Here is a 144179-nt window from a genome sequence, read left to right on the forward strand (position 1 = left end):
GTATGTGACCCTGGATCACAAAACCAGTCACAAGTCGCACGGGTATTTTTGTGGCAATAGCCAACAATACATTGTATGGGTCAAAAGATTAGATTTTTCTTTTATGCCAAAAATCATTAGGATATTAAGTGAAGATCATGTTCCATGAAGATATTTAGTAAATTTCCTACTGTAAATATATAAAACATTTTATTTTGTGAGTGAATGCAGCACAATCGCGGACATAAATGAATCATCATACCAAATGAATAACTTTAAAGAAGAGTTTCTCAAAGTTTTTTTTGCACCCTCAGATTCCAGATTTTCAAATAGTTTTATCTCGGCCAAATATTGTCATATAACAAACCATACATCAATGGAAAGCTTATTTATTCAACTTTTAGATTATATATAAATCTCAATTTCAAAAAATTTACCCATGTGATAGTTTTGTGGTCCAGGGTCACAAATGTTAAAATGTTCCTGTGATCAAAGCTGAATTTTCAGCATCATTACTCCAGACTTCAGAAATCATTCTAATATGATGATTTGATGCTCAAAAACATTTCTGATTATGATCAATGTTGAAAATGTCTTCATATTTTGTAGGAAACCCAAGCATTTATTTGAAATGGATACATTATAAATGTTTTTTTATTTTTACTTTTGATTAATTTAATGCATCCTTGCTGAACAAAAGTATTAATTTCTTTCGAAAAATACTAACTTTTGAATGGTATTGTAGACTTCATGTAAACTTTAATACAATTGCCTACATAAAACAGATTCAATATTACATTTTTGTCTGCAGTATGTGTTTATTTGATGAAAGATCCTGAAAGGCATAAAGGAAGATTTAAACTCATTTTCATGTATTGAAATATGACTGCATTATCAGAGTTATTATGGTATTGTATGGTAATACAATGGTACATTTTCATATAAAATTACAGTATTCATGTACCATTTTATTTCCATGGTCCCTTGAGAATACCATGGTAATACCATTCTACCATGGCCCAAAAATAAAACACGTTAATTATGTGGTACATTTGTTATTTTTTCTTAGTTCATTCCGCTTTTGTAAACATCAGTGAAAAAACTCTAACCATAGCGGTAACCCCTGGTTATTAATATGGAATTATGCGGTTATTAATATGGAATTATGCTTCTCGTTAAACATAATCCGCTACCATAGTACCGTGATGGTATTAGATGCTAATACAATGGAATATACATGCTTTAAACATGGAATGAAATTAAATGATCATGGTAAGGCTGGTAATGACTGTAAATAATTGTATGTCATCTTGAGGCCCCCAGGTTGAGAGCCACTGATTAATATAATATAATCTGATTAATATAATAAAATATAATATAATATAATGCCCTGTTTATAAGTATGCTTTGTTTTAGTATCATTAATGGGTGTATTATTATTGCAAATTACATTTTTCTGGGGTCCACTGTAAAACCTGAGACTTCTTAAGTATAATTTTGGCAAATATTTAGATTTAAAGAATAAACTCTCCATCTCAAACATCCCAGCTGTTCTTACTTAGAATAATACTGGGTCTTGCCATTTCATTTTTCAAAAAGACAACGGAGGAACCCCCATCACTCTCACTATCCAAGACCCTGAGCCATTTCAGGCTTGCACTTTCACACCCAGCTCACCCACCAACATCTTCTGTTTCTGGATCCAGGACACTCAACTCCCTCCATGTAAGGTCAGGGCGCTCTGTATTTAATAGCTTGAGTGGTCCGTGCATGCTCAGGGTCCTTCTTAAGTTTCTCCAAGGAGCTCAAGTGTTGAACTGCAAGGACTTGCTAAGAATATCTCCTGACCCTGCTGCACTAAATGCAAGAAGATGCCAAACTATGTCGAGGACACATCATTTCCAAGGGCACTTAGACAAGACACCCTGAAACCGAATACAAGGGTTATAACATTTGGAAAACTGCATGCCACCATGAGATCTGGTGTCCTTTGGGACCATTTAGGAGACTGAATATTAGTTTAAACAACCACTTATGTATATTATAAGTATTGTTGTTATTCATTTTATTTTACCCCTCTGAATACTGCATTAGAATCAAATGCAAATGGTACGAATGGAAAGAGTTTTTATTGGCTGATGAGGTCCTGCTTCCAGGCACTCTTGTGACGCATTATTATGTCAGTAATGTCACGACCCATCTGCGGTCTTTGGCCCTTCACAGTCACATGAACTTATGAGAAACAGCTGCCTTTAACTGGCACATATAGGCAACACGCAGAATCCAGGGTTACACAGGACTATCACAGCTACTGCACTGAAGTTTTGCAGCGCTGTAGAATCTTAAGACCAGTTCACGCCAGACAATAACTATAAGGGTAAAGTTTAATAAGACACAGAGGTATGGAAGCCTAATTCTGCCATCTAATGCTTTGGTAAATCTGAAATATGATATAAAAAGTCAAAATAATGACAAGTCTTACGATACAATTGTGACATACTAAGTCATAATTATGAACATTTTGACAATTTACAACTCTTTATTTCATAATTACTACTTAGTATGTCAGAATTTCAAAAACTTAAAATTAAGATGACATAATTATGACAAGGTCAAAATTATTATATAAAATATCCTAATTACAACACAATTGTCATTATGGCTTAGTATGTCGACTGGGAACACAACTGAGACTTATCTCATTTAGAAGTTTTGTTATAATTGTTACTTATCTCATAATTTCAACTTTTATCATTATTATGATTTTATCTCATAATTCTGACTTTGTAACTCATAATTTTGACTTCTTATTACAATTATGACTTTACAGATCAGAATTTTGACTTTATATCTGAATTATGAGTCAGTGTTTCATACATTTGACTTTTTATGTCATAATTCTGACTTTTTATATAATAATGTAGAACTTTTGTCATAATTCTGACATCTCATAATTCTGACTTTATTTCATAACTTAACTTAACTGACTTCATTTTATAATTATTACTTAGAATGTCAGAACTTCAACTTTTTAATCTATGATTCAGTGTCATAATTTTGATTAAGTCATAATTATGAAATAAAACGTCAATTATGAGATGTCATAATTATGACAAAAGGTCAAAATTATTATATAAAGTCATAATTAGGACAAAAATGTACATAATTATAGGTCACAATTGTGACTGTTATAATCATTAGTTCTCATAATTTCAAAGTTTTTCATTATTATGATTTTACCTCATAATTCAGACTTGATTAGAATTACGACTTCACAGCTCAGATTTGACTTATTTCTAACTTAAGAGTTATTAGTATGTCATAATTCTGACTTTTAATGTTCTAATGATGATTTCTCAAAGAATTATTATTTTCTTCTTATGTGGGCTTTCAAACAGGAATATATAGATAAATATAATACATATAGTAACTATATTGTTAGAATCACATTCAGAATTGTGTTTATTTGAAAGAATTAAAAGTGGAGTTTCATGTCAATCCTTACATTATTCAACTGGTTTAAGTTGATATGGGATTTAGAAAGTATTGAGAGAGTAATTAGTACAATCATTTAATTACACTGTTCACGATGTAATTAGTAGCTTGTAATTTATTACTTTTTTAGAGTAATAAAATATATTCAGTTTGATTCAGTCATCATATAGGCTTATGTTTTTTAATTTTTGACTATCACAACACATCTTGTTAGGTTACCTGGCAGCTTACAGCTTAGCAACCACATGTAATCAATGACTGACAGGAGTTGTCTCACATTTATAACAGAAAATATAAAATGTAACTGTTTAATTTTCATATTTACACTTTAAGCCTTTCTTATACTTTCATATCTATAAGTAAATTTCATTACATAAGTGATTTTTTTTTTCAGTTAGTGTATAAGTATATGTATATATAGAATTGTTTTGTTATTTACATTTTATTTGATTAATTTTTTTAAAGAGAGAACAGGAATTTTGGAATGCAGACAGAATTGCAAATGTACAGTAGTGTGGTTTCAGCGACAGCGACCACTGTCAGACTCACTCACGGTCAACTCTACCACCATCTGGTCATTCATAACACAGACATCAGATCAGGAAATTTTCGAGACAGGATGTCATAAGAGTGGCAGAACAGACAGTTTAGGTTCTGTAATGTCAACATTGGTTTGTATATAAAACCAGAAACTGGAATCCCATGTGTCAGTGGCAAATACATGTTAAGATACAACTTGATTATTACAGATGCAGTTTCTCAAATCAAAAAATATTATTTCTGCAGTCTTGAGTGTGCCATCATGCAGGCCATGAGAATGTCAACTTGTGTCTTTCTTGTGGATATTGCACTTGCTGGGAATCAAAAAATGGATCTTCTGTTCCCATGGAAAATGGGATTATTACATCAGCAAAACAGGAATGTGCCTGGGTCTCATCTGGTGTTTGTGTGTTTGGCCATTAGAGGGCAGATTAAGTCATGTCATATATTTGTGTGTTTTCGTTACCAAATATAGGAGTCAAAACAATATTACAAATGACATATTTTAGCAAAAATAAAACAGAACAGGCATTAGTAACAGAATTTTTCCATTACGGATGTATACATACTCGTGAAAAGGGAGTGTGATCACATTATTTTTTAAGATGTTTTTAACAAAACAAACAAAAAAAAATATATATATATAGATTTTTCTTCTCCTGTCTGAAGTTTTGATGCATTTTGAGAAAATATTTCTAGGTTGTTAACATGAATGAGATGCTCATATGTCTGGTAGCTAACAAGTAACAAATATTTTATCATGGCTAGTGAGGTAACACTATATTTATGAAATATCAATTCAATTCAAATGAATTCATTATTAAGAATTATAATTAATTATAAGCATCTATATATTTTTATCATTTTAAAATAAATTGTATTCCTGGATAAGAAAACAAACACGTTTGTTTCCTCAGACTGAGTCTCAGACTATAAATATATTTTACAGTTTAAACTGGGGCATAACACATGTTAAACATTTGAGGGCATTTAGAGAAGGTCTGAGAAAAGAATGATGGGATTTGGATTTAATGTTTTTTTTTTTTTTTAATCATTTAAATAATTGTATCTTAGTCCTATGGTGGGAATTCAAGTCCTTATTCAACAATTCCTTGCCTAAAGCATTTGGATTCAGTTAGCATATTTCCAACTAGACAAGCAAACAGGTGAAAAACAGATAACAAATTATTAGCAACTTACATATTTTACTAAATTGTTTCAAAATTCATGTTTGAGGTACAAATATGTGTAAATTATGTTTTAGAACAAAACATAATTAAGAGCACCTATGCTTGCCACCTTGCTGTAAAGAACTTAAACATGTATGTTTCTCGTCAAACCTCCCGAATCTGACAATGAAAATACCCAGCCTCCTGACCTTACATGCTCTCTTATTCTCTTAGAACTGACTCCATTTTTATTCTCACCAAAATTCTAGCTTTTTGAATTGCCAAGTTTCTTGCACAGGTTTGCCCTTGGCCTCGATCAGCAAGCAAATTGTTGTAAACATCCACTGACGTCAACACCTATTTGCACCTATTTGCCCACTTGTAAGAAGTGAACCACATGGCATGTGATTACCCTATTAGAAAAAAGTATCACCTCTGAGCTGTTATCTCAGTCTATTGGAATGCACTGCACGCTGTTCCTATTCCCAAAACACAGCAGGGTTAACAACCTCTGGAAACTAAATTCCTCATACTGGGGACAGATTATTGGGGCATTAGTCTGTCAGCACATGATGATTTGCCTTTGTGCTGTAGAAACAAGAAACTAATCAAAACAGGTAGAATCATGAATGATATTCTGAGTGATAACCTGATGTTAAGGTGAATAGGGCAAATTATTAATAACTGAATCATAAGAAAAAGAAAATACTTGACTCTGATTTTCATTATCGATTGGTTTGCTGTGCATGGAAAACTACAGCTGTAACAACGCTTTACTTTGGAAGAATTGTGAGACATAAACTCGAAATTTTGAGAGAAAAAAAATAATGAATTGTGTGATATAAACTTTATAAATTGTGTGGTAATTGTGACTTTTTGAAACAATTATACTTTGCAGAGCGGTGTGCAGGTGATGACTGGAATAGTTCTCACAGGAATGGAGACACACAGGAGAGACGAGACGATGGAGATTGAGACGCTGGAGACAATGGAGGTGGAGACGCTGGAGATAATGGAGATAATGAAGGTTTGTAATATCAAGGTAGTCCTCTACGCATAAACGAGACCGGACTGTGAACTGAGGAGAAGAGTGTGTCTTCATAGTGCTGGTGATGATTAGTGATGTCCGGTTCGTGAACGAATCATTCTTTTGAACCGGTTCTTTTTAGTGAACCGGTCGAACCAGTACACTAAATCGGAGTGAATAGTTCGAAACAGATCGCGTTTTGCGTCAGCACTGATCCACAACTACTCACTTTCGGACATGCCTGACAGTCCCTCTGACTCGAAATAAACCAATATCCCGGAGTATATTTTACTCCAGTAAATCCAAAAGTTCACTGAACTGAGACATGTTGTGCTGAGAGAAGTGATGAGCACGGGCAGCTGATACTGAGCATGAGCGTACTCCCGAACGTACAGGTACAGCGGTTCTTGCATCACCAGTACAGAACCGAGAACTGTTTCTTTCGGACACGTACTGAGAACCGATGCGCTGATGAGCTGACCATGCGTGCAATTTTTTCAGAGGGATGAAATTCATGTTTCTAAGTATTTTGTTGAACATCAATAAGTGTAACAAAATAAAATGTTGGAAACATGTTTATCACATAATTACTGTATTTTCACTGTATTATCTTAAACAATTATTATATTAAAACATTATTTTCAGGAACAGCTCATTTAATTTCTAAGTTGAATTGACGTAAACTCTTGCCAAGGTTTTAAGGGTGCAAAGTAAATGTTTATAATGTGTTAATCAAAATATTACATATTAAACATACTGGAGACATGCATCGACTTTTTAGTTTTGTCGACTATAGGCTATATTCAGGTTTCATCAGTTCTCAGCTCAGCGCACGTATACTGCTACAGCTGTTCTCTGATCACCAGTACAGAACCGAGAACTGTTTCTTTCGGACACCTTCGATACGGAGAACCGTTGAGCTGGAGATACTGAGCATGCGTGATAGCACCGTCTCTAAACCAAACTTTCTTTCAGCCAAGTGCATGCTGTGCTGATACATGAGCACAGGTGAACCGAGGACTTAAATGAGGGGCCGAATTCGGCGAAATGTAAGTTTATTTAATAACAAATAAAATAAAATTGATGAAGACCAGTTTATTCACTTTATAGGCTATCGTTTAGACATGTAAAACATCCACGTTTGCACATCGCCTGTACAGGGTTCATTTGCAAAGGGTTCTTGTTCCGCAAATTGTGGAACAAGAAGGGTGGGGATTAGACAATAGACAGTTGAGCACATGGAAACACAGCCAATGAGAGCTCTCACTGACTGAGTGTTCACACATCATGACATGAAAGCATGCCGTCGAAGATATACATGAGCCATGTGCTACACAGAATACAACATGAAAGCAAACGGCCATTGATGAACACGATCCGCATGAACAGAACACAACATAAAAGTTCACAGGTGATGATAAACAGGAGCTGCATGCTACACAAAATACAACAATACACAGACAAAAGAGCCTGCTGCCCAAGGGAAACTCAAAACTACATACTCACACAGAGACCAGACGATAGGAGTTTCAGAGTTCTTTCACCAAACCAAGAATAAAACCCGACCGAAGTGGCAGAACCCTGATAACTTCTGTTCATAATGTCTGTCTCGAAATCTTTTATATTATGAAACTGTATATGAATTGCAAAATTATACACATATATTAAACATGGTTCCATATATTTGTAACATATCTTTTAATACAAGTTATAGACATGTACCTACAGTGCAGTGTTGCAGTGCAGTGCACATCAGGGATGGACTGACTTCATAGTCAGAGTATTCCTTTAACACATAGTTGTGTTATTCTTGGAGACTCTAATGAGATTGTAGCTCAAGCTGATGGCACGGGCTCTGGTTTTCACTCCATTTTAAAAGGCTATAAATTTGTTCAGCAACTTTGTCCAAACAAGCTGGAATTTATGGAAAAATAGAGAGCAGTGAATGTGTCATGATATTGGCCCACAAAATCCGAACATAAGGGCCATGATGCATTTTAGGAAGGAGAGATGCTGAAGTGGTAGTGTGGAGTGCTGGTTCAATTCCTGCTTGATCTATATCACAGTGTGGCCTCAAGCAAGGAGTAACCCCAGTAATCCAGCTTAACCCCAGGTTGCTCCTGTTTGATTGCCCAATAATAAAAATATACAGAACTTAAGGGCCAATCTCATTTCTCTGTCTAACCCCTTCCCCTTCCCCTACCCCTTTGTCTGCGTCTTCCCCTTGCCCCTCGATACCGATTCTCTAAAAAATGAGACACCACTCGATTACCGTTTGCGTCATCTTCCCTTTCCGCTAGCTGTCTGCTGCTACGTCAACAGAGGCGATACGCGTTGACATAAACAAACGAAGATGCCGTCGTCTCGGGTTGTGATATCGATTGCCTGGTCTCTCTTTATCTTTGCACCCTTGTGTGCCATCAGTCAAAGACATTGTTTCATTGTATTCAACGGCGGCGCCAGCGACACCATAGCTAAGCAAAACATTAGCAAACGGCAAATAGCGCATAGCTGCTAGCTAGCGGTTAACTAGCGATTCAAAACAAAAACATTACAATTAAAACCGCTTGAACATTTTATTAAAAGTATCATAAAACACGAGTGTCATTAAACTGCTGAAAATTACATTTGTGCGACTCACTTCTGGGAAATTCCTACCCCTCTCTTTCAAGTGTGGTCCTCCGCAAACTTCGTTTCAAAGGGCTATGTAGCCCTACGCCTTGGCCCTAGCCCTTAATCAAAATGAGAATTGGGACACCACTTCCCCTCACATGAACGCGCAAAACCGAGGGGAAGGGGTAAGAGTAAGGGGTAAGACAGAGAAATGAGACGCAGCCTAAGTGCCAGGTCTTCAAGCATCAGAGAATCTTCATCTCCTGGGGTAAAAAACATGGCAGTAATGATAGGAAGTTTTTGCATGTCATTGATCCATAAATTGCTGCCATCAAAACTCACTGGTGTAATTGTATCAAACCCGTTTTACAATTGTAAATTTACAGCTGAAAAAAATTCTGAAGAATTCTGCCATAATTCTCTATGTTATATCAATGCAACTCTCAGCCCACTAATATATAATTTTAGTGAAAACAGAATCCCCAAATGTGTCCATTAAATAAGACAATATTTAAACCAATAAATAATAAATATAATTATCAAGAGTTTAGATACTTTTTCCAAATTATTGTTCATTTTTATTTCTGCTGAGAAACGTCTCGGTTACGTATGGTAAACCTCGTTCCCCAAGGAGGGAATGGAGGCGTTCGTCAGAGATGAACTGACGTATGGGGATCTCGCTGAGAGACCAATCCACTTAGAGTGTAAACTAAACGAGCCAATGCACATTGGCATGCGATAATTGCACCAGCTGCTGTGCATCGCGGCGCGAGCATAAAATGAATCGCATCTTTGTTTTTCCGCTGAGGAGCCGGACGTGCGACTCAGCCGTACAGCGGAAGCTCAGTGGCAACGGGACGTACGTCTCCGTTCCCTCCTTGGGGAACGAGGGTTACCAAACGCAACCGAGACATTCCCCTTCGTCAGTCACTCTCTACGTACGTCAGAGATGAACTGACGGATGGGGATATCCACCAACATGCCACTGCTGCTGGCCCTTCCAGTGCTCCGCTTGAGTTTCTTGGCCTAACCACAGTGTTGGGCAGAAAGTTGGAGCTCTAAGCAGAGAAGGTCTGTCCGCAAGATCCACTCAGTGTGACTTATTGGATAACACTGGGAAAGCGTGCCCTTGGAGAAGGGGACACTGCGGAAGCCACAGTTTCGTTGATCGAAAATGCTTGTAGGTCCCCTACCCTCTTGATGGAAGCCAGAGCAGTCAGGAGCAGTCTTCAGTGACAGGATCTTTAGCTCAGCTGACTGCAGTAGTTCAAAGGGAGGTCTCTGCAGTGTGCTGAGCACCAGAGACAGGTCCCAAGAGGGTATTCAGTCTCCTCGCTCCCCTCAGGAACCTGACGACCAGGTCATGCTTTCTAACGACTTACCTTCAACTGCATTGTGATGTGCGGCGATAGCGGCAACATACACTTTGAGGGTGGAGGGAGACAGCCTTCGCTCCAACCCATTTTGCAGGAAAGAAAGCACAACTCTGATTGAGGCAGCTTCTCCACAGGCTGAGTAAGCCTTGTCCGCGAGAGCAGACGAGAACTTACACGCCCGGGAGGGGAGAGGCGGATTACCCCGCCAGGAGGTAACACAGGGGACACAGCTGCATCGCCACAGACCGCCCCACTGGGGGGATCTCCACGTACCCCTTAGCTGCTCCGCCATCGAGGGTAGTGAAAAAGGTGCCGTCCATGCTCTGGTAACCTTATCATGCACTTCCGGAAAGAAAGGCACTGGGGCGGGGCGCTGAGAACCAACACGGGCTGCCCTAAGATACCCATCATCCAGCCGCGAAGGTTCGTGACACGGTGGAGTGCTCCACTCGAGCCCAAGACTTGCGGCGGCGTTGGAAAGCATTGCCGTGAGCTCTGGGTCTGGCTCGGGCAACGCAGCCGAATCTTCATACCCAGAGGACATTAGCTCACCCTCCGATGCAGCGACCGACATTTGATCAACCGGTGGAGCTCCAAAAGAAACGACTGGCAACGCCATGGACTGGCCAGCGCACTCTGTTAGAGGCTCCGCAGTTTGGGGCATTAGAGAGGAGTGAGGGGCCCAAGGAGGTTGACTCGGCGGGTTAACTCTCACTGTGATCCTCAGGTCACCAAGGTTATTAAACCAAGTAGGCTTTTTCTGATCAGAAGAAGCACTAGATCGGGGAATAAGCAAAGGGGCTCCAGCCCTTTCGAGGTATTGGAGTCTCGACCGTAACGCCCTGATGGTCATGTTCCCGCAATGGGAACATGACCATCGAGCTTCCGCTGTACAGCCGAGTCACACGTCCGGCTCCTCAGCAGAAAAACAAAGATGCGACTTATTTTATGCTTGCGCCGCAATGCACAGCAGCTGGTGCACTTATCGCATGCCATCGCATGGGGAACATGTCTCATGACAATTACATTTGTAGACACTATTGGTAACTTAATTTACATCTTGACAAATTTTTTTTTTTAATTAATTAATGTGTAAATTTAAAGTAGAACTTTTTTTGGTAACTTGGTCCTCCATTGTCCATTGTCCAAACTCATTAATATTGTATAGTTTATTTTTGATTAAAATATTTACAAATAAAATGATTAAGAATCATTGTATGTTGTTAAATAATTGCCACATTTTACAATTTCTTTCTTTATTCTCTTTTTCATCAACTATAAACTATAATCTTGATCAATGTCATGACTAGTTTATTTAACCAGCAGAATTGGTTATCTCAATCTATTACTGAAATTGAAAATAAAATAAAATTAAAAGGCAAAATAATTAAGGTATGAATTGTAAATGAATTTGTCACAACAAGTAGTTATTTCATGTATCACACATTACAATGACAAAATGTAGTTCTCAAACATAGACAAAACTCTGTTGGCAAAAATGAACAATTGTTGCTAGTCAAAGAACTTTTGGACAGGAATGAACACTTTACTGGGCAGTGCCACAAATCTGTCTGACCTTAGAATTTATGGCATGACCTGAGACCACTGGAAAAAGTTATATAGTCTTCTGAGTCATCTCTTACCCTGAAGACCTCAATTCTTGTCTCACCAGGGAAGAGAATGTTTTCTTCTTGCTCTAAGGATCCTATAAAGGCCATTTGTCAAACTCCAGGGGGCTTGTCATTAGCCTCTCTTAAAGTAACTTACATCCAGCCACTCTCCCGTAGAGCTGATTGATAGCATCCTATTGAGATGGTATATCTTTTTGCAGGACATCCTATCTCAGTACTCAACAACCTTTACCTGAATTTATCCATACTAAGTAAGTGGAGCATAAAATCTGGACAGTCACAACCAAGATGGCGTACATAACCAGCCAGTCCATATCTTCATGGGAGTCCCCCAGGGTTATGTTCTGGGCCCTATTCTATTCTCTGCACATCTAAAAATGGCTGGCTCCAAATCAAAATTGCATTTTGATTGCATTGTTTTTCACATGCCCATGTAAAACACGAGGTGGTTTCAAGGGTATTGCTAAGTGGTCACTAGGAGGATATGGGTGGTTGTTAGGTAGTTACTTATTTACCAAAACTGTATAAAAAACTGGCTTATGTGTGTTCATGTGTATTTGAGAAGACAGGACTGAGTAAGTGGGAGACAACAGGAATGTGGGTAATGGCTTGAAACTTTCTGTGTTTGTGTGTGTGAGGGAGTGCAGAACTCTGCATTCCCATGGTGAGTCATAGGTCAGCCCATAGTCCTGTAAGATGACAGAGCCAATTTCCTGTGATTATTAGCATTTTCTTTTTTATCTGCTAGTGGAGACAAGCAAAAAAGAGAAAGGTCGATTGAGAAATACATGGTCAGCTTCTACCCTAACACTTACTAAAACCCCAGCACCACTAGCTTAAAATACTCCATAACAATTCTTCAAATGTGCTATTAGCTAATATCACACATACAATGTTCCCACTAACCGACAGACATCACTGAAATAGGTGTCCAGGGAAATTTTAGTGGACTGCATGTTCTTCCAGGGATGGTTCGTTTTCTAGACTCTAGACTGAGTTCGCTGAATAGTCCTCTCTATGGAGTTCCATCCTGAATTGATTCAATGACTCACTCATATAGACAGTAACATTTTTTGAATTAATCATTGGGTTCTAATGTCTCACTCATAAGACAGTCACTTGTTGCCACCTTGCGTAACAAAGTAACCTGCAGAAAGTCCAGCAGAAAATCCCCACCACAAAAGACAATCCAATTTGAGAACTATTATATAATAGGCGATAAAACTGTGAGAAAAGTAGTATGTCCAAATTCATAGTATTCATAAAACACTAGGCGAAAAGTACCCGGGGTGACCTACTACTTCTGCAAGATTCTGAAGTGTGCATCCAGTGGATACTTTACTATCCCATGAGGCCACGAGAGTTGTGAATAGCAACTGATGCTGTACTGTAAGTCGCATGACGAATGTTGTACGTCCGGATTACTTTCATACTACACACATTCATAGTATGTAGAACACTTTTTTAATGGTTGAAAATGAAGTTCTTCATCAAATGTAGTACATACTCGGCTGAATGCAATTTCGGATGCAGTGTTCACTTGAGGTCTGCAAAAGATGTACCGCCTACTAATTGGCCTCTGAACTTCTTTCGTCAAAGAGTGATTTTCTGTTTCACATAACAGGACTCATATTTACAAGGTTACAAGTTAAACTGTAATACTATAAATAATATTAATATAAAGACAGCTGTGCTGGTGCGAGACAGTATTGACATGTTTGACAAGACCTGGGCTGTCATCCAGAACCTATCATAACTTTTGTGTCAGTCTGTCCACGGGTTTTTGGATGTCTACATACATGTGTAAATACAGTTTTTATACTGACATGAAAACCAACAATTACAGAAAAAAAATCAAGTGACCCTTACGAAAAAGAATTTCACTTTTTTTTTTTTACACTTTTTTTGCGTAATAAGGAGAGTGTACGAGAGTTGTGCAGTCAATGGTCAATGGTTTTGTTGCTCAATGGCGCAGTCTATTTCAGTTGCTTCAAAATAGCAACGCGCCAACAATGCGCCTGAAAACAACTCGTTTTCAGACCAGCATGCCCATGGGCGCACAAATGGGTGCAAATGCATTTGCTATTTAAACAACGTGGCGCAGGACATGAAAATGACAACTGCGTCGGGCTGAAACTAGCAATAAACGGATGTATAAACGGATGTCAGATGTATGATAGGGCCCCAAGTATATTTGGCCTATACCAAGCATATTTGGCCTATAATCAATCGAGATATACTTAAAAGTATGATTAAGTATTCTAAGTATACTAAGCTTGTTGTTGTGTACAGCCTATATACTTTTTCACATACAGTAGTTCTACTATCTTATAAACTTACATTGTTTGAAAATATTGATTTGTAAAGAAAACAATAAGTATGTTATGTATGGGTATGTGTATACTTCAAAGTGTACTTTCATAAACTAAAAAATGTGCTACAAGTATTTGATTAGTAAACTATCACCTATAAGTTCACAATATAGTTGCAGTGCAAACGAAAAACTTAGTTGTAAACTAGTTGTGTACTGAAAGTTTACTATTGTTACATTTAAAGTATATTTAAAAGTATAATTTTATACACTAAAAAGGGGGCCAATTTAGTCCCAAGTAGTATTGAAATAGTACACTTACAAGTATACTTCAGGCACATTGATATTTACTACATAAAGTATAATTAAAAATATACTAAATAAAATTAACGTGAAGTATACTTATTTTTGTAAGGGGTGTTTCTCAGGCTTAAGCAAATTAATTTTCCTTTTTGGGGTTTGTAAACTATTCAAAACATCATCACAATCCTATGGCAACTACATGTATAATAGAAACTCAAATAGAAACTTCAGATAACTTAACGGGAGGACTTTATTTCTTCCTGATATCCACAAATTCCCCTTTCTCTGTGTGGGCTTGTTGGGCAGTGTTTAAGTGAGGGCTGGACTTGTTAAACAAGGCTCAGTAAAGTGTTGAGGACTGCAAATGCTGAGTGCCGTTATTGTCTGGAGAGAGACCTAAACAGTCATACAGGCCTGAATGGTGCAGAGTTTACCATAGTTAACGGGTTAACAAGGCTGTTGCTTCAGTAGATGTGTTTATGTGTGTGAATGTCTGTGTGTGGTGAACCAGAGAGTAGATGAGACCAGAGAGGGTGTAAACATATTGATTTTGAAATCTGCTAGAAACACGCTAATTAGTTTGACAATTAAAATTGTGTAATTTTTTTTCTGCTTAAAATGTCAGTTTAATATGCAGAGAAAACTATAAATAAGTTGATTTTCTGAAAAGCGTAAACACTGTGTGACTGTGGTGGTTACAAAACATTGCTCTGTTTGTTTGAGCTGCCTAACATAACAATGGCTGAACCAATGGCATGAGTTTGGGGCAGGGAAACCGGCTTCTCCGACCAATGGGAAAATTGCACAATTCACCTTTAAAGAATGTATCAAGCAATATTCTAGAAGGTGATAATAGTACAATATAATAGTCTAAAAGATGAATGAATGTTTTAGGAAATGTTATATTTATGTGCTGTGACTGGTCACCATTTCTAGATCATTGTCAAATGACACAAAAATAATGTATAGTGTATTTTGAAACGTTTCGTCTGAAAACCCTGTATTTGTGTTTCTTAAAATGTGGGCTTTTTGGCACTTTTAGAAAATATTTTTTTTTTTCTTTTTCTTTTTAATAATGAATATTTCCACCACAATGTCACTTCTACCACATCTCAAATTCTTTATTTGTGTTTAATAGTATTCTGTAGTGGAAATGACAGTGATAGAAATAATTTTTTTAGGAATAAAATGGCTGACTCTTTGTCTTGCTGAAAGGTATTATCATATCTAGCATTTCATATCCTAAATAAGTATTTATCCTAACTAAATAACATTTTCACACATTTGTGCATAATTTTCAGCAGTTGCCCTCCTTTATATTCTTGAGGATTCATTTATTTTTCAGGATTCTTTGATGAACAGAAAGTTCAAAAGGACAGCATTTATTTGAAATAGAATCTTTTGTAACATTATAATCGCCTTTGCTGACACAATTGATCAATTTAATGTGTCCTTGCTGACTAAAAGTAATAATTTCTTTCAAAAAAATAAAATTAAATACTGACTCCAAACTTTTGAACGGTAGTGTAATTATGTCATCATCAAGAATGATTGATCCTGCAAGTATATGAGAAAAGCAATGGGGAGAATCAAAATTTCTGAAATTTCTTTCTGAAGTTTGTTTGTAAGCATGTCTGGGAGCTTTGCTACCAATGTAAACAGAGTAAAAGAAAGGCTGAATTCTGGGTTTGGGACGGGGGTCATGTGGGGGGGCTGGATTCATAGCATGGGGTGGGGGGTATCAACTTACATTTTCCCCTGGGACGGCCACATGACCCCGAAAAAGAGGGAAAAGGAGGGGGAAAAGATGTTAGGTTATGGTCTGAGCTCTCTCAATGAGAACCACATGCAGGAAAGAGAAAAAAAAGAGGAGGAGAGGAGGAGGAGGGGACAGTGTGTGACTAAAGCCAGTCTCTGAGACGAGACCGAGTGCCGCGTGGATCTCTCCTCAAAAGCCGAGCGTCCAAGGAAAGAGCGTGAGGGAGTCTTTGTGAATCAGATTCCACGGAATTCAAAACATCCCAGAAAAAAAAAGAAGCTCGGAGAAGAAAGAACAATGTCAAGTGCATTCATGAGACGAAACTCCAGCAAGCAAGGTTTGCAGAACCTCTTGAGGTGAGGAATTTGTATACCAGACTTTCGCATCAAATGTAAGGTTTACAGCTGGGATCTCAGGTGTGATGATGGACATATAGTTTGTGTTTTCATTGTTCTTTTGCAATTGCTAATGTCAGTTTTGTGGGTAATGATGTTTGAATTGAAGTTTTTTTTAATTCATGTAAATATTTAATGCACATATATTAAATGCCATGTTGTGTTGTTTAAGAACCTGTCATCCTTTGTTATGGGAAGATATTAACTTTTTACATTTGGGTAATGGAAATGTCTGTATTTGGTTAGTTGATATAACATTAAGATGTTAGGTTAAATTGTACATATAACAGAAGCTGTATTTCTTAGGTCCTTTAACTGGTCGTTATTTCTTAGTTTTTCATTTTTATTTTTATTAAAAAAAAAAATCAAAATAAGCATTAAATCATTTGTCTTTAATAGTTAAATATTAGTTTTGGTGCAACATAATTTTAAAATATGGATAATCCCTCAATTCACAAATGTCTTTCTATTAATATGAGCTGATAAAATTAGCTAAAACGACATGTATGTAAATGCCAACATTGTGATTATGATTGCTTAACAAACAGGCAAAAACAGATGTTTACACCTAAACAAGACCTGAACACGTACTAAGATTGATTTACATATAGTATATAAAATGCAATAATTAACTCTAAGCACATTTTACTAAATTCTAGCAATTTGTCACACCTTCATGCCTTGTTGTCTTTATAGAGAAATGCATGATGTGTCGTTTACTGTGGCTTTTATGAGCTGGAATTTTTTCAGGGTTCCAGATGAGAGTTTATTGTTTGTGCTGTGGGATTGTGGATAGATGACGAGACAGGAAAAGGGAGGAAGGAGAGGGTTGAGGGTTGCACCTAATTAAAGATGTGATCTGTTGACATTCATTGGCAATGACACACATCAATATGACCGGTTATCTCTAAAGGTGTTACAAGCCAACTATAATTTAGGTAGTAAACTGTAGGTTTATTTACTGTAAACAATGAAACTGGCATTTCACAATGTACTAATTTAAACACCAAAAAATTCAGTGGTGAACTACCCAGCTGTTTTGCGTGCACAGAAGGCGATCCTCTTTCCTTAATCTAATTAAACTGAGTTGATCAAACTTAAATAAATTGTATAAATGACACTATTTAAATATTTTATGTTACACTTATTAAATACGTATTACTCCTAGTTAGTTATGTTTAAGTAAAGTAACCAAAATTTAAATGTGTCATATAAGGGACTTTTTTTTTTGAGTGTACAAACATAAACCAGTCTTTTCAGAATTCCCCCAAAAATTTGTCACAAAAAGCTTAGTTCACCTAAACATGAGTCATTGTTTACCCCTCATGTCTTTCAAAACCTGCATGACTGTCTTTCTCCCATGGGACACAAAAGGAGTGGTTTAAAGATAAGACACACAATTTGTATAAGGACAAAAATAGCGTGACCTCTCAGGATGTGTACACTGTAAACAAATATTAGTAAGTAACCTGGTTGCCTTAAAAATTTAAGTTAATTGAGGTTAAAATAATTGAGTTAATGCAATGAAGGAGATTAGTTTAATCAACAGAAACTCAAAATATTATGTTATCTGATCCACATAAATTTTCTAAGTTGATTTGGCAAAAGAAAACATTTTGTGATAACAAATCAGGAAAACAAATTTTCACTTCTGTACAAAAAGGATTTGAGGTGGATCAGGTGTGCTTTGTCAAACACAAACAGGTTGCATTAATGGCAGACAGGATTTATTCCCCCAAGGCTTTTCAGAGCTGCCAAAAAAACAGCTTTTTCTCACACTCAACAAGCTGCTTTATCTATTAACGGCCTACATTCATCAGAACTGCTGCGACACGTTCCGGATATGTCAATTGCAACACTGTGCATGCAGTATTTTGTATACACTTGTCAAAGTGTTTTGAAAACCATTACAACCTCTACAGATTGTACAGTACGCACAGCACGTCACACTGAGTTTTACCGCAAAATCGTTTTAGATTTTTGGTTTTGTGGTGTTGATTCTGTAACAAATTTTACACTAATGTTTGTATCTTGCACGAAACATATTTCTCATTGTGGTCAAAGCCGTGACCCCCCGATCTGTGGACTTTATGTGAGCAGCTCTTCTATTTACGATTCTCTGATAAGAGCTGCTGGAATGCAGAAGGCTTAGCCGTTTGACTGAAAGGGGGAATAAACTTTACCATCCCTGTGGCAGTAAGCTTTTCCGAAGGTTTTAGGCAACAGAGTAGAATAAACACTGAGGGCACTGTGTTATGTTTAGTTAAGCATTAAAGACGTATATATAGGGGGAGTGGGGTAAGATGAGCCACTAAAGATAGGCTCTAGGCAGTGAGAAAAGAGATAAGAGGTAAAATTCAGGTTAGTACTGGATATTTTAAAATGTCAATCATTTGAAATTAGAAGAATGTGTCTACTCCTAAGCCACAGAAATACAGAGAAACATAAACTACATTATATACATATAAAAAAAGCTCACTTTAAAAGCAAACTATACATTTCAAATAAAAAATCTAAACATACATGAAAAAAAAACACACAAAAAAAAAAAATATTTGCAAATCAATCACAATCCCATTCCAGAGCCTTTTTGTTGCATGTTATGCACACTACACTCTTAAAACTAAAGGTTCTTTTTTGGCATCTATTGTTCCATAAAGAACCTTTAACATCCATTGAACATCACCATTAAAATAAAACATTTTTTTTTTAATACTTAAAGGGATGCTTCACCTCTGGGAAGATGAATGTGTATTTAAAATAGGTAATTTAAGTAGAAGAAATGTGAAGAAATTTTTGAATTTGGAGCTTTCTAGACTGAGAAAACCCAGAAAATGTATTTTTGGCTTATGTGGATGAAAGACAACAACTCCCAGAATGCACTTGCTTCGCTGCCTTAGGAGGCCACTCCTACCGGTAAGGGAGCGCAGTTGAAAACAAACAACAAGGCTTAGCCTACGTGATGAGTTTGCCAGGGATTTAGAGATCGCCCAAAATGTCCGGGATTCGGCTTTTGCGTTCTACAGTCGCCATTCATTCATTATGTTTACTGTGGCGAGCAGGACGAGGCTGACGGCCGCGGGAGAACGGCGCGAGGCCGGTGGCGTCATTACTGAGACGCGCCGGTCTCGTATCTCTCACGGAGGAGCGGGAATTTTCTTAGCAATGGTAAAACGCACATCAACCGATCACTTGTTTAGCGTTCATGTAAACACTACATTCAGATTCACCAATCGGAATGAATTCAGTTAGATTGAAACAAAAGGTGTGCATGTAAACAATGAATGGCGACTGCAGAACGCAAAAGCTGAATCCCGGACATTTTGAGCGATCTCGCCCGCCGAACAAGTCTGGGAAAAGGAGGATGGTAACCCCTACTTACTCAGCTTTCTCCTACTATTCAGCTTTCTCCACAGAACAAGAGCCTGCTAGCTTAGCTTCCAAAGAAAGACGGCTGACACTGTGTACATTCTGTGAGTGAGATCCCACCCTCTATGGGCGGGCTGAAAACATGCGGAACAACGCCATCTACTGGCTGTAGTCTTTAGCATCTGGCCAGAAAATCCTCCGATGACGCAAAATGACGATTTTTGCGTCATCGGAGGATTTTTTCCAGACAAAAAATACATAAATCTCTCGTCTCAGGGGGATATGAGGGTGGAAAGCAGGGTAATTCGAAAATACTACAGGTTTTCTACTAATACAAAGCTTAATGCTAAATCCTGAAGTATCCCTTTAAAAATGGTAAATGGTTCATTAGATTTTTTAAATGTCCTTCACACTAAGAAAAAATATATTTTTTAAAAAACTTTGGGGAAATAAAAAGTGTGTGAAACCCCTCTTTTGGAACCTTAATTTTTAAGTGTAAGTAATTTAGGAATCTATCCTCTCATTTTATAGTGTGCTAAAAAAATAAATCATTTTTAGTGCTCTCCGATAAAATGACATAATTACTGATGTTACAATCCTCATGATTCATAACGGCGCACTTTCCACAGCTTAGATCAGTGCTTTGAAATGTCTTCAGCCGTTTAGGGAACACTGGAAAACGTATGTGAGGTTTGCAGTGATGTGACCACACACTGACAGCAGGAAGATACTAACATGCCTGGGAAAATAACTCTCCTTTGCTCTTTAAATCTGTCCTTAGGATGACATCATCTGACTCACAGAGGCAATAAACCTCACAGCTGCCCTTCAATTCAGATATAAAATGAGAGAGGAAGAAAATAACAGCATGCATCATTCAAATCTCAAATAGAAGGATTTGCTACCCTGTAAACAAACACAAAACAAGGATATGCTTCTCTAACAGTTTTTTTTTTCATGCTAACAGGATTGAATGACTTTGCTGAGCTAAATGTAACATAACATGTGTTGTTCACACACTTTTGTAGGACCTTTTAGGTGAACCTGATTTCTCCGAGTACAACATGTTCCTGGATCACCAACTTTGTTGATCCTGGAACAACATTCCAATCAACCAATCAGATTTGAGGGACAAGTTTACAGTTTATGTCAGGTTTAGTCTTACAACCAGGGCTAGGTGTTTCTACATCAGTGTTCACGAAGCGATATCACTCCACATTGAACAGTCCCAAAACAACATTTATTGTTTGAATTTCACAATAATCTAATTCTATGCACAATTTTTTATGTGGACACTGGGTAGAGACACATAGAACAGTGAAATCCCTGTAAATCCCAGTAACATTAACCTGATCGCTATATTGTCTTGTCTTCTATTGAACAATGAACGACTTCCAGTTTCTGTCAGTGTTAACGGCTTATTTAACCCAAAAATTAAAGCTCTGGCTGCATTCAAATGTGCATACTTCTGGTGAAAACCAGTATATGAAAAAGTAGTATGTCTAAATAAATTTATAAAAGGCAAAAAGTACCCAGATTTCACTTCTGGCAAGATTCTGAAGTGCAAATCCAGTGCACACTATCCCATGAAGCCTCTGACGCTGCCAGAAATCGACTTCCAGTTGCTTAGTTGCTGGTGTAAACAGGGCTTAAAAAGGGGTAGTTTACCCAAAAAATATTTTGCTCACCCGTATGTTATTTCAAACCTTCACATTTTTCTTTCTTCTGTGGAACAGAGAAGGTATTTTGAAAAAAATGACTTAAAACATATGAAAAATAGGTTGTCTTGGACCCTTTTGACTTTCATTATATGGTCAAAAACAGTTTAAATATCTTCTTTTGTGTTCCACAGAACAATGGAAGTCATACATGCCTCCAATAATGATAATGACACCCTGTCTGGAAAGCTTGTGTCAGACAATTGGTATTTACTGATCACTGATTTCACATTAATAATTAAGGCTTACAGCTGAAAAGGGAAACTCAGGTCGGAGGTCAACTTCTATGTGACCCATTTGTGACTGACCCATGTAGCTCATCTTGTGTTCTGCAAGACCAGACTTGGCTGTGGTAAATTAGGGCAGGCAACAATGGTGAAAAACATTTCCCAATCCATCAAGCTTTCCAAATCCTTTCTGCCCCAGGGCACCAGGCTATGGAAGTTTAGTCAACACATAGTCAGGGGAGGTGATACACGCTGAATATAAGCCAGGCTCTTGTTTGCTTTTCCCTTTCTTTCTCCCACTTGATTGTTTCCATTTAATTCAGAAATGGGTCTGAGAAACATTTTGTCAGTACGCTCACCATGACTGAAAATCTGTTTTCACTTCCATAACTATTGAAAGATGGTATTTCCAGACATAAAGGGAAAAGGCTACATAATCAGACTGATAGTGGTAAATAAATCTGATGTTGAATGACATCATTGGCAGGATTTACATCATTCAAGTGGCTTCTGCCAAAAAATGAAGTTATCCCGTCTGAGTGATTAACAGCCTATAATCAGAGGCACGGGAACTGTGTGTGACAGATCAGATCCAGCCATAAGCCCTTTGTGAAACTGTATGGTTGGTTTCAAGATGTAGTTGGGTTATGACCAGTAACTGGTTTGTACCAGTATTGCTGAAGGCAGAGTGCCACAGGTAACTGCAGCCATGCTGATATATGTGGAACATCTCGATTGCAAGTATAATTGGGTGATTCCGTGTCAAATCAACCAAATTTCAGAAACTTCCCCAGCTCAATTTTTTGATTTTGTTAATATTTTTTTCTGAGGAAAGACAAACAAAATGACAATTTTCACCTGAGATTTGGAGCTAAATTACAAGGGGGTATAAATTACTTGAGAAAGATGGTAGCATCATTATTTTATTTGTACACAGAGATTCACAGGTCTATTAGTAAAATCTGTTGACTTTAGGGAAATGGTGTATGGGAAAAAGTAATTTGCATGCCTGTAACTCAAGATGTATTAAATATTTCTTAATATGCTTTTACATTTTGGGTTTTAACAAACTTTTCTTTTGGAATCCATATTTTTAAGACCCTAGATGGTTCAATTTCAGAGATATTGGGATCTCAATATATGGCACTTAGAGTAAATTGTTAAATTCCCAAAAGTCACTTTGCACACAGATGATACTTATTGTATTTAAAGGGGAATATCAGAATATGTAGAAATGTATTATTTTTCTCTCTATCAAAACAATTGCATAGAACATACATATCAGTGCCAAAGATACACTGAAATGGTCGAATTAAGGCACCATAACTTGCTCTCAAAAGTTTATTTATAATAATCTGTATTTGAATCAGTTTCAGAGATATTTGTCATTTTGACCACCCCCTCCCCCTACAAAAGAGTGGTAGATATACATCTATGACATTTAATATTTTGCCTTTCTTCTTCATTTATGTATTTCTTTCACCAGAAAAAATATCAAAAACACATTTTTAGCCGATCAAGGACCTCTTGTTGAGTTGACAGGGAATGACCCAGCTGCAAGTGCTTTTCTCTAACAGTTCAATAAATAAGAAACTATAATTCTGTAGTTTGTATTTAAAACTAAATTCAGCCAGTTAGATTGTATATTTTTCTTTTCTAGTGAAAACAGTTCCAAAAAGTAAAATTCCTACATTGAAAGTAAGATTTTTGCTGCAGCAAAGCGTATCTGCTAGTCAGCAGAACCTTCTGAGAACAATGAACTTCTTCAGTGACAACAATGACTCTTTAAATGGGGTCCTTTGATCAAGGAGTTCATTGAAGAACTTTTGTAGGATTTTTGTGTTGCTGTGTGGTTCTTTGGCAATTAAAAATATCACAGTGTTACATACAGTAAGTTCTTCATTTCAACATGTTGTTTTCTGGTTCTTTGAAGCACCACTATATACTGTAGATCATTCAATAAAAAACTCGAAATAAGAAGTTGTGGAACATAAAACCGTTCACAAATGGCATCAAGCTGAAACCTCTTTTGAATGTCGATGAGAAAATATTGATCAGTCGACATGCTTTTACGGCAATTTGTAAAGCCATTAGAGCAACCTGTGACCTCAGATGTAATCTGGCCTGAAATTCTTTTGAGGGTCATTGGTGACCTGTGTTCACCCTTCATTGATCCACAATCCATGTGGCCTAAAGGAATAGTTCACCCAAAAATCATTTACTAACTCTCGTGTCCTTCAAGACCTGTGTGATATTCTTGCTTCTACAGAACACACAAAAAACATATTTTGGCATCTACACAACATTGGAGCCCAATGACTTCCATTGTATGGATGACAAAAAACACACAAACTTCAAAATATCTCCTTTGTGTTCCACAGAAGAAAAAGTTATACAGGTTTGGAATGTGAGTAAAGGATTATAGAGTTTTATTTTTTGCAAAAACATCGACCCCCTTATGATCTAGAAAGAGCAAAGTTAATACATAAGTAAATAAAGCTTCAAGTGGCAAATTAAATTAGTTGTTTGGCCTACTTTTCAAAGTGTAGGAGACACGAAGAGCATGTTTGTGTATGTTTACAGGCTAGATAAACACAGAGATGCCTCAGTATCTTGAGTGTGAGTTTGCATAGGCATCCCATCTGTCACTCAAGCATTGGCGGTGTCGGATGCCAGAGCAGATGTTCCACCGGCTCTAAATCTCAAACAAGGGACTAAACAAACTATTGTTGGAGATTTCTTGAAGAGGTCCATGTATCATAGTCAACAGCACTCTAGGCTAGGGGGTCATTTATCATTCGACCACGATTCTCATCTGGGTCAAGAAAGAAAAATGTATCTCGTATAACATCATTCTCATTCTCACTTCTTTTCCTGCAGAGTGACGGCCCAGCGAAGTGTCGAAGATGCTGAGGAGATCGAGAGAGAAAGGCGACGTCGGGCCCGGGAGGCTTTCTGCAATCAACACAGCCTGTCTAGATCTGCCGGGTCCCCTCAGGACAGTGTGAACCCACCTGAGGCCAGCCTGTAAGTATCAACGTCATTCTATACTTCGCACTGCACCTGGTATTTGTTAAGCTTGTTTTGTTGCCTGGCAGATTTCCATATGTAATATGGAAACGTGGACTTGCAACATGTCTGGTTCTCATTGCAGCTTATTCTGGCCAAGAGCTTGTCCACATAGACAGAAGGAGACGTCTGACCGACATGTAAACAGCTGCAGTTTTTGTTTAGTTTTTGGGTCATAAAAGAATGTCCATAATAAATAAAAGGAAAAATTTAGTTTAAAACAGAAGTGCCATGTTCTTTGAAATGTAATCTTTGTATTCATGTTGTTTTCATATGGTTTTGAAAAACATGTGTAACCATCAAGTAAAAAGTAACAACGTATTTTCCTTACACATTGAAAACATGAACACATCTTAACCATTATATTGAAAAAACACTTTTTAAATATATTATTTATGTTAATAATTTTTTAAGACATTATATATAGAATTTCTTTTTATATAAAAATAAAATATTTTATATATATATATATATATATATATATATATATATATATATATATATATATACCAGTTACGGAAGTTTGTTGCACATGACCCGCATTCTTGAAAATAATCCTTATCATGGGATATATATATATATATATATATATATATATATATATATATATATATATATATATATATATATATATATATATATATATATATATATATAATTTCGTAATTAGTTACGAAACTTTTTGTGAACTTAAAAGTAATGCATTACTAGTTACGTGAAAAAAGTAATCTGATTACATAATGTTTTTTTGAATAGATTTACATATCTGAAAAAGGAGCGTCAAGTCATTGATAGTAAGGTTGGACTTAGCAAAATGTCAGTTTAGTTTTCTTTCTCTCTTCTTTTCTCTCAACCAAAGACACGTGCACATGTATAGTGGGCGGCACAGCTGGTCTCTCATCATTACCTAATCTCTGAAGAATTTTCAGCAGGGCATGCCTTTGGAACAGGGTTTATGTCATATCCCAACCCATAGTGCTTTGCTTTTAATCAAAGAAACATGATGGACCTCACACACATACCACATATTTTATATGTGTGAAGTTAAACACAGCTGTCTGAGTGAACCTGTTCAAAGCACAAATAGGTCGTCTATGGCCACTTTGTAATTATCCCTGATCAGAGATTAGAAGCTCACTCTTGGCTTAGATACACATGAATCATTTTTAAGACTTTTTAGATCGGTTCAACATGAAAAGTGTTTTTTAGTAATGCATGTACAAGAGTTTTTGAACTAGACTCATACAAACAGCTTTATTGTAAATAAGCATGGCTATTCTGCATTGAATTTTATTGACTGATTGTTGATGTTCAGTCGTTATGCTTTGCTGAAAATCTGCTTAATAATCTTGTGGAATGTGCTTGGCATTCCTTTCCGGCAGCTCCTGGGCAGATTACATAGATTTTAATTCAAGGTGTCGCAATGAACAGAAAATATTAAGAGGTGCAGATGGTGTCTGTGAAAACAGCTTTTTTTTATCTCTATTTCGAGTTTTTTAAGTGCAGGTGTGTGTGTTTTAACTTTTTGCGAACCCTTTGAACAGTCCCTTAGACAAATTTACCATGGTTAGTTCCCTTTTGAGGGAACTTGCGCTGCGTCGAGAATCGACACATTGGGGAAAGCCTTCAGCGTGATGCGTCTGAAGCCTGTAGGGAACTAGTCCAATCTCGATTGGTGTTGCGTCATTACGTCACTCATGACGTCGCATGCGACGGTGATGTGGAAGCTATAAAAGGACGCCGGATCACAACAGCGTCAGCTCCTGATTGGTCGAAGCAAGTCGTTCTCAGGAGCGCAGGAAGTGTGGCCGAAGTTCTCAGGGAACGCAGCTTGAAAAACATCATACAGAGTAGTATGACAATGATAATCTCAGGTACTGTTTATGTGCTTTATTGAATGTTAGAAGTTTCTAATGTGAGTCCTTAATTGCCATACTGAAAGTGGCAATGGATAATTCATCTCAGATCTTGAAAATAAATTAAAGGGAACAAGAATGTCCAAACTGTCAACTCAATGTGAACAAAGTGTATTCTATGACAAAGACTGCTTCAGCTACTCAGTATGTATTTTTAATGTTAAATGATGTTTTATTAACAAGGTTCGGGAGGAGCACGTTCAGATAATTAACACAAGTGGAAGCACTCAGCAATCAATGGTGAGAGGTATAAATACTCAGCAGTCTCACCTCATTCCATTGACAGTTTTTTGCAGCATCCCTCCACCACCCCTTCTCCACACTTCTAGTACTAAACACTTACATACGGGGGGAGTACTCTGGGTTCGGGCTGAACTCCGAGCTCGGAGCCCTCCCTCCGGACAGCACGCCATATACGCATTAAACTTACCCATTCAATTATATGTAAGTGTGAACTCGTGAAATTGGTGTTGTATTTATTAAATTATTTATGTGCTTATCCATTTTGTTGCAAGTGCAGTGCACTTGTAGATAGACTCCACCCAAATGCTCTTCTGATTGGCTGTGATTTTTGATTGATTTTGTTGCCCCTCAAAGTCACGTCACATCTGGTGTGGAAAAATCATTTGTCGCTGGAATCTTATCGCAATGCGTCTTATCGCAATGCGTCTGAATTGTACACGGTGTTAGAAGAAAGAGTTCTCTATAGGACCTTAAAGGGATTTGTCAAGCGCATGTAGAACCTTTTATGTTTCCCATCATGAGATAACTTCACGGATTTAGTTTTAATGAATTAATTATGTTTTAAAACTTTTTTTTATTTTTTCATTAAATGTTATGAAGTAAACAGATCGTAAACATGCTTTATCACTAAAAATACATAAACAAATAATCCCTTAAACAAGTATTATTCAATTATTTAAGACATTTCTCTTTATATCATTGGTCTCAAACTCAGCTCTTGAAGGGCCACTGTACACAGAGTTCAGCTCCAACCAGCTTTAACTCACCTGCCTGGAAGTGTATAGTAAGCCTGCAGACCTTGATTAGCTGAACCTTGACAGTGGCCCTCCAGGAACTGAGTTTGAGACCACTGCCTTACATAGAACCTTTTTGGCATAAAGCCTTCTTTAAGATTGAGTCAAGAACCCGAGGGTTCTATATAGAACCCCACTGAAGCTTGCCCCCACCTTTTCTAACAGTTTCTATGCAGTAAAGCGACAATCCACAATCCTGGGATGCATTTTTGCATTCAATCTACACTACTTTTTAAACTAGCATACTGCCTGTTTTTTGTTTCAAAGTTACATGAAACAGTTCACATTATAGAACATTATACATTTCATCAAAATCCTCTGGTTGCCCATGGAAAATGAAAGAAAACAACAACAAACAACCAACCACCTGTCAGATCCTCACACATACCTCAAACATCTGTTTTCTGAGGAGCGTGTTTGAAGTCGGCCTCTCGTGTTAATAGGCTGGCACAGTGACTTCAGCGCATATTTTCTTTCATCAAAGTAACATCATCACAGGTGTGTGGGTGCTTCAAGCGGTGCTTTCACTGACTGGAGCCGTTCATGCCTGACTGACTGTTAACTTGCCCAGATTCCCTATGAATGTGATTATATAGGTCTGCCTCTCGTTCTAGTAAAAAGTTCCAGTGTCTTACCCCAAAGTAATGGAGTCTATCATCTAAAAGAAAAGGCCAGGTTTTTGTTCGTTTTGTTCGTTCATCAGCATGATCGAGTATACTTATATTAAATACCTATTTAGTAAATTGAATTGAAACATATTAATTTAATGTAAAAACTGAACACAGGCAATAGAAGACAAAAGAATATTAAAATAAGAGTTCATGAACAAAATCTCAGGAATAGTGACAGCAACATGCTAAAATATGTTAGCATTGTGCTAAATCATTTTAGAAACATGTTAATGCGTTAAATTATGTTAGGAACATGTTAAATCATGCCTGCAATGTGCTAAAACATTTTAAAGAGTAAAATCTTCAAACTACAAGCGTTTCAAAGTTATTTCAAACTTTAAGATAAGGCTTTGTCAAGCCAACATCAAGGTTCGTCATCAAACTTTTTACAGTAAAATACTGTTACATGGTTTTTGGAAGTAAAAAATAATGTGAAAAAGTGTAAGTTGACATTCTCAGTTACCTTCTCTTTTCAGGCAAGTCATTTCACTCAGCGCCATCTTTGAAACGCCTCTCGGGCAGCTATTTCAGTCATGCAAGCACAGCTTCTATCTCTTTGAATGTGGAAACATCAAATTCTCCAAAGCTGTTCACCAAACTTAGGATTAAATTTTATGTTTGAAATCAACAATGAAATCTGACAAACAACTATTTCATAAATGTTGTTTCTTATGCTCAAAAAGCGTTAAGAAACGTATTTTTTTCAGGCTAGATCAGCTAATGTGCAGTAACATGAGTGCAGTCTTTGTATTTGGTGACACTTGGTCACTTGATGTTTTTTAACTATTTAAATAACTGTTCTTAGTTGTTGTTTTTATCAGTAATATACATTACAGTTTTATGTTACATCTTATGTTGTTTAATTGATGTTTATTGCAATATTTTAGTTTCATATTTGTTATCATGATGGTGTTTAGTATTTGTGTATGATAGTATTTCCCTCAGTTTGTGGAAAATCAACTTCTGATGAACTTTGATTTATCATGACTTTCTCTTTACCAACTGTTTTTAAAGTCGGCATGAAACGGAAGTTGCAATAATCCAATGTGACATATATCCAAGTTAAACAGCTTCTTGAATAAATAACTAAAAAATACAAATAATTTAACAGTAAATTTAACTTCAATATGTAAAACGTAAAATGTTGCTATCAGTTTGCTGTCCATTTTTTTTTCAACATAAATTTCACATTATTTTAAAGTGTAGAAAATAAATAGTGATTAAAAATGAGTTAACATTTTTTAGTTTAAGTTTAAAAGCAAGATTCAAATCTTCGTTTCCCACGTGAGCACCACAGCTAAATGCAAATGCTATATCTGCCAAGCAATGGCTCTTAGAAGATTTTATACTCAAAGGTGTGTTGTTGTTGTTTTTTTCAGCTACGAAAGTGAAATCAAACCCAGCAGTACTATTGCTGTGGATGAGGATGAAGGTTTCAGCGATTGGACCCAGAAGCTGGAACGGAGAATGCGGCCCAAAATGGAAGAGAATGGCAGTGGAGAAGAGTTGCAAGAGAAGGAGAAAAATGTGAATGCAAGATCTAGACAAAGAGAGAAAACCAGCTTCACCACCTCCAAACAGTATCAGCAAATTCAGGACAGGGAGGAAGAGGAGAAAAGACCAGAGACGAGGAGCGCTGAGAGACGAATGGAGATCAGTGAAAGGGTGAGCAGTCGAAGACCAGAGGAATGGCATGATGACACGACCGACAGCGAAAGACAACAGGAAATAAAATCACCAATGGAGAACAAGGTGCCAGGAGAATTGCTACAATATTAGAAGTACAGTACATCTTACCATGTATGTTACTATGTCTAAATCATAACCATCACTCACAGATAAAAGAGGAGAGGAAGGAGGTAAAAGTGTCATACACGTCTAAAGTCTTCCTACAGAAAGACAGAACGCCTAATGGCAATGGAGAGGCATCTGCAGAGGAAATTACATCACATCTTATCAAAACCAAAAGATCACCAAGGTAACTTGATTCTACACACTTTCTTACCCATAGGTTTTATGCTGCATTCACGGCATGTCGAAATTAATGTAATTACCAACCCATGACATTCTACTAAGAGCTGTTCACATCCTTTGACTCGGAAGTATGCGTTTCTATGGCAACACTATCAACAGCAAATCAGCAATATGAAACTGCACCAGTCAGGTGGCACAGCGGTCATGTGGTACAAGTCGGAGTGCTCACGAAATTCCCAGTTTACAAGTTCTAATTACGAGTTCTACAAAGATATAAACACCGTTTACATTTTTTAAGTTGTAATTTCATAATTACAATTGCCCCTATTATGTTTGTAAGTCTCCTTATTTTGTTTTGGAGGTCTTCTACAACAGATTTACATGCATCAAAGGTAAAAAAACACTTCCGTTTTCTCATAATATAAATTGCAAATCACCACATTTTTTATTGATTCTCAAACAACTCGTCCGATGATTCAATCTCTCTAAATCCCTCCTTTCCAAAAGCCTGCTCTGCTCTGATTGGTCAGATGGCCCAGTGAGTCAGTTGTGATTGGTCTAAAACTCAGTGATTGTACACAATGTAACGACAGTAACAATAGCGTTGATTTTACCATATCAATCCGAGCACGAGTTATGAAACATTGGAAGAACTAGTTATTCAACCCGAACCTCCATCGCAAGGACGACATGAGCAGGATGTTTCTCAGTGATACACTACTCAGTTTGAGGTACATTATGAGATGTAACAACAGTAATTCCTCACAGCATTCCATCAGCATTAACAAGTGTTTGTCCATCAACAAACAGATGTGTATATTTCAAATTTATTGCAGTGCACATGTGGGAACTGCATCATATCTGTATCAACAACGGTGCATACCTTAGTGAGCACTGACGTGAATGACTGATGTAACATTAAAGTTTGTCAAACAAATCTTACTCCATCCTTTATCTTTACTCAAAATAGTAAAAACAACAGACAATCTGCATTAATAGACACAGTTTTAGGTAACAGTGGCCCACAGCTGATTAGCCAAAGTATTTCAGCAAGACAGGAGACACGCAATATAAAACACAAAGCTACTGTATGTCCCCCACAGCATAGGAGCTCCATTCCCCACATAGGATTGCCCCCCAACTCGTGAGAGATGCAACCGTTGTTAGCGTGACGCGAGGAGCTCCCATCATGGGCCCTTGGGACAGGAACCAAGGTTCTTTCCACATGTTTCATGGCTGAGAAAATCGAAGCGATACGAGCAGGAGACCCCCATAATCCCATACCACACCCAGAAAAGTGGTCCTCTATAATGCAGACAGCACACTTTTCTTGGTATTCAACCTCAACCCCAACATTTTCATCTGAGCGAGAATGACATCTCGATGCCGAACCGCCTGATGGTTCGAATGAGATAGAATCAACCAACCTCAGGAACTTCCTGTGTTGTAGAAGGATGGATACATAGAAGTACAAGCGTCCTTTAGATCTATCGTGACAAACCAGTCCTCGGACCTGATCTGTGACACGATCTGATTGAGGGTGAGCATTTTGAATATGAGCTTCTCTACTGAGCAATTTAACAGGCACAGATCTAAAATTGGACACAACCCCCGATCCTTCTTTGGGACAATGAAGTACCGGCTGTAGTACCCGGACTCCCTGCTCTGAACCGTGGTGGGCGAGACCTGAGCTGGATAGTATAGCCTTTTTCGATCATTTGCAGGACCCAATGAGATATATTTGGAAGACATTTCTGCCAGAAAATCTACTAAGGGTACCAGTCTCTCGAGACTGGCCTCTGAATTACTTTGAACAGCAGACACAGTGCCCTGAAACGGTGCACCGGCAGGAAACAACTGGTCTGACTGCTCTAGGACCCTCCTCGGAGGGAGCGAGCGCCCCTCTGTAAAATGCTCGCTGGGACCCTCTGTGCCCCGGCATAAAGGCAAGGTTGGCAGAATGGCCCTGAGGGCACAGAGGGGAGATTATACTGGCACTGTATAATTAGGTGAACAGCGTTTTCCCTCGGCAGGGACTACCCTCAGAAGCCTGACACTGGTGGCGTCAGGACTTCTTTTTAGACAAAGCCCTCTTTGAAACAATAATGGTCCTCAGATCCGTTTTGCCCTTAGAGGACTTCGCCTGCGAGCGCCGCGCCACATCCCTGTCTTTTTGACGCTCTGCTTTTGTTGCGCCCGGTGTGAGGAGCAAGTCGACGGCCGGGGCTGCTCCCGCCGAGCAGCCCCTGAGACATGAGTGCAGAGTGGCAGGAATTTCTGGAATGCCACCGCCTGCTTTTTTCTTCCTGAAACCTTACGATGACCGTGTTTACTGAGTCACCGAACAGGCAAGCAGGGGAAAGCGGGGCATCCTGAAGGAAGGTCTTTTCTTTCTCCTTCATTCCTGAGTTTCAGCCATAAATGCCTCTCAGTGGCCACCAGGGCTGCCATGGAATGGCCCACTGACTTGGTCGTCTCCTTGGAGACACGGAGAGATAAATCTGCTGCCTGACGTAATTCTCGAATCTTGTCAGTGCTGACCTCCTCACTCTCACTCATGTTTTTTAATAGGTCGGCCTGGTTTGCCTGCAGGATTGACATAGTGTGCAGGCATGCCGCGACCTGACCTGCTGCCGAATAAGCTTTACCCACCAAAGCTGATGTGTTTCTGACTGGCTTGGTGGGTAATGCCGGTGCTTTAAAGGACAATGCAGACTCAGGGGAGAGATGGCTCGCAAGCGTCTCTTCGGCCCTTGGCATCACCCCATAACCGTGTTGTCTAGACCCATGTACATTTGAATATGTGGATGTTTGTGGACTAAACACACGGTATGAAACCGGTGTTTTCCATGACTTTGACACCTCAGTGTGGAGGTCGGGAAAAAACGGCAAGCACCTGTGGAGGCATCAAACTTGCTTTTTTGCCTGGTCTCCTGTTCATCTGCTGGCCACTCAAAGCTTAATTTAGCTACAGCACGAGTGAGGACCTCCACAAGCTCCTCACATGCAGGAGACTGAAGTGACGAGTCTTCAGTATCTCCTGTCCCGAAACTAACAACATCCAGCTCCTCAGAACTGGATAGTTGCAGTATCGGTGCCTCACTCTGGGCGGAAGTAACCGCAGTGCGTGCATCCAAACCCTGAACTGAGGCACTGGATCTGACAGGTGAAGGCAGAGAAAGGGCTGGGCCCGCGGCAAACTCCTGCCTAGCAACTTCTAAGGACAGACAACAACACCAGAGACAATGATTCACACAGAGCACTTGCTGAAGACACAAAAGCTGACGCTGTTTGATTCAGGTGTGCTTTATAGTTTCCTGGGTGATGACGTCACCCGCCTATTACGTTCCGTCATGCCATTTGACTGATTCCATACAGTACGTGCTTCATCACGCAGGGGCGTTCCCACAGCGTTTTGACGCAGCTCGAGTTCCCTTGTCTTTATTGTTACTTTTGATCAATGCCCTTGCTGAACTTCATAAAAACCCGTTTAAACGGCACTGTATATATTGCATTACACTAATGAGAAAGCTAAAAAAAAATCTTTATTTTAAAAATACAGTCTGTTTAACGGAAAAAGGAAAATTATGTATTTAATCATTATTTATGAGTCATTATTTATGTTTTTGATAAATAGTCACTGTATTTGATAAATTATAACTGTCTAAAAGAAAATTTTACTAACATTATAAGTTGACTTTAGGGGGAAAATTAATGTAGAATTTGGTCCTGTTAAATTTAGAGGCTTATGTCATATATGTTATAGACGTGACCTAATATTGTAGCTGCCAAAAAAGTCTTGCCAGGAAGCTTCTAAAAGGGCTGTTAAGGGAGCTGGTTAATATCTACTCTTGTATAGCCAGATCTTTAAGCGTAAGGTCTGGCCCATTCAACTGCTTATTCTGGCCAAAAACTATCCACTTTGACAGAAAGAGACAGCCTTGACTGACATGTAAAGCGACCAACCTGTTCAATATTTACGAGCTGTTTAAGGTTATCTGAGATATATTCATATTTGAATGTGTGGAAATATAATAATCTCTGTGAACAAGCACCAAAAATGTCGAAAATGTATGACTGGATGATCAGAATATCTAATCAAAATAACAAATATGCCATCTTGAGACTAACCCCATTTTCCTGTTCTCCACTCTTCTCCAGCAGGACTGTAGATGTAGATCAGGCCTTTGAAACTAAGAAAGATATGCATGCCGGTTTGGAGACAGAGCTAAAGCTCGAGAAGATTAGACGTAGCCACCAGGAAAAGGAGAGCCAGGAAATGGAGCAACTACGGCAGCGTCAGGCCGAGGCTGAGCTGGAGCTAGAGGAACTGAAAAAGAAGAGAGAGGAACGCCGCAAAGCTCGTGAAGAGGAGGAGCGGAAGAGAGATGAAGAGGAACAGCAGAAAATAGCCAAACAAGAGGTGGCTGAGCTGATTTAAAAACACAAATATTAGCCCAGCTAACGAATATATGTCTTTAAATGCTTTTCAAACACTCTGTTTTGGTTGTGGGAATGTTAAACTTTCCAGGTTTCTTCCAGAAGCAGAACATTATTTAAAGATTCTATTTCATTTTGTATTAATAACTACAGGAGGACAAGAGACAGATGAAGGAGGACATTGAGAGGAGGAGGATGGAAGCGGCAGAGAAGAGAATGAAGAATATAAACATCACTTCCACAGATGGTGATGACCCATTTAACCCTCTAAACCCCATCAGTCCAACTTTTAAGGTAAATATCTTCATAAACATTCGTAAAGGGATAGTTCACCCAAAAAGGTAAATTTGCTGTTACCTATTTACTCACTATTCAGTAGAACAGTAAAGAAGATTTTTAGATGAAACTGTGGTCCTTGGTGATTTGTATAATGCAAGCGTTGAGAATCTGTGACAAGCCAATCTTCCCGATCGAGGTTCCTGTTAGGTTGTTGTATCCAGGATAAGCACACAATATGAGTTTGATGAACAATACAACACACAGTCCCCCCACTCTGTTGTAAACAAACACAGTGTCAGCACATGTGTGAGTTTGCTCCCGCACATTCGTCATTATGCAACAGGAAGCTCGTGCTTCAGACTGTCGTGAATGCGCTCAGGACCGTTTGCCGAGGCTGTGGATTACAGGTAATAATAATGTTGTAAATAATGTTCAGTTTCTTGCACAGACCGATCATTTTGCTTCACAAGACCTCATCGTATCGTCAGGAGCCATGGGTATTCATTTTGTTTTGCCTGTATATGTTTATTTTTTACCCTCAAAGTGACAGGAGCCATTGACTTGCATTATACAAATAACCAAGGACCACAGTTTTCTTCTTTACTGTTCAATTGAAGAAAAAAAATGTCACCTACATTGTATTTTGGATGGCCTGAGGGTAGGTAAATTAACAGCAAATTTTCATTTTTGGGTAAATAATCTTTGAAAATATATCTTCAATTGCATCGCTACGAAAATCTAGAAATGATTTTACAACTACAACAAATAAGCAATTCTCAGACAGTGAACATTATGAACATTATGAAAAATAATCTTGTTCTTTTTTCAGAATACAAGCCCCATTTTATTTTGTAAGTTGCTTGTGCTTGTTGTGCTGTGATCATAACCACCTGTTTGCAGTGTACGTATATTATAAGTGGTTGAACACATATTTTGAGTCAAGTGACGTGCATGCATATTCTCCAGATAAGATTTACAGGAATATCCCAGGTTAAAAAAAAATTAACATGTTTTTAAGTATCACAGAAAATAATTATTACCTGTACTTTGTAAAATCAAACTAATAAAAATACATAATTTTATTTGGTAACTGTCAACATGTCATGAGTGACTCATTACTGAACTTGGGATATTCCTTTAAATTGGTTTAGTTCATTTTTAGGCCATTTTCTTTTTTAAAGTTTTTGTTTCTTTGCTTGAACTATCAAACTACCAAAACTGTTTGAAAAGTGTTATTTGTTTCTTTGCTGCACTTGCTTTACAGTGAATTATAAAACAGCTGTGTTTTTACACATGCACTTATGGGACTTTCATTGTTGTACATCTTGTCAAATTTATTCTGACACATTTGTCCATTTCTTGAAGACGTTTCATCAGTTCGGACACAACCGATGAGTTAAATTTCATCAATAAATGGAAAAACACATGTTTAGAGGCTCCAGAAAAAAATCAACATGACATTTTGTGATGATTAAGCATTTGCATAGACATATTCATTAATGAACTGTCCTAGATTTTCTAAAAACAGGATCATACATCCAGAAGTTGGAATAAAATGAAAACAGCATAATGGTAGATTTCATAACCAGTGGTGCTTGCACAACAAACAAAATCCTAACCCTAATTAGAGACCAGAGTATCATAGAGACTTGTGGCATGGATAACCACCAAGAAACCAACCAAACCATCTTAAAAACCACATAGCAACGCCCTGGCAACTACCCAGAATTATAGCGGTGAGGTTGCACAGGCAGTACAGTAGGTCTGCAGACTCTTTGATGCCTGGGGGATCGGTCTCTAGTCAAATCTTACCAATCTAAATAAAGTAAGATTACTCAGACACTTAGTGGTTCAGTCTAAACACAAACTGTAGGTCATGAGAATAGCAAAGCTGGAATTTATAGCTAGGCTGGCTTTTATCCACTGGTATCCAAGGTCAACCCACAAAGATGCAGAACATAGTGTGAGGGGCACAAAACCTGGACCCCTCAGCAATGGAAAGCAAGTAACCTTATGAGTCATTTTCCAACATTGCAAGATCTTAAGGTCTTAAGGCCAATTCACACTGCACCGACAGACGCAGACCAACGCTGTCAGTCACCAAGGAACAGCACGTCACTTCTCAGACATTCTAATTCCGATTTAGCATGTTCAGTTGGAGAAAACAAGCTTTGACAGACGCCAACAGACACACTGATCAAAGTTACTGTTGCCGTCTGTCGGTGCAGTGTGAATTGGCCTTTAATGCTACATCTACATTCTCCGGATACATTTTCAAACAGCGTTTTCATTTCATTTCAACAGTTCATCCACATTAAAACATCTGAAAATGCTTAAATCACCTTACTGCGCATGCATAAATACTAAATAGTTCACAAGATGACATAATAGACATAATACTGTAAAGTTCTCAAATTTATCCATCTGAGAGAGCACTTTCAAAAAGCGTTTCAAACGAAAATGTATAAGTGTGGACAAGTGAACATCTTGAACTTTTATGTGAAGTTCTTGAGAACAAAGCAGATTTACAGATCCTAATCTCACAAACAACGGAAGGAGTTTTTTGAATTGCGCAATATCTCTCAGGAATTCAAGAGTGCATTATGGCATTCTAAAGGCTGCAAAAAAGCCATAGTCCCTGCTGTTAGGTTTATTGTACTAGAATCAGGTTAGCTGCTTGTTATGTTGTCCATTCCTCATGCTGTGGTATAGTATTCTATCTACCCAAGATGTTAAATCAAATGTGATAAATATTAATGGCTTAATACCACAATATAGTAGGGAAACACTACACTATCGGTCAAAGTGTGCACCACATCAGCATAGAATGATTTCTGAAGGATTACTGTATGTGGCACTGAAGACTGGAGTTCTTCAGAAAATTCAGCTTTGCCATCACAGGAATAAATTACATTTTAAAGTATATTTAAATAGAAAACAGTTCTTTTAAATTGTAATAATATTACACAATATTACTGTTTTTACAGTATTTTTTTTAATCAAATAAATACAGCCTTTGAGAACATTAGAGACTTCTTTCGAAAGCATTAAAAATCTGAATTATTGTAAACTTTGTTTTGACCGGTCGTGTAAAGGCATCAGGCTTAATAATTTCTCATAAAATTTGTCATAAATTATGTTGTTGGGTATTCACTCACACTAAGTGAAATGCCACAATTATTCAGGAAGAGGCTATCTGTTTTGTATTATGTGCCATTTAGGCGAGAGGCTATCTGAAATAAATGATATAACAGTTTTGTACTCTGTGTTTTGGGGACCCTGAGATTCTTAAAAAGTAGTGATTGACAGTTGAAAGTACATTCTCAGTGAGCAGAGGTTAAAAAGCCAGCGGGCTCAACAGCAACACAAGGGACACTGTTATTCTGAGGAAATGAGAAATGACTGGGACAAAACTGGGCAAATTCATATTTACAGCTGCACCCATCTGTTTGGCCCCATTCTTCTTTCTACCACAGTCATTTTAATTGACATTAAAACGACATTTTGACCTCACAAGACTTTTTGTCTTCGTTTGTAAAACCCTCTAAATGATCTGGGCCCGTATTCATGAAAATTCCTAGTGCAAATAGTTTCTCCTAATGACAAAATTCTAAGAAAATCCTTAGAAATGTGGGTGTATCCCTTTAAAATTAACGAGAAGATCCTAGTAAAGATAAAAGTTATTCACAAAGCATCTTAACCCTAGCTCTTAAGGTCAAAAAGTGTTAGGAGAAGGGAGGAGGACTTTTAAGAGGATTAAGAGTTTCTTTAGCAGAGGAGAAAATGGCAGAAAGACTGAGAGGAAAAAGACAATGCTGCAGACAATGGATGACAGCATAGGCATTATGGATTAGATTGTGCAGGGATGATGTTTGTGACCGAGACACGCTAACATCTCCGACACAGCGCAGAAATGCCATAGCATCAGAAATTAAAGTAATCACTACATTAAGATATTTGGCAACTGGGAAAATATGCAGCAGTGATGATTTGGGACTGTCACAACCTTCTATAAGCAGAGTGATCACACAAACAATTACAATATTCAAACCACCACATAAATAGACACACCAGCAATCTTAAATGAATCATTAAACTTAAAGTCTATTCACTGATATTTTTCCCTCCAGTCACAGCAATTCTCGAGGTAACAGTTCACTGGAGGGGAAATGACTACCTTTTGTTGCTTAATCACTGCAGAACTGTTTTTCCAACTCTGCTTGCAACTTTTTTTAATATTAAACTTTTTTATTTGTTTTTATTCTAGATCACAGAGAGAACAGAATCACTGAATCGATCTTTAAAGAAAAGGTGAGTTCATTCAACAACATAACATTGTAAAAAGGCACAGCAAACAAGCATGCACTTGACCTTTTTTTGGCCTCAGTGACTGCTATAAATGGCAGATTCTTACAAGTATGTTGGCAAAATGGCTGTTGTCTAAATGTAAATATTGGCATGGGCGGCATAGGGTACTATTATACTTTGTTAGTCCATCGCCTTGTCAGCAATGATTTATGGGTCGGCTAACTTTAACCAGACTGTATGCTTTTCCTGATGTCTAGTAAGATATTGTGGTGGATTAAAACAAGACTTATCACCAATATACACAAAAAAGTTCAGGACACTATGTAAATATGTAACTTTTAAATGCAAATATTATATATGTACAATATATAGTAGCCTTTTAAACATTATATAAGACTGAATATGTTTTTATGTATTTTGCCTGCATTTCAGTGTTATTTTAGTATTACTTACATACTGTTATATTTTAAAAGTATTTTGAATTAGCTTTTATTTTTTCAGTTTTCATTTTAATTTTAGTTTAAGCTTGTATTGTATAAGATTTTTTTTTCAATTCAATGATTTAAAAAATATATATTTTAGTTAACAATAACAACACTGGTTCATATGTACCAATCAAGAATTTTTGTATTGAAAACAGTAACAGTTTCAAGAAGTCCCAGAGACCCGTACTCCTGCCCAAGATTGATGACAAACTGGAACAATACACAAATGCAATCGAGGTTCAATTTACAGTCTCATCCTACTATATGTTATGCTTTCATGTATTGGTATATATTAGTTTCTAGTCAAAGTGTGCACAGTAACTTTTTATTTTAATATCTAATGCCTGGTTTAAGAACAGTCTCTTAGTAAAAGCATTATTTAGGGCTACCAGTCCTGTCTCTGGCAGCATTTAAACTAATGGATTAGATGTTTACATTTAGAGTATCTCTAAGTAGACAGTCTATTGTTCAATTAGAATTTTCTTAGAAACAATATATCACTCTTGACTCACTGAGTCTGACTGCCCTAATGTGTTTCAGATCTCGTCTAAAGAAGCAAAGATGACTAAGCCAGTAGTAGTGGATATGCCATGTGTCTCTGCTCCGGTGGCCTCCAAAAAAAATCTGTTTGAAGCAGGAGAGGCCTGGAGTCAAACCAGCCTAAAAGGAATGCCCTCAAAGGTCAGAAATCAGACGGTCAATTATTTACTCCCACAAATAAAAAAATTAAAAAAGCATTTCCTACTAAACGTAGCAAACGTGTCGGTTACGTATGTAACCCTCGTTCCCTGATGGAGTCGGATGTAGCGTACTGATTGGGATAGCTTTGAGAGACCAATCTACTTCGAGTGAAATAAAACGAGCCAATGCACATTGGTATGTGATAATTGCATCAGCTGCTCTACCTCGCAGCGCAAGCATATAATGAGCAGAAGGTGCATCGCATCTTTGTTTTACCGCTGAGGAGCCGAGCGGAGCCCGGAGTCAGCGGTGGTCCAGCAATAGTGGCGACGGGACTACGCCTCCGTTCCCTCCTTCAGGGAACGAGGGTTACATACGTAACCCGAGACGTTCTCTTTCAGTTCAGTCACGTTCAACGTAGTCGGACGTACCGTACTGATTGGGATCCCAATTAACATGCCACCTAGTACTGCCACCTTCCAGTGCCTAGCGAAAGCCTCCTGATCCCCCTGCATTTATTGAGGCAGAGATGGGACAGGGCTTAGGCCAGGGAAGTCCACTGCTGTTCCGCATGTCCCACTCAGACAGACTTGGATAACACTGGCAAAGCGTGCCCTTTCAGTGGAAAGGGAGATACACATCCTGCCTGTAGGGAAGTATCATGTGGAGTTTACACATATGGACTGGGCATTTCCGGGCAGTACAACATATGTAATGTCACTGAGGCAGAGATGCTCACAAGTCTCTGAGCTAGAGTCCAAGTCAAGTCTCTGAGCTAGAGTCCAAGTCAACTCTCAAGTCTCTGAGCTAGAGTCCAAGTCAAGTCTCAAGTCTCTTGTCGTTATAATAAGTGTTGCGTACAGCGACCCATCCAGGCTGCTTAGAACACTGCATAGCTATATATAAGGAATTCAAAGCATGTAATATGTTATTATGACTCATTTATTTATTAGCATACAGTATCAGCTTTGATTTTGGTATATAATCAGTGTAAACAGGCTATTGCAACATGACAAAAACTGAATTTTATTAGGTTTAGTGGCAACATGTTACAATGTTAACATGGTACAATTTCTGGTAAGCTACATTTTGTTATTATTGCTTGACACAAATTTCACGATTTCAAATAAATTAAATTCTTGTGACTTGATTTAATATTTGGTTAAATATTAGGTACACAATATAGGTGTTAATTTTTCTCAAGAAAAAAAAAAATCTCACCTAATGATGTAAACATAGCTACAAAGAGCCCTATCAGCTGGTAGTATTACTTAAGGTTAAAAATAACTCAAATTAAATATAATGCGTTTTTTTTTATTATAATAACAACTTTAGTAAAAGTAAAATAAAATATGTCAAATAAAAATATAATAAATATGTAATATAGTACACATATTTAGCAAAATACTCTCTAAAGCTCTTTTTTTCTAGCCAACTAACGTGCTATAGCCCATATTATGGTCATTAAATGGATTTTCTGAGGTAAATGTTATGTGACATATTTGTTCTCCAGCTGTTTTATTGACCCCTTTCCGCGGATGAAAAACACTGATTGATCGATATCATGTATGAGGATGGAATATACATTTCGGTAAGTTGTACTGTATCGTTCAGTGTTCGTGTTTATTTACTATTAGCTAGTAGAAAGGGTCGGTTCATGTGCCGTTAGGGATCTGTCACGTCACATTTACAAGCGCCAAAACGGTATTTATTGTTTTTCAAAACGGTATTTACCTTTTTGTAGGCCATCATTTGGGCCTGAACCAGCTGTTATTAATTTCCACTGACAGGGGGCTGGATTGCTTTTTAATTACTGTAAGTTTTCAGCAGTTGTCTTGGCTTTCCATGCCTTTTTGCGCCTCCCTTTCTTCATGTGTTCAATACTTTTTCCCTGTGTCATTTCACATTATTACACATAACTTAATTTCTGAACTTATTTTTGTTTGTTTCTTTGTATGTATGGCTTACTTGGGTTGTTACCAACATCTGGTGAAAATTTCATGTCAATAGCACCTTTGGAAATATATTTACTGAGAAAAATTATGACGTGTTCAATACTTATTTCCCCCACTGTATCTGTGCGGCCCCGAAGTGGTCCCAAATTAGCTGGACCGCCTGGGGATGGAGTCTCCACTCTCCCTGGGCCACAGGCTATTGTGAGAGCTCGTCGGCGGCACGATTGAGCAAGCCGGGGATATAAGTGGCACGAAGGGACCTCAGATGCTCCATAGGAGGACATGGCGGTGTACTACACAAGGTGTACTACTAGAAACTCGAGGCAGTTGATGTGCCAATGCAGTTTGGGGTCCAGCACCAGCTTTGAAGAGACGTTCTCCCGAAGAAGCAGACTCGTTTTCTTCTTTGAAGTTAAAACACTCTCAGATAAGATTGCAGAGCAGGAACAGTAGCCTACAACCGCTCGGCTTTGAAGTGAAAAGCAAAGATGCGACGCAACTGCTGCTCATTATATACTCGCCGAGCAGCTGATGCAATTATCGCATGCCAATGTGCATTGGCTCGTTTTATTACACTCGAAGTAGATTGGTCTCTCAAAGCGATCCCAATCAGTAAGGTCGTCCAACTACGTTGAACACGATCGAACTGAAAGGGAACTCTTCACTTCATTTACCTTTATGTAGTTTGAAAAAAAAGCAGATATACTGGGTGTTCTTATAGTAAAATGAAAGGGAAGCTTTCAAGATGCAAGCGCAATAAAATCATAAAAATGTTTCACACAACTCTTATGATATATTTCAAATCTGTATGGGAGGTCTGTGTGAATGAAAAAATTAAAGAAAAAGTCAAATTAATATGAAATCAGCTATTTCATATCATACCTTTAAATATTATGAGGGAAAACAAAGATATCAGGGCACTTCTATAATTACTATCAGATTGTGCAAGTATGGAGGTCATGAGGCATGAGTGTAGCAGCGTGAGATAGGTCATGTAGTCATCTAGTGTGGAACAACATCTGTTCTTTACACTTTCACACTCAAACACACACTATCAGTTTGCCAGAGTCTGACACACATAAAGATCCATCAGTGGGAAGCTGTTGTGTAGGAAGTCTTGGGTAACATTAGCCAAAGCAATCATAACTTTATGAATTCATTTTTGTTATTTATACGTTTTTGCAAGTGTCCTAATTTATGTACGGTTTTATATTTTTAGGATACAGACATTGTGAAAGTCGGAGTAGCAAATCTGATCAACCATTGGGTGAAAGGAAGTCCAGAAGGCGGGAACAGACACTCCCCTTCCACACCATCTGTGAGTCTATTAATGAACCTGGGTAATGTTAACCACTGGGCTGGGGAGTTAAATGTATTATGGTGGAATACAAATTCTGATCGTAATAAAGTAAAAATACAAATTGTAATCAAGTAAAATCACAAAATAATGCATTTATAGTGCCCCCTTGTGACAAAATGATCTACTGCAACTTCACTTCTTTTCCCTTGTTTTCACAAAATCCAGTTCATCAATCATCAAGTCAAACAAACCACCATATTTTGATATGTGGTTTATAATGTTAGTGGTTAAGGTCTAAAGAAAAATCATTCAGATCATTACGTCCAGATGTAATGAACATTGTTTCTATCAAATGTAAGGACTTTTGAAGACAAAATGTTGCTTGCTTGTTACTTTCTTAAAAAAAAAAGAAAAAAAAGCATTAATCATTAATCAAGTGATGCTTAAATATATAAAGGTTATGTAATGTCTTTTTAAGTTTAAAATGACAGCCCCTGGTTTATATCAAACAAATAGTTCACCCAACAATCGTTTACTCACCAACGCGTTGTTCCAAACCCGTTTGATTTACTTTCTTCTGTGGAACACAAAATGAGCAATTCTGAAGCCTGTGCTGGTCTCTCTTCCATGCAATTATAATGAATGGGAATGGAGAGATTTCCATTTTCTGAAAGGACACAGAAGCACCATAAAAATATTATTAAAGTCCATACCAAGGTTATTATAGTTTTGCATTTTTAAATTAATTAAATTAGTTTTTATTTTAATATAATTTTCAAATTTGCAATACATTTCAGTTTAGTTTAGTTTCATTAATTGTTTTGTTAGGTTTATTTTGTTTTTATTTTGTTATATTTAGTCTTTATATTTAATTTCGGTTTTAGTAATTATAGTTTAGCAGAGCTAACGGAGCACTTCCAGAGTAGACCAAAGCAATTTCAGCAAGTTTAATGTTTGCATAGTTTACAGCTAACTCTTGTGCAAACCTCTCAATAATAAAAATAAAATAATTGTTTGAGATTGAAAAAACAAAACAATCAAATGCAACTTAAAAGTATAAAAGTAAAAAAATAAATAGCTGGCCTTAAGAAGCCTATAACGTTACAATATGTGGTCAACAGTAAACCTGTAACATGTCTGTAGCCAACATTAAGTATTAACAACCATCACAGTCATTGCAAATAGCAAGAGTCTATTGTCCCTCAGAAGCAACTAAACTCGTATTCTAGTAATTTATAAACACTTTACATAAGCATCTCTAGGCTGTACACATAGGGATATGCCGATGAGGAAATTTCCCTATTGATTAATAAACTTGTAACAACACTGGTGTTACCGATTACACTGCATATTATACAAGAAAATATTTGTTAACGACGTTCCGGATCTGTAGCGCTTATTTTAATCTTTAACGTTATCTTTCCTTTTCTTGGAACAAAACAAATGCTAAAGGTTGATTCAATGTTACTTTTAATGAAAAAACACAACAATAAAATAGTGCAATGACAAACTCGGTTATATAACAGAGAACAAAACAAAACAAATAAGACTAAAGACATGGTATACCCGCGTTGTAACACAAATAAATGAAAGGTCTTTGATTTTCTCCTTACTTTAAAACTAGTGCTTATTTTGCGGTTCATTATTATAATTAATTAAAAATTATAATATTATAATTTCACCAATTTTATTGGTGAAAACATCACCAATAAAATAATACAATGACAAATTTACTTATATTTAGAGATGCACCGATTACAAATTTCTGGGCCGATTCCGATTTCCGATTTTTCATTAAGTTTGACCTGCCGATACCGATTTTAGCCGATTCCGATTTAATTTTTTCTAACCACTTTACAGCACACACAAATATTTATTTTATATCTTTTCTGTAATAGAACATTTTACAATTTGCATAGTTCACACACATCTAAAGTGCAGTGTCATGGAAGAACCATTTCCTTTTCACATTCAATATCCAATAATTTTATAATATAATGTATTTAGCAAACTAAACGTCTGTATGAAAACAGGGAATGGCAATAAAATAATAAAGATATTTCTCAAAGCACACACACACACAGGCCTATTGCAATCACTTGTTCAAACTGAATAATAAAACAAGTTTAAATAGGTACATTTTCTATAAATATTATGGTGCATTCCAGGCAACCCTTGTTTTTCCAACCTTATGAAAAAAAATACGCGCTTACGGTCTGAACGGACGTAATTCACAAGGTTTTCTACATGTGTGTTCCATGTGCAGGTGTGATGCTGATGTTGCGCGATGTTAATCATGCGGCGCCCGAGCGCATCTGACCCGCATAAAATCGGCATTTGTCAGACTGACCGGCCGGTCGCCGGTCACAGCCGATCACTTGAAAATCGGCTAATTCCGGTCACCAGCCGATCAATCGGTGCATCTCTACTTATATTTAACATCAAACTTTTATTAACAAAATGAATAAGACAGCTGATATATACCCGCATAGTAACACACACAAATAAAAGATCTTCCCTTTACTTTCGTGGTTCACTAATATTTTTTTTTTATGAAAACAACAACAGAAAATCAGACAAACTCTCGTCACGTGACTGCGCTGCTTCTGTGTCCAACTGAACTATTTTGCAAAACAACGGTGGGGGAGGTGGGCAAGTTATTTGACCCCGTGCTCAAAAAATAATCCCACGGCTATGGACGTTGGAGTTGATTTGGAGGAAGTTAGGCCAGGCGGAAGTTGACTTATTCACATCCGAGGAGATGACGCACTGTCTGCTCTGATTTTCCCTCATGCATCCAGCTCCACTGGGGTTAGATGATATGGTGCAGACAGGGCAGAGGCTGTTCCTATATGTATCTCCACCAATCGCTCTGCTCCCGGGAGTTCTAGAGGGAGTTCGCCAGGACAGAGTTCGTCTACTGCTAGTAGCCCCGTTCTGGACGGCCCAAGCATGGTTCACAGACCTGTTGTCTCTCCTGTATGGTTCTCCTTGGGAGATTCCCCTTAGGAGTGACCTTTTGTCACAGGCTGGGGGCACAATCTATCATCCCCGGATGGATATGTGGAAGTTGTGGGTTTGACCTCTGAGAAGGTTCAACCCCTGAATGCTGGTTTCTCAGCTGAAGTTGTTGAGACCATCTTAATTCTAAAAGCTCCCTCCACGGCGAAACTATACGCTTTTAAAGTGGAAAGTCTTCACTATATTACACTATATATTTATGGTGCAGAGAACGTCAGTTGGACCCAGTTTACTGCCCAGTTGGTTCAGTGCTGGAGTACCTTCAAAATCGTTTTTCTGCTGGTCTATCCCCCTCCACGCTGAAGATTTACCTTTAGTTTACCCCTCCACCATAGCTGCTTACCACGCATCTTTGGGCGATGGATCTTTGGGGTGACACCATCTGGTATCTCGTTCCCTTCATGACACACTGAGGTTAAGGCCTGCTACATATGCAAGAGTCCTGGTCTGGGATTTGGTCGTGGTTCTAAAGGGGCTGTCCCAGGCACCCTTTAAATTGGAACTAATTCAGAGAAGTTTCTTACACTTAAAATGGCTTTCTTACATGCTTTTACATCTCTGTTGCCTCCTCCTTCCTAGAGTTTGCTCCTGGTAGGGTTAAAGCAATCCCTCACCCTAGACCAGGCTACGTCCCTAAAGTTCCAACTAACGTAGCACACTCAGTAGTCTTGCAGGCCTTTCAACATCCTCCATTTCAGACCAAGAGAAGCTTAATGTGCTTTCCCGTGTTAGGGCTCTTGAGTGTTACATCCACCAGTCTGCTCAGCGGCTTAAGACTGAAGAGCTGTTATCTGCCGTTTTACCCAGATGAGGTTCCTTGATGTCCAAGCGGAGAATAAGCAAATTGGCTGTTGAGGCTATCTCTATGGTTTATGAGGCCCATGATCTTCCGTTGCCTCTAGTTGTGAGTGCCTATTCTATTAGGAGTAAGGCAGCATCTTAGGCTTTACTGTCAGGAGTTTCTCTCCAAGTGTATGATGCAGCAGGCTGGGCCTCTCCACACACATTCATCAGATTTTACAGCCTGGATCAAGACTCTACACCAGGGTTTCAGGTGTTTATGTCCTAGGCTGTGGTCGTCATGATTCACACTATGACATGCATTTTGTCAGTATGGCACAGAGGGTATTATTGTTCTAAAAGCATCAACATTCTGTTGGGACAGGGCCAACATTCTGACGCATGCGTAGAGTTCCCTCGAAAGTAGACGTTACCCATACAGTATGTTATTCACAATAGAACATAGAAAACATAGCAAATGTTTAAACTGTAGATATGTACCATTTAAAGGAAAAAAATAAGGTCATTTTGAATTTGATGCCAGTAATATGTCTCAAAAAAGTTGGGACAGGGTCATATTTATCATTGTGTAGCATCCCCTCTTTTCCCCTCCTTCTCAGGGAGCTAGGGTTACAGAGACATTCTTGAGTTCAGCTCAATAAATGATCTAGTCATTCATTTAGTGAACAACGTCTTAAAATTTCAGGTGAACTATTCAATAAAAGGGTGCTATAGCGAGGAATAAAACAGCAGAATTAGGAGAATAAAGTCATTCTCAGCCATGTTTATTGTTCCTTCTAATGTTCATTCACAGGATCTTAGACCTGGAGATGTTCTGCAGAAAAAGAACATGTGGGAAATTATTGGAGAAGGTTCTGCGGCAGAGAAGCCAGGACTGGGAGGAAAGGTAAATATTCAAAGAATCTTTTACTGATAAACCTCAAAATCATAAAAATAGGTTGAGAATGAGCCACTTGCTTAATACCCTTCTCTAATATTTATTTTAATCACCTTTTATATTTTTAGGGCTCCTCCTCAGGTAAACGATACAAGTTTGTTGTGACAGGCCATGGCAAATACAACAAGATTCCCACTGAAGGTGATCATTACAGTGTCTACCCAAGTGGAAAACCAAGTGAGACACATTCTACTATTTTACATAATAAATCTCAAATTTGAAAGCTTTTTGAAATTAAAAGCACAACTTTGTTGAAAATTACTCCTTGTGAGAACGTTTAAATGGGTCATGAATTTTTTTATTATTTCATGTTTCCTGAGGTGCGCTTATAATGTTAGTATGATTTTTACAGCAAAATTGTCATAATTTAGAAATAAAAGGCAATTTTTCTACCCTGACTTTAGTCCTTTAATTTGAACGCTCTGTTGGAAGGAGCGTATCTGCTGTGAGACATCAATGTAAATGCCCACTGCTATGATTGGCAAGCATTTTGCATATTAAATAAGTACAATCCCAATTCCAAAAAAGTAAAATTTAAATAAAAACAACATGCAATTTGAAAATTGCATAAACCCATATTGTATTCACAATAGAACATAAACAAAATGTTTAAACTGAGGAAATGTCAAATTTTAAGGATAAAATAAGGTAATTTTGAATTTGTTGGCCATAAGTTGGGACAGGGCCATGTTTACCACTGTGTACCAACCACTCTTCTTTTTACAACAGTACGTCTGGGAACTGAGGAGACCAGTTGCATGGAGTTTTGGGAGATAAATGTTGTTTACTTCTGAGAAAAGTCTCTAGATACTCTTTTTATACCCAATCATGTTACTGACCTGTTGCAATTAACCTTATTAGTTGCTAAATGTTCCCCCCAGCTGTTTCTTTTTAGTAAAACTTACTTTTCCAGCCTTTTGTTGCCCCCGTCCCAACTTTTTTGAAACATGTTATGGCCATCAAATTCAAAATTACCTTTTTTTTTTTTTTTTTTTAAATGGTAAATTTCCTCAGTTTAAACACTTGATGTTTTCTATGTTCTATTGTGAATAACATATGGGTTTATGATATTTGCAAATCATTGCATTCTGTTTTTATCTACATTTTACACAACGTCCCAACTTTTTTAGAATTGGGGTTGTACATCTGGAACTCTCTCGAAAACATTTACGTTTTTACTGTTACAGATGTGGAGATGAATTAATCATGAAAAGTGTTAATTATAGTGTTATATATAGACGATCTACTGCCATCGCATGAAAGGTTGCAGCAATGAGCATTGTAGCCGATGGCAGACATGTCTGTTGAAAGCATGCATGCAGTGATCTTGTCATTACAACTCAATTTCTGCACTCGTAATGAATGCTTTCATCATAACCAACAGTGCAAACATGATGTAAATAAGAGATTCACAAATACTCAAATAATGTGAAGTTGACCATTTAGTCACTATTACTATGGAAGCTTGTTTCCACCACTGAATAATAAATAAATAATAATAATTGCGACTTTTTATCTCATAATTGTGACTTTTTTTCTCAGAATTGCGAGATATGAAGTCAGAATTGTGAGAAATAAAGTCGCAATTCTGAGAAATAAAGTCGTAATTGCGAGATATAAAGTCGCAATTCTGAGAAATAAAGTCAGATTTGCATGATATAAAGTAGCAATTGCGTGTTATAAAGTCAGATATAAACTATTCTGAGGTAAAAAAAAAAAAAAAAGTCCGTCTTTTTCCCCCTTAGAATTGGACTTTATATCTCACAATTGTGAGTTTATATCTCTGACAGAATTCTGACAGAATTAAGTCAGAATTGCGAGATATAAACTCGCAATTATGTGTTATAAAGTCAGAATTGCGTGATATAAAGTCGCAATTGCGAGAAAAAAAGTCAGAATTCTGACTTTATAACACGCAATTCTGACTTTATATCTTGCAATTCTGACTTTATAACACGCAATTGCGACTTTATTTCACGCAATTCTGTCTTTATATCTCGCAATTCTGAGAAATAAAGTCAGAATTGCGAGATGTAAACTCACAGTTGTGAGATAAAAAGTCACAATTATTATTATTTATTTATTATTCAGTGGCGGAAACAAGCTTCCATACTATTACAGATGCATAAACAGCAAAAAAAAAAATAATGATTATGAGACAAAGAATGTCTGCCTGTACATGAATCCTTACATATCAGAAATCACTGACCACAGATCAGGCATTAGAATTAATACGGTTACTTATGTTGTGGCATTACAGTCGGGTTCATATCTTACAGTAAACATCTGCGAAGCCTGACAGTACATATAACATAAATACTTAAGAAGACTTATTTTAACCTTGCAATCTGCAGGGTTTTCATGACTGTTTGATCATACTGTATATTTGACACTTGCATCTCAAACAAATCACAGTAAGCTGCTAACACAATGCAAATGTTTTCATTCAATGGCTAGTGCCATAAAAGTGACGTGATACAAAAGAATAATAATAATATAATCTCTTAAAACAGGTATTTTATTAGAAAAAAATATAAAATAACATTAAATCTAGTACAGTGCTGCTTAGAATGCAAAGCATTATACACATCACTGTCAGTAAAGAGAAAATATTCTCAGTCTGACGGTTTCTGCAACAAAAGACAAACATGCAAAAAAGGCCAAGCCTACAACTTAACATTACCTAAGCCTGAAATGAGAACATGCATGAGTTGACAATCAGAATTCACTGTTATTCATCTAATCACATGAAAAAACAAGAGCATTTATATTTAACGTTTGTAAAGCCCATTTTAGGGCTCCATCAGTGAAAGCTATTTGTCAACATTGAGCACCAAGTATGCAATCGGAGTGCACCATAATAATAATAATAATAATAATTCATTACATTTATATAGCGCTTTTCTCGACACTCAAAGCGCTTTACATAGAAGGGGGAATCTCCTCAACCACCACCAATGTGCAGCATCCACCTGGATGATGCGACGGCAGCCATATTGCGCCAGAACGCCCACCACACACCAGCTTACTGGTGGAGAGGAGACAGTGATGAAGCCAATCAGTATATATGGGGAGGATTAGGAGGCCATGATGGACAGAGGCCACTGGGCAAATTTGGCCAGGATGCCGGGGTTACACCCCTACTCTTTCGAAAGACATCCTGGGATTTTTAATGACCACAGAGAGTCAGGACCTCGGTTTAACGTCTCATCCGAAGGACGGTGCTCTTTTGGCAGTATAGTTTCCCCGTCACTATACTGGGGCATTAGGACCCACACAGACCACAGGGTGAGCACCCCCTGCTGGCCTCACTAACACCTCTTCCAGCAGCAACCTGGTTTTTCTCAGGAGGTCTCCCATCCAGGTACTGACCAGGCTCAGCCCTGCTTAGCTTCAGTGGGCAACCAGTCTTGGGCTACAGGGTGATATGGCAAGGCTCCATGCCTTGCTTTCAGTACTAATAAGGCTCAGAACAAATTCCCAAACTTAGCATACTTACTGTTTACATCTCTCTTATGCTATCTCTTAATTCTTTCTTCCACTGTTAACCAGTTCCACTTTGCTCATCCACCTAAAACTTACACTCAATTGTTCATACACCTTAAAAAAAAACATACAATAACAATTTGTCCCTTGGCCTTGACACCATGTTATCTTTAAAGATCGACAAGAAGAATTAAAAAATGTATGTATGTATGCATGTATGTATGTATGTATGTATGTATATATGTATATATACAATACTTTTTATGCTGTTTACTATAAATGTTATCCTTCATTAAGCTATATTTGGCTGTAAACAAACTTTGCTATGAAAAAGGTGTGGTGCTTTTTATTGTAATGTTAAAAAAAGAATGCCGTAAGATAACTTAATATTTTTAGATGACTAAAAGCTGCATATATTTCATATTTGTATACCCAAAAACACTTTCTTGATTTTCTTAGATTTTGTGTCTTGTGGCAGGCTGGAGTCATTTTTTTTTTTTTTTTTTTTTTTCAATTCAAAATGTTTTTTTGTTTTTTTTTTGACAAAGATGTTCAGGGATGCACGTATTATTAAAATATGACCATATTTGACATGCTTATAAAAATGTCAAGATAACTTTTGAAAGTCTTAAGGAAAAAACTAATTTAAAACTTTCAAAAAGATAAGTTTTTTTTATTTTCTTTATTCATTATTCTTATTAACTTAAATGGCTAATGCCAACTGACAAGTGGGCAATTACTTTAGTACTGCAAAATGGTTATTGTGCATTTGACAGAGTCATTTAGTTTAATAACAAACTGACCTGTTATAAAGTTATAAAATTAAAAGTTTTAGGGAAAGAATTGTGTGAGATAATAAACAGAACTCTACAATTGCAATGACAGCTAACAACATCCTTGCCTATTATTTATATGCTATCCAGTTAGATGTCAGTGGTTTATTAAGTACTGAAGCCTTTGGCTGTTCTATTAAAGTCTTTTGGTTCTTCGTCTTTATTTTTGCGGCCTATGAGTCCCATTTCAAAAACTGTTGCAATCTTTGTTGCTGGTCGAGAAGCTGCCTCTCTTAGTCTTCTGGCATCAAACCGCGGGCTGTACAGGAGAACTGGCAAACGCTGCGCAAATGAGGGAATCTCTTTTGCCGTCTTCTGTCCTGCCTCCATCTTCTTTTGCTCCTCAGTTTTATTGGATTCAATTTGTTGTATTATGTTCTCTTCGGTGGAGAACATTTGGAAGAGGACAGCATCCCACATCTTTGCTGCCCTAGGGGAGTCTTTACTGTCTTGGCTCTCACTAAGCTTATCTTCGTCTTCAGACTTTTTTTGCATTTCACTTGTATTTTGATCAGCGCTGGCCTGGACATCTTTCTTTGACCCAGGCTCCGCCTCTGGAAACTTGGGTTCCTCTGCTTCGACCACCATGTGTTTTTTAAGGCGAGACCAGCCACTGAGTTTTGACTTCATGCCTTTTGGTTTCTGCATCACCTTCAAGAGAGGTTCTGCAGATAGGGAAGAGCCTTCACCCTCCTCCTTCTTTTCCACTGTAGCCTTGATCACTTGTTGGGGACTAGCTTTTGTCTCCCCTCTTTCAACCTTTACATGTTCAGTGTCCTTTGTTTCAAGGTGCTTTTGGTCTTCTTTTGGTTTAGCCAGAGGCTTAACCACATCTTTAACCTCTCCATTTTCAGGAGGTTTTTCAGAAGAAGCAGATGCAAGATTCTGCTTCTTAATTCTCTCTAACAGAGATATTTTTGCCTCAGTTGGCTTCTCTTGCACTTTGGCTGTTTCAGCATAAACTTTACTTTTCGACAACTTTGGAAGAGCTGGCTTTCCCATGTCTAGGTCAGGCAATGGCACAGCCTTACTTTCAGGTTTCGAAGTTTCCTGTGCAGTTGGAGGGGTTGGTTTCATTTGGGAAAGTCTGGGAGATCCATAGGTTGGAGTTCTGACTCTTGGCATCACAGTACTAATAGCCTCTGCTTTTGCTTCTGATGGTGGTGTGTCAGCTACAGATACCACAATGGTTGGAATTTTAACTTCAGGAATTTTTGGCACAGGTTGCTTGGGAACATCCTCTACAGAGTTAGCTTCTGGTTTAGATGCTGCCTTTGGAACTTCTGGAGGTGGAGCTACCATAGCGGTTTCATCTTTAACATCAACAGACTGAGGTGGCTGGACTTTACCTTGCTCTTTAAGCTTTACCTTAGACTTGCCATTTGTCATGGTCACATTTTCATCAGGTTGAGGTACTACTGGTTCTTGTTTTGGAAGATGAGTTGCCTCTACACTTGATAGTACAGTTGGTGTAGAAATGCTAAAACTGGGCGAGTAACTCTTTATTCCTCCATGGGCAACATATTCAGCGGGAGTCAATCCATAATATGTTGGTTGGGATTTAGGTGCAGTTGGTGTTTTGGGTCTTTGACCTGCAAATGGAGGGACTCTAAATAACGGTCTTTGATTGCCAACTGAAGACAAACCAGGCTGTGCAAGTTCAACATTGGGTGCTGTTGGGGTTTCAGGCTTTGGATGTTGATTTGCATTAAGGTTTGGGCTTTCCTGTATTTGAGTCTTTGGCTTTGATGACTCGACTTTTGATAGGTTTTCTGAAGTGGCAATATCTAGTTTTTCTTTTAAGAGTTCAGTTGATTTGACATCTATGTCCCCATTTTGGAATATTCCTGAATGATTGGTGTTATTCACCTGATTTGAAATTTTTTGAATTTCATCATGTGGACCAACCAAGCTTGAAGTTGGCGTTTTGGATCTTCTGCCCTCCATGTGCACAGGAGAAACAGCAAATAAAAGTGGATTTGGTCTTGAAATCTCAATCACAGATACTCTAACACGTGACACAGTACCCGAGGGTGTCTTGGGTCGCCCTGAAAATGTTTTTGTTGAGGTTAAGTCATATGTTGGTGTTTTTACTCTAGTTGGTGTTACAACCCCCTTTATCTCGAGTGTTGTACCTTGTTTTGTCTCGAGTGTCGGTGTTGCATTTTGTTTAATCTCTGAAGCAGGAGTACTGACCCTCTTCATTTCAGAAGATGGAATTGTCTCTTTCTTGATTTCAGAAGTTGGAGTTTGGGTTTTCTTAATTTCTGAAGTTGGGGTAATCCTCTTGATTTCAAGCGTTGGTGTTGCAACCCTTCTGATCTCTCTGGTTGGTGTTCTGTCTCTTATTTCCGCTGTTGGTGTCACTATCCTTCTAACCTCAAATGTTGGTGTTGGGCCTCTCATTAACTCTGCAGTAGGTGTTTTACTCCTTTTTGGTGATGCATAAGGTGTTATCAAACCTGCTGACTTTGCCATATAATTGGTGATCTGAGGAACTTCAAACAATGGTTTTGTTGTTCTAGAAACATTCAAAACAGTTGGCTGAGGGCTTGGAGTTTTAGAGGTAATTACATGGGTGGTAAGAGTTGAGCTGACTTCCGATCTTTGTGCAGTATGCAGAATAGTGATTGGAGCCGTAGCATGTGTGTCAAGTCCTGGTATTGGTGAGGCTGTGTATGGAAATGCTGGAGCTAGGTGTTGGGGAGTGTTATGGCCCAGAGCCACATTTGGTTGTGGTGAAAACCTTGTTGTCTTGCCATATGCGAATCCTCTGTGATGAGGATAAGGGGACGCAACATGCTGATACAGTGGTCGGACGTTAAAGCGTGGATGTACCGTGCCAATATAGAAAGGTGCCTCTGGAGTTTTAGGAGGAGTTGAGTGATCACTGTGCTCCAGGTCAGGGCTTGCTTCATTTACTGGAGAGAGGCTTGAGCGGAAGGGGGCCGATGGTTGTAAGGCCTGGGCAGCAGCTTTTTTCTTGGCTGTCTTCTTGAGTAGTTTCTGGAGCCGGACATTTTCTTTCCCAGGTTTGGGATGCAAAGGTGGTGGGTACTGCTGGGATAGCAGGCCAGCCTGGGCAGCATTGGCGATATTGGCAGCCATAAATACGTCAACCCCCTGAAACAAATAATAGATATTGTGTACTTTGAACATGACAATAATGGTTGTTTTTGCTAATAATGGTAACAAAGTGCAAACCATTCCAAAAATAGAAAATTTTAAAATAAATCGGCAAAAAAGCTTCATTGTTCACTAATACTGTTGTTTTCTTTTTCTTTCAGATGAATTATCCAGAGATGACTTATGAGGAATTTAATTCAGCAATGGCATCTTTCCAGATTCACCAAGAACATATATACATTAACACACACACACCTACTGTACTAATATATATATATATATATATATATATATATATATATATATATATATATATATATATATATATATATATATATATATATATATATATATTATGGGGTGGGAATATTTTGGTTACAAACGATTCGATTCAAATCGATTCTTGATTTTAAATCAAATTTCGATTCGATGTAGATTTGATTGCAGTTTACGGTTTTGTATTACTTTGCTTATTTGACTGCAGTAGACAGTTTAATAGGTCTAGAAGAAAAAGAGATTCAGTCAAAAGCAGTGATTTGTTTTTTGTTTTTTTTTATTAATAAACGTATGGCAACAGTTTATTAGGTTGCTGTCCCTCAAAGAACAAATGCACGGATAAAATATACTGTTACAAATCCGATTTCCTTTCAACTGTCTATGTACATGTAGGACATAACAGATTGTGTTTATGTGAATACTCCACACAATGTGCATTTTGACATAATTGTGTGTGTATTTTACCATTCAAGCGCAATAAGCTGTGAAAGAGAACTGATTTCGAGATTGCATGCATCTGAGAGGCAGCATCTGAGCGCCACATTGAGTAATTTTTCGCGGCTTATTGTAATTAATAACACTCTAAGGGCCCTATCTTGCTTCCAGCGCAATTGACTTTGTACACCGATGCATGTATCATTCCTATTTTGCAACCGCGCACAGCGAACTTTTCCCTCCACGGACGCACGTCAGTAGGGAATGAACTTGCGCTCCCGGGGGCGGTGCAGCGAAAAGAGGAGGCGTGTTCCGGCACAAACATTCCCTGGTGCTATTTTGCAGGTTTAGAAAACAATTCCGCCACTGACCAGGAAAAACCTAGTCTAAAGTCAGTGGCGCGTTGCGCATGTTATTCAGATGCTATTTTAAGGGCGCATTGGCCATAATGTATCGTGTGCACAACGTGCATAAACTTTGATTCTCTCATCTACACAGAAGCAGCAGTTTTCATTTTTGCAAATCATACATTATTACAAGGAAAAATATTAACACACGAGGGAAATCATTGTTGTGTCCATGAAGATGTGAAAAAATAGGCATAAATCTAGCTTACACATTTACCCAAATTATTATACGCCTGTTTAACCGAAGCTAATTTGGGTAACGTTTCTCCCATCCTCAATGTCACTTCTCTGTCTTTTATGGCCCTGACGAGAACGTCGGTCTCCTCGGCTGTGAACCGCTCCTGGCATGCGCGTGGCAAATCCACCTTTATAATAGCAATCCGCCATGGAACAAGCGCGCCTGCTTTTAAAGGGAATGTGAGATGTCACTCTGATTGGTTTATTTCACATTACGCCCAAACCACACCTATGAATAATGAAGCTACTTCAGACCAACCCATTTTACATTTTCCGAGATCCACCCACAAAGTTACAAAGTTTTCACGTTTGATACTTGCGCTTCAGATCGTTAAAATAGGGCCCTAAATGTTTCAATAGCTTTAAGTAGTACAGCGAAGTTAAAGTAATGTAACACTCTAGAATATGGATTTTTTTTATTTGTGAATCGACCCGAATCGGCAGAAGATAGAATTGCGATTCATATGTGAATCAAATTTCCCACCCCTAATATTTATATATATATATATATATATATATATATATATATATACCTAAAAAACAACATAAGGAAGAAACAATTGCAATGTATGTATACAATGTATTACAATGTATGTATATGCTTATCTGTCTTTGATTTTTGATGATCATTTTTTAATGTTCTGATGTTCTAATGTTTTCTTAAAATCTATTTGTCATATATACCATTTAAAAAGCAAAAAAAAAAAAAAAACATTCTCTGAATTCTTTTTTTCCCTCAGTATTTTTCTGCAGTATGTGCTGATATTATGTCCACTTTTACCAATGTATGAGTGTGAACTGAATGTGAACGTCAAATAGATAGTTAAGATTTTTGTCAACTACGTTTTTATATTGATTTTCTATGCTATTTTTATACTCTGACACATTGTTACATTTATATAGACTTCAAAAATAATAGATTAATAGTAGAATAATCCAAAAACATATTCCAAATTCCTGCATCTGATTCGTATGCCTTTTAAGTCATTACCAATCTTTGTTTTACACCTTGGTGTGTTATATTTTATTACAAATATGACATTGATTTTCTTACCTCTCTGCTATTGTTCATCGTTTTGCATAACACATAATTGACTACACTTTTTGGGTTTCAAGAAAACACTGGAATTAGTCCATTTATAATATTAATATAATCCTGTTTTAGTTATGAACTTTTTTCTACCCAATGGTATCATGGTTAAAAAAGAATGTGATTTATAGTCCATTAACTTTTTTTTTATTTTCAATAAACTTGATATTTTGTATGATTCTTAATTTTGATTTTGTAGGAATCAAGTTTATGACACATTCACATGCAGTAAACTTCCACCACAAATCTAGGGTGGCTCCTTGGCCTAATTTTAGGGTGAAAGCAAATGAGCAAGTAATCTGCTCTATGTCACAGAGTGTGGTGCCACTCTCCACCCTCACTGTAAACCAATGCCAAGGGGGCAGCCACTGCTTTAGCCATAGGTAGGACAGCTACATTAAATTACATAATAAATCACTGAAAATGTACCACCAATCAGATTCAGTGGTGTCTGTTGACGCACAACCTAAGATCATATATCAAAGAGCTGTTTTTATGCTCTTTCATACATTATTGATTATTACTGGACTATTAAAAACATATATTCATGAATCCTCTCCTGGCTAATTTATGCAATAATATAGTATAATGTATATGAATCCATGGGTTTATTAGCATTTATGGAAAAAAACTTAAGCATAAAAATAAATGTCACTAACTAAAAAAATATTTATCTTAATTCAATATATATTTTCTGCTTCATAAGTAAATTTATCTTATTTAAAGAATGTTTAGATATTTGACTACAAAATACAAAAACTGAGCAAATATTCTTTACTAATATTCTTAAAAAAAAAAAAAAAAAAATATATATATATATATATATATATATATATATATATATATATATATATATATATATATATATATATATATTTTTTTTTTTTTTTTTTTTTTTTTTTTTACTTATTTCGTGTCCGTATGACACAATCTTTTCCAACAGTTCAAATGTAGGCCACCTGTAAGAGCTTGTAAAAGAAGTCTCCAGCCCAGAGAGACACATATGAGAGGATGTCATCCTTTTAAGGGCCTGGTAGGCTGGGCAGTTTGGAGAATTTCCAAGATGCAAGTTCAAAAGAGGAAAGGGCGAGAATAGCAAAGCAGTAAAATCATGCACTGCCTAATTGCTTCTTAAAAAAAAAAAAAAAGGAATTGTATATGTAAAGACATATGGTCTAAGGCAATATGCACACTTGTATGTGTGTGCTTAAAAAACTTACCAAGAGATGACTGTAAGACAGTTGAAAACACTTCAGACAAGGTCCCCTGTAAACATAAACATACTTGAATTATGCAACTATATTTTAATGAAAGGGACATATATAAATTAGACATAAAATATGGTTGCATTGAAACAAATATTGGTAGTACTAATTTCATTGTAACAGTGTTATATTACACTCCCTGATAGAGAAAGTTAGCCTGCTATTAATGCCTTTTCCCAAAGGACAGACATGGCATGCACTTCCACACTAGGTATTCATATAATAATAACCAGAAGACAGAAATAAAAATTCAAGCGGTTTTGCTGTGGTTTTATACCTGCGTGTCTGCTGTTCAGGGGTGTCCGGCGGCTGCCTGCTTGTCCCAGCTTGGACTGTCAGAACGGGAGACTCATGTTGAGTTCAACTATTCCCCCTTCCTTCAAATGGAAGGCACAGGCTCCATAGCAGTCCAAAAATAAAACCCTGAGCCCGTTACTCAGAATGCACACTGACTGGTGACGGTGTAGAGGGAACCGTCAGCGAAGCGGGGGGATCCAGGTCACCTTAGATATTACCAAGTGCCCCCCTCCCCCATGACACCAGATGCACACCCTCATTTACACATCTATAAGCACAGCACCCCCTACAGTTAAGAAGAAGCAGTTTCCTTTAAAGGGCTATTACAGGTCAACTCTGTAAGGTCACCATGAAACTGGAGAAACAGCAAACAACGATTCAACCATCCAGTCAATTCCTGATGAACAAAATCAAGTCCTGCCCTATATTTATTTTTTCTTGTTCAAGAAGCTGTTTCACTCGGATATACGTCACAATAAGGAAGAAAAAGCTATAGCAAATTCCGTTGATGTCGACTTTAAAGTAGACCCCTGCGAACTGTCGTTTGCAAGACATTTCACTTTCTTAAGATATTTGAAACAAAATTTTTCAGATTTCATATTGACTGGCAAAGGTTGTAGTGCAAACAAGCACCAAGTGTGATTCAACTTTTTAATTTGAACTTTTCTTCAATTTAAGTTGATACTTAATCCCGTGAACACACCAAATATTAACGGAAGCCTCTGGCAAGGAGTAAGGGTTGGAATAAAAAGCCAGACTGATTTGATTACACCAGTAAGCTCATGTGTTACATGACAGACGTCAATCCTTCTGACATAAATGATGAAGTTGAAATTTACACTTGTTTACAATATAAGAGAACATTGTGACTGACTTGTTAGCGTCTCTCCAACATGAAACTCTAAACAGTGCATTTCAGAATGCAACTAACTGTTGAAATTCACAAATCCTCTGCATGCAGAGTGGTGTGAGCGGTTTCATATTTAAATTAGTGCTGTCAATCAATAATAAAAATAAAAAAAGACTAAATCGCACAATTTTCTGTAATTAATTGTGATTAATCACACCAAATATTAAAGTTTTTAATATATTTTATATTGTAATACTTTCACACTAAATCTCCAAAATAACACAGAAACAACATACAGTGTATTCTAAATATTTGTTTAATGGTATCTTTTTACTATACACTATAAATAAAGGGTAGTATCACAGTATCACAGCACTGACACTGATGTCTCTATTAAATGGATTTTTAATGTGCAATTGTAACATTTAATAGGCTTTAAAATATATAACAACTTTTAATTTAAGTGAACTTAAAACAATATTCGCATTAACCCAATTAATCTCTGTGCCTTTAATATATCAGGGCTCAACGCTAAGGTTTTTTCTACTGGTCCAGTGGGGCCGGTTCAGATTTTTACCTGCCCTGCTAATATGCAAAAAAAGTTTTAGTTTTCATTGTTTTTGACCCATGTGACCTTGTAAACGGTGCTTTAAGATTTTCAGGTAGTGTGTGTGTGTGTGTGTGTGTGTGTGTGTGTGTGTGTGTGTGTGTGTGTTATCAATTTTTTTTTTTTTTAATAAAATTAGCTACATTAACATTTGACAGCCCTAATTTGAATATACAATTTATTTATTATAATTAATGATTATTTAGTAATTTGCTAACTATTTATTATAGCATTTCCTGTTTTTATGTTTATCTTTCTACACATTAATTAATGTTGACAGGCTGGAATGGCTACGAATGTCTTTTACCAACAGAGCTTAGAGATAGGCTACTAAGTTTCACCAATTTATTGAATTCAATTTAAAATAATTTACAAAAAAAAATGTATTGGCATATTAGTGACCTCTAGACATTTATAGTGAAAAAAGGTAAGGTGTTTGTAACACATATGTGGACTTGGGAGCGAGCTCTGGGGCACACCCCAAAACCTCATCCGACGCATCTATCTATTATGTTGAAAATAACACCAAAAGCTAAGTTCAACCCACTCACGTTCGTCCCTTTCAGAAAATGTATTAATTGTGCTTACGTAGTACCACAGCAAATATAGCAACAGTGTCTGGACTCACTCCTCCAAACTTACGCCTCTGTTACATTTCCTCAAACCCTCATTCATCTCCTTATTCAGTGCCTGGGCCAAGTTCTGGACCTTCCCTTTTTAACCCTTCCCACTACAGAATCTCCACCAATGGGAGATTTAAACAGATCAGGTGTCACTATAACAGAAATGTATGTTTGCTGAACTTTACAGCCAGTCTTCGCCAGCAGGGAGCTCACTTCTTTCAGCTTTTCTGAGGTAAGGGTGAAGGAGGGGATGAGTGCAGAGTGTGAGGAAATTGTGAAATCAGGAAAGTTTGTGTGTAGTTGTGCGTCAGTTTAGACTAAGACAATTTGTGATAAGTAGCGTGTGAACTCGTCAGGTTTTACACAAACTTGTGGAAATCATATAACCTAATGAATTTAGTTAAAATATCATTTATGGACTTATTCTAAAATGGGTAGCTTTAAAATTATGTTTAAATTTACATTTAATTTATTTTGAATTGTCTGAATAACATATTCTATTCAATGTGATCGTAACATGCTATGTCCAAATATAGAGAGAAAAAAAAAAAAAAAAACTTGAGATGGAACTTGGAAACTAGATCCTGAACAATGTTTGGGCCTATTAAGTGCAGCTGTCTAGTCATATTCGGCCGAGATGCTTTTAGGTATTGCTCACATCCATTTCCTGATTATTATTCAGAAGTTAACAACTGGTTTATTTGTATTTTTAAATTAATCAAAACCTGTAATTATTATTTAAGATTTTGTAGTATTTTGTATTGATTTGTTCCAAAATATGAGTCCTGCACTATATATAAAAATATTAGTTCTGAAATTGGGAAACAACACAAATCATCTACAAATATGCAAATAACACTATATTTTCAAAGATATGTGTTTTTCTACTACTTGTTAGTCTACACAAGAATATGTTCTGAAGGAAAGTGCCTTACTATTGAGCTTTTCAATGACTTTTACCGTCCTGACAAGGCCAAGGATCTATCAGGCAAAGTGGAAACAAACTTTTACATGTACAAGTATGGATAAGGGCATTTATGATTGATCAAGTGTCAGCCAGTTCACAGGTCAGCTAATAATACAATTAACAATACTTAGCTAAATTACTTTGCACATCTTCTGAGAATTGAAAAGTGAAAAACATAGCAGACTACTATAAACGAAAATGTAATTGTAATTGTTGCCTTATAATTTATACAGGAAAAAATTGGAGGGAGTATTTGCATCCTACATTCCTAGTCCTCACTGACATTATTGATGATTATTTAATTTGGCAAAAAGCCCCAGTAGTTCAGAACTAAGGGGACAAAGGGGAGTATATATATATACATATATATTCTCTTTATATAGAGAGAGACTTTGATTTTTTAAGTATTCATTAAACTCATTGTAGTCTTCACTTGAGGTTCTGATTTGTGCATCATTTCATTTTCTTTTAGTCTCAAAGTCCACTATCACCATGTCAGACACAGAGGAGGTGTAAGTATCATAAAGTGTCTATGCATATTGAACTGGATTTCTATGAAGTGCACTAAGGGGGCATAATCAGGCTTCTGTTTTTTGTTTTGTTTTTTACAGTGAGCACTTCGAGGGTGAGTACAATTTTTCAACGTTTTCTTGTAAAATCTTGTTGCCAGAGCATTTTTAAAAACAATTACAAATGATGTAATGTATCGTTTCACCATTCCTCCCAATAATCGTTCTTCTTGTTAGAACGTGGTGAAAGTAGGCAATCACAATGGGACATATGTAATTACTGCAATGTGATACTTTCATAAAATAATTAATAAAAGAAAAGTATTAATAATTATTATGAAATTAATATGAAATTTGAAATACATTTATCTGATCTGTATTCCATCTTTGAGTTTTTATTTTAACATTGTATTTGATTGATTTTATTACACAATTAGGCAAATCATATGTTATTTATCTTTGCACTGAATCTGTAGTGTATACATTGTACAATGTGGAGTGGAAACATGCCCCCTCATTACCATACAGACATAAATAACTAAATGTGAAAATAGATTAATGTAAAATATATACATAAATGTAGAAATAAATGTAAAAAGAAATAAAATAATACATAAATAAGGACTTAACATAAACTTTTTAAAAATGTAATAAATCGATTTATTTTTAATGTTGGCGGATTCGGTCCCCCACAGTATTATAGTTAATAATAATATCTATTCTGTTTTTGTTTTTTGTTCTTGTTTAATGCTTGCTGTCACTGAAGGGGAAGGTATGTTGATTACAGATGTATCCCACTTTATCAGTGTTGAAGGGACTTGTTTCAGTTGTCTGCAGTCTCCTCCTAGTGGACAACATCTATAATGCTGTGGGCAATAACCTATTCACTCCTAGTGGACAACATCTATAATGCTGTGGGCAATAACCTATTCACTCCTAGTGGACAACATCTACAGTATAATGCTGTGAACAATAACCTATTCACTCCCAGTGGACAACATTTATGATGCTGTGGGCAATAACCTATTCACAGATTAGGCTATGTAATGAAATGGGTGAAAGAATATTAAATGATAACAACCGTGCAGTGACTGTTTGAGTTCTGCATGGCATGTACTGAAAACTGACCAACTCATTTTAAGGAGCAGAGCTGCTATTTCAGAAGAAGCAGCCTCTTCAAGAAAAACTCTTGAACTCTAAATATTTTAATAATGTGACATTTAAAAAAATATATTATTATATAAAATAAATATATAATCTTTAATAATATTTAAATTTCTTCAATTGGGATTAAAACAAGTCACAATTTTTATAAAATAAGGGTGTTTCTGAGCATCATGGCTGTGCTTGGATGTTTGATCTAAAATCAATGTAGATATTTAATAACTTTAATATTTTAATAACTAATCATTTTAAATGAATAATAATTTAATTTTCCAACATTTGCTGTGTACCGTTAACTGTATTGCCCTGAATGGATTTCACAATAACACATGTACTTGTCTCCTCTTCACTCTTAATACAGATGAGAAGCCAAAGTACAAGTAAGTATTAGAAACTAGCCTATATTTGCACATTACTGCATATTAATCAAAATAATTTAATCTACGATATAATGCTCATTTTATTTCTTTGACTCCAGGCCATCAGCACCCAAGATCCCAGATGGTGAGAAAGTGGACTTTGATGTAAGAGTTTGTTCCAATTTGGTGCTCTTTAAAACAGCCATGTATTTGTTAGTGGGTTAAACAACTTGTTTCTTGTGTGTCTGAACGCAGGACATTCAGAAGAAACGTCAGAACAAGGATACACTTGAGCTGCAAGGCCTCATCGATGCTCACTTCGAGCACAGGAAAAAGGAGGAGGAGGAACTCCTCGCCCTCAAGGCGAGAATTGTGAGTGAACGTAAAACAGTCACGAAATCGTTGGCATAGCTTGATCTTCTTCAGAAAGTTGTAAATGAACATGTGAATGTTGTCTTCAAATAGGAGAAGCGCAGAGCTGAGAGAGCAGAGCAGCAGAGGATTCGAGCTGAAAAGGATAAGGAGCGCCAGGCGAGACGCGAGGTGTGTAGCACTAGCGGTTTCCATCCAAAGTTGCGAATTTAATTTAAGCGCAAAATTGGAATATCACATTAAACATTCACAAATAAAGCAGCGTTTCCATCCAGTGAGCGGAAGAGAACAAAATCGTCAATTCCTGATAAACTGGCGCTAAATATCATAAAGATATAAGAAAAATGGAAGTTGTTGCAGTAGGACAAGCCACATAATATAATAAATATCGTATGACTTGTGCCTCAGAACACAATGCAATATGCAATAAACGAGGTCATGTTATCTTGCTTTCGGAGGCCGACGACTGGTGTTTGGGAACGCAGTCGTGCAAGACGTTTCCGGGAGGTAATTATACCAAACCACTTTGACAACAGACTTTGCTCAGGCATTTCAGAACGACCAAAATGAGATCTGTCCGCTGGTTGGTCCAGTTATGCCATCCCATCACAAGTCACATGTCTTTTTTGATGCGCATCTTAGAATTAATTCAGTAAAAGTTTTTCCATCGCAGTTTATGCGAGAATGTTTTCTTATCGAATAAAAAATGTATCCGACTCAATTAAGTTTTTAATGAATTTTACATGCATCTTGACGATGTTTCAATCCAGAGTTTTTTATGCGATATTTTGCGCATAAAAATAGGTGGATGGAAACATACTGACCTTGCTCGACATTAGTGGTCGACCGATATATCGCCAAGGCTAATATATCGGCTGATATTTGGCATTTTTTAATTATCAGCAATACTCAAAAAGGCTTTGGAAGTGGGACTTTTATTTTGATAGAGCTGATAATGCCAGGCATACAGAGCTCCCATTCTCCATCTTCATTTCTGTTTCTGTTAAACAGCTCTGTCTAATAAATTATTTGACGGAAGTGTAAAAGAAAAAAAATTCTTTATTTGTGAAAATTACTCTAAAAGCATTAAAGAATCAAGATGTTGCAATCTAATTATTTTGCAGATTTAAAAAAAAAAATCTAATTACATTTTTACATACATTTTCAAATTATTTATTCCTAATTTAGTAAATATTATGTAAAATAAAAATTTAATTTCAGCAATTAATTTCAGCAATAGATATCATCTATATCAGCCAACCAGAAGGCGTTTTCACACCTGGCTCGTTTAGAGCGTTTGTTTCCGAAACTGGTGTGTTTTGTCCCTTAGTTCGGTTTGAACACGATGAACACGGCAATCGCTCGGATCCGCACCAAAACAATCGCTCCGAAATCGCCTGAATGAGGAGGTCTCAGCCCGATTGAAACCGAACTATGGGGCGGTTCGCTTGAGGTGAGAAAGTAATCCGACCCAATAGACCAACGAACCAAGCGCTATCATAATTTATGAATGGAAATGTGCTATATAAATAGCAGTAGTGTCTGATTCTGAGAGTTAGCTATCACAGTCGAAAACCAAAGAGTGACTCTTCAACTTAAAATGTTGTAAAGGTAATTGCTTTTCTCTGTGCATTGCAACAATGCTGTCCCGACGAAGCCTTGATTCCATACTGACGTATAAAGGCTGATTTATACTTCTGCGTCGGACCTACGCCGGAGCCTCTACGCTGTAGGCAACACGTTGGTTTTCATTTATACTTCTGCATCGTTGTCCGCGTTGACGCGCGCAGAGGGAGCATGTGAAACCTGAGGGAGCGGTCCTAGCAGACCAATCACAGCGCTTGCGTCCGCGTAGAGTTGACGCGTTGTTACATTTTTGAAGAGGTGCACGTCAGGGTACGCCGAAGGGTACGCGCGCTACACACAGCCTACGACGTAGCTACGGCGTAAGTTCGACGCAGAAGTATAAATTGGGCTTAAGTGTTTGCGCGTTTCACAACAGCTATGGATGATGCAGTGGAAACTAGGGCTGTCACTTTTGTGAAAAAATCCTGTTCGATTTTTGAGACATAAGTGTTCATTGAATCGATTGTAAAATCGATTTTCCATGTCTAAAGACGTTTCCATTTTAAACGCAAAATATGGGCCAATCCACGGACAACGAACAGGCATCAGGACGAACGTAAAGAGGGCGCTTGAGACGCGCACAAGTCTGCAATATTTCTGATGATTTATTGGCGTGAAGTTTCGTACACAGCGACAAACAGAAGTGCAACATTCTCGAAAAACAATAAGCAGAGTGGACTGCCATAGCATAAAAGAAAAACATGGCTGTGTTTACGATTAGAAATGTCAAACAAATTTCGCCTACGTAGGCGATTGTAGACGCGTAGCCCGAATTTGTATCTGAATGCATGAGACTGTCTGCATACCGGCAGAATTCACAGTTTTGTAGTAAAAAGAGACACATTATGCAGTAAGATAATTTGCTGTTATGCGTGTTTGTCAGAGCCTGCAGTTGCTGTATGACGCGCGTTCGCTGCGGGAGTATCGTGACGAGCTGGACGCGCTCTGAGAAAAGACCGTTAAAATCGATTCCCTATTTTCGTTTTCGAAACTTGCGTTGGTTGGTCCAATCGATTGTGCAATCGATTTTCGAACGTAAAGTGACAGCCCTAGTGGAAACTCTGACCAATAAGAGGACAGCTTTACTCACATGTGACTTGCATAAACACATTTTGGTACGAATTGAAATGTTGCCTTGTGAAAGCGATCTGAACCCTGTTTCGAACAAAGCAAACGATCTACAGCTCTGAAAACACCCTAAGATATCGGCACCGGCTTTGAAAAACAACAATAATGGGTCGACCACTAACTGACAGAGTGTCCTGATGTTTCCCACAGGAGGAGAGGCTGAAGAGAGAGGAGGCAGATGCTAAGAAGAAAGCAGAGGAAGATGCCAAGAAGAAGTCAGCTCTTTCCAACATGGGCTCCAACTACAGCAGCTACCTGCAGAAGGTAACTCTATTTAAACAGTTAAAATGAACTGAGGAGAATGAACTGAAACAACAATGACTGAAACCCTAGGCTCTGTTGTCCTTCAGGCTGACTCCAAGAAAGGTGGCAAAAAGCAGACAGAGAGAGAGAAGAAGAAAAAGATCCTGGCTGATAGACGCAAGCCACTCAACATCGACCATCTCAACGAGGACAAACTGAAGTGAGTTATACTCCGTTATAAACTGTTAAAGGGAGGCCATGTAAACTTACTTATGTCTTGTGTCCTGAACTTCAGAGATAAAGCACAGGAGCTGTTTGAATGGATAAAGACCCTGGAATCTGAGAAATTTGAGCACACAGAGAGGTTGAAGAGACAGAAGTATGAGGTGAGAAAACAAATAGCGAAAGAGACAAGAGGACAGGAAACATTTATGAACATGTATATCCAATTGTCATCAGCGGTATGTTTTCCCTTGAGGTAAATTTTGATATCACTGATAAATCTCTGATCTTCTACAGATTACTACACTGCGCAAGAGAGTGGAGGAGCTCGGCAAATTGTAAGTTGCATGTTTCTTGAATGTTATGGCGCCCCCTGCTGTGCATGGCCTGTGTGTGACTGCTTCAGTGCATTGACAGATCTTCTGTGATGGTGAAAAAAAGTGAACCTAGGGTACATTTTCACAACAAACGGAAAATATTTCCTTTGCATTTTTCATGTACAGACTAGAGACGACAACGTCGTCAAAACAACCCCCATTCACACAGATCCGCGAAATTGATTAAAATCTCTGTATTATTCATGCCAGGCCAGTAATTGGCAATGTCACTTTGTAAAGAAAAAATACCATGAACACCCCAAAAGTTATGTGTTGGGTTTTGTTTAGCTGAAAATGGTGTTGTGTAAACAGCCCCTTAACATGCAAGAACACTGCACTCGCTTTCTGAGAACAACAACATGTTAATCTGCAGATTTATAGACACAAGGAGACATTTGTAATACAATTTAGGAATTACTTAAATTATTATCAATATGCAGAAATTGAAAATCAGCATTCGTTCATTATGTTTCTCTATTTTCGACCAAGCTGCCTTTGCATGTAAAGCTATCCATAAAATAGGCTACATAACATAAGCTATGAGATGTCATAACATGCTTATGTCACAGACAACATTATTACTTCTTATTGTAAAAACTACATAATTTATTTAATAAGTTTCATAATTATTTTTTTCATTTATAACAAAAATATATAATTAATCGCTTAAAATCCCCCTGTGGTGAAAATCAATTTTTTATGTTGTTTATGTCTATGAGGGGTTTTTAATATGCTTTAAGACAAACCATGTACAAATTCATAAGACAACAACATTGTTGAGAATTTTCTCCTTAAAACTGCAGTGAACCAAAGACAGTCTAAAAAACGCGGTTTGAAATCGCTGGTGTTTCTGACGTCACAAACTACCCTGTAACCAATCAGATCAGATCAGATGTGATCATCAAGGCGTGGATCTCTGAGCTGGTGTGAGTGGAGGCGTGGCTAATTTGCATATTCATAAAACCGCATAATATTAAATGAGGCAAGGGTGTAGAGTAACATTCAAGCTATTTTAAGGCATGAATAAAAAAATTCAAGGAAAAATCGTTTAAATATGTAATTTTGGTGATCAAAGATGAGTTTAAGGGATGACATTATTAACTACAGGGGGACATTAATTATTATTATCGTCATTAATTTACAGGTCTAAGGGACAAGACAGAGGACATGTATGAGAAAAAAATTAAGATATAATATAAATTATAATATATATTAATAATACATGGAAATAAATGGAAGCTCTAACTAAGAAAAAAGGACAGTATGGAATGTGGAATATGGATTTACGCCTTGCTCCAGGACTGATGAGCAGACTAGTTTAAACTGGTTTTGTTGAATTCATTTTTTAATGAAGCTGCCAATAAACATCATTAGGCCTATGATACTGCGACAATAGGCCTAAGTGAAGCCTGTGTTGAACGCGCTGGTATGTGCTTGCTGTGGTGTAAAATGTAAATTCGAGTGTTGCAGTGTTAATTCGGTCGAGTGTTAAATCAAAGCATAATTTTCCTCACATGTTGTGTTTTGACTCTTGACATTGCAGCAGCAAGAAGGGCGCTGCCGCTCGTCGCAGAAAGTAAGTGCGTCGTCCTGCAGGCCAAGACCTCCACAATGATGATGGACAAGATACACCCTCATTCTGTGCTGACTGCACAGGACTAGTTGTTGATCAACCCACTCTTCATCGTCTTGGATGTAGTTTAATTCCTTTATATGTCATGTAAATAAAGTGTGACTTAAAGCCTAAGTACTTGTTCTTATTGAAACATCAATAAAATCGTTGTTTTTGGAGGTTGTCACCCAAGACCATTTCTTTCTAATTCCACGAGTGCAGAAAGGTTCGATAAAAAAAATCTGTCGCGTGAAATTCGCGAGTTTTATTGCACACGGATAAAAATTAAGACGCACGGTTTCTAAATAATGTTACAATGTCTCGTATGTGACACGTAAGTGATTAAAATCGAGATTCTTACCTTGTCTGTGCAATTCAATGTTCATCTTCTGTCACGCCGGTAAAATGTAACTTTGACAGGCGGAAGGATAACTGTGCCTTTCTTATCCACCACCCACTAGTAACCTGTCACGCGTATCCAGATGTTCCTCCGCCTTCGACAGTAGTCCCAACAAAATCCAAGTTTCCAGGATTCAAAATGTCTAGCAGTGTATAGTCAGTTTTAGTTTGTTTTTAGGCTACACGCTGAGGTACGAGTCCTACGTGTCGAAATGATTCTGTGGTAATCGACAGTCACATATCCTGTAAATACAATTTTAAATTTAAATTTTAAAAAGAATTTGAAATTGGTTAAATTATTTTGATGAGAAAGTAGGCTAAAAAAGTGACGTATTTGCTCATATAAGATTTACAGTGTGACACACGTATAATAATGCACAATATGATGATCAGTTAGCTACAAATATGAGGTGTGCATTATGCAAATAGGCTACACCGTTCAACGGGCTACACAAGATGGTGCTGTTGTTATAATATCATGTCTGTCAACCATTAGCCCTGTTTTTTTCTTATTAATTTCTTACGCGAGAAATATAGGCCTATATCCCTGAGATATAACAAAACTGTTATTAAAAAAGTAGGCTAACATTTTATAGTTTTTTATAAACAAACATTTTCGTATCACATCGGTAGCCATATAGGCTAGCTTAAAGAATCCTACACTTGCATATAGGCTATTCATATTTGAATGTAGCCTACATCAACTGAATTGTTTATGATGGTGAAGCGTTATCGAAATTCGATTAATGTGAAACGAAAACTTTTTACCCCTTTTTGACAGTAGGCTATATTCCCTCAAAAGTCCTCGAGCAGGGTAAATTATTTCCTCTAACTTGTATGTTTAGCTTTACGCTTATTTTGATTTAGATCAAAAATCTTATTTCAACTCAAGTTACCAGGGTTCTCTGGAACTGCATGGATAAAATGTAGGCTAAAAATGTAAAATATTATTACTTAAAAAGAGCTCAACTGGTATCAATTCCCCGTCACGCTAAATCCGTTTTGTTTTTCAATAGTGCATGGAATAAATCACAAAATCCCATCAAATATTTGAGTATAAATAGTAATAGGCTATTTTTTATTAATCCGACATTCACTCATTTAAGAAGTATAAATATAAAGTTTAACACAAGACACAACAAGCTAGTGTTTCAAACAGGCATCATCATTAAATACAATAATATGTTTGTTCGTTTTCGTCGCTTTAACAAAACAGATCTTATTTACACATGTACAAAAGTGGTCCTACTATCCGTATCTGGATTACGATTCTCTCGTGAATAATTAGGAAATAAAAGGTGATGGTGACAGAAAATATATTCACAAAGGGGGAGAAGAAAAATATGGTCACATTTTCACATGGATACAATAATATAAATAAGCGTAGTTAAGAAACTCACTTGCTGATCTGCCGAGCCATTTTCAAAAAGGAATTAGATTTTCCACAGCATAAAAAGAAAGAAAGAAAGAAAGAAAGAAAGAAAGAAAGAAAGAAAGAAAGAAAGAAAGAAAGAAAGAAAGAAAGAAAGAAAGAAAGAAAGAAAGAAAGAAAGAAAGAAAGAAAGATCATTCGTTCCTAGTTTCCAGCAGTGGATCGAAATAGTCTTTCTTTTGTCGTTAAGATCGGATTCGCATTTTTGTCTGCTGAATGTTTCTTGATTCAGAATGTCTCTTTCAATTTGCTTTGAAATGTTGCGGATCTTTAAAGCACTTGATAGATGGGATCCGGAGCCTGCTGTTGAGGGCAGTTGGCCGGGGACTGTGCAGGGGCCCCGCTCTCACTCAGGACAGACCCCTCCTGCGGAGAACACGGGCTCCCCTCGTGCCCCTCCGGTACCGACAGCACGGGACATGCGGGGGTCTCGGTGGAAATCCGCTCCACGATGCTGGACAGACAATCCAAACTCGACACCACTGAGCTTTTATTATTCCGTGCGTCAGCTGCAAAACAAAAGAACAGATTTTAACTTCAACTCAGATATTTTATTTAACTTCAACTCAAATGTTTAATTTAATGATTTTAATTTAGTAAGTCGATATTTATATAGGCTATGTTCTGGAAATTTTTCGACACGACGTACCATTTGGCTTGTCGTTGAAGTAAGAGCTGTCATAACTGTGCCGTCTTCTCGACTGACATGTAGGGCCCATGAAATCCATCTAGAAAACACGAGAAAAAAATATTATTTACAATGAAGACACATAATTAACAGAAGTAGGCTATATAAACAAATAATTTACTTAGGCCTATAATTAACAATGTTTCATTCATTAGCGATATCTTTTTTGGCTGTTGAATGAAAAATGTGTTTTCACATGCATGTTTCCTAATTCTAATAAAATAAAAACACCTTTACACTAAAAAACGCTGGGTTGTTGCAACGGTCAAAAATGGACAAACCGAGTTCGTTGGTTTACATTTTTAAACCCCAAAAGTTGGGTTTGTCCATATTTGACCATTGAAACAACCCAGCGTTTTTTAGAATGTAGCCTACTTTGCCAACGTATAGAATACACCATTAATGAATGAACGTACAAATAAATATTGGTCAAATAAATAGGTAAAGAATATAATTACTATTATAACAGCACTACATCTGTATATAAATACGCTCCTTCTCACCATGCCATCAGAGCAGTTGGATCTCGGGCTGGAGGCATCCGAGTCTCCACTGTAATGCTCCAGAACAGGGTAGTAGTTTTCCTCTTGACCCCTAAGCAGCGCCTGCAGAGACTCGATGTAACTAATGGCGTTTCTCAGAATCTCCACTTTGGGCAGCCTCTGGTTTGGGTTGGTGGACGTGCATCTCTTGAGGGTCTCGAAAGCATCGTTGACTTTGCTCAGTCGTCTCCTCTCCCTCATGGTGGCGGCTTTGCGGCGGTCAGCATTGGTTGTTTTCCTCTTGCAGGCTTTGCATGCCCACAGCAAGCACCTGCCGGCCTGGTGATGCCCACTGGGTGCCCTCACGTGCTCGTCCTCGATGTGGTGATGCTCGTCGGGCTTGAGCAGGCCCACGTGAACGAGCCTGGGGTCCAGGTCTTCAAAGAAGTGCATGTCGTTGGTATTGAAGCAAGGATCGTCGTAGAAATCATCAGCTGATGAGATGGGGAAGGGAATATCCGACAACTCCATCTTTATGAATTAAAGAAAAAAAATGTATAGGCTTATAACTAGGCTAGCCTACTTGAATGTTTCCCAAGTAGTAAAGTTGTTAAGGATTTAGGAATATTAAGACAAATTCCTTCAGATCCTGAAACAATGTATTGCCAGAGACAACCGTTTTAAAACCGCAGGCCCTCAAAAGGTTTCTTTGCTTGTACCCTTCAGGTACTTGATGCTGGTCAGAGATCACGGCCTGTTTATATACAGCCCAGCCAGTCTGGGGGCGTGTCCTGCAGAGGACAGTTTGACCAATGAGTATGTGCGCTGAGAAAGAGGGCGTGGTTTTGACGGCCTGCCACTGCAACTAATGACGGCGTCATAAAAACGTTAAAATGACAAATTCATTTATAAATAATGATATAAGTTGCTCTTACTGCTTTTGTCGCATGAATATTTGGACTGAAATGTTTTTTTATTTGTTTATTTGTCATCAAGATTTAAAGATTTAAGCTTTTCAGCTTTTTTTCAACTCTTCTACTTTTACATTTTCCTGAATTTTCCCAGGAAAAAAATCGAGGAAGGATTTTCCTTTATATTTTCTAAGGGTTTCTTTCCTCTATCATTTGTTTCGAATTAATAAGTAAATAAATGTGTTATACTGTATTTGATAAGACGACAAACAGCAGGGATTTCAGAAGGCTAATTTAACAGAAAAAAAAGTGATCCATGCATTCATTTTTTTTCCAAGTGTTCCATAATAAAACACTAAAAGGCTAATAATGCCAAATGAACACTAAATTCAATCATTCATCGGGAATCTCAAACAAACGTGAATAATAAATAATAAAATATATAAAAACACCATAATTTTAACAATAAATATATGCATGCGCATGTGAATAATAGTTTAGACTTAAATGTAGGCCTATTGAATGTTAGGATGCTTATCAGTAGGCTATATGTTGTTCAGAACTGAAATAAAAACAGGCTACACTGAATAATGTTTCGTTTTGTTTAAAATAAATTGGTAGGCTTTTTATTATTTTATTTAATCAATTAATCAATTATTTATTTATTTAGGACACAGAAAATTACTACTAGGTAAAGGTATTGCCGTTCATGATCTGTTTATGATTTGGCCCATTTTATTTAGCGTTTCTACAATAGCAGATGGACGCACAACAGTCCTACAATAGGGGGCGTTAAAGAGCCGGATGAGAGTTAAAAACTTCAATTCTGTTTCAAAAGTCCCAAATATGCTGCGTTATCTGTCTTGTGTTAGTAGGCCTACTTGTTGCCTGAATACATGCAACTGGAGTTTAAGTAAGATTGTATGTTAAAAACTGTACAATAATAACTCCGTCAGCCTGACAACTTGTTGTTTCTTTTTTATGCTATAAAGAAAAAATACACAATTGCATATGAAATGTGGACATTGTTTATTAAAACCAGTGCAGGATAATATGCAAGTTAAAACTTAAAATAACGTAAAATAACCTTTTCATTTGAAATAATGTTCACAAATCAAATTCATACGCAAATAATATAACACACACACATATATATATATATATATGCATCTACATTATGGTCTGAAGCACTAATACATGAAGAGAAAATACGTTTAAACAATTATCTAAACTTCTCATTCTTGTCATTGAAGAATACCTTGATTTTACAGGAATGATAAGCACTTTAGATTAGGGAACACAAATTCAATATTAACTAGGAGTTTTCCTTCAATAAACCCCTAATTACTGCTTATTGATAGTAATTAAGGAAGTTGTTGTAGTGGTTATGTTCAGGTATTGGGTAGGACCAAGGGATCTAGAGGTCATGCAGAAAAAGGTATTAATATGTGCTTTATAAGTAGGCTACTAATTAACATCCAGTAATATGCATGATAACAAGCAACTACTTAATAGTGAATATGTATTCTCTAATCTAAAGGGTGACCAAAGTTATACCTACAATTGGAGTGACTATACTTGTTACATACAAAACTTGCATTATTGTGAGTGTCTCAGTCTATCCATCCATCCATTCATCTGTTTAAGTGCGATATACACATGCATGCTTCCTAAACGATTCGAAGAGGAAGTCTAGGCAGTCAGGGTCTCTTGTAGCTGGTCGATGAGGTACTCGCCGAAGCCACCTGTGCTGTCACTGGTGCAGCCCACTCTGCGAGCGCTGGTCAAGAGGTCACCGACGAGCTTGACCTTTGGGACGAGGGGCTCAACGAACTGACTTTTGATCACGCTGGCGGTGTGTGGATCTCCGTACTCACGAGCCAGTTGATTCAACTCCACCATGACGCTCATCTCCTCCTTCCACTGGTCAAGCATGATCTCCAGACCCGGAAGGACGGCACACACATTTTCAGTGACTGGCCTCTGCGCACAAACATACAATTATAAGCCTAATGTTTTAAGTTGAAACCTATCACGCTTATAAAAGCCGCTGTGTGTTAAGAATTAGAAGTATACACTAAACTGATGTAAATGTTACATTAATTATAAAAATATAAGGTAACACTTTGTTTTAAGTTTACATAGTTACACATTACTACATGTACTACTAGTAATAACAGTATGCGGTTACACTTTATTTTAAGGTGTCATTGCTACAATGTAATTATACATTTAAGTACTGAGTAATTGAGGGTTAGTTGCATGTAATTATGCATAATTTACTGTTATTACTATGGTAAGTACATGTAACACATGTAACAAGGACACTAAAGTGTTACTATGCATAATTACAATCTAACTAACCCTAACTGTAACTCTATAGTAAGTACATGTAGTAAATTAATATTACTCAGTACTTATTTTAGTAAGTACAATGTGACCTTAAAATAAAGAGTTGCACTTGTAATTATGCACTTAAGTACTGAGTAATAATAATTAACCACATATACTTACTATAGAGTTAGAGTTATGGGTTACACTTTATTTTAAGGTGTCATTGTTACAGTGTAATTATATATTTAAGTACTGAGTAATATTAATTAACTACATGTACTTACTATAGGGTTAGGGTAGGATTAGTGTTTAGTTGAGGGTTAGTTACATGTAATTATGCATAATTTAGTGTTATTACTATGGTAATTACATGTAACATATGTAACAAGGACACTGTAAAATGATTGGGGTTTGTTTTAGGGTTAGTTGCATGTAATTATGAATAATGTATAGTTATTACTACAGTAACTACATGTAACGTGTAACAAGGACACTGTAAAGTGTTATCAAAATAAAATGTAACCAAATATAATTTTCGGTCCTGGATGCTGATTGGTCAGTAATGAGTTTCATCACCCTTCTGAAATCTAAGGGAGTGTTCACACTTATAGCTCAGTTCTCTTGGTTCTTTAGGTCTGGACCAAAAAAGAAAATTATATGTTTCATCTTGGTTCACTTTTCATTTTTAAGACCGAATCTAAAGATACAAAACAACAACAACAATAAAAAACATATATATTTAAGACGTAACTTTCCAAACATCCAAAACAAGCTGTGTGCTGGGCTAAATGCGCTCGTTGTACAGTATGTGTGTACATAATATGGTATTTTGACCAGTGGAGAAATCATGAAGAGCTAATAAAATGTGCAAAACAGCAGCTGGAATCCCTCCGTCACACACACAAATGAAGATCTGCTGCGAGGAGACGCCGTTTCTGACGCCTATGTGTAAATGACGAGAAAAAAACAGCATCTTGTGATTTCATATCCTATTTTTTGTGCATTTAGATGTCTTTGGTCCTTGTTGCGTTTATATTTCAGTCAAACCGCACCAGAGTTCGTTAGGAAGCGGATCGAAACCAGCGTTCTCGGTCCGCTTGTTTGGTGCACCAGAGTTCAGCGGGCAGCGTTCACACTTATTCAAATCAACCGCACTAACAGAGCAATCGCACCAGAGTTCGTTTTAATCAAACCAAACCTGCTAAGTGTGAACACACCCTAAAAACACCCCACAGGCTTCTGGACTTTACAGACGCATGTGAGAATGCAGGTCTATGTCAAGTGTGCCATTTGGGACAAGGCCAATATAACACAGCTTTGAGTGCCATTGAAGTAACGTGATTTTCTCAACTAAATTTTGAGTCTGACCAATTGGTTTGGTATTCATTCATTCATGTTAGAATCACTGCAAGGAATATTTGAGCCAATGGCAAATAAATGTGTCCATGTTGAAGAAAAAAATATATTTTTTTGGTTTTAAACACGTGCCAACTTCTTAGAAATAGAAGTTTTGCTGTGCTTAAGGTAATTGAAATACTGAAATAATTTCAAGGTAAAACGTGGTTTTTGAGGTGAGATTTTTTTTTTTTTCACAAATATCACAAATTATTTATTAAAAAAGTCGTACCACATGACATTTTACAATTCTTTTACAATAATTCTTTTCAAATAATAATAAGAAATTAAAATGTTTTGTGAATTTTTTTCTAATAAATAATAATAAAATATCATGCATACTACTTTAAAAGTTTTTCTTTTTAAGATTTTCATTCTTTTAATTATGTTATTTTCTTCATTGTGATAACAGTTGCAGCAATATGCTCTAAAATATATATATTTTTTAATTCAGAAAAAAAAATCCAAAGCGACTTACATTGCATTTCAAGGTACACATTTACATTCTTATCAGTTCTTGCTTTCCCTGGGAATCGAACCCATGACCTTGGTATTGCAAGTGCCAACGCTCTACTGTTTTGAGCTACAGGAAAGCTTATACATTTTTATTTGTCCTTTATACATTTATTTATAATTTTTTAATGCATACATTTATATATTTATAGGAAATAAGGGTACGTTTACACGACAGCAATGTACTAAAAACTGAAATGTTTTTCATTTGCGTTTTTTGCGTACAGACGACAACGTCATCAAAATGATACCCATTTCACACGAATCCGCGAAAATGACTAAAAACAAGGTATTTTTCATGCCAGACCAGTAGATGGCGATGTCACTTTATAAAGAAACACTACACGCCTATAGACTGAACACGTAATACACATGCGCATGACGTCACCGTTTTTTTTACAAAGTCATGTTTTTGTACTTTACACTGAGATGATGACGGTATCATTTTCAAAAACGTGCACTTTGAAAACCGTTTTCAAAGTTTTGCGTTTTCAGGGCCCCCAAAATGCCATTGTCGTAAAAAAATTAACAGCTAAAACGTACAAAAAGGTTTCCTGTTTTTAGTTGAAAATGGTTTTGTGTAAACGGCCCCTAATACTTTTATTCAGCAAGGCTGCATTAAATGGACCAAAAGTCAAGTCAAGTTTATATAGCGCTTTTAACAAATATAGATTGTTTTAAAGCAGCTTTACAGTGATAATAGGAAATTAAAGTAACAGAGATTGTTTAGGCTTTACAGCAGCTCTAGAATAAAGTTATTGTCCAGCTAAAGTTAGTTTTGATTGATTCACTTCCGTCGCAACGATCATTAGTTATTAACTTAGGGGCCGCTAACACGACACCTTTCTAACAGAAATCCCTTAAGTTCTCTCTGCGCAAACTTTAAAAACGTGAACCTGTGAGAACGCTGATGGCGTGCACATGCGTATTACGTGTTTAGTCTATAGGTATGCGCGTTTGAACATGTGCGCAGGCGTGACAGTAAAGACATGTACTGTTCTTTTAAACTTTCAATTCTGAAAAAATAAATAAATAAATATTAGGCAGCACAACTCTTTTCTGTTATAGTATTTCTGTGTTTTGTATGTTTGGATGGGTTTTCACTAGTTTAGTTCAGTTTCCTGTGTTTTCAGTTCCTTGGTTACTCACCGTTTGATTATCATTTGCATCTGACGTTCATTAGTTTAAAGATTGATAATAGTAAGAAATGCTTCTTGGGCAGCAAATCTGCATATTAGAGTGAATTCTGAAGGATCATGTGACACTGAAGACTGGAGTAATGATGCTGAAAATTCAGCTTTGATCACAGGAATAAATTACATTATAGTAATAAGAGTAATAATATATCTCAACATTACTGTTTTATTGTATTTTTTAAATAAATTAGCATTAACTTAAGTAATTTAAGTAACTTAAAATTGTTTCAAGAGCTTTGATAAAAACTCAAAACGCGTGATCATAGGTACTAAACCAATGCGCGTGAACTCGACAATCGATTACTATGGACTTCGACCGAAAACAGGATGTAAATACAGGTATTTGCGCTGGCTGAATAAACATCATTTTTATCCCTATCTTTCACATCTACTGCAGTCAGATTGACTCGCGTTCACTCTGAAGGAATCACTCACATGACCTGTGCACTTGTAATGACACATCAAGGATGTTAAGAGGCTAAAAGCTGGTTTAAAACTTGCCCCATTGAAGTCAACAGGGTGCAAATTTTAAAAAGAGGATAACACGGTGCAAGCAACACCGATTTTTGTCGTTGTTCTCTGTACTGGCAGCACTCCAAATGTACAAAAAAATGAGATCAATGTTAAAATTGACCGGAGTTCTCCTTTAATCCTCATATCAGTCAAATTTTAATTGAGCTACAATTAACGAAGACAGCACACAATTGTTTCCAAGTGTGCACAACCATCACCCAGCACGGAGGAGCGGATAACAAGGTGTTCAAAATCGCTGCTGATGGACCCTCACCAGTCCCAGTCCGGATCAATTTTACACGAGTCATAAAATCAGGGAAGGGTGGATACTGGATAGTAAAAAAATAAATAAAATAGAAAGAAGAGAAAACAGTATAGAGGACGCAGTGTAAAGTGACAGCATTGCAAGTGCCACGGAATCCATCTGGAACAACAATTAATGCACTGTCCTTCCGCCTTCACATTAATCTCCCCAATTTTCTGGAACTCAGGGGAAACATATACCCTAACAGGCATTAAAGGGGAGATCTCTGCAAAACCCCCTGCCAGTTTACCCCCATCGCTCTCTTTTTCTCGGCCCTCCACCCCCCTTAAGTGCTGCTGCCCCATACAAACAGGAGTAAAAGGATATCTTCAGGTTTTATGGGGGAAAAATAGGCTTATGATTAATAATTAGGGTCTGAGTTTTCTATTTCGCATTTTTAAACATGAGTTTAAATAAATGAGATGCCTTCTATCCCAGCTAACAAGGAACATTCTAACAACGTTCTGTCAAAAGCCCCTTTCACACAGCAATCCCGGTAAGTTACCGTAAAATTGCCAGAATGACTTTACCTGTAAATACACAAAGCAATTCATTTATAATGAATACCGGCTTTTTACCCGTAAGAGACCATTCACACATCTGCTCCAAAATACAGGTAAATTCTGTGATGTCAGTCATCGGAAGGACGGAAATGTTTAAACTACTTGTTTCAGAACATTCAGAGAAGATTCAAAAGTAACATTCGCAAAATGTTTGCAGAATGATAAAATGAAATGTTTTATTAACGTTAACATAACCAAGTAAAAATGGAACGGTTTAAACATTCGGAAATAAGGTTTTCATAACTTAATGGCAAAAGTCTTTGTTCTTAGAACATAATTTTGTTGGGCCGCTCCACAAGGTGCTATTTCTTTTAAGAAACAATATGGGTCATTTGTGCCAAGTCTTGTGGTGGTCCTCAGGTTAACAGGTTAGATGGGCGACTACCTGAATGTTCTTGCCGCAGAATTTCCCTCCCCGCTGGGACAGGTACTGCAGCATTGCCTCTGCCCGTTCTAGCTCTTTCACTGATTCCTGATGAAAATACACAGCCACTCTGGGTAAAGACAAGTCACTCTGCTCAAAGATTTTGGCCTAAAACAGTAAGGAAGACAGATCTGATTTAAAACGAAACAAACTGGAAAACAGTGTAATGATTTTGCCAACCACAGTTTCCTGTAAGAGAAGAAAATGGGTCAGTCTGTCAGTCCATTATTTCTACTTTCAGAGAATATATTTACATGTTTGTTTATTTTTATAACCAATAAAGTAAATGTCATTGTGAACTATACTTATTTATAGACAAATTCTACTGATTTATCAAAAATATGTAGACATGCCGTAGTAAAAGATTTAGGAATGTTAGGATACACTAAAATTTGGCAAGAGAATAACTTTATTATTGTTGTTATCATTATGTAAAACGCAGTTTTGTTAAAAATATTTGTTGCCATGTGATAAGAAGCCATTTTATTGTCATTTGACAAGAACCAACAGAGCGGACCCCATTAGACCCTCATGACTGTGGTGAGATTTGATAATCATGATTTATCATATTTGTCAACAATGTAAATAAATAATACATTGAAAATGTTGATTGATTTTTGTAAACAAAGACAGCAAAAAACACCAAATCATTAAGCTGTCTACACTACAAGGCAAAGTGTTTTAGTAGCCATAATTTCAATATTCCATTTGATAGGCTATTTTGTGTCATCATGGAATAAATATTTTATTGAAAATATAGGCTAGGCAAAACATTTTTTTAAAAAACTCTAAAAAACCAACATGAAAAGTAACATTTTAAAAGATTGACAACCTTTTTGTCCAAATTATGTTTTAATGAAAGTTATACAGTGATAAAATCCAGTGTTTTTAGGGCGACAATTGGCTCAGGGTGTTGGTCGGCATCTTGACAACAACCCAAACTTTTTCATAAAACTCAATTGACTAATGGCATAGAACTCTATAAATATAAAACTTTTTAAAGCAATGCTGTAAATGAATGCAGTGTATTCTACAATAGCCTACTGCTACACGGATGATTTGGTGTGTTATAATGTAACTGCCAATGCGCATCATGTTTACAGTAGACGAGTTCTTCTTACCAGCGCTTCCAGTCTGTAAGAGACCTCCATGAGTAAAGTGGAAACTCCACACAGACTTTCCTCCACAACAGTCGGGAAGTTTTGCCTGACCTGACTCCCAGCAGTAGATAAATGTGTTTTACAGAGAGGGAGGCAAGTTTTTATTCGCTTTAATCTCGGCTCCGACATGTTTATTTTTACGCTGTAACGGACATCAAAAAGCTAGCCTACTGAACGTCCTCACTCACGGTCCTCGGTGATTTCAGGCGTTTCGCAAGCTATATCCTCACATGACGCTATTATACATCGTGTTTCCGTATTGTGAAGAAATAAGTGATGAACTAATATTCAAAGTCGACTGCTGCTGGATAAATGTAGACGCGGAAAGACTAAACATGCGAGCGTTTCCCGTTCATTCTGTCAAGTTCATCCGGTATTATGTGGGTGGATAAGTAGACAAGCTGCCACACAAACATTTAGCCAAACATTTAACTATAGTAGCCTACATTTAGGTAGCCTACTATAGTTTTAGCGTAGTTTAGTACTGTTATATTGATTCAATATTGATACAAAATGATCTAGAATAAGGGATCTAGTTTTATTATCATTATATTAATGATTGAATGGCTATTGCCATGCTGAATGTTTTTGAGCGCAATAATAATAATAGTTTTGAATGTGAATAATCATTATGTTTCAAAAATCTTTTGTCATGCTTTAAATTGCACTTTGAAGTTTTGACTACTAAACATGTAAATGACTTTGATAGTCATTTGATTTAATGACATTATTATATAGCCTACTGTATTGTGTTATTTGAAATTACTGTATGTTTGACTGGGGTGGGAGACCAGTAAACCAGCCAGGGTTTATTCTGTGTTTTTAGGCTACTGTTTTTCATTATAAATAACATAATGTGTTTTAATAGTTTATTGATTTAAACATGGTTGTATGATGAGCCATTCATGATTTTATCCTTTTCCCCTATATTTTCCGAATCTTTTTTTTTTCCAGTCTAAAAACGTTTTTAAAAATAACAATACTAGACAAATAAATATCTATCTGTCAAAAAAAAATTTTTTTGACAGAAATCAAGGACTTATTCTGCAAGGACACATTCGTAATAAAAAAATACATTTATAATGTTAAACGGCTATTTCTATTTCAAATAGAATATGTTCAGGTGGAATTTTATCTCATGCGTTCTGCACAAGTTCTCAACTCAACCCAAACTTTATGTCTAAAGCATATTCAAACACCACAATGTGGAACCAAAGTGCTGTACAAGGAAATATAAATGAAAACAGGCATAAAAAACAAGTACCACAAAACAACAAGCAACAAATTACACCGCTTTTTTAAATGCTTAAGAAGACAAATAGGTTTTTAATGCACTCTGAAAAACATTTCATGTTTGGGATGTTTTTTTAAGGACAGGGGAAGCTCATTCCAAAGCCTTAGAGCTTCTAAAAAAGGCCCGGTCACCTTTACATTTCAAACAATATCAAGGAAAAGTACGATATAATTGATAATTTGAGCGAAGAGACCTATTTGATTGATGCAGACTGATTAAATCAGATAAACTCAGGTCCTAAGCCATGCATAGCTTTGAATACATATAACACCAATTTATAATGAATTCTGTAACGTATAATGACTAGTACAGTGACGTAACCAGTGTAGATTGATTAGTACAGGAGTTATAGTATGTGCCCTCTCTTCTTAATACCAGTTAGAAACCTAGCAGCTGAATGTTGAACAAGCTGCAGGTGTGTGAGAGAGACCTGGATCACACCCAGATACAATACTTTACAGTCAGCTCAGAGTCAAAAATGACACCAAGGTTTTTTTACACTAGAAAGTTTTCTTCGCTGGAAGCAACCAGACGATCATTAACATCCTCCACACATTCCTTTTTACCAAATAGAATAAACTCAGTCAGACATTTATACAGAGAAAATTCCCCACGTTTCAATGGTAGATTAATTTGAGAATCATCAGCATACAAATGATAATGAATGTCATGGAAGCGTACCTAATAGAAGCATATAAAAGGAGAACAAGACTGGCCCCAAAATTGAGCCCTGAGAAACCCCCCACACAAGGGGGGCAACAGAAGAACAATAGTTCCCTAAACTAACTGACAAAGTCCTATCCTTTAAATACGAGGAAAACCAATCCAAGGCTAAACCCTGAATGCTAAACTCTAAGGCGAACAATGAGACTATTATGATCAATAGTGCCGAATGCCGCGGTAAGATCTAACAGTAATAGAGCAACACAACTTCCAGAAGCAACACCTAGTAGGATATCATTAGAAACCTTCAAATAAGGGTTCACATCACATTTGTGTGATTGGCTTGTATACTCAGTCAGACTTATTCATCCATCTATTATAATTGTTTACCATCCAATCTTTTTTTCTTTTTTTTTTCCGCTATTTTGTCCATTTGTAAAAATCTAAATTTGACTTGTGTGTTAGTGATTTATAAGAAAAACATATTTATATCAAGTCTTGTGTGTCTTATTATGACAACATACTCCTTTTCCACTCAAACCAAATCATTCGCTTGTCTTTGGGGTCTTCGCTATGTCCCCCCTCCCTTCTTCCCTGGTGGACTCGTCTTTTGTTTCATCAGTGGCCCGTGTCATTGGGCCCTCCTCAGTGCGGATGACTGACACGAGGGACTGGGAAATCCCCGGGGGCCAGTTGGATCTGGATGGAAGAAAGGGGAACACTCAGAGTACATGGAGCATTGGGTCAACAGGACCTGCACCCTTGACTTGACCTCTGCACCTCTCAGACACATATACAATGACCTGAGCTGAACTTAAGTGTAACAAATTACAGACACACTCAGGGGGAACAGAGCTGGATCAGGCTAAATTTCAGTTTGAATTTGGAATTAAGGTTGCAAGTGTGATTCACATTTCTGAGTTACTTCAGGTCACAACCTGTGGCCCTTGTAGTGTGGTGGGTATGTGTTGTATTCCTTAAGATAACAATGTTACAGAGTTGTCATACATTTGGGCAGATTGCTGTAGACCTCCTTCAAGGATACCACCTGCCTTTTGTCCATGTTTTGTCTTTGTCTGTAAGTTTCTTAGTGCAGCTGTCCAAAAGCACTCAAGTCTTTCTGTCTTTTTCTTGCTCTTGTTCATCGCCTCACCTGAAATATTCTCCATACATTCTTCAAATATTATTTTGAATTATCTTTATACAGTTGTATGAATCCAGTGACCACAATGACTTTATATATTTGATTATTCTTTAACCTTTTTATCTGGTGTTTCAGTCAGGTTTCATTCCATTTTTTTGAAAATAGTTTTATTCAATTACTCAACCTATTGTCATGGGTGAATCTCTTATGACTGCTTCCTCTCACAAAGGCTGCAATTATTTTATGAAAATACACTAAAACAGTAAAATTGTGAAATATTATTACAATTTAAAATAATTGTTTAAAATATTTTCCTGTAAAGGCTAAGCTTAACTTTCAGGATTCTTTTTAGGATTCTTTGATTAGGATAGCATTTATTTAAAAAATCTGTTATTTATTTATCTTTGTTTGAATTATTTTGTAACATAAATGTCTTTACTTTCACTTAAAAAAATCTTTTGTGTCTTTAACAAACATAACATAGCAATACAGTATATAAAGTATTTATTTTGCTTTTGAGGTGAAATATGACCCATTCTTGATTCTTGATGTTTTTGTGACATTCATCCTTAAAGTAAGTTTTGCTCATGTTTGCTAATATATATATATATCGCACCGAAGTATCACCTAGGGCGCTACGCGAGGTGGAAAGGCAGTAACCCTGAAAATGATTGGCCAAGTAGGCTCCGGCAAAGACTGCCATGGTGTCTTCTGGCTACAACTCGGCACATCACGACATTGGCGAAGACAGCACCGCAGCGAAGCAGGCACAAGCCACCCTGGAGGGTGGTAGGGTTCCCATATTGGTATCACTTCCGGCCAGTTTGCTTCCGGCCAGGTTCTGAGCTTTCTGGCAACGGTCACTTTTGGAAGAGAGGGTGGGATCGGTCACACAAGCTTTTCCCACTATAATCCATTCATTGTGATGGTATGTCACAGACACCAAGTCCTGCGACGTGGGCAAGTGGCGACGGGTGCAGGTGGAGGATACCACTGGGAGCACTTAGTCACGAACCTACACTTAGGGCCGCCTGGGTGTGATGGTCGTCTGATGCTAACCTGGAACGACAGTACCATCCGTATCCTGTCCAGGTGACAGAGCAGCCTTTTTTAGGGACAGCGCTACTCTCTTCCACAGAAGAAGGGGATAGAAAAGGTTCCTTAAACATCACTCGTTCCACTCACTCTGCTGAGTATTCAAACGGAGAACTGCAATCATTGCCCGTGAACTGGCGAGATACAGAATATACATTGCTGCTCTCACTGAAACAAGAATTTCTGGAGAAACCAAACTCACAGAAGTCAACGCTGGCTATACATTCTTCTGCATTGGGCAGCCCGAAGGTCAGCCAAGGCAGACTGGAGTTGGATTCTTGGAACTGGAATTCTGCTACCTCGGTAGCATTCTCGCAGCTGATATGACAGCGGACTCCGACATCAGTGCCCGCATCGCAAAAAAATAGTTTTGCCTTCGGTCGACTATCCAAGAGAATATGGGATGAGCACAGCATTCAGCTGGACACAAAAGTGGCAGTATATAAGGCAGTCATCCTCACAGTGCTGTTGTATGGATCTGAGTCCTGGACCATCTATTACCGGCAGATTACCAAACTTGATCAGTTCCATATGCGCTGTCTCCGTCGTATTGCACATGTCAAATGGCAGGATAAAGCCCCAAATACTGAGGTACTTCAGACCTGTGGCATCACTGGTATTGAGGCCTTCCTGCTTACTGCGCAGTTTCGCTGGTCTGGACATGTTTCAAGCCCATTTGAAACTATGCAACATGGACCCAAAAGACCTTGAAGAGATGGTTGCAGACAGGACATCATGGCGAGCACAGTGCCATACTACCATACACTTCTTTGAGTTCAGCCACATCACTACTGCAGTAGACAAACGAAGACGCAGAAAGCACAATGCCTTAACAACATCTATAACAACATCTAGGCAGTTTGTGTGCGATGCCTGTGGCCAGCCATGTGCATCAAGGATCGGCCTCTTTCACATTGTAGGACGCAACAACAACTGTGATGAAATCTGTCATGTCGACAGCTCAGACCATTCATATATATATATACTGTATATATAAACTCTTATGACACCAATTTCAATTACCCAGTAGCATCACATTGAATATCAACGTCCAACAATCATTACAACAAACATTAAGCACATGTTCACATGCATACTGTAGGCCTACAAATGCTGCTCTGATGCTTGTTGGTAATGGGACGAGTGCTTTCCACACCTGCTTTGAGCTGTAAAGATGGTGAACTGCCCTGACGAGACATTTTTACAACAACCCTGACTCTGTGTTTGGACAGGCCCAGCGCCAGATTACATTACCAATGGATTACACAATGGACAATGAGTGGACAGAGGGTTCTGTTGAACATGTGGGCTCGACCGTGTTGCAGCATTACAGGGATTATAGCCCCAAAAACAGATTTATGAATATGTCATCCAGGAGTCAGTCATAGTCGCTGCTTGTCTTGCATAACTTCAACTCTGTCGGCTTAAAGGGACGAGACCTCTATAGCTGTAGTGTCTGGCCTTGTTAAAGACTGAGTATTGTCTTTACTTATTGATAGTCTAGGGTGGCTCATCCTGGCTAGACATCTCCCCCTTCATGTTACCCAAACGCAGCAGAGGCTTAACTGTTTAACCCGTTGGGATATCATTTTCTGACCAAGCAGAGGACAATTCTGGCATCCTTTATTGAAAATGTGTGTGGTGGTTAGCATGAGCTAAATAATTTTAAAGATTCTTGTGTAGAATGATGCTACTTATCTTCCAGCTGTGATCATTCTGTGGTTATTTTTAACCATGAAGATACATTTTTGACTTTTGGTGTAAAAGGTGTTCCTCATTGTATCTTATACATATATAAATGTATACATATACATATACATTTAAAAGCTACAACAAGGAACACCTTTAACACCAAAAGTAAAATATATATATTGATTATAGTGCTTAAATTTCACCAAATTTATATATATATATAATATTTATATAAATATGTTTAACTATGCATTAATATAAATATACATGTATGTATTATATAATGCATAGTTAAACATACTATTTAAAAAAAATAGTAATCAGTATTCAGTGTATACTTTTATATACAAAGCCATATGCTAGTATTGCAGTTCGAAAAACACACCTAGTTTTGTTGTGCCATCCCAAATCCTGCTAGTCACAGTAATTATGGGAAGTCCTTTCAGAAGTATTCCTCTTTAGATGTCTGGAAGGGCTGCCCAGTTGGGTCATTATGCCCGCTATGTTAATCCGCCCCGTTTTATCAATTACAGTCTAAATTGTTAAAGGATATTGTCTCATATTTCTAATACATTCTTTAAAAATCACCCAAGTGTTTTATTTCAGATTAATGAGGGTGTCTGATCCTTTATAGTTTACCATCTCATTTGTGGAGCTATTTTTGTGGTTGTTGATCCTGGGCATCAGGGAGTGTGTGTGTAAATTCATACTGCATCAGCATCGGAATGTGGCCTTTTGCTTTTAATGCCCGTCTCTCATCGCACGACTCAAAATATAAGATGTAGCTCCTACATCTGAGACTTAAGAATTTATCACAGTGCCTTGGAACTTGTTTTTAACAGAGAAGAAGCATTAACACTGATGTGACTCATATTTTTATAGGTTTATTTTTGTTACACACTAAATCCAAAATGGAGAGAAATGTGGAACTGCACCCAACAGCAGTTTTGTTGTGTATTGTATTGTCTTTATTTAATAAATAATCTCTTAATTTGGTGGGGGAAAAAACTCATAGATTTACATTAAAAGAGGGATCCAAGCTATATCCAGAAATCAAAAATAGCAACAAAACATGGAGTGTAGGGATTGTTTGACTTCAGTCAGAAAACAACCAGCCAAAACACACTAGGAACCAGTGCTAACTTTTACAGTTTTTTGGGATTTGACAATTTTGTGAATCTTTACATTTAGTCAATATATCATGTCATATTAAATAATCTTCATCAATATTAAACTGTTCTGACTGCATATATGATTTACACATTCCAACTAGCATTTAACTTGTGAATTGGTGCTATTTTGTACATATGCAAGTAGTAATATTACATTTTTGTTGCTTATTTGATTAATCTTATATAGATTGCATATAGGATAAGTGAGTTAATTACCTGCGAGCAAAGTGATCGGGTGTTCATTCACTGCATGTCAGTTTCAGCTCACACAGCTCGAACCCTAAAAGTATGAACTATATTTGAATTATTTGAAACAAAATATTTTTTTCTAGATTTTTATAATAAACATTTGTTAAGATCTTGTGGTGACGTGTCTTGTCATATTTTTGTAAGTAGTGTGTTTGGTAACACTTTATGGTAACACTTTACAATAAGATGAATTAGTTAACATTAGTTAACATTAGTTAACTACCTTAGTTAACATGAACTATGAATGAGCAATATTTCTTCAGCATTTATTAACCTTAGTTAATATTCATTTCAACATTTACTATAAATTATTAAAATCAACAATGAACAGCTGTATTTTTATTAACTAATATTAACAAAGATTAATAAATACTGTAACAAATGTAATTTTACATTTCAAATGTTAGTAAATACATGAACTAATATTAACTAATGAACCTTATTGTAAAGTGTTACCCACTTTATTTTAATGGTCCATATAAGTATAGGTAACACCCATAAAGGTAACTTTGCAAATATGTCAACTTATTCTTCTAACCCGAACTCAAACAGCCTACTAATACTCTAATGATAGTTAGTTGACATGTAGTTGACAAGTTACTTATAGTTGGTAAAATTTCCTTTGTTTATCAGTAGTTTTGTCGAATAGATTAACACTGCTAGCAACCGGCTAGCATTCCCTGGAAACCATCCACAACATCCTAGCATTGTGCTGGCTAATTATGGAAGGTAATTCACTCAAAGCATAGATCGTTTTTTTTTAGCTTGTTCACGCCGCAGGAACTAGGAATGATTTTAGTTCTAGGGACTCCTTTTGGAGGAACTAATTTAGCTCGTACTTCAGAGTAGTGTCTAAACCAGCACTAAAGGAGCTACCAGTGACGTTAGTGAACGCTGATTGGCCGAACGCACGTGAAACACCAACACCCGCCATTAGAAAAAAGCTTTGTAAACACACAGATTATAGCCTATATATTTACTCCAGAAACTAACTCTACGAACATGGAAAACAGTGATAGATGAGCCTCTTAACCTTTACGCTAAGGAGAAAATTCAACGCAACTTTGAGGGGACAAACAAAACATGATGATGTATTTCTGCTCAGCTAGCAACACTGGACACCTTTCAGATACTGTCTACTTTCTATGTATAACAGTTCTCGGGGAACCAACCTGTTGACTAGTTCCTAGAACTACCCGGTGCGAAAGCCCCTTACATGTCAACTTATTCTATTAACCCGAACCCCTTACACTACCAACCATACCCCTACTCCTAACAGTCTACTAATACTCAACTTTAACTCTAATGAGAGTTAGTTGACATAGGTGCAATGTTACTTATAATCAACAGAATGTCTAAAAGGGACCTTCAAAAAAGTGTAACCAATCGTTCAACCTATGAATCCCAGTACATACTGTGTACATTTATTATTCAAAATGAACGGACGAATTGTCGATACTATGGCGAGCTAAATGAGGGGTCACTCTTCAGGTTCGACAGCTCTTGACAGAGTAGTGGAGGCAGGCTGTAGCTTACAAGCACAGCTGGTGAATACATCAATGGGCCTTAGCTTTTATCGGGGCCAGCAGCTGTCTATAAACAATACTCGGTAACGTCACCCGCACAACTTGGCCCAGCCTGGCAGCTCACTAATTGCCATCTAAACAGGGTGGAAAGAAGGGCAAAGAAAAATACAATGGTGGATCATAACACTCCAAAGCTAATCCTTCGGTCGGCACGCTCTTTCATGGCTGGCATTTGACACCGTCCCTAAAGTCATCCCCAGTGGAAAGACTCTGTTATGGGGGCCTTTATGGTTGTGTAAGGGGGTTTCGGAGTGTGCATCTCCAACTCGTGACTGTCGTTTGTAGTGTTGGTAAAGGTGTAGTTAAAAGCACTGTGAGTCAGATGCATGCCGTCTTGGTGACGACCAGCGTGCGTTATGGGGATATGATATGTGTGCGCGCAAGAGGGTGTCCAGGCATAGTTGTTCGAGACACAATGATTAGGCTGAAAGCTCAGTGGAACGCTGGACCCTCATTAAAGAGACAAATATAGAGTACAGCATTTCACTGTGTGTAATAAAATCCTCCACGTTACGTGCTATGAATTAAGGAATGATAAAGGATGACAGTAGAATCGCAGATCTCAGGTGATAAGATGCCTTCTTGTTTTCAGTATGAGTTACTACTTAGCTAACTCTTAAAGTAACAAAATGCACATTTTAAAGGTAGAAAAGATATAAATTTGAGGGTACTGCCCCACAGACAAGCTTTTGTATCCATAAAAGGTTATTTTTTTGTTGTGATTTTTCTGACAGTTTCAGGTGTTGTAGCTGTATTCTAGGTGTTTACTTTTTGAGTTGAATGATTCCATCTCTTATATGATCCTAGTCTCTATCATATTCTGGACTCTAGATAAAACTCTTGGATTCCTCCTTCAATTTAAGTGTAATGAATACCCCCCCCCCCCCCATTTAATGGCCCACTAGGCAAATGCTGTATGCCAGATTGCTTTGAAATGTAATAGGTCACCTCTCCTCAACAAGCCGCATGATTTGAGGTATCATTCATGTCTGTAGCACATACAGTACAGAAAAACTTATGATCCTTATGATCCAGAGTTTAGTTTCCAATGTTAAGGGTTTGCTCAAATCCCTAACCCTAAGGCAAAACTTGCCTTAAAAAGTTTCACTACTAAAAATAACATTCAAAGGTTTTGAATAGTCAAATTTTGCATCCCTCACTGTACCAACTTGGACAATAGGTTAATGCCTCACTATACCAACAAATGTAAGAATTTACTTTAATAACCAAGATTCACTGATGTAATACAAACTATGTTTGCATGTTAGAGTTTCTACATGAACATGTACACCATTCGTTTGGCTGTAAAGTTGCATGGAGGCTCCAGCTCTCTGACGTTGAGTAGAATGTGAGTCATGCTGAATTTTGTGGAGGCAAGAGTTGGCCCATGCCAGGGGAATGTTTGGGAAGGTACAGCTCTGGCACTGCTGCCCTGATCACAGGCTCAGGTTTCAGTAGAGATTCTGTGAATAGTGATGATGACGCCTGTACCATGTGAAAGTTATCTCAGCTTCATAGCTGTTCCGTCAATGCATTGTGGGGATTTAAGCCACCCACTTCCTAATCATGAGTTTCATTATATCTTGCTTATTAATGACCATGTAGCCATTAACTTAGAATGTGTTACCCCTCTCAATCTTATGGAAATTACTTAGCAGACATGCTTTTAATTGAAGTCAAGAAAGCTGAACAAGAGAACCACATACTTTAACAAACATTTTCTCTCTGGCAACAAGAATATGGCAGTGCTCAAAACTTGTTTCTTGTGTCCATTAGACTTAAAAGTAGTTGGGCAACAGGGACAGCACAAGATAATGGACATTCAAAGGTGTATAAAGTGTCATGGTGTGGATGTATGTTTGTCAGAAGGCCAGAGGATAGATGGGGGAAGAGGAATTCAGTAGGACTTTAAATGGAAACTATGGAGATACATTAATGAAACTGAACACTTTGTGGAAGATGTGAATAGCTAGAAATGTGGATTGGCAATGGGATCCAAAGCTACCCTACTTCTCTCTCTGTGTGTGTCCCTATGCGTCAGAATCCCTGGTGCTCTGTGCCCAATCTTTGGCACCCCTGTAAACATGCGCTTTGAAGAGGAGCCCTATAAAAACAACACTAGTGGTCATCAAGGTACACCTTCAGTTTGGCCCACCCAGAGACGAGTTCTGCTGGGAACTGTCATAGGTCACTGTTTTTGCTGTGTTCCTGTTCATCCAGTTCAGATAAATGAGTCCAGGTTGTTGACACAAACATCATGCGCATCGATGTTTGTCAGTGAGCATCAGATACACCAGTGGTCTATTCTCAGTTTTACTTATCTGGCCAGAGAGAATACCTTTTTGATGGCCTCTGTAATGAGGTACTGTATAATACTCATGCTGATCTTCACCACCGGACTAGACAAGACAATAGGGACTCTGTTCCATGAAAATCATACCAAATATTCCAGAATATTTTAATGAGAGTTACGTTACATTACAGGTTAGGCATGAGGTCATTCCAGTGTATGGTACGTGTGAAAGAGAGAGGGTGCTTTCTGTGTGGTCTTTCACCTTCTCAATGGTTCCAAAGTCCTCTTTATACCAGCTCAGACATAAAAACACAGATTAGGCACATCTTCTCAATTATACTTGTAATATCAGTAAATTGCTGATATATAGATCACAACACAAGCACAATAGTCTTGTTTGAACATCCACCCTTTATTGGTTTCTTTAACATTATTGTATTGAAGAGGTTGATTATAGTTGAATCAGTAAAAGCAATTACATGCAAACAATATTATGTTGATGTTAATTAGAATTGGGCTGCATTCTGATTATGTATGCATCATGTTAATGCATTATTCTGATTGCCAGACAACTGGCAATGGCAAAATCAGAATTCCGGAACAGCCGTTTTCTTATGAAATATTATTTTATACCTTTATCTATGTTGAAATGCAAGGGTGGCAGGATACTGGCAGTTGTGAAAAGGCAATCCATTGAAGAAACACATTTTTGTGACATAGTCAGATCTAACAAATCAACACACCAATGGGCAAAAACATGCCAGTCTCATTGCATACATTTTGGAAGTCATTGCGTTCATGTATGTGCATAAAATGCACTATAATACATAGTTGTCCTGAGAATCTCCAGCAATGAAAGGAAGTAAAAGAGCCATTTAAGCGTTCCATCTTTCGATTCCACTGTGAGACACTTCTAGCAGAAGTGTCTCTCTGCTGGGGCCATTGTCTACCCTTCAACGGTCTGACCAACATCACAGCGCTTCAATATTTTCATAGCGTCCTCTCTTTGATCTCCCTGTGTAAGCTTGTGTCCCATGGGGAGAGTCCTGAGGAACACACACAGAGACTCTGCCCTGCGACAACAGGACATTAAAACGTAAGAGTTTGGGACCTGGATGGTGACAGGGTGGCAGGTGTGAAAACCAGCATGAAGACACACCGACTTCTGCCAAATTTAGCTACTGGAGGCTAAGAATGAGGAGGAGATGGCCCAGAGTGATGTCTCTGTTGTAGTTAGCTGCTGTCACCTCCAAAGCTTTGTTGCTTTTGTCTTGGTGGTCCATTTTGCAACATTTTTTGTCACATGCAAATGGTGGAAGGGTTTGAGATGCATGGTGGCCCAAATGTAGGCTTTCGGCGATGTAAGGAATGTGTGCTACTACCAGTGGCAACTTCACTCAGCAAGATTCACACCTTTGAGTGTCTTAATTGTTTGCCAATGGAATGGAATGCAATGATGGTGTCATTTATTGTATTTTGAAATCACATTTTGCTTTGTCCTTTCTAAAAATTTAATTCTAAGAAATGCTTGTCCAGTGCCCTAAACTTGACAAATAGATCATGTTGTTATTTCAAAAATATGCAGCATCCTCTTCAAAAGATGGTGGTTACTTGTAACCTTAAAAGGCTCATTTGTAGCATTAACAGACTGATGCTAAATGGATGTCACATGCATATTGAGAAGGGATTGTGTGAAACAGAAGGTGTTTCTTGCTAATTACACTAATTTACAGTAATTAGTGAGGTGGGCATATCTCTCCTCCCCTTGGCTTGTTTACTGGCTGTCACTAATCGTGTGGAAGGAAGAGAGAATCTTGATTCTGTCACCTACAGTTTGAGAGAGCTGAGATGAAGGTCTTTGATAACATTTGGCACAATCTGTTAACATTGGGTGCGTCCTTAAAGGGACAGTCACTTTACAGAAGTGTTTGAACTTTACATAGATCATTTTAGGGGTTTTTGTTTAGAAAGGAAATCAGATTTAAATGGTTCCCATTGTTAGTAAGATCTATGTATTTTATTGAAACCTATTCAACATACAGTATGTACTGTGTGTTGTCATAGTGAGAAACTACCCTTGCATACATATGTAGGCCTATTATTACTTAATGAATAAATGACAATTAAGACTTAAAACTGATCAGATTTTGTGTCAGTAACTAATGTGAGTGTGTGTGCGTGTGTGTGTCCACATGAATTTTGAAATATTTTGAAATAAAATCAAACGTACACAATTTTCTATTATCAATGTTAAATGCATGGCAGCATCACACCATCCTCTAGTACATGCATTTTAGTAGGCAATGCATAAAGATTGCAAGCCTAATCTTCTGTCCATTCACAATCACTTAAATCATATATTTTTTACTTCTTAATTCCCAGAGTTCCTGCTATTATTTTCTAGGTGTCCATGTGACTTAGTTACTACCCAAATAAATGAATGCTAATCTGAAGCGTGGCTGTGACAAAAGCCCTGGAATGTGCTTGGTGTGGACAGTTATGAGTCCACCTTGGTGTTTATAGCCAGAGAGATGCAGTTCCCCTCCTAATGCGAGGTGTCGGGACCCCTGTAATACTGCTAGCTTAGGTTACACGAGCATGCAGGGTGAACCTCACAATAGCCAGTGGGTGCATTCAGGTTTTGGGGCCTAAAGCCTAAAAATACACATACGGTGTTTAGCATTGATCATTAACATAATTATATTCTGACTGAAGTCTAATTCATAGTTGGCATACAATTGTTCTGGAAACAGAGTGCATTCATGTAACCATTTAATGCTGTAAATTACAACTCAAAGTAGAATAAAATAACATTGATGTGTATTTTCTTACACTGAAAAAAAATTGTTGACTAAAAATGATTAGAAAAAAATGAAGTTGAAATTAATACATTTTAGTTCAACTTAATGCATTTGTTTAAATGTAGCTAAAATCAATTGTGTGCAACCACTTACGATAAAAAAAAAATGATTGAAGTATGGCACCTTATGTCCCAGGGATTGTTTTTTAATAAAAATAACTTTAATTTAAACTATATAATTGTCTAACTGGAATTATTTTCTTATTTTCTAATAATTTGTAAAATAAAAAACATAAACCATTTTGATTCATTAACCCGTTCTAATTCTGTTTCTCAGTAATCCTTGCCACCACAATAAATACACTTTTTCTAATTTGATCAAATTATGCAAAAAAAGTGTTGGTTTAAATGTATGTAATTAGCTTAGGCCTTAAATTAGCCTTAGCATTTTGCTCCAAATATGATTCAAACGTAATTTCTACAACAGCATGCTATTAAACAATTTAAAACATGATTTGAGATGTAATGGAAATGACACTGTTGTGTAAATGACATTGTTGGGTTAGAAAACGCATGAATGTTCAATGACGGACAATATTAAAAGACAAATTACCTAATGAGAGTGTGAAAAGACTATTTTAAGGTTCCCTGAGTTTTGAGTTTTACAAAGGACCAAAAATGCCCATTTTTGGATGCTAACTGAATTAAAGATCAATGCCATGATTGACTTGCAGTTTATCTTAAAGGGTTACTTTAACCAAAAACGACAATTCTGTCATCATTTTCTCACCCTTATGCCATTCAATATATATATATATATATCACTTACAAAACTTAGAAGATCCAAAAAGGTCATAAAGCCATTGTAAAATGAATCCATATGAGTCAAGTGGTTAGATAGATGATATATAGATGTTCCTTACTTTGCTTGCTGGGTCTTATGGGTTTGGAACGACACAAGGATGAATAAATGATGACAGAACTTTCATTTTTGGGCGAACTATCCCTTTAAGTGTGTAGGTCATGTATTATATGATAGCTTGAATTCAGTCCCTTTGGTATGCTGACATCTAATATCCCCCATGTCCAAAATGCTAGTTCCCCTCTGGCAACCTCTCAGCTACGCCATCCCCTCATAATTCTCTTTTTGTCAGTGCTGCCATTACTGAAAACTTTGGCGTGCGTGTGCAACATTATGGACCTTGTCCTATCAGCACTTGCTCCATCTGCCAAATCTCCCCAACTGGCCTCGGTCAAACGGAGCAAAAGAGTCTGAACCAAGTTTGCTCATTAAAGCACAAAGCTGAACTCTGGAGGCACTGTTGAGGTTCCAAGAGGTGAAATAGGAGCTTTTTTTCCCAAAACAAATTTGTAAGGGGAAATGGGAATGGCAATGACCTGATAACTATCCTACAACATGCAATGAGTGGTCATCGTTTTGGGGGATTTTGAGCTCTTTGGCAAAACTACTGTGCATTTTCTGACAGCGCCATTTGGATTCTGCAACGCTCCCTTCATTTGTCATTGAACGCCATGTTTGGTGTCTCATCTGAGGGGCTCCCAGACTTTCAAAGCCCCCTTCTTCCCAAACAAGGTTTTACTGTCATTTCTGAAGCAGTTTGAAAATGTAAACGCAATGGGCCGCATTCGGTTAGATCAAATGTCTGGCTGCACTGGGAACATTTTTAAGTTCTTGTTTTTTATTGGTCATTTCATGCCCATGCCAGGTGCAGGTGTAGCCCTCCAGATCTGGATCCGTTCCCCAGTGCCGGGTCTCGTAACAAGCCTTGCCCTCATGTACCGAAGCAAAATAGCCATGAGCTGATTGTTTCCCGCACCGCAGGGTTTAAAGAACGGCAGAGTGTAATCCTGACTCCTACAGCCTTGTGAAACATTAAATGTTTCTTTAAGCGCCAGTGGCGCCGTCCAGCCTGTTCTGCACTTAATGTGGGCACGATGCCAGCCTCAGGGTGGGGGGTCTGCGCCGCTGGCACTGAGCTCGGAAAATGGGAACGCGTTCTGCCGGCAGAGGGAGGAATGTCAACGAAGTGGTGATCGGGTCTAAACGATGAGAGATGTTGAGGGGCTGTGGTCATGGCCCCCCCACCAACCCCTGTCCCAATAGGGCTGGTCACGAAGAGAAAAGCTTTGATGCCGTGGAAGAGATATGGCTGAGTTCATATTTGTTTTTCGTCAGAGACCCAAAGCTCAAACTACATTAAAGGAATAGTTTAGAATTATTTACTCATCCTTATTTACTCAAACCTGTTAACGGTTGCAAATCATTACATTTTTGTTTTATGGTAAACTAATTTTTTAATCGCTGACATAAAATAAATTTAAAAGAGTAAAATTCAATGTGTGATTTTCTGTTTTGAGCAGAATGAAAACAGCATGAGTCTTCTGATCTGCTCCACAATGCTTGGCACAATGCTTCTCGATGGCTTAAAGAGTTAACCGCTCATGTGGGGTGGCATGGAAAGGCTCTGTGAGGTGTTGACAGTGGACGTTCTGCAAGGGCCCATGCCATGCCCAATCCCATCCTCCACGCTGCATTCACTCGGCCCATTAACATGCGATCATATCCTGCACATCCACTCCTACATGAGCTCTTATGTTTAGTGCCATATAGTTGGATTTTACTTTATCTCTCACAACTATACAGTACATTCCATGTTTTCAAACTGTTTTTCCTCTGGTCAGTTTATGTTTAATTTATCTATATTATTTTATTGTATTTAAATATAATTACATAAGAAATGTATCTTGAGCATTGGACTGATTTTTGAAGTATTATGTGACACTGAAGGCTGGGCTAATGATTTGCAGCTATGTACTGTATATACATTTAAGAAATATTTGCATGTACTGTATATATATTTATTTATAATTTATATATATATATACATATACATAAAACATTTTTCTCAAATATATACATGCATGTGTGTGTATCCATATGTACAAAATAATTATACACAGTACACATACACACACATATATTATGTAAACACAAACTAACTTAAATATACGAGCTTGATAAAAATGATCATTCTAGAAGAAAATTTCAGGTGGCACTTAGAGGTTTTTGCATCTGAACTCTTCTTATATATATATATATATATATATATATATATATATATATATATATATATATATATATATATATATATATATATATATATATATATATATATATAATGAAGAGTTCAGATGCAAAAACCTCTAAGTGCCATCTAGAATGATTGATCATTTTTATCAAGCTCGAATATTTAAGTTAGTTTGTGTTTACATAATATATGTGTGTGTATGTGTACTGTGTATATATGTGTTCTGTGTATATATATATATATATATATATATATATATATATATATATATATATATATATATATAATGTTCATAAATTATTAATATTTGTATTATTATATACTTTTTTTCATTATTATACCATAATATTATTATATAGTATATAATTATATAATTTGAACAAGATTTTTGCCAACACTTTCAAATAATATATATATATTTTTAAAATATAAGCTAAATAAATAAACTACCGTCACGTACTGCTCTAAGACACAAAGGTTGAGGATTCAAATGCATTGTTTATTTGAAAGGGTAATCCAAAGACATAATCCAGATAACAGACAAGAGGTGATAAACACGAAGTAAGCAGTCCAAACAAACAAACAAACAAACAAACAAACAAACAAACAAACAAACAAACAAACAAACAAACAAACAAACAGAAAGTCAGGGGACACAAGCAAAAGGGGGAGTCCAAGAAACGTGCAAAGCTCAAAAACCAAGAACACGGGAAGAACAGAGAGAATGCTCGGAATGCTAAACAACACTTCGCAGGGAATGACAGAAAGAACAAGGCTTGTATAGGGCGGGTAACAAGATAATGAGACACAGGTGAATGTGATAATGGATGATGGTCTGGGCAAAGGATTATGGGGAATGGAGTCTGTGGATATGTGGTGATTGTCCACGTTGGAGTGCCCTCTGATGGAAATCCAGGGCACTCTCACTGGTGATTGTTACAGCTATAGCCTTTATAATATCACAATGTTTTTTAAGGAAATTGTTATTCTAATTGAATTATTTCTTGAATTTGTTCAAATATGTATTACACTGAAAATGTAAACAATTTTAATGAGTGATACCGTTGCTTCATTACTTCACAGATTTACTGTGATCATTACCATTACAGAGAGTTAATTAACTTGAAAAATAACCCATGCTCGAGCTCAGGACTAAACACGCTGAACCTTGCCTTTCTCACAGTCTCATACTGGATAACAATGGCGTGTAGTTAAACCTCAATGTGTTTTACAGCTTTGGATTGCCCTGTCTGGCAGGATAAACACCATTGGGTATCAGATTTAATATCAACCTGTATATCTGTATGCTTGGTGCGCCTAAAGAGCGTGGTAAAGCGCTTGTGCCCCATGTACGGTGGAATGTGAGCGAGTGTGAATAATTGCGCCACATCCAGGTGTATTTAGTCTGGGTGGCAGACGGGGCTGTAAATTGGTTGGTCTGGTCTTTGGGATGTAGTTGTGTTTCTTTAAACCATTTAAAATCGAAACCAAATATCCAGATGTTATGACATCCAAGGCCTGTGGGAAAATTTGTCGTTGGTAGAGAGATTTCTCTGTTTTGATTGTATACAAATTCTGGTGTGATCATCTTTTCAGTTTGGGTTTGCTTAATACTTTATCTTTTTGTCAGTTTCCTCATTTCAGAGGGTTCTGGCAAAGCCTTGGAAATGTTCTAGGGTCAATATTACAACTTTGAATAATGCAAAACACAGAAGGGACTTCAAGTGTAATATGTTTTATTGTATTTATTTTAAATTATAGTGTAATTAGATTAGACTATATTGATATTTTAAGCCCCGAATCCTTTTCCACGGCTGTCAAATCTTCATCTTCATCATCATCTTCAACATTAAAAAAAAATTTCATTCAAACTTGACGCATTAGTCACAAGACTTATGAAAGGCAATGGCATTTGACATCACTGATTTATAACCAGGATTTTCGATAAACACATCGATTCACTTCAGAAGGCCATTGTATGCACTTTTATCATGGATAGATGCACTTTTATGAACTTCCAAACAGAAACGGCCATTCACTGCCATTATAAAGCTTGAAAGAGCCAGGACATTGTTTTGGATTATATTCGTCTGAAAGAAGAATGTTATATACACCTAGGATGACTTGAGGGTGAGTAAATCATGGGCTAATTTTCATTTTTGGGTGAACTATCCCTTTAATGCTCCTTGAGGTTGCAAGTTTTGAACATGTGAGTGTTATGGGGGAGGGTACAATTTGATTTAAACTTTGGTGTATTTCTCCAGGATTTTGCAAGACCTTTTTTGCTGATTTTTTGCGGCCTAAAATGACTGATTTTGTGACGGCTTTTCTCAAAATTTGAGCCAATATTTGCGCCATTTGCATTGAAAATATAACATAGACAACATTCTTCTGACATTTTTATTACTTTTGTGACCTCAACATTGGGCTCTGTAATTTATAAAAAGAGAACACTGAGATAAACAAAAAGAGAAACTTAAGTGTTGTCCTCTTATCCATATAAAGCCTTCTGTATCATATTTATTACATGAATTTCTAAGGACTCAAAATCATCAACATGAACAGCTTTGCTGAAAAAAATCATTAGCATCAGAAAAATCATGTTAAAATGAATCAGTTAATGATAGGCAGGCTGACAGGCTTTTGAGGAACGCTTATTTGTTCATCTTTCAATCATCATTGTAGGCCTATTGCTTTTTGAAGCTTATTTATTATTATTTAAAGCTTTACATGGCCAATAACAAGTTAGAAAAGAACTTATTCATATTGAGGAGGTTGACTGACTAGGAGTGACAGATGCATTGCCGAAGATTGCAAACAGAAGTTTAGCGATCATTTCGAAGTTGGATGAATACGTGTTTGCTGTGATGACACACAAACGTCGACGTCTTTATAGGACTACTTAGACGTCACACTAGGCGTCTAAATCATCTGCGAAGTTGCAATCCAAGAATAGGAAAATCCTGGAAAGACTTATATATAAAGAATACTTCAAGCACTTTACTATTTTCCTTTATTGCACAAAACGGTTATGTAAATGAAACTGCAGATCACAATGTTTTGATTAAATGAAGTTTTTGCTCAGGTTTGTTTTATGCAAATGTGTTGTGTTCTTTATGACACTTTTTCTAAACTAGATCCTCTTCCTATAAAAAACAAGAAATATTGCAATGTATTGCAACATATCGTACCGTAACCCCTGATCGTATCGGCAGATTTTTGACAATAAACAATCCTATTCCTCACTCAAAATTATCATATGGCTTCAAAGCACTCAAAATGTAGTGCATTAGTGGACCACTTAATGATACTTTTATGATACTTTTATGTGTTTTTAATTTTTAATGTTTTCTCATTTTAGATCCTGGCAATAAAAATGATTTTACTTTGGAATGGTTGACTTTAAAATACTATTATATGTATTATTTGTTGTAAATGAATCACAGTATTTTTGCAAATTATATTATCAGCACATGTTTTAGTACTATTGATGACAGCAGCACATGATCTTGAGCACTTGAATTTAAGCAAAATCTGATGATCCATAGCTTTTCACCCAAAAAAAAAAGGAAATAAATAAATGTATCTTGTAAATATATCTTAGTAAACTAAGTAGGTGTTGTATCAGTGTTGAAATTCTCCTGATCTATGGTAAAATAAGTTGTCTCACTTTTCAACTCTCAGAACTTCCAGTTCATTGCTTTCTCATGAGCTTGCTCTGAATTAGTCCACCACATTGCGTTGTTCTGCAAACAAATCTTTGACCCTAATTAGATCACCCTCAGTAGCTTCGACAGGTTTGGTTCTGTGGGACCAACACTTCCAGCTTCTTCCCAATCGCTGCAGCGCTGACTTGAGAATCGCTTGTCACAACGCTCCCGTCCTCTCTGATCTGAGGACAGTTTTCGGGGAGACACGTGTTAGCAAACGGAAAAAGAGAACTGATCTTAGATCTGTCTTTTCAGTCAAAGGAAGGGCACCCAGGAAGAGACATGTTCCAACATGCTGTTCCCGCCTGGGTGTTAATCACATTGGACTGTCCCCACCCTGCCCTGTGCCTGCAGGGGGTCTTTAGAGGGGAGGCTGAACAAGGGGACTTTAGAGAGGTGCCATTAGATTAACTTTCCATATGAGCTCTGCGGTTTTCCCCAAGAAACTGCTTTGTTTATGCTATAGTTTTTGGTGTTTTGTTTTCTTTGCAATTATTACCACCGTTATAATACACAGATGACTCATAATGTATGATTTACTTATTGATAATGTTCTGAAATGAAATTTTATTGATGTTATTAAGCGCTATGACTAAAGATCCTCCCCTCACCCTTGACCTGAGGACTATTGTGCTTTGTTGTTCACTGGAAAGCACAATGACCTTCCTGGACAGGTTACTCTGAAACAGGAAAGCCGAACAGGTGGTCTGAACACATCTGCAAAACACATACAAAACAGCTCAATAAGACCATGAAATACAGAAATGAAATATTACACCATTAGGCCTGTGAGTTTAATGTGTTCATTTACTACAATTAATTGTTTTTTAAAGGTGGTTTAAATCACAACCTCTGACCCGCACACATATTTATAACAAGGATTTTTGGTCACACTTTATATTAGGGTCCAATTCTCACTATTAACTTACTATTACCTATGACTTTTGCCTCATTAAACCCCTAATTACTGCTTATTAATAGTAAGTAAGAAAGTTGTTGTAATGGTTATGTTTAGATGTGAGATAGGGTTAAGGGATGTAGAATATGGTCATGCAGAATAAGGCATTAATATGTACTTTAAATGTACTAATAAATAACCAATATCCTAGTATGCATGATAATAAGCAACTAAAGTAAGGTGTTACCGGATTTTCATACCATTAAAGCTCAGCAAGTACAACAAAATTACAAATACAACAACAAGCTCCATACAAAACCAAACCAATCAAAGATACGAGCAACAAGTGTTCAACTAACCAATCAATGAAAAACCATGGAAACAGACAAGGAAATCGAGCAGGCGAGTCAAACTAGAAAAAACAAACTAGGGGTTTACACGACTCCATTTTCTATGGAAGCTTGTTTCCGCCACTGAATAATAAATAAATAATAATAGTTGAGACTTTTTATCTCAGAATTGTGACTTTTTTTCTCACAATTGCGAGATATGAAGTCGCAATTCTGAGAAATAAAGTCGCAATTGCGATATATAAAGTCGCAATTCTGAGATATAAAGTCCCAATTGCGAGATATAAAGGAGCAATTCTGAGAAATAAAGTCGCAATTGGGAGATATAAAGTCAGTGAAACAAGCTCAACAGACTGCAACATAGTGTAAGCCCAGGTCCGGCCCACATCCGGACCGTATGGAATCCACGAGTACCAGATGTGGGCCGGATCTGGGCCGACACTATGTTGCAGTCTGGGTCGCAGCCATCTTTAGAATTTTGTGTTTGAACTTCTGTTTTTGCGGTAGCTGGATTTACTTATTCATGATCTTACCTTCATGATGTGAAAATACAAACCGGAAGACAGAAACACAACGAGCACAGCGCTGAAAAAGGGTGGGGTTACATAAGGTCTATAGATCTGTTGTGTTTCTTTACAAAAGTGACATCGCCAACTACTGACTGGCATGAATAATACAGCGTTTTTTCATTAACGTGTTAACTGGCCCTAAAACACAGATAAACTAAACATAACCTTGACAGTTATATATTCATATATCACTATTTACAAATGTTACACATACAAATAGATGTTGTGGCTTTTGTTTGGCATCTTTCCATTTTGTCATTGTTTTGTGCATTTTTAAGATTCAGGATAAACTACTTTAACAAGAAAAGAAAAAAAGCCCATGAGACACTTGCATTCTTTTTTATACTGTTGCTTTCAGATTCTCTGAGCTGTAATGGTGGGGAAATTATATTTTACATAAAATGGATAGAACATAATACATAACATTATAATATATTTCGATTTTTAGAGTGTGTCTGGCCACTAGTAACTACACATCTTCTAAACAGACGTTGACTAAGAGCGAATTCTTTCTGGTTAAAGTGTTCGTCGAGCAGCTATTGTGGCACATTAAACGTTTCTTTCATAGCACACATCAGACAAGCCTTACTCATTAATCTCAATAGAAATGACGAAAGACATGCCAAGATAGCAAAAATGAATTGTTATTAATTATTCATTGATTATGTTTAGTCTTTGCTTGACAAGGGTCTAGTTAACAGGTGGACTTCATGAAGGGGGGTTGTGGGTATGAAATTGGCACTGGCTGCCTCTAAATTACACTTCAGCTTCCTGTGCCTCGACCTCCAGGTCCCAGACCTACAACTGCAATGTATTTCGTGTGACTAACAGCTGTAATTCTCCAATTATCATGCTGTGTTGTCCAACTGTGCTGTAGTTTCAGTTACCAGGAGTCTATAGACAGGAGCTGGGTCTCAGTTGTGGCCCCTGACTGGGGATGAGAGGTTTAAGGTGGGCATTTGTTGCACTCTTTCAAATGTTCATATTAGTGACTGTGATTAAGTGAAACTATATTTTATTTAAAGGGATAGTTCACCCAAAAAGAGACAAAAGATGTTTTAAGAAGATAACTGGATTTATCCATACAGTGAAAGCCATTGGGGTCCAAAGCAATATTTGACACCATTGACTTTCATATACTTTCGTATACCTACTGCCTACTGCATTGTATGTGTATGTAACAGTATGTGAGCCAAGTAGTATGTCCGAATTCACAGTACTCATAAAAGAGTAGGCCAAAATTACCCGGATGACCTACTATGGCCTGCGAGATTCTGAAGTGCGCATTCAATGGTCACTTTACTATGAGGCCATGGGAGAGGATTTGTGAATGGAAATGAAGCGACGCAACTGATGCATAGGTCACATGACAATGACAACATGGCAGATGTAGTACGTCCAGATTTCATTCATACAACACACATTAATACTATATAGAACATGCTTTTTTTTAGCAATCTCAAAGTACATTTCAAATAAAATGTAGTACCTACTTTATAGTATGCCAGTTGATTTTTAAAAATATATATTTGGTTCCACTTTATTTCTATAGTCCACTTTAGACTTTCTACTAACTATAAGTAACTTTGCAACTACATGTCAACTAACTCTCATTACAGTATTAGTAGACTGTAGTCGTGGTTAAGTGTTAGGGTTCGGGTTAGTAAAATAAGTTGACTTGTAGTTGCCAAGTTACTTATTGTCAGTAGAATATCTATTGGGGGACCATCAAAATAAAGTGTTACCATATTTTCATAGCATGAGGGGCTTTCACACCGGGTAGTTATAGGAACTCAGTTATAGGATCTAGCCAAAATTTTCCTGGTTGCATTCGAACCGCCAGTATGTGGCTACGTCATTTAAGTTCGGCATTCAGCTACGTCAACAACTCCATAGCATAAAGTTTGAGAAGTGCCTGGACTTCGCCGCCTGGACTTCGCCGTCTGTCCTTCTATCGCTGTTTTCCATGGTCGTGGAATAAGTTAGTGTAAACTATGTGTTTACACAACATTTTAAAAATGGCGGGTGCCGGTGTTTCGCATACGTTCGGCCAATCAACGTACACTTATGTCACTGGTAGTTCCTATTGTGCTGGTTTAGACCCTACTCTGAACTGTTCACAAAAAGGTTCTTTGGAGAATCATTTTGTTGTTGTTTTTTATAGCATTAATGCAATTTTTATTTTTTTTTATAAATTTTTGTTTTGTTTTAAAGCAAATAATCTCAATTGAACTGATGAAATTTAGATATGCAAATGTGTAGTATCTGCCACAGTGTTGTAGCACAAACACTTTTTTGGTTGCTTTCTTTATTTCTATCTGTAAACCCAAATAAGTATTCGATATCATAAAAGTAACGTACAGTATAAGTAACATATAAGAACATATTGAAGTAAAAGAAAAATCCACTTTCAAAATGCACTACATGCACTATTACATGCACTATTTTACATCGATCCAAGTGAATCCAGTCCGATTTTAGATTCTGAAAGTTCTGTTTACATGAACCCAAACTTTGCAGTCTAATTCATACATTTGTTTACAAGTGCATTGCATGTATTCAGAAAAAAACTTCAGCACATTCACAGTGAAACCAGAGAAAGCCATTGCGATAATATCACTGAAACAACACCGAACGTAATTGTCATTTTTGCCTTGATGACATATCTAAAAAGAATATATCATATATGTCAGGTGAGCTTTCTTAGCAAATATTAAAGGGTTAGTTCACCCAAAAAGGAAAATTCTGTCAGTAATTACTCACCCTCTAATGTTGTTCCAACCCCGTGAGACTTAGGGTTCATCTTAAGAACACAAATTAAGATATTTTTGATTAAATCTGAGTGCTGTCTCACTCCTCCACAGGCTTATGGACACTATAACTTGCTGGCCCAGAAAATGTATTAAAGAGATCGTTAATATAGTCCAAGTGACTCCAGTGGCTCAATCTTAAGTTTATAAAGCGACGAGAATACTTTTTGTGCGCAAAAACAAACAAAAATAAGACTTTATTCCACTTTTCATTTCCTTCTCTCTGGGCCTCGAGTCTTTTCACGTAGTGTTCACCATGCATCACACACATGACCAGCATCGCCCAATAGTGAGCCTACGTGGTGACGTGCAACACAGACGCGCTGCGCAAAAACACTACGTAAACTAACTCGAGGCACAGAGAGAGAATGAAATGAATAGTGGAATAAAGTCGTTATTTTTATTTGTTTTTGCTGTCACAGTTCTGTCACCCTTGTTCTGGGTTTTCTCTTGGTTTGTGACAGAGCTGTGACACTCCCGGTTTGTTATGTGTTTGTGTTGTTTGGTCTGTTGTGAGCACATGGCTGTCATGTTATTTCCTTGTGCCATGTGCTCTCCTGTCTATTGTCTAGCCCCTCCCATCTTGTTATCCGATTATTGGTTAATTTGTCCCACCTGTCCTTCTCGTTACCCTCCTTTGTTTGTTCCCCTATTTAGCCTCCCTGTGTTTGTAGTCCTGTGCTGGTTCGTTTGTCCTAGTTACTTGTTCCTGGTGTTTCCTTCCCGTTTTGCAATCTGAGTTTTTGAGTTTGTACCTTGTCTGCCTTAATACATCTGGTTAATACATTTCCTCTGCATTTGAATCCTCGTCTCACATTCATCCATTCCGTGACCTATATTAATGATGTCTTTAATACATTTTCTGGGCCAGCAAGTTATAGTGTCCATAAGCCTGTGGAGGAGTGAGACAGCACTCAGATTTAATCAAAAATATCTTAATTTGGGGTTTACCTAAACACACTAAATCTTACGGGGTTGGAACAACATGAGGGTGAGTAATTACTGACAGAATTTTCATTTTTGGGTGAACTAACCCTTTAAGTAAATAGTCTTCTATACTGACAAGTGAGGCACAATCATAAGACATAGTATATGTGTAAACAGACACTTTGCATGTGCACAAGGTATTTTCAAATTTGATTGAGAAAATAATCAAATTCAAGTGTGTACATGTTTATTTTTTCCAATTATTGGCTTTTCAGTCCGATTGAGCCATCTATCTGAATACTAACAGATTGTTTGGTTGCATGCAAATCAAGCCAATGTCTCAAGAATCAGTTTTTATAGGCAGGACACATCTTATATGTCCTAAAAGCTAACTTTGTTGAACAATTGGAGTCTAAATGGATTATAAAGCATGAATGTGACAAAGTCATGATCATATCTATGTTTGTTCTTTCACCCTCCATCCCTCCTTCAACTTTATACCCCTCGCTCACTCCGGCCCCTCGGGACAATGTGAACCGTGACATTACACAGCTTTCTCTCTAATTAACTAGTGACTTTCTCCAAGACATCAATCTGAGTCAGTCTAGCTCCAAACAAAAAAGCTAAAGATCCTCTTAGCTATCAACAGCGAGGACCCGAGAGGTGAAAACGCAGTGGAACCTGATGAAAACACCATTTAAATGCTCCGTCTGGCTACTCCATTTTAAGCAGGACATTTTCAACACTTGGAAGGAAAGTGTGAAAAAAATGTTACCTTCTGTGGCACAAGACACATGATAAATAGTCCCATGAGTGTGTTATGGTGTGATGAAGCCCAAACCCCATTGCTTGTGCTTGAGATTCTGGTATGGTGATAATCACTGAGCCAATGCGTGAGTAACATGATTCAGGTTTCGCTTAGAATGCATTGGTGAAAGTGAATAAGTAGCGAATCTACAAATGTTGGGCACCTTTATGTCCCTGCATTTGATTTTTATTAAAATAATTCACATTTTAAAAACATTAAATTGTAACTTTTTATTCATTAAAAACTGTCACATTAAAACTTGCTTATTATAATGCCTTCATCACTCATACATTTGAAACCATTATATGTATAGTATTCATATTAATGATTACATTTTTAAGTGCCCTTATGATGCTTTTTTTTAAAATTACCTTTCATGCAGCGTGTAATATGTTCACGTTTCCTAAAAGAAAGAATTGATTCTAAAATGCTAAAACGAGTCGACCAGCATACCAGCATTACTTCCAGTTACGTAACAATGTAAAAATAAATAGTCCCTCAAACACTGTAGTGGTAGCTGTGGCCTGCAGAGTTTGGTTCGTGTTGTGGACATGTTGAGAAGACGCTGTTTTCAGCACTGTGAATCAACATTGCTGCACTTCCAAGGACTCACACTAGAATTGATACATAAAACCAGAAACATGTTCATATCGCTGAGTATCAAGCAGTGACGAACCCTCTGGAGCTGAAATTCAGATATGGTAATAGTCGTTTCGTTTCCGACACGCGCTGTAAGCGGTAGACCCATTGACATAAATGGGTAGATCAATCACAACAGACTGGGACATCTGACCAATCAGAGGAGAGTGTACAATCACAACAGACTGGGATTGATCAATCAGAGCAGAGTAGACCAATCACACCAATCAATACGTGCTTTATAAGTACTAATAAACAGTCAATATGCTAGTAATTGTAATGCTAATAAGCAACTAGTTCATAGTGAGAACTGAACCCTAAACTAAAGTGTTACCCAATGTTTTTTTATTGTGCTCCATTTCCAATTCAATTTCCAAACTGTTATTTTGTGAAATTATACAAAAAGAAAATATCATTACATTTTGTGATTTAAGGATACATAAAATGCTTAACAAGACAAAGAAGTCGGCCATTCTTTTTCAAAAACATTAAAAATGTAATTTCCACCACAGAATGCTATCAAGTACAAACATATCATTTTAAATGTTGTGTAAATGACACTTTGGTGGGAATTTTCATTACTTTCAGGGGATAAAAGGCAAAAAACTGACAGAATTGTAATTCATGTGTATATACACTGTTGGACATTGGTAATTGACAAACAAACAAGCGAAAGTGAGACAATTATGTTTTAATGGTTTATTTGGTCGAAGTCCACAGGGACAAAAGGGACCATAGTTGAAGAAACACCCCAATTCAGTTTCTTCAGAACCTCTCCTAACCAGTCCATTCCAGTTTATTTCAAGACTCTTGTTGGCTTTAAAAAAACGGGGAGATTCCTGTTCACCTCGCTTCAGGTTTCCCAGGGCATCGGGGTCAAGTTGGCCTTCCCATCCAGGAGTTTGATTGATAGTGATGCACCAAAATAAGAACAGTCAAGTCATACTCACATAACACGCATATCAGCAGCTGAGAAAGCCAGTAAGGGGTGGAATCAGGGCTGACACTCAGTCAGGAAACAGACAGGGATGAAGCTTTATAATCATGCTAATCTTCTGCTTGTAAATACACTGGCATCAACAAGCTACAAGTCCATAAAGCAAATGCCTTCATCAATATATATATTTTTTTAATTTTGATTAAAGATTTGGGTTTAGGAAAGCAAAAGAAACTTGATACTATTGTCGCATTTTATGTTAATTTAAATCATAACAATTTTTGTTTTAATGGCAAAACCATGTAAATTATCATTCAAAGCAAGTATCTTCAAGCTGAAGTGTATAATTTTGTCTCTATTAGCATCAACAAACTATTTTTTTCCCCCCAAACAGATTTCCTGAACACACCCTCTGTCTTTCATTGGTCAACCAAACAGATAGCCCCGCCCCCAAACTCTCACCATTGCTGGAGGGTAATGGTCTTTTAACTGTCAAATTTTACACACAACTTGTGGATAAAATTTTGAGAACAGATATTCTCCTTCGCTGTTCTGTTTATCTTTAGGTAAACCTAGTCATTCTGTGAATTAGGTGTAGAAATGGATACGCCAAGATGATTCTAGCCATTATTTACTCAACTGCTCTTGACATGATCCGTGTTAATGCTGACAAATGACCCACAGAACAGGAAGTTGGAGAAACGCTGAACTGGGGGAGATTTCTGTACATATTAACCTTGCAAGAAAATATAAAAACTATGAGTTATCAATTTATAAGTAATTTGTCTTGCAAAGAATGGAAAATGATTGGTTCCACTTTATATTTTGTCTTTAACTAACATTTAAATTAATAATCCAATACAATCCACTTACTGTGTACATGCATTTACATACCTATATTTAAATTAAATATCTAATGACATCTGTAATGGCATATATAATTATACTGTTGACCTTCCCTTACACCCATAAACCTAGATCACCTTAGAAATCGTAAAATGTTTAAATAGCTTCTTTTTTTTTTTTAGGCTATAAGTAATTTTACAGAGGCAGTTCTAAATTCCATTTTTTTAATTATTATTATTATTAAACACATGAAAAAAAAGTTAAATGAGCAGTTCAAACATATTTTATTCTTTGATGGAAAAGAGATATTTAGCAGAATGTCTTGGTGGCTCTATTCCGTACAATGGAAGTGAATGGAGACTTGTGCTTTCAAGCTAAAAAAACAAAACAAAAAATGGTATTTTGTAAGTAGTTAATTCAAATCACATTCTATATTCCAGTTCTTCTGAAGCCACATGACAGTTTTGTATGATAACAGACATAAATGTTGTCACAAACAAGTCATTAAACTAGACTTCAGTGACTATTCGCTTTAATTTGGATGAAAAAGAGTTGCGGCGATATTCTACAAAACAATCTAATTTTGCTCTCCACACAACCATACAGGTTTGGAATGACATGAGGGTGTGTATATTCATATCTGAATCATTTTTGAGTGAACTGTCCCTTCAAGAACTCAATTAATTATACAACACTTTCCCAAATGGTTAGCTGAAATTCATTATGGTTTAATCCTTAGTTTTAGATATGTGGATCTGTTAATGACCCTATTAGATTTGAATCCTATCTTTGTCAGTCACAGTGTTATTTCAGCTGTCATGGATTTTGTGAAGATTTTTCTCCGCCTAAAATAAAAATACCAATTAAAGTTTCTAATAATAACTAGTACACTTAAGTATCACGTCACACATATGCGAATACAGATTAATTAATGCTCTCTTTGAACCCTCTGATGTTCTCCTTGATGTTTAGAAAGCATTGTGAAGTATGTAGCTGTAAAGCTGGTTTTGAAATTGCTGTGAAATACATTTAAACTACAGTTTGTTCTGGTTTACTTTATCTTTAGATCTAGCTAGGGTGAGATCACATCCAGTGTGGTTTAGATGGTCCAAAGCCAACACTACAGCCTGTTTAGACTCTCTGCATGATGCATGCATTACATGCTTAAATGTGCTGGGCATCAAACACCTACTCTGTCTGTGACCATTTACGCTGACCTGAGATCAGTTTCGCAGTGAAGACGGTTGTGAGGTGTGTGTGTAGAAAGAACATTTAATGATTCATTGGGTAACACACGTTATTCACTGCAAAAGTCACACATATATGTCCATTCCAAATTGTCATAATATCATCAAGTTTCAATTCAGTTATTTAGAAATGAAAGAAAAATGCTTTTTAATCCAGTGTTGTTATATACTAAAACTATTACAAGTATTTTTGTTAATTGAAATAATGGTAAAAAAAAATAATAATAGGCTATATATATATTATATATATATATAGTATGAAAATCTTAAAGGAACACTCCACCGTTTTTTCATATTAAACTATGTTATTCCCTTAAAGGACAAATCAAGTGAAAAATGAACCTGGGGTTAATTAACACATGGTTACCGAGTCGATCGTTCCCTGCGATGCGTTTTCATGAAAATCGAATGTAAAGAGTTTTATTTATAAAAACAGATTAGCTCATAACACTAGTATATAGGGCAGAGAGTAAGTAAAAATAAATCGCTAGTTAATACCACTAACAAGGCTCAAAATAGCCTCACACTAACACGGTAACATACTGAGGGTCCTTACATACAAACCGAAGCATTGAGAACTTTGTAAGTGTACAGACAGTTTAATAAGAAGATACTTTATAAAGACAGTACATTACGCATTTACAGGCAGGATCCATCTTGGAAAACAGTCTCGAGGCGTTCGTGGCTCGACTAGTCGAGACTGTTTTCCAAGATGGCTCCTGCCTGTAAACACGTAATGTACTGTCTTTATAAAGTATCTTCTTATTAAACTGTCTGTACACTTACAAAGTTCTCAATGTTTCGTTTTGTATGTAAGGACCCTCATTTTGTTACCGTGTTAGTGTGAGGCTATTTTGAGCCTTGTTAGTGGTATTAACTAGCGATTTACTTTTACTTACTCTCTGCCCTATATACTACTGTTATGAGCTAATCTGTTTTTATAAATAAAACTCTTTACATTCGATTTTCATGAAAACGCATCGCAGGGAACGATCGACTCGGTAACCATGTGTTAATTACCCCTAGGTTCATTTTTCACTTGATTTGTCCTTTAACTAAGACGAGTTGATACATACCTCTCTCGTCTCAGTCCGTGCACTCAATCGCTCTGGCGCGCGGCGACACTTTGATAGCACTTAGCTTAGCCCAGTTCATTCATTAGGGACCAAACAGAGATGAAGTTAGAAGCGACCAAACACCTCCACGTTTTCCCTATTTAAATACAGTTACACGAGTAGTTACACGACCAAGTATGGTGACACAAAATAAAACGTTGCGCTTTTCTAAGCGGGTAAAAAGGATAACTATAATGTATGGCGGAATAGCACTTGGGAGCACTTCGACTCAGCGCAGTAAAAAGTCACGTTGGTTCTAATGACAGAAGTGAGAGGATTTTTCAGGCGTGACTTTTTACTGCGCCGAGTCGAAGTGCTCCCGAGTCCCAAGTGCTATTCCGCCATACATTATAGTTATCCTTTTTACCCGCTTAGAAAAGCGCCACGTTTTATTTTGTGTCAACATACTTGGACGTGTAACTACTTGTGTAACTGTATTTAAATAGGGAAAACGTGGAGGTGTTTGGTTCCTAATGAATGAACTGGGCTAAGCTAAGTGCTATCAAAGTGTCGCCGCGCACCAGAGCGATTGAGTGCACGTACTGAGACGAGAGAGATATGTATCAACTCGTCTGAGTTAAGGGAATAACATTTAATATGAAAAAACGGTGGAGTGTTCCTTTAAACTTATTTTATTTCAGATATTTGCCAAGAAAGCATTTCTATATTTTTTTTTTTAACTTGAGTTATACAATTTTCTACAACTAACTCTGAAATCAAATTAATTTACAGCTAAATTACTAATACCAAAACTAAAATAAAATGAACTCTAACTGAAAGTATCAAAATTTAAATTATTATTAAATACTGTACTGGGACAATAAATCGATGCATCGTGAATCGAGAAATGACTCTGGATCAATTCTGAGATTTTCCGAATGCATCGCGATTCTCTCTCGAATCGATTCTGAGCTTAATTTTTCACAGCAGAGGGCACTGCGCGCTTTAGAAACCGCCGCACTCTGCTTGCTTCCAATGCTTTACACACACCACTTGAACCTTCTATAAAATAATCATTCATAAAGTTTGAAAAGGTTGAAGCGAATTACAAGGGTGTTTGCAGTGGGCCGTTGACATTAATCTCGCGACATAAAAGCATTCTGAGGTGCAAGTACATTCTCAGACTCAGCTGAACGCACGAGCGCTCTTCAGCGCTCTTCTTCGTGAGCATTTGAGCGTGCGGTTAAAAAAAACTAGCCTAGGGTGCCATCTGCTGTTAAAAACCAAGGTCAGAATCGATTTGAGAGAGAATGGCGATGCATTCGAAAAATATTGGAATCAAACCACGAATGGCGATGCATTCGAAAAATATTGGAATCAAACCACGAATCGCGATGCATTCGAAAAATATTGGAATCAAACCACGAATCGCGATGCATTCGAAAAATATTGGAATCAAACCACGAATCGCGATGCATTCGAAAAATATTGGAATCAAACCACGAATCGCGATGCATCGATTTATTGTCCCAGCCAAGGCAGAGTCGACGGGCTTACAGGCTGAGGTGGGGTCAAAGGCCTAGAGGCCTGAAGTAAAGCCAGGGAATCCCTGTGCCGAGCAGGGAATGGGGAGGCGGAGCCAGAGTGCAGCACAGAGCTAGCAGAGAGGCCCGATCATGGAAGACTTTGAGTGGGTTCGGGTCATTCTAGGTAATTCCATAGGTCCGACTGAAAGAGTTTGGGGGTGGGGACTTGGCTGGGAACTGGCTCCGTTGTCCTCAACTCAATGAGCCAGAGCTCGGCTTCTGGCTTGGGGATGGACTGTGCCACAATCACTGACTCCTGGATGGATCTGGAGGTAGTCTCTGGCCTCGGGATGGAAATGATGACCAGGAAGGACATGGTGGCTGGCTCTCGCTCCATAGCAGGAGTGGGCTCTATCTCAGGGTCCGTGGTGGGTACGGTCTTCATTGCTGGATCCTTGGGGCTGAGCGGGGCTGACGAGGTCCTACTCTGCTTAACAGGCAGTGAGGGGGGAACCACAGTGCAGGAGCGCCTACTCCACATAACCCACAAACATCCCTATTTTTGCCTTTTCTTTATCAAGGACCCTTTGGACATCATCCACACATGCAAGGTCCAGGGCATAGCAAATCCAGCGCTGAATATATCTAACATAGTTAATCAAATATTCATTATTTTCTGTTTATTCCAGTATAGCTTAGCACGGTGGCCTCTAGCGTTTCATAGTCCCACTCCTCCTGCATCATTAGTTTCAAATTTCTCTGTTCTGCTCCCTTAATGGACTAACAATTTAAGCAAACACTCCCTGTGATGTTGGAGACGGACCAGATGGGGCGGCTAAAGTGCTCCTGTACCGCTGTGTTCTTGAAAACCTCTGCATTGGGCGTATAGTGACAGAGTCTGTCACAGGCCTGTCAACGCTGACAGTGAGCTAATTGCACAAATCATCAGAAACACATACAGCAAGAGGGAGGAAAGATGCCTTGACCTCCTGCAAATGGAACTGGGATTTACCCTCTGGAATATCAACAAATATGTTTTTTACAAGATGAAAGGACACAATTGTAGCATTTTAGGCCGTGTGGATTTCTCAAATTCGAACTTTATCTGTGCGAGAAAGTACACTATTTAATGCTAGGCTAATGGTTCATGGTAGCCGATTATTGTTTACTAAAGCAGTTTGCCACAAAACTATGTGTTACAGTGGTTTTACCACAGTAAAGCAAGCTTCAGTTGATATCGTTTTACAACAGTCACAACTACAATAAAAGATAAAAGATAATAAAAGACAATGAACTTCAATACATAGTTACATTAATTAGTACTAATTATCACAGTGGATACGGTTGTTTACTTTTTTAAATAATGATCAAATGCTGAATTCTGTGACCTGGTGCATTAATGTAGAATTTGAATTGAGTGTGAATGGAGTAGATATTAATGGATATTGTTTCGTTCCATACTGAAAGTTTAAATCTGGTAAACTTAGGTGGCTTTTTGCTTTTATATAAAGCAAAACCAATAGATTGTGTATTTGAATTGCATATAAAACTTCCATCCATTTGGATTGCAGTTTATGATTAAACTTAATGTGATGCATATTTGTCAGTAATATATAAATGAAGATTTCTGTAATAGTACTAATAAACTGAATTTGTTTTTAAATACACACAAACACGAGATGACTGTAATCCAAAACACCCTAGTGTACATTAATCATAAAAAATAAGATGAAAAAATAAAATATTTCAATAAAATATAATCACGTGATTTACGACACATGTGATGTGTCACACAGGGCTTTCTGGGATTGTTCTTTTACTGTTTTTCACCATAAATGATATGGTAATTCATAGTTTTTGCTTGTAAAAGCTTTACATTTGACAGTATTTAATTATATTCCTAACAAACACTTTCTAAGAATATTTTGTTAACATTTACATTAAGCAATGAACATTTTATTGCTGGATGTTCTCTGAAAGTTCAAAACATCACCACCAATTACTGTTGCATTTTTTGTCTTTTTCTTTACAAATTAGGTCAGATCTACTTTTTTATGCCTATAGCCACATTAGCGTAGCTGCTAGCATATCACTGGCATTCAGATTTCCACTTGCCTTCCTCAGCCTTTAAACAAAGCTTGTGAAGATCAAAAGACCATGTACATCCTCACAGATCATCATTGACTCTCCTGCTGTCAAAATAGTGCGTTAAAGACGACCTCCACAAAAAGGAACTTGTCCTGTGGGTGTGTGAGAGGTGGCAGGTCACTTCCTCAGAGGTGTACGGGGACAGATGTCATGCACTCTCTTTCCTGTCACATGGTCAGTCCATTTCTTTGCACTGCCAACAGCAGGCCTGCTCTTCACAGTGCTGTCCATGCTCAGGTCATTAAAGAAGCAGCCTCCACCTGATTCTAACATTAGCATGTGTTCCCACGCTTGACCCCTCCTCCCCCTGTTTGTAAATGACCCCAATCAGGCACTTTTAGGGTCTGTGAAAGTGGGCTCTGATAAGTGACTTGTCATTGAGGGGATTTTCCACTCGTTGTCTTTGAAAGGACAACAAACTAAGCTTAATAAACATGTATGCATGTGTTGTGGTAGTTAATTATGCTGTTTGAATATTCATTCCTGATTGAATATGCAAAATATACAATACAAATTTATGTTACAAATAAAATGTTTCCCCATGATTTTCTATAGACATTTATCATCTTATACAATTGAATTATTTACAGAACATATCTAATTGTGTTTTTGGTTTTGGAAACACTTTATAATAACTTTAATTAATAAGTTAATTTAAAGACACACACGCACGCACGCACACACACACACACACACACACACACACACACACACACACACACACACACACACACACACACACACACACACATATATACATACATATATATATATATTAAGTTTATTGAGCATCAAAGCATATTAGAAGGATTTCTGAGGAATAGTGTGATACAATGATGCTAAAAATTCAGCTTTACCATCACAGGAATAAATTACATTTCAAAATATATTAATTCTAAAGTAGTTATTTTAAATAATAATAATATTTCACATATATAATGTATATAAATGTATATAAAAACATAAATTCATATATATATATATATATATAATATATATATATATGATAATGTATATGAATGTATATAAATAATAAATTGTTATAATATAAAAATATAATTATACATAATTATAATAATACAATTACTTGATCAATTATAATAGTGATCAAATAATATATATATATACAAACTATACTATATATATACAGTATATATATATATATTAAATATAATATAATTATTATATTTAAATACAATTATTATATTTGATCATTATTATAATTGATAAAGTAATTGTGTATTTTGTAAGGGTCAAATATCTGTTCACATTCACTTTGATTAACTTTAATTGAGTTTCAATTCACTTCGTGTCTCTTTAACTGCATACTTTCTTCTTCCTTGAGTCGGAGTGCAACCTTTTTTAACTTTATATACGTAATATTTGTGAAATATATTAGATATGTATTTACATTAATGATGACAGATAGCTAATAAATCATTATTTATATTATAGATCCTATTTCCTGTGATTAATAAATAGATAGTTTGCAGAAAACTGTTATGCTGGACTGTTACGGAACATATCAGAGGATGATCATTACAAATATTGTTCTTTTTTCGTGCTAGATAGACTGTAGTGATAAGATTTATGAAGTTTTTGAGGCAGTAAGCCTCGACCAGCTGCTGTTATAGTCACGGGAATCAGAGAGAACAGTGTATGCTCCTCACCATGAAACAATGAGCGCAGTGAGAGCCAGAGCGAGAGCGTCTGTGGACTGCATCAGCTCTGTGAGTGCGAGAGAACGCTGCCCTCATCGTTTAGGCAGGTGCAGCCTGAGGACTTGCTGCTTGGGTGATCACAGATTCGATCTGTTCCCTGGATTATTCGGCCTGATGGGATTAAGCTCTGGATTTGATGTCAGAACTGTTTTTTGATTGCTGATAATTATTTATTTTAAGGGGGTTTGAACATTTTAATGTCATGGACCTCCTTACCAGGGACCATAAAGGCAGTAGTATATTTTCATGTTTGAAATAATAAATGGGGTATTGTAAAGATATTATGCTGTTTACAAAACAAAATAATTGGCTTTTACTTGTCAAATATTCTCTGGAAAATGTAATTTATTTGATCAAAAATACTGTAAAAGCAGTAATATTGAGAAATATTATTTCAGTTAAAATAATTTTCTTCACTTTAAAACAAATCTAGTTTTATTGGCAAAGCTGAGTTTTCAGCATCAGTACAGTTTTCAGTGTCACATTATCCTTCAGAAATCATTCGCGAAACAGAGGCTGTCAAAAAGTGGGGGACTAGTTTACACGTCAAAGAAATGCTTAAAATGGAGAAGTTTTTCCTTTGAGTTGTCTGCGTACAGACAAAACCTTTGTCAAAACAAACAACACGTAAAACGCATGTGCATGACGTCATCGTCTTCGATTCGGGTTTTTGTTGTTTGACCATTTTCAAAAACTTGCACTTTGAAACCCGTTTTCAAAAAGTTCACGTTTTCAGGCACCCAAAACGCCGTTGTCGTGTAAATGAACGTCTAAAACGCATAAACAGTTTTTAGTTGAAAACGGTGTTGTGTAAACAGCCACTAAATTCCACTAGGTGGAACAAACTGTAATTTGCACTACTAAAAATAAAAGAAATCTAACATTGTGGATTTGTTGCTTTTTCCGGTAACACTTTAGTTTAGGGTCCAATTCTCACTATTAACTAGTTGCTTGTTAGCATTACTAGGATTTTGGCTGTTTATTTGCACTTATAAAGCTCATATTAATGCCTTATTCTGCATGACCTTATTCTACATTATTCTACATCCCATTGTCCTACAAATTCCTAAACTTAACAACCTTGCTAACTAATAAACAGTAATTAAGAGTTTGAGGCAAAAGTGATAGTTAATAGTCAATTCAAGTCACATTTATTTATATAGCGCTTTTTACAATACAGATTGTTTCAGAGATAACAGGAAAATAATGCAACAAAGTTAGTTTTCAGAAGAAAATAGCATTACAGTCCAGCTTAAAGGGTTAGTTCACCCAAAAATGAAAATTCTGTCAGTAATTACTCACCCTCATGTTGTTCCAACCATGTAAGTCTTTCGTTCATCTTCGGAACACAAATTAAGATATTTTTGATGAAATCTGACAGAATTCTGACTCTTCCATAGGCTTCCAGAGTGACCGAAACTCGCCGACCCAGAATAGTTATTAAAAACATCGTTAAAATAGTCCAAGTCACTCCAGTGGCTCAATCTTAAGTATATCAAGCGACGAGAATACTTTTTGTGCGCAAAAACAAACAAAAATACCGACTTTATTCCACTATTCAAATCCTTCTCTCTGGGCCTCGTAGTGTTTTTGCGTAGCGCGTCTGTGTTGCACGTCACCACGTAGGCTCACAATTGGCCGAGGCAGGTCATGTGTGTGATGCGTGATGACGTGCAACACAGACGCGCTACGCAAAAACACTACGAGGCCCAGAGAGAAGGATTTGAATAGTGGAATAAAGTCGGTATTTTTGTTTGTTTTTGCGCACAAAAAGTATTCTCGTCACTTGATATACTTAAGATTGAGCCACTGGAGTGACTTGGACTATTTTAACGATGTTTTTAATAACTATTCTGGGTCGGCGAGTTTCGGTCACTCTGGAAGCCTATGGAAGAGTCAGAATTCTGTCAGATTTCATCAAAAATATCTTAATTTGTGTTCCGAAGATGAACGAAAGACTTACATGGTTGGAACAACATGAAGGTGAGTAATTACTGACAGAATTTTCATTTTTGGGTGAACTAACCCTTTAAGTAAGTTCAGTGATGGTTCATTTTTGTTGTAAACAAGTTATTAATTTGGTTAATTTATATATATAGCAGCTCTGGAGAAAACTCAGCTCTGGGCAGCCCTCCTCTGGCCAACGAAAGAACAGTGTATGCTTATAATTCAGGCAGCATTACAGGTCAGAAGTCAGATTGTGTGGTTCATCAGCTTTGCTTTGGGATTCTCCTCCACCAGCTGGGCATGAGGCTGAGTCCCCGGCTGCACTTCCGGTCTCCAGGCCCATGTCTCCACCTCGGCCTGTCAGCCCATCGGTTCCACCCCGGCTCTGCGTTCCCTTGTCTCCAACGTGGCCCGTTTGCCCTGGGACTCCTCTGGCCTCCCTCGTCTATCTGGATCAGCCTTGGTCGATGTGCACTCAGCTTCCGCCATGGACTTCCGGGTCTCTGGCTGTGCCACGTCACTCCACCCCTTCGGCTCCACCAGACCTCTCCTTCCCTCCGGCTTCTCCATCATCCTCAATCGCTCCGTCATTGCCCGGGTCAGCCGAGTCCTTGTTTCCATCTCGGTCCCATGAGCCAGCAGCTTCACCTTGGGCTTCCGGGGAGTGGATGTCGCCCTAGTCCGCCAGTCTCTCTGCTCCGCTGGTTCCTCCACACACCCTGGTTCCGCCTCCGTCGATCGGTCCACGACTTTTACCCAGCCCTGCAGCTAAAGCTCCACCTTGGCTCCTCCCACTGTCGGCTCCACCATGGTGTTTGCCTCCTGTCCGTCACCTGCTCCCTGCCCACCTCGAAAAGCCCCCTCCCTCCCTCCTTCATCAGTTGGATATTATATGCGAGGTGGGCGTAATGTTACGATTATATTCTGTTTAGTTGTTCCTGTCGTGTCTGTGTGAGTTTCCATTAGTTTCTATGGTTACTGATTAGTTAATCTTTGTCCAGCTATTCCTGTTTATTTCCCTCACTTACTATGTGTATATATACTTCCTGTTCTGTTCAGTCCTTTGTCGATTATTGTTTTGTGTATGTGCAGTTCTACTTCTCCGTCTCCAGTAAAGTCTATTATGATGTTTTATCCAGTGTTTATATTCCTCATTCCTCGACTAAGCGTACTGTAACATACGTTATTTATATTTATATATATATGTTATTTATATATATATTTGATTATCTGTCAATCTGTCAAATTCCCTGAAACAATGAAATTAAATCAATTGGATATGCTGTGTTTGAATTTTGTCTGTGTGCATAGAAAGTGCATTGGCCGATCTTTAGAGGTTTGCAAACTGACTGTTCATTGTTTCCATATATGTCACATGTGTCTAATCAATGATGCTAATGCTGGGAGAGTATCATGGCTGTAAAACAAATACCTTTAAACAAAACATTTTGTCTGCTTCTCATATTCTCATTATATATTTTTTTTCTGACAGACAAAGATGCACAGAATCTGCCTCTCTGCTGCCCCCATCAGGTCTGGAGAATCCATGCTGTTTGATGTTAGGTTGACTGTTGTACGTTGTAATTATACTGCCAAATTCAGAAGGCTTTGACCTGTAAAGTCTGTACAAACATTAGGTCATTTATATGTACAATATATCATGTAATATCATCTAATCGCCCATTTCTAAGATACATTTGATTAATATTATTAAACAATGTAAAACTAAATAAATTAAACATCCATTTTTGACTGACCAATAAGATTTCATGTAGCATTTTCATTTGTCAGAAGTGGAAGCCTATTCTGATTGGTTGAAGGCTTTTGACAACATTTAACCTAGGAGTGAGGAGATAATTAAATTAGATAGCACATGAGGACACTTTAGCACATGAGGACACTTTAGACATTTTACAGTATAATAATGCATGGCAATAAGGTAATTTAGGTTTATTAACTCAAGTAACAATTCACAATATTTTGTATCGGTATAATAGTGGTTATCAGAGTATATTGGAGATTTTTGAATTTATTGGTATGGTATCAAATGAAACTGTACATTTAAATGGATTTAAATAGATTTTATTTCATACCATACATTAAAATTTGATGTCTAAATTCACTCATATGCTGATGTAGAAACAATTTTCACTCTGAAATGAGAAAGAAGCATTTACATTTTTAGTTAAATTGCAGTTTATAGTGCTGGATTTTTAATTTAGACAAAGAAGTATACAATTTTGAAATAGGCCATTTATCTTATAGGTATTGGACATAATTTTAATATTGGTGCATCCCTGAACTCAACACACCAGGAATTATTCAAGACATGCCTGGTCATGTGATTTCAAAATGGCTGCCACCATGAGGGGCTACCCACTTTATGTAGAATAAAAAAGCTTTTCTGAGCCATTGATATATAATTCAGTGTGCATCATTTGAAATACATTTATCAAAAACCTTTTTAAATGAATAAAATCCATCTGTACTAATATCATCTCTCAAAAGTATTTTTACTCTGTCGATGTGAAGTCCCATCTAAGTAAATGACAAATATAGCAACAATGCCATTTGAGTTGAAGGAGATGACAGGAACTTCCTGGACTGGATATAGACTGTATTCTCATAGGAGGAAGTCTCAAGATGTATATTTGCGCTCGGTGAAGCTGCTTTCCAGTGTACGGCAGGGCTTGGAATGGTGTTTACTGTCCACGGCCAACTGCCCCCTCCGATTCTGCAGCAGTTGATCGTGTTCAAACCCATAAGCCTCCTCTCCACCCCACCACCCCCAGCTCGGACCCAAACCTCATTGGCCACTAGTGTCGTCACAAAGACAACAGCTGTCTCCAGGATGAAGAAGCTACATTTGGGGTGCCAGCCAGTCTGCCTGCCTGCAATTGGAGAATCCCAAAGTCCCTCATGGCCTCAACACCACACACTGACTTATAACCAGCCAACACAAATATGGAACAGCGCCCTCTAGGGGCTGATGGTTTATCTACACTCACAGAGGCCTTGAAACTTCTTCCATGTTTCCAAAGTGATGAAGCAAATACATACTGAATACACAGCGGGGTCCAAAAGTCTAAGATCATCAGAAATAATTGGAAATTTTGTTTTATTAAAATAAATATAAACATTTAAAAGGTTTGCACAGAAAATTAATAAAATAAAATGATTTATACAAACCTACAGTTATTGCATATATGTTGTTATAATAGTTATGATTATATATTATTATATTATTGTAATAATTGTAGTTTTTGAGACATATCACACAATAATTTACTGCATATTATTATATAAATTTATTATTTATTTTTTATTTAAACACAAACAAATGATCTACAATACAACCATATACTGCATACTTGTAATAATAATGTACTTTATTATATTATTGTAATAATTGCAGATAATTGCATATACTGTGTATATATACTGTGTGTGTGTGTGTATATATATATATATAATACATTTAAAACATTTTTGCTACAGTAAAAGTGCATATAAATTATTAAAATATTATATTATTATTGAAGATAATTTTAAGTAAAAAATTCAATATTTACATAATTATTATTTTCACTTGTTATTTTTAAACCAAGATCTCGTCAAGAAAGTTAAATCAGTGTTATGCTGATGTAAATAAAGTCAGCTAACAGAACAAAGTAACTTAGAATGTGCAAAAGTCAGCATGATGTGCACTTACATATTAGTGTGGGCTTCCATTCAGACTAATTCCCTTCAAACTGCATTCATCCAACAATAAAAAAAGTACGTTGATGTTGCAAAAGTAGCTTCTTAGAAAGTTTAGTTTCACTTTGAGAGTCGGCATGTGTTTGTGTGTGTATGTACTGTATGTGTGTCGTACAGTGCAGCAGTTGAGCTGTCCTTCACGCTCGCACCTGCTGCCCACCCAGCACACACGGGTCCGGCCGGCAGCTCAGGCAACTCTATAAGAGCTGGTGCCGTTTCACAGGGGGCATTAGCTGTCCGAAACCAATGGGAACTGCTACCGTGGCCCGGGCTGGATGTCCCACATTGATGGATGGATGATACATGGATGTATGAGTGATTTACAGGATGCAGAAGAAAAGAAAATGAGAAAGTATAACCTCCTTGTAGCCCCAAGGAACCATCAGGGATTTGTTCTGAAAGTGTTTTTAAAAGATGTGCTTACAAATCTTGCATGAAAAAGGCATTAATGGCATTATTGTTTCATGGATATTTTTTGATGCGGTTTCTTGATTCCTCACCTTTTGGGTTTAATGTCTTATTGTGTTGCAATAATAATTTCTAAATGGGAAACTAGCCTATTTTTAGGACATCTTTTCCTACTGGAATGTTTTTTTTGTTTTTTTTTCAGTATTTCTTAAAAAAAAACACACAAAAAGACACATTTATTGTAGAGTTCAGTTGTTCTAGTAGATTTATTATTAGTGTTTTCTTAAAAATTCCAAACAAGGTTATATTCTTTAAACACTAGGCTTAAAAAAAAAAAGCCTTCTGAAAGGTTGGCAGAAGTTTTGGAAACTATATATTTCAATATAACACTAGTTTTTCTTCATATTAAATCTCTGGAGGTTACCCATTAGATATACTTAACTTATATAACAAGACAAGGCAATGTCGACTGTAAAAACATTTAAGGAGGATCCAATTTTCACTCCAGCTATTCAATGACTCAGTCAGTCAGACTTACCAGCGAAAGGGGAAAATCCAGAGAAGTTTTTCTAAACTCTGAAAGACACCATGTACAAGTACAGTAGTAGTCCAGTGTCTCTTTTCTTTCGGCTCCTGTTGATTGACAGTCAGGGCAGGTGTGGGCCATCCTGAGTCAGTTCCAGAAGCCTCTGTACACCCCACCTGTTCTCTGCATGCTCCCCTTGGCCCTTGACCTGATGACCAACTTTTTATCCCCTTCAGCCCGGTGGCATCTGTGGCCCAGGGGCCGGATGGCTTTCATAAATAATCGCTGGTCTAAACAGCCAGTTCTCTGCGGGAGCCCACCAGTGCAATTATCTGCTCCTGACCTCTTACCTCTCTTCTCACTCGTTCAGCTCATTTCGTTGTTTTTCTCACTGGTTTGAATTATGATATACAGTAATTAATATGTAATAACATGTAATAGTATAGTAATAACAGTCTAAGGCCACTGGGTGCGGTTTTATCTGTCACTGATTGTATCACTCATGGGACTCAATTACTTTGTCACTGATCAGCCAATTTTCTCAAACGAAACAAAGCTGTAGTGATGATTTTGTATGCACTGCCAAATTTATGTTTTTTAAATGGTTTACCTTAGGTCTCTGGATTGTTTTGGTTATTTTTGGATGTTATCACATGTTTGAATCACATAGAAGGTAAAAAATCAATATGGCAAGTCGGTTTCAAACACATTATGAAATGTGACAATTAAGCAAGCAAATATACATGATACAGTATAACAAAAGTTATAAAAAAAAAGTTTCTAAAAAAATTGTCAAAAGAAACAATAAAGCAGATGTTTAATCAAAGTTTTGTTTTTGTCCATTCAATGAAAGGAAATGCGGACTTTGGCTGGAAATTGGCCTTTAGACTCTGCCATGATGTCTGTACTGATAATACTCCTTTGCCAGGCAATGTTGGTGTGACATACTGCCATAAAGCAATCCACCCTTTTCAAGGAAATTTGTGTCCTGCTCTCCAAAGTTACATACTACCAGAGCAGGCATTTAGGGGGAGTGTAAAAAAAAAAAAAAAAAAAAAAAAAAACACAGAAGCCATTTGCCTTATTAGAAGTCATTGTACCATCAGAATGATATTAAAACTGATATTTTTAGGTAAATAAAACTTACAGTTGATTTAGGTACCACTGCCCATTTTAAAAAGGGATGAGACTATCTATATGTATGTCTCACCACAGCTTCCTGATGCAATAGTAACTAAGTTTGTTTACTGACAAATGTCGACAAAGACATCGAAACATATCTGAATCAGAAGATAAACAAGGACTTATTAAATGCTCATAAACAAAAAGCTAAAATGGTCTCAGACGGACATTTTAGAGCACTGTTTTCTTTTGAGATTTTGTGACATTATGTTGCCCATTAGATGTATATAAAACATATTGTCTATATGTGTTGTTTTAACCTTCAGGTTGTGTTTGGGTCGTTTTGACTCGGAAAGGATTTTCTTTTTCCCCAAAATGCTAATTATCGTTATCACATTGGACTAAAACTTAGTTTACTCCACTTTCCCCAAAATATTTTAGAATTTAAGTATTCAGAATCAAGGCTCATGTTCGAGAATATGTTTCACACAGATAAACGTCACAACAGGGAAGAAAATACTGTCACAACTTCCGTTTCATGATGACTTTAAAATTGGTAGTTTTAGCAATTTCAAGACTTTTACCAATTCTAACAATATTACTAATAGTAATGTTTATAGTGAACTACGCACCGTTTCTAGCATGCTATCATTACACAGAGCTAAGGTATGTACATACTACACTGTGTCCCTGAATAAGGGATTGACAAACAGCATAAGCCACTGTGAAGCGAATAATAGTAGGTTGAGGCATAGATGTTCCATTTGATGGTGGGCTCAATATCTTCTGAGGACTAAACTGGAAAGAATGTCTCCGTCGAATGAGCTTCCCCGCTCACCATGCAAAATCGAGTGAGGCAATCCACACTTTGATTAGTTATGACTCTATGCCTGAAGTATGAGGATAGTCATGACTACTACATGAAATGAAAACAAGATTTTGGCTGCTTACGGAAAGCAGCCATTACTAAACTTGTGTAGTAGAGTATCTTTGTACTTTTAATTCATTTAATTCTCACAAAGGACAGAAAAATTGCCATAATATCATTGATCATCATCATCCTGTGTTTGGACTCTGAGTCAGCCATACTAACATTCTGTTCCTGATAAACACTCAAGGATTAACTATCCTCTCGCAAAAAGTTGTGTGAAGTCGTGGGGGACATAAAAATAGCCTGCGTATATGTGTGTGTGTTCCCAATATAGACGCTCTAGCTTGTAAACTGATACTTGCTCTTGTTGCGTGAAGGCTGGTGTCATAGATGTGTTTACGGCAATGTTCTGACAGCTTGTGTTGCCATGATTCAGATTTTTGTTCTAAATAGACGAAGTGAGATCCGAAATCTATCTGAGGATTTTACGAATGATCAAATGAAAATTGTTTGATCGGCCCTTTTAATTTTGAAACTGTTGCATTGACTATTATTATCAAATTATCTAACCTTAACTGGCTGATGACAAAGAAGATTTAAATGGATAGTTCACTGGTTGATGGAACCCATTGACTTCAATTATATATATATATATATATATATATATATATATATATATATATATAAAAAATACTATGGAAGTCAATGGGGTACATCAACAGTCTGGTTACAGACATTCTTCAAAATATCTTCTTTTGTGTTCAACAGAAGAAAGAAATTCATACAGGCTTTAAAAAACATCAAGAGATGACAGAATTTGAATTTTTGGGTAAACCATCCCTTTAAAGGAACACTCCACCGTTTTTTGAAATAGGGCTTATTCACCTTCTTTCCTTAATTTAGATAGGTGGCCAAATGCATTTTTGTGTCAGTGCATGCATTGTTTTAGTTTGACAGGGTCGGCACTAGCTTAGCTTAGCACAATGAATGGAATCCGTTGTTGCCAGCTAGCATGTCCTGAGTAAAAGTGATATAAAAAAATGTAAAACACCCACCTAATTACTTCTTGTGGCCTGCGTATTCACAACAAGTACAAATAGCGATGCAGATTAACACTAGGCGATTTCCTAGGCAGATATTGACTTATATATTAAGGACTATATTAGGGGGAAGCACAGGCGAAGCACTGCTACTTGGGCGTGATATCTCTGCGCCCAAGTAGCAGTGCTTCGTCTGTGCTTCCCCCTAATATAGTCCCAAGTCAATATCTGCCTAGGAAATCGCCTAGTGTTAATCTGCATCGCTATTTCTACTTGTTGTGAATACACAGGCCACAAGAAGTAATTAGGTGGGTTTTTTACATTTTTTTATATCACTTTTACTCAGGACATGCTAGCTGGCAACAAAGGATTCCATTCATTGTGCTAAGCTAAGCTAGTGCCGACCCTGTCAAACTAAAACAATGCATGCACTAACACAAAAATGCATTTGCCCACCTATCTAAATGTAGGAAAGAAGGTGAATAAGCCCTATTTCAAAAAACGGTGGAGTGTTCCTTTAAGGTGCTGTCATATTTACAGTTGATGCAAATTTCCATGGCCGTAATCCATTAATTTGCCTCAGATGTACAGCATTAACAAACAATTGCTGTATGAGTTGTGCTTCATACATCACAACATTGTTGGCAATAATGTAACTTCAACAGAAATTTTACTACGTCCAAATTTGCATACTTATATAAGCTTTGTTGGTAATGTGAAAGTACATTCTTCTGAGAGTGTAGCAAAAGAGTATGGCAGTATTGGGACAATATCACATCATACAATGTTGATACAATAGCCTTCTTGCTAATTGTTCATGTAAGCTTTAGCATATAGCTAAATTCGTTTCCTTAAAACTCATCATTAATGCACTTTTAGGATTGTAAATTTAAAAACACAACACACATCCTGTTTAAGATGCAAATGCTGTGCACCATGGGAGTTTTTTTAAAAACAATATAAAAGATATGCCTGTTGGAGTCGTGGATGTGAGTTTGAGTATCAATAAAACTGTAAAAAAAGCGAAAATAATACAATTAAGAACACATTTCTATGTTTGGGAAAGCATGCTACCATAAAACTCCTCTTAACTGTGTATATTTTGCACATTATGTATTATTATGTATGCATTCAATACCTGTGGCCTACTACATTTGCCAAAATGTGCAGTATTCAACAGAGTATAGCCTACAAATGTGCGGAATAAAATTTCCCATAATGCAATGTGTGCCATTTGACCATCCGTCTCGAATTCCTTGAATGAACCGGAAGTGATATCAACCACAATATCAGAGTAAATAGTTTATAACATGTCTTTCTTGGCATTTTATTTGGTCAGACTGCAAGACATTTTTGTTTTTTTTAATTGTACAATATAAAATAATACAAGGACGCATTAAATTGATCAAAAGAGCCATAAAAGGCATTTAAGGATTTCTAATTCATATTTATTATTTTTTTTTTTACTTTCTATTCATCAAAGAATACTGGAAAATCATGGTTTCCACAAAAAATGTTAAGCAGCACAACTGCTTTTAACATTGCTAATGACAGGAAATGTTTAATATAACATGCATGTTGAGGTCCTGTTTAAAACAAGGTAGCAAGCTTTTTTAAATGTCATTTTGCAAAAATATTTGTGTTACAATTGGCCTGAAATTTGTGAAATTGTCACCTCTCAGTAACAATGGTGTAAAGCCTGGGGTTTTGCAGTTGAATTTGGCTTTAGCAAAACTATCAACAACACTGTTTTGATCAGGAAACGGGATTAAAGGATTAGACAGGAATGTTGCCTCTGATTAGCTCTTGATGTGGAATGAAGGTGTTAAGATAAAGAGAAGAACTAGGAAAAGTTTTATTTCAAGGGAACATCTTTCATTGTGTCACAGCGTTTGCATGTTGAGCTGCAGATCATTGCATTAGCAGCATGCAAGTGTTGAGTGCACGCATGTGCATGTGAGTATATCCGAACAAACACACGTGTGCCTACAACCACACATACTCCAGCCACTACACACTCAACCTCTCAAGCTGTCTTTCCTCAAAAAACTGTCAACAGCCACTAGCGGATTCAACTCGACATCTGCAACGTCTCAGACATCGCTATTGTTTTTCCCCCCTTTTCGCTTTCTCTCTCTCTTTCTCTCTCCATCTCTTTTGCCCTATGCTGCTCAAACAGGCCTACCCAGCTTTTGTTTCAAAAAGCTGATGAAATTGTCCCATGGTCTACAGCTGGTCCTCTGGACTTGACTTTGAAATCAGAGCCGGCCGCGGAGATGTTTGCATACCTCTTGTAAGCAGTGAGTGGGTTCAAGAGACCACGTTAATTAACGGACAGGACTGCACTGGTTTATCAACAGACCTCCCGTTTCAGCCCATCTCACGGTTTAGAAGAATGTCAAATGGACGTTTAATAGGACGGATGGGAACATTGAACTGACTAGCAATTTGAAGCAAAGCTGAGAAAACGGAAGAAAATAATCGAACGCGGTGTTGTAGGACTCGAAACTGGTCTTGGCCTCGAGAATGGTCTTGAGACCATATTTTGAAGGTCTTGGTCTTGTCTCGACTGCATTTGAACTCAGTCTTGTCTCTGTCTCAGATAAACTCGAGATTTGATTTCAAGATCGGTCAAGAACACAATTGTGGGGATATCATTAAATTGCCGGTGAATTGTCTGATTTATATATTAACATCGCTGGTGTGATTGGATGTAAAGCATACTGCTTCAAATAAAATCAATTACTTATTTTTAATTTGATGTCTTTTGTTACTGTTGTGCCAGGTCAGAATTTAACAGGGAAGTGTGTCAAAAGTATCACCAAAATTAATACAAATGTCCAGAAAAATCAAGATATTCTCAGGCTGTATATGTGGATCTTTCAGATGAATTTGAGGAGTGCTGGACTTGTCTTGGTTGGTCTTGACTTGGTCTCGCTCTGGCTTGGTCTTTGTCTTGTTTTGGTCTTAACCCCTCAAAGTCTTGGTCTTGTCTTGGTCAAAACCCCTCAAAGTCTTGGTCTTGGTCTCAACCCCTCAAAGTCTTGGTCTTGTCTTGGTCTCAACCCCTCAAAGTCTTGGTCTTGTCTTGGTCTTAACCCCTCAAAGTTTTGGTCTTGTCTTGGTCTCAACCCCTCAAAGTCTTGGTCTTGTCTTGGTCTCAACCCCTCAAAGTCTTGGTCTTGGTCTCAACCCCTCAAAGTCTTGGTCTTGTCTTGGTCTCAACCCCTCAAAGTCTTGGTCTTGTCTTGGTCTTAACCCCTCAAAGTTTTGGTCTTGTCTTAGTCTCAACCCCTCAAAGTATTGGTCTTGTCTTGGTCTCAACCCCTCAAAGTCTTGGTCTTGTCTTGGTCTCAACCCCTCAAAGTCATGGTCTTATCTTGGTCTCAACCCCACAAAGTCTTAGTCTTGACTCGGTCTCACCCTATTTTGGTCTTGACTACAATACTAGTTCCTGGTCTCTCACATATGGATGGTTTGTGTAAACGGAATAAAAAAACAATTCACTGATTTGATCAGAAATACATTTTAGTTTTTTTTTATAGTAGCAAAATACTTAAATAAACAAGGTTACTGTTATATGTTTTCAACTCAAGTTAAATATATTTTTTGTATTTGTAATATTTAATAAATCTTAGTAAAAATGTAGTAATTTTGGAAATTTTGGTCATTTTTAGTAATTTTAGATATTTTTGGTAAATTCTCTTTAAGTTTAATGTTGTTGCCCTATTTGAGATTTAAAAATGGAAAAGTTATATTATATTATATTGCACCCCTAAGTTTGAGGTATCGTTCATGGACATACTGTGCAGGATTAAAAGTTTTTTATTTTTTTATTTACATGACTGAATGACAATTTTTTAACCCAATGCCGGTATTTCCAGAAATAGTTTGCTAATAAATGCTAATTTGTTTTGCATATTTTCCATTTTAACTCAACTACATTAGTGGGTCCCAACATCCCTTTATTTTTCTTTGAAGTTCACTAACTTAGATTAGCATATGCAGGCCTGCATACGTTGGTTTAGGTAAAGTTACCAACCTAAAAGAACATAGTAGTGTAGCTAAAAAGAGTCTTTTTTAAAAATCAGCTACCTTGACAAGTTTCTCAAAAGTCTCAATAGCCTTCAAACCTTCTAGTATGTCACATTAACTCATCATTGTCAACTTTCAACAAATTCACGCTCCATTATTTAGCTTGTTAGCATGTGGGAGAAAGAGTGTAGTAGCTCAACAAAACGATTCAAATTCAAATTTTGAAAGCATGTTTTTGATGGTCAAGCACTCATTTAACTTTAGTACCTAATTTTTCTCGCATTTTAATAGTTCAGTGTGTATTTTGCAGCTCTACTAATAGGACGAGTGTAGCATTTGACAGCTCGCGGTCTTTCACGCACTGCTGGAAAATGGACCAGATACCCATCACACCAATCCCACTTGTTCCATGCAGTTGTTAGATTCACCAGTATTGAATGAACGCAAATCTAATCGATATCAAAACTCTATTAAAAACACGCTAAGACATTAATTCCAGCGCTAGCGCTCGAGTTTCACACGTCTGGGGATTTTCTGCTCTTCCAAAGCAGTTGGAGTTCAGATCACACAGCGTTCCCACTTCAAAGTGTGCGTAGCATCAGAGGTCCACACCTCCTCCGAAGTTTCCCGTTCCACCTTCTCTCTGCTAGCGTCTCTCGATATCATTGTCTGGAGCATTTAATCGAATAAACCACGCTTTGCTTTTTATCTCATCGTGAGGCCCTTTGTTTTCAGCCTCCGAAACAAAAGCATCAATAAATCCTGTTGGCAAACAGGCCGTCTAACATGGAAAAGTGATCCTGGGCTGGAATTACAAAGGCACAGAGAAGGGAATTGAGAGATTAAGCAAAGGATGTGAACGTAATGACTTTAAAGCAGATAATCCTGTGCATCTGGGGCCAGCAATTGCTTGATATTTATAGTTGATCATCAATCTTAATTGGTTTGTTATTCTTTATGAATAGAATATGAACGTGAGCGCTGCTTTGTTTTGCTTTCATTCATGTGTGGTAGGGCTGGGAGGAAATGTAGAGGTGTCTTTGAGGGACATTCAGCTCAGACTCTTTAAGCTGAAAGAAAAGCAACAGCCATGCACTCTGTGTCTATGACTTAGGCAGGATTAGACTTATTAAATTTGAGTAGCTTTCTCACACCACACAGACTTTTTCCCTCCTTTTCCTAATCCTATCAAATCAACATCAAATTTTCTCACTGTGAACATAATAGCCAATATATTTGTTATAAGACTTTTATTATTTCAATTTGTGCCAATTGATTCCAATCATTTTATAACACGTTTCACCATTTCTCTATTTCAAAAGTCTAGGGTCGGATAGAATTTTTTTTATGTTCTTAAAATAATTTTCTTATGCTCACTATGACTGCATTTATTTGATCAAAAATATAGTAAAAAATTTTTTTATTATATTTTATATAATATATACAGTATATATATCATTATTCCTGTGATGACAGCTGAATTCAACATCAGAATCCAGCATCATTACTCCAGTCTTCAGTGTCACATGATCCACAAGAAACATGCATTCTGATTTGCTTCTCATAAAGCATTTCTTATTATTATCAATGTTGAAATCAGTTGTGCTGTGTTTTGGGGCCATTTACACAAGACCGTTTTCAACTTAAAACTAAGAACCGACAACAGTGTTTTGGGGGCCTGAAAATGCAAGCTTTTAAAAATCGGGTTTCAAAATGCAAGTTCCATGTAATCCAAATTGTCTCCATCGCGTGTAGTGTTTCTTTACAAATAAAACAGCGTTTTTAGTCATTTAGTCACTATTAATAGCCTACAAGTCTGCTGTTTCGGACCAGGTCCGAATGATGATCAAACATATACTGATGAGTTTAATAAAGTTTATTGTACATCACACAAAAGATGAAGCGTCAGTTTTACTTCAGAAAATCACCGTAAGAGCTGAGTAAACACAGTGATTAGAAGTGTGCAAGTACATAAACGAATTTCGGTAGAGTTGAGGGAGCATTCCTGTGGGCGGAGGTTAGTCAAAAAACTGTTCTACTGACGTCATTAAAGAAGGAAGTAGAGGGATGTAGTCCAAACGGGCCGTTCACTGTGGGCGACTTCTGTTAAATAAAATAGCTTGCTTGGCATTGAACTTTGAGCTTTATAATTTTACAGATATTATTTATACTCTAACAACAACATTACACACTAACTAAAGTTTGAAACATGGGATCACGAAGAACGGGACCTTTAATTCATTATATATATATATATATTTGAATTCATATGTATTTAGTTTTAAAATATTTATTTATTCTATTTTTGTCATGGCAGTATTAGGGCACGTCACATTGCATCTCTCTGTGTGCGTTCTACGTCATTTACCAGGAAACTAACACGACTACAAGACATTTACATTTTGGCTGCTTGTTCGGTGGTCCTCAGCGTCAATGGGACACTAGCCAATCAGAGCTAAGTACAACTCTTTTTATGTATTTTTAATGTAATGTATTCCTGTGATAGCAAAGTTGATTCTTCAGAAATCATTGTAATATGCTGATTTGCTCAAGAAACATTTCTTATTATAATTATTTTATTATACTATGCTAAAAACAGTTGTGTTGCTTCATATCTTTGTGAAAAACATGATACATTTTGTTCAGGTTTCTTTAAATAGAAAGATTCATAGAACAGAAATAATGACTTAATGACTTTACTTTTGATCAATTTAACACATCCAAGTGATGACATTGAACATATTTAATAGATTAAGATGCTGTCAACATGCAAATGATCTATATCAGTGTCAACACAAACATATGAAAATGTATGGATGCTACAGCCAAACTTTACATATAATTTGTTACAATTTCTAATGAAATTTCAGAAAAAAATCTAATTTTTTATTTTAATTTTTATATGAACTTTATTGAAATTTAAAGGTACAATATGTACGATTTTTGCATTAAAATATCCCAAAATCACAAGGCCAGTGTTATATATTTTAAGTTGATTACTTACAATATCCCAAATGTTTCCAACTATTTTTAAATCATGAGATAATTGCGATTTTAACCAAGGAAACGGGGCGTGTGAGCAGGGGTGAGCTGGGAGTCGCCAGTAAATGGCATCATATCCGCATTACGCTTGGTTTCCGCTCGTACTGCGTGGAGTCAGAGAATGTCTAATAAGGCGAGAAGTTTCACTCTCAGTACACTTCCGGCTTCTGAACTGGTTGCAGTTCCTCTCTGATTCCATATGAGGGCACTCACAGGACGAGTGCAGAATGAATGGAGGTCTATGGCGCTATATCCATCAAAATCCACTTTTCTCAGGATATAATTTTTTGTCTAGTAATTTGAATGTTGTATTCAAAAGGAGATGCAAAGAAATTACACATTGCTGGGTGTTAGATTTTTTAGAGTCAATTATTTGCTTTAAAAAGTCTTTTAAAGTGTCAATGACGTCATACACATCGTACAACCAGAGATACTGCTTTACGGCAATCCTTCAGTCACTTTGGTGCTTTCCAGCTCTGCACTTTCTTTTCTCTCGAGGCATCGACAACACAGCTGACACAGGTAAATACACGTGCTAGACGAGTTTTTGGTTTGTTTTTTTCTGGTCCTGCTTCGGATGCCACGATGCCATCAAGCGGTATCTCTGGTCGTAATCAGTCCTTCACTGACCAATCAGCGTTCATTAGCAGAATGCTAGCGTGTAATGGGCAACAACAACTCAACCTGTAAGAAATCGAAAGGACATAAGTAAGTGAAAGAGACAAATTTAGCCGTCTAGCCCCATAGACTCCCATTCATTTTGCACTCATGGGCCCCAGTGGAACTCTGGTGGAACTACAACCAAAATTCGGTACAATAGGACTTAACAGGGAGTGGGCAGGCTCTCCGTAGATGGGCTCTGGTGGAGTCCTGGACAAATGCGGAAGTTGTAGTTGTAGCGTCTCTCAAGCAACAAACGTTAGCTTATTTCGTGCAGACGTTATGGAACACAATTATTCTTTACCGATTGCAGCTGGTTCCGTCGACAAAGACAAGTCCCATAAACGTAAACGTCAATGTACAGGTATTATTGCTTTAGGTTTGTGTTTAGTTTATTGACATTGTTTATCACATCTGGTGTTTATGGCCATGTAAATAAATATAGTGTGGCGAGCAGGACGAGGCCGTGAGAGTGAGAGAGCGACACGAGGCCGGTTGCGTGATTACTGATGAGCGACACCTGCGCGACGCACCGGTCTCGTATCTCTCACGGAGGAGCGGAAGCATAAAGGGGGAGCGATGACAGTGAAGAGCGAGAGAGGACAGGCCTGAACTTGCATTGTGTTTTGTTTTATTGTGACAGCAGTCATCCGTGAGGGGCTGCTGTCTTTTACTTTCGTTTTGTATTTGTTTTATTTTTATCATTAAAATGTGTCATGAATGTCCGCCTCCTTCTTCCCATAACATCTGAACTTCGTTACATATAGCATGTGTTATACATAAAGATTAATCAGTATTTTGGCAAATGATGTGGGTATGTTCGACTTTACAACAATTGTTTAGAACACGTAAAACTGCGCAGCATTATCACAACAATGAATTCGACAAATACAGTAACATCTATGATAACCAATTTAGGATTAAACCTTACTTTTCTTGCGGTTAATTCATTTTAATGAAATAAAATCATGTCATTAAACTCAACATTTATAAAAATAGAACTTTACCTCATCCTTGAACATGATTTTTCGATTCCCGTCTGACTGATTTACATCCACGGTGGAGTTGAAAACGACAGTTCCCATCATTCCACGCTCCTTCACATCGTCATCAAGCTAAGCCGTTGTTGTTGTTGTTTGGAATGTAGCGCCCTCTAGCGGCAGAAAATCTTGCTTATTGTACCTTTAATCCTTTGAAATAATTAGTCAAATTATTCACTCACCTTACGACTACCCAACTGTTTTATATTTTAAAAAGCCTCTGTTATATCAAGCATATGAATGCATGAAAGGTCAAAGGCCATTTACTCTCCAGACACACGCCTGGCATGATGTTGTGTCCTGTTGTCGACTGGCATATGTCTGTCTCAGAAGCTGATAATGCCCACTGAGACCAAAGCCATTTCTGGCATTCACGGGGAAATGCCATAAGCAGGCAACATAATCTTCCTGTCTGATGTGTGTCTAGTACATCTAGTCAGTTGCAATATGGAGTCTACAGTCAGTCTGAGCATTTTCAAATGCTGAATTTATGCCCAAATGATCAGTAATTCTCTCATAGTCAGTGATAAAGTAATGTTGCCTGACAGCGCTGTAGGATTTGGCCCAGCGCCAAGCGCCATACCTACGTCTCCATGCTTTTTGCCAACCATAAAATGCCAGAGGGTCTAGATCTTCACGGTGTGCAAGCCTGCTGCTTTCTAGTGCTCTGTGCTCGGGCCAGGCAGATAAATTCAGTATTAGAGCCGCACTAAAGAGGGAATGAACCCAGCAGTAGATCTGGGCAATGACCACACTCCTGCTGCAGCTGCCCGACTGGTAAAGAGCAAGAACAAAGGAAACATACAGTGGGGTCCAAATGTTTGGGACCACTGTGCAAAATTATCCTACAGTACTGTATTTAGCTTTTTTTCCCCCTAATTTAATGTTTTTTTATTTTTTTAATCTAAATTATTTGAACAGGACAACGTATTCGGTTACTAACATAACGTTGGTTCCCTGAACTAGATAGAAGGAATAAACAGAAACACAAGCTTGTTCCTATAGGTTGCGGGCAACCGGAACCTAACATTTTTAAGAGCCTAAGCCCGAAAGGCCTTAAACAGAGAGTAATCCGCGCTTGTAAAGCGGGGACCTGGAGGTTATAGTATCTAACAAAAGTGGACAGTGAGGACCAGCCTGCCGCTGCACAGATGTCCTCTATTGGTATACCACTAAACCAGGCCCACAAAGAGGCCATGCCTCTGGTAGAATGGGCTCTCACGCCTATTGGGGCACTGAAGACCCACAGAGGTGTAAGCTAGAGAGATAGCATCCACTTTCCATCTCGATAGGGTACCCAGAAAAATATTGGGCAGAGAACGCTGCCAAAAGTGTTCCAGATCCACTGGGCCGCCTGTGGGTGAAGAGACCATTCCCCTGGGTCGACCTTGTCTCTGGATAACATGTCTGCACCCTGGTTCAGGATGCCTGGCACATCAGCGAGCGCAGGTTGGCCTGAGCCCAAAGGAGGAGAAGTCTGGCCATTCTGCCCAGGTTGGCTGATCTGAGGCCACCTCTGGCAGAGGCCGGAGACTGGTCTGTTCTCGCACAGGGCTCCCCAACCTAGTTTGGAGGCATCCGTTGAGATCACCTTCATCCTTGAGGAGCTACGGAGCTAGAGCTCTGACACACTCGTGGTCCACTTTGATCCGCAGGTATCTGGAGCGCCAAAAAGCCTGAATCGCTTAGAGGCGAAGGCGAGGAGATCTTCTCGACGGCTCCCTTCATAAGAAGTTTTGACACTCCGGTGCGAAGGATGTGGGCTACACTGCCTTTCACCGAGCTCTCTATTACTGCACAAAAGCGCGGGGGCCTGCGAGCGAACTGGAGCGCGTACCCCCGTTTTACAGTGTTGATAAACCAATTTGATATCCCGGGGATGGCCTGCCAGGCCTTGGCTTAAGAGGCGGTGTTCTCTTAGGGCGTCTAGAAACTGAACTTGAGCACTTTGGCAAGAAAAGACGCATGGCTTGCGATGACTTATGTGCCTCAGTGAATCTCTCAGAGAAACCCTTCACCGCTGGTCCGAAGAGGCCGGTGTTGGAGGTGGGCGCGTCCAGGAAAGCAGTTCTGTTAGCATCCTTAATCTTGGTCAAGTTCAGCCAAAGGTGGCGCTTTAATACAACAAGGCTAGCCATCCCCCTGCCGATAGCCTGTGCAGTTGACTTAGTGGCCCACAGGGCTAAATCAGTCACGCTGCGCAGATCACCAAATGCTTCCGGGTCTGGTCCAGCCTCGTCCATGGCACGGAGGAGTCTGGTGTTAAACGGCGATGCAGCTTGACCGGCGGTGGCATAGGCGCGACCGGCGCGAGAGCTGACGTGGTGCGGCACGGCTTGGATGGGTGGACCGTCTTAGTTCTCCATCCGCTGGATGTTGGCGGGCAGAGGTGTGCAGCCACAGCCTCTTCTTTTCCTCGGCGCCATCGATGACCAAGAGCATAGCAGAGGTAGAGGATTTCATGCGCGCTGAATACAGGGCGCGCCATGATTTCGTGAGACTTCAGGCAAGCAAGGCGCTGGTCTCTGACGGGGGGGCCTGCTGGCGCCCTTGCAGGAAGCACCCATCGAGCCTGCTCACGGTGGGCTCCTAAGGCAGAGACCACTCGATGCCGAGGTCGCTAACAGCCTACGTGAGGACGTGGATAAGCTCAGCGTCGACGTTTACTCTGGCTCCGTCACAGCTGGCCTGAGACTGGAGGGTGGGGTCCGGTGTAGAGTTCGGCCAATCCTCTCCTTCAGACGCAGCGAGTGAAAAGCTGTCGTCGTCTTCTTCCCCTAAAGCACCGAATGAAATGAGGTCTGCCGCTTGAGACAAGGGGCAGAGATCCATCCGCGAGAACACCACTGGTGAGGGGGTCTCGCGAGGAGAAGGGGGGAGGCGCTGGGAATGGGCCGGCGCGGAATCGCCCTTCTCTCTCTTCTTAGGCATCCTTTGTGCACGTCGCTTCTTCCGTTGAGGCTCAAGAGAAGGAAGCGGGAGAGCGCGAGGGGCGGGGTCGCCGTCGCTGTCCGAGAGGAGAGCTAGCCGTGAGCGCAGGATGGCGATGATAAGGCTGTCATAGTGTGGGCCCAGGCCCAGACATGGCGCGGACTCACTGTGACTGCCACCGTCGTGCAGAGGGGCTCCGCACGTGGAACAGTTTGTGAGAGAGCCGCCTCGCCATAGGATGTGCAGTTGCTGCAGCACAGCCAATAGCAAGCTAGACGCTCTGCTCTATGCTCGCTGTGCAGCTGCAGCTTCAGTATTTTTGAGAAAAGTTTGAAGACTTTCAAAGCAAATGTGTTGCAAATACAAAATAAAACAAAATAAAAGAACACAAAACAAAACATAACAAAAGCAAAAAAAAAGAAACAAAAACAAAACAAAACCAAGACTTAGCACTTATTTACTTATACAGTAAATAAGTTATCTTATTAGATTGGCTAGTTCCAATCCTTGATTCTGATAAAACGACAAAACACGGCTATGACCGCTTCACCTAATGGTTCTATGTTGTGTTCACCTTATTACTGGTGTATGTGTATGTAAGTTCTGTGTACACCCTGTGTATGTAAGTTCTAGTGTTTTCACTTTTGAGTTGTCTGGTGTCGTCTATGTTTGACTTGTGTTGCCTCTCCTGGAATTGTGAATTGTGGATACTATTAAACTTTGTTTGACACTCTGAACCTTTGTCTTTGTGCATTGATACATCACAATTTTGTCCTAGCTATTAATAAATAAATTAATTAATAGCTAGGACAAAAATAGGAGCAACCCATTTATCTATTAAAGTATTCATATATAAATGTAATGCTTCACTTAAGGAAATAATTTGAATCGTTTTCTTGCATATAGGGCATACATGGGTGGCAGATTTCCCATGATGCATGCTTCAGCCATGTGTGTGCCAGCAGCCATGCATTAGATGGCCTCAACCTCTGGCACAGCAGTGAGCTGTCTTTGACTAAGGCCATAATTATGAAAGCTGTTTAATCATACGTCTCATGGGAGATTGACACAACTTCTATGCGCGAAATCGCGAACCCACTCAGCAGACGCCACAACCCTCCGACCCCTCGCACTCCTCAATAATCCTTCACAGTTAATGCATCAAGCCGGACGATGCGTGCTTGCATCCGCCAGGAACACCCCCCGAATTTAAGACCATGACCCACACTTACACGTGTTCAGACGGACGGACGCACACTCGGCTGTACACTCTGCGGGGGATTTTCTCTTCGTCTTGCTTTTTTCATGGAGGCATCTTGTTTTTTCGTTTGCTCCGTGACATTTGTTCTTGCAGCTGAACATGTGCAGCACAATTTCTTGATTCTTCCAGGACGGACAGCTGTGGTGCAAATTATACTTAATCCGTTTGCTTTGGGAGGATTAGGCTGGTACAGTGTGTGTGGAGTGGATGCAGGGGGTTCAAGCTCCCCCTTGGGTCATATTAACCCTACACAATCAAAAGTCCTCACGTACCCCGGTACTTTCTTTTGAGTTGGACTTAGAAGTCGACCATGAGTCACGGACTGACCATTAAGGAGAGAACCAGAGTGTTCGACAGGCTAATTGGCCTGTTGTTTGAAAGCACATTTATATAACAAAGAATGTTATTTGTGTATAATGAGTGGTTCTGTTACAGGAAATTGCATAATGTTGTCTTTTCTCACATTATTTTCTTTTTATCTGCAGGAGTTTTATTTTCAAATGTCATATGAAATGTTATAGCACTGGGTCCCTTTTCAAATCATGAGATGGAATATGGATTGGCTGCATCCCACAGGAAGTTAAACTGAAATGACAGGAAGTGAGTTGCATTATTTCTAAAACACAGAAACGAGTTAGCATGTTTGTACTTCTGGTTCCATCATCTGGAAGTCAATTGCTTTTTCTTAAATGGGTTTTTGGTTACATGCCTAAAATTTTTGGCATTAAAATTCATAAAAGTAGTGTTCATTTGTGAAGATTATCATGATGAACAAAACATGTTCATCAAAACACGAGATCAACATACTTTTAATGTTCTTCATATAATTTCATATATGTACTCACCCTCATATGGTTGTTATATTATATATAAAAAATAAAAAAAAACATTTCTGAACAAAAAAAACATATGTTGCACAAGATGAATTTTTATTCATTTTATTTTATTATTTTTGATGCTTGACAGCAAGGCCGGGGAAAGACAATCAAGCGCTCTGGGCAAAATAGGAATATGCCACCCCCTACGTTAAAGTTCAA

General features: G+C 37.6%; 5 protein-coding genes across 7 annotated transcripts; 2 read left to right on the plus strand and 3 right to left on the minus strand.

The window, feature by feature from the left end:
• Positions 1–16476: 16476 nt before the first annotated feature.
• Positions 16477–56505, plus strand: lsp1a (lymphocyte specific protein 1 a). 2 transcript variants are annotated; one of them, XM_081356632.1, is made up of 13 exons: positions 16477–16559; positions 24793–24939; positions 29985–30357; positions 30444–30583; positions 34741–35002; positions 35173–35313; positions 39566–39609; positions 40247–40328; positions 40632–40772; positions 43947–44045; positions 48643–48735; positions 48855–48963; positions 56393–56505. In XM_081356632.1, the coding sequence occupies exons 1-13, from the start codon at positions 16501–16503 to the stop codon at positions 56416–56418; spliced, it is 1716 nt and encodes a 571-aa protein (XP_081212758.1). In that variant the 5' UTR covers positions 16477–16500; the 3' UTR covers positions 56419–56505. The 2 variants fall into 2 exon arrangements, with proteins under 2 accessions (XP_081212758.1, XP_081212757.1); XM_081356631.1 differs by lacking the exon at positions 56393–56505 and having other exon boundaries at positions 48855–51144.
• On the minus strand, positions 52936–60516 carry prr33 (proline rich 33). Its single transcript, XM_081356630.1, has 3 exons — positions 60219–60516; positions 59897–59942; positions 52936–56228 (listed from the first exon to the last, which is right to left on the minus strand). Exon 3 carries the CDS (start codon positions 56211–56213, stop codon positions 53214–53216), a length of 3000 nt encoding a protein of 999 aa, XP_081212756.1. The 5' UTR covers positions 56214–56228; positions 59897–59942; positions 60219–60516; the 3' UTR covers positions 52936–53213.
• A 3241-nt stretch (positions 60517–63757) lies between these two features.
• tnnt3a (troponin T type 3a (skeletal, fast)) lies at positions 63758–71032 on the plus strand. The gene is made up of 11 exons (XM_081356459.1): positions 63758–63797; positions 63897–63910; positions 65320–65338; positions 65437–65482; positions 65573–65689; positions 65783–65860; positions 68594–68707; positions 68794–68906; positions 68982–69072; positions 69206–69246; positions 70829–71032. The coding sequence occupies exons 1-11, from the start codon at positions 63778–63780 to the stop codon at positions 70863–70865; spliced, it is 690 nt and encodes a 229-aa protein (XP_081212585.1). The 5' UTR covers positions 63758–63777; the 3' UTR covers positions 70866–71032.
• A 1313-nt stretch (positions 71033–72345) lies between these two features.
• On the minus strand, positions 72346–74662 carry myod1 (myogenic differentiation 1). The gene is made up of 3 exons (XM_081355627.1): positions 73920–74662; positions 73378–73456; positions 72346–73237 (listed from the first exon to the last, which is right to left on the minus strand). The coding sequence occupies exons 1-3, from the start codon at positions 74427–74429 to the stop codon at positions 72999–73001; spliced, it is 828 nt and encodes a 275-aa protein (XP_081211753.1). The 5' UTR covers positions 74430–74662; the 3' UTR covers positions 72346–72998.
• A 1128-nt stretch (positions 74663–75790) lies between these two features.
• LOC308685188 (ferritin, middle subunit) lies at positions 75791–83645 on the minus strand. 2 transcript variants are annotated; one of them, XM_081356814.1, is made up of 3 exons: positions 83173–83645; positions 82013–82159; positions 75791–76792 (listed from the first exon to the last, which is right to left on the minus strand). In XM_081356814.1, the coding sequence occupies exons 1-3, from the start codon at positions 83338–83340 to the stop codon at positions 76502–76504; spliced, it is 606 nt and encodes a 201-aa protein (XP_081212940.1). In that variant the 5' UTR covers positions 83341–83645; the 3' UTR covers positions 75791–76501. The 2 variants fall into 2 exon arrangements, with proteins under 2 accessions (XP_081212940.1, XP_081212941.1); XM_081356815.1 differs by having other exon boundaries at positions 75823–76792; positions 82013–82099; positions 83173–83573.
• Positions 83646–144179: the final 60534 nt, after the last annotated feature.

This window comes from Scardinius erythrophthalmus (genome assembly GCF_964197995.2).
Source record: "Scardinius erythrophthalmus genome assembly, chromosome: 24".
NCBI classification, from domain to species: Eukaryota; Metazoa; Chordata; class Actinopteri; order Cypriniformes; family Leuciscidae; genus Scardinius; species Scardinius erythrophthalmus.

What these genes read in the sequence shown, in the direction of transcription:
- lsp1a (XM_081356631.1), top strand. Translation starts at nt 16,501, where the DNA reads ATGTCAAGTGCATTCATGAGACGAAACTCCAGCAAGCAAGGTTTGCAG. An exon ending in AATCACCAATGGAGAACAAG is followed by an intron (nt 30,358 to 30,443) that starts GTGCCAGGAGAA and finishes CATCACTCACAG; the next exon opens with ATAAAAGAGGAGAGGAAGGA. An exon ending in AAAACCAAAAGATCACCAAG is followed by an intron (nt 30,584 to 34,740) that starts GTAACTTGATTC and finishes ACTCTTCTCCAG; the next exon opens with CAGGACTGTAGATGTAGATC.
- prr33 (XM_081356630.1), bottom strand. Translation starts at nt 56,213, where the DNA reads ATGGCTGCCAATATCGCCAATGCTGCCCAGGCTGGCCTGCTATCCCAG.
- tnnt3a (XM_081356459.1), top strand. Translation starts at nt 63,778, where the DNA reads ATGTCAGACACAGAGGAGGT. An exon ending in AGCGCCAGGCGAGACGCGAG is followed by an intron (nt 65,861 to 68,593) that starts GTGTGTAGCACT and finishes TGTTTCCCACAG; the next exon opens with GAGGAGAGGCTGAAGAGAGA. An exon ending in CTCAACGAGGACAAACTGAA is followed by an intron (nt 68,907 to 68,981) that starts GTGAGTTATACT and finishes CCTGAACTTCAG; the next exon opens with AGATAAAGCACAGGAGCTGT.
- myod1 (XM_081355627.1), bottom strand. Translation starts at nt 74,429, where the DNA reads ATGGAGTTGTCGGATATTCCCTTCCCCATCTCATCAGCTGATGATTTC. An exon ending in CCAACTGCTCTGATGGCATG is followed by an intron (nt 73,457 to 73,919) that starts GTGAGAAGGAGC and finishes CGTGTTTTCTAG; the next exon opens with ATGGATTTCATGGGCCCTAC. An exon ending in CTTCAACGACAAGCCAAATG is followed by an intron (nt 73,238 to 73,377) that starts GTACGTCGTGTC and finishes TTTGTTTTGCAG; the next exon opens with CTGACGCACGGAATAATAAA.
- LOC308685188 (XM_081356814.1), bottom strand. Translation starts at nt 83,340, where the DNA reads ATGTCGGAGCCGAGATTAAAGCGAATAAAAACTTGCCTCCCTCTCTGT. An exon ending in CTTACAGACTGGAAGCGCTG is followed by an intron (nt 82,160 to 83,172) that starts GTAAGAAGAACT and finishes TTACTGTTTTAG; the next exon opens with GCCAAAATCTTTGAGCAGAG. An exon ending in TCTGCGGCAAGAACATTCAG is followed by an intron (nt 76,793 to 82,012) that starts GTAGTCGCCCAT and finishes GTTTGTGCGCAG; the next exon opens with AGGCCAGTCACTGAAAATGT.